General features: G+C 42.6%; 4 protein-coding genes and 1 long non-coding RNA gene across 9 annotated transcripts in view; 2 read left to right on the top strand and 3 right to left on the bottom strand.

Annotated features, from left to right (window-relative positions):
* Positions 1–10,212, bottom strand: part of LOC123765330 (forkhead box protein C1) — a 25,126-nt gene extending 14,914 nt beyond the window's left edge. Inside the window, exons 1-5 of the mRNA XM_069305226.1 lie at positions 10,107–10,212; positions 7,830–8,059; positions 4,673–4,819; positions 3,910–4,097; positions 1–108 (exon numbers count right to left, since the gene is read on the bottom strand). The exon at positions 1–108 is cut by the window's left edge and continues 218 nt beyond it. Of these exons, the coding sequence (XP_069161327.1) occupies positions 1–108; positions 3,910–4,097; positions 4,673–4,819; positions 7,830–8,059; positions 10,107–10,125 (692 nt within the window). The 5' untranslated portion in view covers positions 10,126–10,212. The remainder of the gene's footprint in view (positions 109–3,909; positions 4,098–4,672; positions 4,820–7,829; positions 8,060–10,106) is intronic.
* Positions 10,213–15,017: 4,805 nt separating this feature from the next.
* LOC123765308 (uncharacterized) lies at positions 15,018–26,210 on the top strand. Of its 2 annotated transcripts, XR_006773702.2 has the most exons (12): positions 15,018–15,271; positions 17,177–17,217; positions 18,189–18,270; positions 19,352–19,460; positions 20,212–20,250; positions 21,668–21,719; positions 21,891–21,963; positions 23,151–23,225; positions 23,837–23,940; positions 24,302–24,343; positions 24,610–24,666; positions 26,070–26,210. It is a non-coding gene; the product is annotated as an uncharacterized lncRNA (long non-coding RNA). The 2 variants fall into 2 exon arrangements; XR_011230907.1 differs by lacking the exon at positions 17,177–17,217.
* Positions 26,211–30,733: 4,523 nt separating this feature from the next.
* LOC123765280 (HMG box-containing protein 4) lies at positions 30,734–120,257 on the bottom strand. 3 transcript variants are annotated; one of them, XM_045753841.2, is made up of 10 exons: positions 120,082–120,241; positions 117,572–117,714; positions 113,651–113,714; positions 111,084–111,232; positions 110,290–110,391; positions 97,351–97,426; positions 96,986–97,050; positions 96,407–96,630; positions 54,491–54,644; positions 30,734–31,796 (listed from the first exon to the last, which is right to left on the bottom strand). In XM_045753841.2, exons 1-10 carry the CDS (start codon positions 120,119–120,121, stop codon positions 31,623–31,625), a joined length of 1,191 nt encoding a protein of 396 aa, XP_045609797.1. In that variant the 5' UTR covers positions 120,122–120,241; the 3' UTR covers positions 30,734–31,622. The 3 variants fall into 3 exon arrangements, with proteins under 3 accessions (XP_045609797.1, XP_045609777.2, XP_045609788.2); XM_045753821.2 differs by lacking the exon at positions 30,734–31,796 and adding an exon at positions 70,119–73,691 and having other exon boundaries at positions 54,509–54,644; positions 120,082–120,257; XM_045753832.2 differs by lacking the exons at positions 30,734–31,796; positions 54,491–54,644 and adding an exon at positions 64,442–67,124 and having other exon boundaries at positions 120,082–120,256.
* On the bottom strand, positions 32,760–46,408 carry LOC123765298 (myb/SANT-like DNA-binding domain-containing protein 3). Of its 2 annotated transcripts, XM_069338396.1 has the most exons (4): positions 46,241–46,408; positions 41,020–41,437; positions 38,726–38,889; positions 32,760–35,389 (listed from the first exon to the last, which is right to left on the bottom strand). In XM_069338396.1, the coding sequence occupies exons 2-4, from the start codon at positions 41,277–41,279 to the stop codon at positions 34,995–34,997; spliced, it is 819 nt and encodes a 272-aa protein (XP_069194497.1). In that variant the 5' UTR covers positions 41,280–41,437; positions 46,241–46,408; the 3' UTR covers positions 32,760–34,994. The 2 variants fall into 2 exon arrangements, with proteins under 2 accessions (XP_069194497.1, XP_045609808.1); XM_045753852.2 differs by lacking the exon at positions 46,241–46,408 and having other exon boundaries at positions 41,020–41,532.
* A 1,815-nt stretch (positions 120,258–122,072) lies between the features above and the next one.
* Positions 122,073–137,924, top strand: LOC123766912 (uncharacterized PPE family protein PPE24-like). The gene is made up of 2 exons (XM_045756402.2): positions 122,073–122,487; positions 136,186–137,924. The coding sequence occupies exons 1-2, from the start codon at positions 122,073–122,075 to the stop codon at positions 137,922–137,924; spliced, it is 2,154 nt and encodes a 717-aa protein (XP_045612358.2).
* Positions 137,925–144,179: the final 6,255 nt, after the last annotated feature.

Genomic DNA, 144,179 nt, shown 5'->3' with positions numbered 1-144,179 from the left:
TCCGAGGGGTACGGTGCGGTGAAGTCAAAATACTTGTGTACCAGTGACCCTTCCCGCGATGATGACTCAGGTGTTGACGATCTACTTCCACCAGAGCTTTGTACAGACCTTGGTGCACAGAATAAAGGTTGAATTCAACAATAAATACTAAAAGTTACAAAGAAATTAATACTGTAAGTAAAAAAATGAGGCGATGAGTCACAATAACGTGGCTAAAGTATGTTGACCAGGCCACACAATATAAAGTGAAGGGACGACGACGTTTCGGTCCGTCCTGGACCATTCTCAAGTCGATTGTGAGAATGGTCCAGGACGGACCGAAACGTCGTCGTCCCTTCACCTTCTGGTCAACACTAAAAAAATGAGGCTATGAGTTAACCCTTAAACTTTTCCAATTGCTACCTGCGATTACCTCCTATGTTCAGATCACCATGTACAAGAATACAAGAACTCTTTTATGTATAAATAAATACATAAATAAATAAATAAAAATGTGCAACCGATCCTTATGGATTATGGATAAAGTACTTTATATTTTTCATGCACACCATGATATAGGACTTTTAATTAGTTTAGCTGAACTGTTTAAAGATTAATATGAAAAGCACCTTCCTGAATAGATTAATCTGTTCTCTAAAGTAAGATCCATTGTAGCAATTGGACATGATCATGCAGTCAGGTAGGACAATATTCTGGCACTGGTGCCACAGGGAACTTTTCAAATAGTTTAATTTGCAGTCATTATTTGTGCTAGGGAGGAACTAGAGATAATTCGATCCAGTACTTAATGCCCAGGCTTTATCAAGCCTTCATGTGTCCGCTTATGAAACCTGAACATTTTTTCTTCAGTCAAGTCAGCTAGGTTATATTTATTACACAGTTTGTAAGCTATGAAGTGCTACAAGGTTGTCTATAACCTTGGATCAAGAATGACCTCGCAGCATTCCAAGCTCATACACGGTTTAATAAATATTGACTAAGGTACAGTACCATGATCGAGAAGGAACGTACAGGCGTCTTAAGTGGTTACATGACTGTTTGATGACTCTAACCCCCTGATGGCAGAGGCAGACTCCAATGACAGCTTTAAATATATTTGCAGTACGACAGAGCCAAATTTAGCCTCTTGATGAGCCTCAGTGGGCTCCTAATGGGATAGGTTGTGTTTCTGCCTTCCTGGGGATCAAGTATTGTTTGTGAAGCGTGCTGTGCAACCCATCCTCTCAACTAATACCCCATTATGGTATGTTATCGTAACCAATGTACAGTACCTAATGCAACATACGGTACTGTACTTGGAAGAGTAGCGGCTCTCACATACCCATGTTTTCTATGCCTCGGTTGGTTCTTAAGTTGGTGGGTGGCTTGGGTTTACGCATTTCTGGTTTGGTTCGGCCAGTGGATTTTGTACATTGCGGCAAATCAAGGTGACGGGCTGTGAGGTGAGTGTCACCACTGTACTAATATGAAAAACAATTACTTTTCTTTATCCAGAAAGAATAGGTAGTTTTTTCATGACAGAGTAAAGAATAACAAAAATTTGACGTTGAGTTTTCTATGTATTTTTTTTTTATTTAAGCATGTCATTCCACTTCTTCCTAAGGTACAGTCCAATGGCAAGGGTCATGCACAGTCAGGCAGGACAGTCCACTGCCACAGTGCGACAGGGTAGCCAAGGATGGATTATTTACCACGGGTTGTACACACACAAGGAGACACAGGTGGAAGCTGAGTACCCAAATGAGCCACAGAGACATTAGAAAGAACTTTTTCCAGTGTCAGAATAGTTAGTAAATGGAATGCACTAGGAAGTGATGTGGTGGAGCCAGCCTCCATACACAGTTTCAAATGTAGATATGATAGAGCTCAAGAAGCTCAGGAATCTGTACACCAGTTAATTGACAGCTGAGAGGCAGGACCAAAGAGCCAGAGCTCAACCCTCGCAAGCACAACTAGGTGAGTACAACCAAGTGAGTACAGGAACTCCGAAAACTCTCTCTCTCTAGGGTAGTCAAGGTGGCAATGTGTGACAGGCAAAATTAATAAATCTAGCCAAGAATAACCCAAAAATGTTTATTCCAAAAACACAAAACCATACTCAAGCCTTCCTTGGCACAAGAGGTCACCACCATGGAAGCAATCTTGTTAACTATCAGTTCACCTTCTTGGAACCATTTACCAAGCACTTCCAGGTTGGTCTCAGGCACGCAAGCCTCAGTTACCCCATAGAGTGAGCACATTCTGCTCTGGTCCGGGATTGGTCTCAGGCACGCAAGCCTCAGTTACCTCATAGAGTGAGCACATTCTGCTCTGGTCCGGGATTCATCAAACATTTATGAAGTGAAGTGTACTGTGCTGTACATCTTTCCTCAATCATGCCAGCTTGAAATACGAAGTTTTGAAGCTCAAAACTTGCCTGAACTCTGTTAGAATTTAGCTCAGGTAGCAACTGAGGGGGCCCTCCCAGTAGCTACTGAGGGGGCCCTCCCAGTAGCTACTGATGGGCCCCTCCCAGTAGCTACTGAGGGGGCCCTCCCAGTAGCTACTGATGGGGGCCCTCCCAGCAGCTACTGATGAGGGCCCTCCCAGTAGCTACTGATGGGGGCCTTCCCAGCAGCTACTCTGGGGCCCCTCCCAGTAACTACTGAGGGGGCCCTCCCAGTAGCTACTGATGGGGGCCCCTCCTAATTGCTACTGATGGGGGCCCTCCCAGCAGCTACTGATGGGCCCCTCCCAGTAGCTACTGAGAGGGCCCTCCCAGCAGTTACTGATGGGGGCCCTCCCAGTAGCTACTGATGGGGGCCCTCCCAGCAGCTACTGATGGGCCCCTCCCAGTAGCTACTGAGGGGGCCCTCCCAGTAGCTACTGATGGGGGCCCCTCCCAGCAGCTACTGATGGGCCCCTCCCAGTAGCTACTGAGGGGGCCCTCCCAGCAGCTACTGATGGGGGGCCCTTCCAGCAGCTATTGATGGGGCCCCCCCCAGCAGCTACTGATGGGGCCCTCCCAGTAGTTACTGAGGGGGCCCTCCCAGCAGCTACTGATGCGGCCCTCCCAGTAGCTACTGATGGGGCCCTCCCAGCAACTACTGATGGGGCCCTCCCAGCAGCTACTGAAGGGGCCCTCCCAGCAGCTACTGAAGGGGCCCTCCCAGCAGCTACTGATGGGGCCCTCCCAGCAGCTACTGAAGGGGCCCTCCCAGCAGCTACTGAAGGGGACCTCCCAGCAGCTACTGAAGGGGCCCTCCCAGCAGCTACTGAAGGGGCCCCTCCCAGCAGCTACTGATGGGGCCCTCCCAGCAGCTACTGAAGGGGCCCTCCCAGCAGCTACTGATGGGGCCCTCCCAGCAGCTACTGAAGGGGCCCTCCCAGCAGCTACTGATGGAGACCCTCCCAGCAGCTACTGATGGGGACCCTCCCAGCAGCTACTGATGGGGCCCTCCCAGTAGCTACTGATGGGGCCCTCCCAGCAGCTACTGAGGCAGGGCCCCTCCCAGCAGCTACTGAGGCAGGGCCCCTCCCAGCAGCTACTGATGGGGCCCTCCCAGCAGCTACTGAGGCGGGGCCCCTCCCAGCAGCTACTGAGGGGACCCTCCCAGCAGCTACTGAGGCGGGGCCCCTCCCAGCAGCTACTGAGGCGGGGCCCCTCCAGCAGCTACTGAGGAGGGCCCTCCCAGCAGCTACTGATGGGGCCCTCCCAGCAGCTACTGAGGGGACCCTCCCAGCAGCTACTGATGGGGCCCTCCCAGCAGCTACTGAGGGGACCCTCCCAGCAGCTACTGAGGTGGGGCCCCTCCCAGCAGCTACTGAGGAGGGCTCCTCCCAGCAGCTACTGAGGAGGGCTCCTCCCAGAAAATAATAACGCTCCTCTGAAAAGACAATGAGGAAGTCTCTTCCATGAACAAAACAAACCTTTCCAAGACAGAAGTGACAGTAGCTTTAGAGATGCCAACAGCACGTTTCTTCAAATTCTGGCGCTGATACAACTTCCTTTTAGAATTTAACTCAAATCCTGGGTCAATTTTCCAGAGGCTGCCTGCGGTCAAATGTGGGAATTTGACGAATTTTTTATACAATGACAGGCAATGTCGGATGGAGTTCTGAGGAGGACACGTCAATCAGTAACAGAAACCGTATCTATGCTAACTAATTGTTATGAAAAATCAGAAATAGTAAGTAGAAAGAATTCAAACAATGGAGAAGTTAATTTATTGGAGATTAAAATTAATTGTTTACTCTACATACTCTACATTAAATCATTTCAAGTTTTTGTGAACCATATCCAATTTAGTTAACTGAACAAAAATGAAAGTGATGCACACATACAGTACATATTTGACATTTGTAGAGAAACCACTTACAACAGTTTCTCTATTGTCAGGGTCAAGAAAACTGTCTGTACGGCTTATCAAGGTCCCCCAATTGCCATATCTGCCCAGACAGGTCACCCGATAAAGGTACTCAAAACATTTGTCTGTAATTTACTGCAATAGGAAACTTAACCCTTACACTGCTCCAATTGCAGTCTTTGATTCCCACCTGTTTTTAATACACATGAACATAAATTGGGTCTTTCCTTCACCTTCAAACTTTTAGTAACACACACCTCAATGTAATACTTTTAAACAGCTGCACAGTTTAAAGGTTAATGAGGAAAACAAATTAATATTATTACCTTCCATCCTTTGGAGTCCGGCTTGTAATATGGGTATTTTTGCGAGATGTATGAAATTATCTCTCTCAATGTACACTGTTTGGTGGGAGATGATAAAATTGCCTCCGAAATCAGCTGACTATAGGAAAATGGAGGCCGTGCATCATCCTGTGGATATAGAGGGCATAAATTATCCTCAGGATATGGAGCCTTTGAGTCATCCTAAGGAAATGATTCCCTAGAGTTGTCCTCAAGCAATAAAGTCCTTGACTCACTTTGAATACACAGACACCTTGAATTATCCGGGGGTAAAAAAATAGCCTTAAGTCATTCAGGGAAAAGTGAGTACAGTACCTCTAACATACTCCACAACATGGACCTCTAACATACTCTGCAACATGGACCTCTAACATACTCCACAACATGGACCTCTAACATACTCCACAACATGGACCTCTAACATACTCTGCAACATGGACCTCTAACATACTCCACAACATGGACCTCTAACATACTCCACAACAAGGACCTCTAACATACTCCACAACATGGACCTCTAACATACTCCACAACATGGACCTCTAACATATACTTCAAGACATGGACCTCTAACATACTCCACAACATGGACCTCTAACATATACTTCACAACATGGACCTCTAACATACTCCACAACATGGACCTCTAACATACTCCACAACATGGACCTCTAACATACTCCACAACATGGACCTCTAACATACTCCACAACATGGACCTCTAACATACTCCACAACATGGACCTCTAACATACTCTGCAACATGGACCTCTAACATACAGTACTTCACAACATGTACCTCTAACATACTCCACAACATGGACCTCTAACATACTTCACAACATGGACCTCTAACATACTCCACAACATGGACCTCTAACATATACTCCACAACATGGACCTCTAACATACTCCACAACATGGACCTCTAACATACTCCACAACATGGACCTCTAACATATACTCCACAACATGGACCTCTAACATACTTCACAACATGGACCTCTAACATACTCCACAACATGATAAACCCAAACTGCCATAATCAACTTTATGTCCCATACACAAGTCAAATAACCAATGTTAACTCCACACCACAAAGAAGCTGTAGTGATGAAATGAATTAAGTTAATAAACAGGGGAGAAGAAGCAAAAATTAATCAAAATATGAAAGAACACACACCCACATGCCGGCTGACAGGTACACTGTGGCATGCCTAGACAATAATCTAGATACAGAGGTGCTATTTCCAAACATGTTCGACTGTAATACTGTATACTGTACTGTATTTCAAATGTAGAAAACGCATTAACACTTCGACTGCAGAGATCGCAATATTACATTTCCTGGTTGATACCTGCTTGATGGGGTTCTGGGAGTTGTTCTACTCCCCAAGCCCGGCCCGAGGCCAGGCTCGACTTGTGAGAGTTTGGTCCACCAGTTGTCATTTCCTCAATGACAACTCAACTCCCATTGGGAAAAGCAATACTGTATGCAGACGATGAGTCACAATAACGTGGCTGAAGATATGATGACCAAACCACACTCCCGAAGATGAAGAGATGACGACATTTCGGTCCGTCCTGGACCATTATCAAGTCGATTGTCTTGATAATGGTCCAGGACGGACCGAAACGTCGTCGTCTCTTCATCTTCTGGTGTGCGGTTTGGTCTTCATGCAATACTGTACTTAATTTTATAAATTTCAAGTCACCCCTGAGTCTTGGAAAATTACACACTTGAAAATTACTTGTGGATGATTTTTGATACTTCCACAATTGCAGTCAAGGGTGATTATTTGGTCTGCAAGGCAGTTTGTCTTTGCAGATCAAATAGGTCTGCACGGTCTCTTGCTATGAGACCTGCAGGCTCTCATAGCAATCACAGACTGGTTGATCTGGTAACTCTTTGATGAACTATTTATAAAACCGTTTGAGGATTACCTCTACCATCGAAACAATTGACAGCCATTCATTAGCAATAATACTTTCATGTTAACACTATCGGTCTCTTTGGACACCGCTCGCATCCACTTTTTTTCTCCTAGCCGTGCACTGTGCTTGCGTCTAATACAAAAATATTTGTATAAAATTAATTTTTTATCCGATCGACTTCAGGATTGTTTTAAAATGAGCGCCTTTAGAGTGCACACAATTTGATACCAAAATAAAAGATGTAACATGAAACTTGATGTCAGAACACTTGAAAGATTATAAATACATTTTTGGTCAAAATTTTAAAATATTTGTTAAAATTCTATTTATTGTCCTATTATTATGGGACTACAGTAATTTTAAAATGTGCACCTTAAGACTGCGAGCAATTTGATATCAAAATGAAAGATGTAACACAAAAATTTATGTCAGAACACTGGAAAGATATAAATAATTTTGTGATGAGTGTCCAAAATTAAAATATTTGTTAAAATTCCAGCTATTGATCTATTATTATGGGACTAGTTTTAAAATACACACCTTTATATTGCAAACAATTTGATACCAAAACGAGCAACACAAAAATTGATGTTATCAATCTGAACGAGTATACACATTAGGTTGTGGTGTGCAAATCAATGCTCTTCATGGGTAACTTTAGGCTCTGCTGTGGAGAGTCTCACTAGGCTTTTGGACATTATATACATATACACTTGTAGGGAATTTAATTGTGTACACAATGATATCAAAACGAACGACGTAGCACGAGAATTAAGGTGAGAAAACTGAAATTAGTATACATATTTTACTGATTTTGTGCACTCACGGGTAACTTTTGCCGACTTTAGGCTTTGCTGTTGGGAGTCACACCAGGCTTTTGGACATTATATGCATATACTGGTACACCTGTAGGGAATTCTATTGCAAACACAACGATACCAAAATGAACGATGTAGCACAAGAATTAAGGCGAGAAAACTGAAACGAGTATACACATTTGGGTATCACCACGTGCTTACCCGCACGGTCACCAGCACGCCGGGGGGTGACCTCTAAGTTGGCAGCGTGCATGCCGTAGGCTCGAAAGTGTTAACAAGATCACACCTGAAGAAAATCCAATCCACAATCACCATGAACCTGGAAATTTATAATTTGCTGAACTAACAATACTGTACTAAAAATAAACATTAAAGCCATGTCATACCTTGGCAACAGTATGAGGACTGTGATGCCGGACATGAGAGTCGAGTGGGGTGGAGTCACCCTTAGCACGACGGAGGTAAAGTGTGGGAATGTGTTTAGCATCTTCCGTGTGCGGAGGACTCGTGCATTGGGGAGGTGGATCGGAAGCAACAAAGTACCATTCATCTTCTTGGGTGCCATTATGGTGCTGTTGTTGATTTGATCTTGTCAGGTTTGTTAGTGATGCTGTTGCTGTGGATGTGGAAAATGTAGATTAAAATTCAATTTTTCTGTAATGCAAAGAATGCATAATAGCATCCCGATATTATACAGGGGTACATTCCTAGAGACATAAGAGAATTAACCCCTAAACTTGAGGGTCGCGATAGTACAGTTGGGTTCATTGACAACTCACAATCAAGAATTCTGTGTTCAAATCCCGGGCGGGACAGTAATGGTTGGGCGTGTTACCTATCACCTTATGCAGTAAACCACCACCACCTAGCAGTAAATAGGTACCCAGGAGATAAGTCAGCTTGTTGTGAGGTTGCATCCTGGGGAGGGTCAGTAATTTGACCCTGAAGGGGGAAGGGGAGATCTCAATATAGGCCTAACATGTACTATATGTATAAGCTGGCTGCCTGTCCCCCGACATATTGAATTATTTTAATTATAACTGTGCAGCTATTTAAAAGTACGCTACTACATTGAGATGAACAATGTTATTTAACATTTTTAACATGGTTAACCATTTTTAACACGGTTCAAAATAAAAAATAAATCACAGTTTTAATGTGAATGCTGAAAAGTGCATTTCCGAATACGGAACACTACCATAGGACCCTCAAGCAGAATCTAAACCCCTCAAAGGCAGGTCCGCGCTCCACAGTGGCAGCAGAGATCTTTTCATAGGTTCCTTCCAATTCCGACCGGTAATTACCCAAGTGTAGTCACAGGACCAGAACTACACTCATGACATCCCTTCTCAGTACTCTGTCACCTTTGCAATTATCTTGCGTCGATTTCAGGGATCAACGTCCCTGTGACCCGGTCTCTGACCAGGCCTCCTGGTCGATGGTCTGGTCAACCAGAACATAGATGCATCAGCCGGGAACATGTCCCAAGGTATTTCAAAAATTACTGATGGTCTTTTGGCATCCACCACCTCACTTGAATACAAGTTAGGGAGTGAATTATCAGGGGGAAAGCACCAAGCCATTAAGACTGTCAGGATAAGGATTTGGGATGGGACTGAACACTGGCCTGTAGTTCAGTGCCTCCAGAGTATCTTTGTGAATTATTCTAATTCCAACTTGTTCAACATGTCAAGGCTACACAATATGAAGAAAGTAACAGGAAGACTTTTGACCATCAACTTAAAAATAACAAATGCATGGCCACAAGTGGCCCACAAACAAAGCCATGCCTATCCCCCAAGTGGGCCACAAACCCCAGCAGGGCCACAAGTGGGCCACAAACCCCAGCATGGCCACAAGTGGGCCACAAACCCCAGCAGAGCAACAAGTGGGCCACAAACCCCCAGCATGGCAACAAGTGGGCCACAAACCTCAGAAGGGCCACAAGTGGGCCACAAACCTCCAGCATGGCAACAAGTGGATCACAAACCTCAGAAGGGCCACAAGTGGGCCACAAACCCCAGCATGGGCACAAGTGAGCCACAAATCCCTGCAGGGCCACAAACCCCAGCAGGGCCACAAGCGGGCCACAAACCCCTGCAGGGCCACAAGTGGGCCACAAACCCCAGCAGGGCCACAAGTGGGCCACAAACCCCAGCAGGGCCACAAGTAAGCCACAAACCCCAGCAGGGCCACAAGTGAGCCACAAACCCCAGCAGGGCCACAAGTGAGCCACAAACCCCAGCAGGGCCACAAGTGAGCCACAAACCCCAGCAGGGCCACAAGTGAGCCACAAACCCCAGCAGGGCCACAAGTGAGCCACAAACCCCAGCAGGGCCACAAGTGGGCCACAAACCCCAGCAGGGCCACAAGTGGGCCACAAACCCCAGCAGGGCCACAAGTGGGCCACAAACCCCAGCAGGGCCACAAGTGGGCCACAAACCCCAGCAGGGCCACAAGTGGGCCACAAACCCCAGCAGGGCCACAAACCCCCAGCAGGGCCACAAGTGGGCCACAAACCCCAGCAGGGCCACAAACCCCCAGCAGGGCCACAAGTGGGCCACAAACCCCAGCATAGCCACAAGTGGGCCACAAACCCCAGCAGGGCCACAAATGGGCCACAAACCCCAGCAGGGCCACAAGTGGGGCCACATGACAAATACCTGTGGCGTCAGTCTCCATGGGCCCTTTTGTTTACAAATTGTTTACAAGTTCTCAGTGTTTACATTCCCAGTTGTCTGAGAAAGACTGGAAAGTTTAAGCTTTACAACAACACAAGTATTGTATGGCAACCGACCCATACAACAGGGGACTACCGCCATCTATTGACTGAAAGAGCAACTAAATACAGTAGCAGGCTAGTAGAATATTTACCCGAATTTACCTGAGGGCCATGTAAGACTTTAGTGGCTCCTCGACGAGGACAGGAAGTCAGCGGCTTGTCAAAGTTCACCCCATTTCTCCTGGTGATCATATTTAAGCTGGGTTTTAAAGTTTAACGGATTTTTTTTGGTGTAAGTTGGTCAACAAGTTTGAATTTCAAGTTTTTGAATTTTGATTTTTTTTTTTAACAAACAGCATTGTTTAAAATAGTAAGACATGGGTTGACATTTAGGGGTAAGGTAGGCTACATGGAGTTAATTAGCTAGTACTTAGTTTTACTCTTAAACTAGATAAGAGAGAGTTAGTTTAGTTCATTTATTATGGACCCCATACCTATCTTGTGGGCGGTAGTGGAAATTGAAATTGAAATAAGTTTATTGAGGTAAAATACACACAAAGGGATGAGGTAGCTCAAGCTATTCTCACCCCATTCAGTACAACGTGTTAATATATACATAGACACACATCACAAACAATAAACATATTACCAAACAAGGGTTACAGAGGCACATAATGGGCTCAGGGACTGAACCCCACAATTCATTTAGCTAAGCAAGTTACAATCTTGATGAACTAGTTACAAAATTCAATATAAGTCGTCACATCAACAATGGGTTCGAGATCGACCTCAAGTACAGGTTCTAAATTAAGCAACTGACATATGTGGAGAGCTAGTGTCACAATTGATATGTTTGTCCTGCACACCGCCCCCCATCCAGTGGGCAACGGTGGATAGGTTACACCGCCCCCCCCATCCAGTGGGCAGCGGTGGATAGGTTACACCGCCCCCCATCCAGTGGGCAGCGGTGGATAGGTTACACCGCCCCCCCATCCAGTGGGCAGCGGTGGATAGGTTACACCGCCCCCATCCAGTGGGCAGCGGTGGATAGGTTACACCGCCCCCCCATCCAGTGGGCAGCGGTGGATAGGTTACACCGCCCCCCCATCCAGTGGGCAGCGGTGGATAGGTTACACCGCCCCCCCCCATCCAGTGGGCAGCGGTGGATAGGTTACACCGCCCCCCCATCCAGTGGGCAGCGGTGGATAGGTTACACCGACCCCCATCCAGTGGGCAGCGGTGGATAGGTTACACCGCCCCCCATCCAGTGGGCAGCGGTGGATAGGTTACACCGCCCTCCATCCAGTGGGCAGCGGTGGATAGGTTACACCGCCCCCCATCCAGTGGGCAGCGGTGGATAGGTTACACCGCCCCCCATCCAGTGGGCAGCGGTGGATAGGTTACACCGCCCCCCCATCCAGTGGGCAGCGGTGGATAGGTTACACCGCCCCCCATCCAGTGGGCAGCGGTGGATAGGTTACACCGCCCCCCATCCAGTGGGCAGCGGTGGATAGGTTACACCGCCCCCCATCCAGTGGGCAGCGGTGGATAGGTTACACCGCCCCCCATCCAGTGGGCAGCGGTGGATAGGTTACACCGCCCCCCATCCAGTGGGCAGCGGTGGATAGGTTACACCGCCCCCCATCCAGTGGGCAGCGGTGGATAGGTTACAATCACTTAGTTACTACCTACAGTTAGCAAACTGGGGATATTTGGCTAAAATTTCTGGTAGCAGATCATTTTGAATGAAATATTTACACATCGTTGGAACATTGGTTATAGAATTGTCTCTAAATTCACGTATCTTTTCGCACTCCATCACATAGTGACAGAGGGTGTGCGAATAATTTTGTTGACACAGTTTACATTTGGTCAGGTCTACATCAGCAGATAATGAGAATTCCCAGAGATACTTGTAACCGAGTCTAAGCCGAGCAGTAGTAACATCTAGAAGTCTGCTGATTTTATTGGATGAACCATAGATGTGTGGCTCCTCTTGCATGATAGTATGATGATAGATGGAATTACTGGTGTCAATTTCACTTTGCCTCAGATCTACAAGTTCTTGTTGAAGTTCTCGGTGTACAGCTGCTCTCAGATTGCTCATTGACAATCCAAGGTTACACTCAACGGCTCCTTTAAAGGCAGATTCTTTGGCTAACTTATCAGCTCTATCATGCATTCGGAGGCCAACATGAGATGGAGACCACATGAAATGGACTCTGTTACCATCCTTAATAATTTATTGTATTTGTGTCTAGCTTCGGACACGAGCATGTTACAGTTATGTCTTAAAGAGTTGAGAGCATTTAAGGATGATAAGGAGTCACTTACAATTAATGTATCAAGTTTTGAGACTTGTACACATTTCAGTGCAAGGATCAAGGCAAATAGTTCAGTCTGAAGGGTAGAGGCCCAATTGTTTATACGGACTCCCCACTCAAAGTACAAGCCATCGCCCATTGTCAGGACAACTGCACTTCCAGCTGCACCCGAGGTTATATAAATAACGAATACTTAACGAACATTAGATAACGTTATCAAAACAAAACACTAAAACCAATGCGAAAAGAAGAAAACTCAACCTTCATTTAAACCTTTGACCCAAATATCACAGTAACAAGGTTATCGCGAATAACGCAATTCAGTTACGTGCTCACCTTAGCCCGTGCTACATGAAGTACATATAGATCTTTGTAAGGACTCGACTTCCCTCTTTACCATAAATCTTTGTGTCATCTGCAAATTTGATGATGTGGTTTCTCATTTATGTTATTGATGTATGTGACAAAGAGGATTGGCCCCAAAATGGACCCCTGTGGGACCCCATTTAGATCATATCTCCGATTAGATTCATTCCCATTTAGCACGACCCTTTGTGTTCTTTCTTTCAACCTGTTTTATCCATTCTAGTGTTCTACCGTTTATTTCATGTCCCTGTAGTCTCTTTGCTAGTCTTACACCTTATTTCATGTCCCTGTAGTCTCTTTGCTAGTCTTACACCTTATCGAAGGCTTTGGACAAATCTATTTATACTACATCCACGGGAAGTCCCACGTCTGAGAAGGTGGTGGTCTGTAAGGCAGGTGTGTAAGGCAGGTGTGTAAGGCAGGTTTGTAAGGCAGGTGTGTAAGGCAGGTGTGTAAGGCAGGTGTGTAAGGCAGGTTTGTAAGGCAGGTGTGTAAGGCAGGTGTGTAAGGCAGGTGTGTAAGGCAGGTGTGTAAGGCAGGTTTGTAAGGCAGGTGTGTAAGGCAGGTGTGTAAGGCAGGTGTGTAAGGCAGGTGTGTAAGGCAGGTGTGTAAGGCAGGTGTGTAAGGCAAGATCTACTTGTGACAAAACTATGTTGTGCTCAAGATTATAACCTTTTGTTGAATTGTGTGAATCTCTCCTGCTAATTGTCTATACCAAGTCATAACAGTAATTGTGTGAATGTCTCCTGCTAATTGTCTATACCAAGTCATAACAGCATTTGTGTGTACATGTGATACTACTTGTGTAAAGGAGGAAATGTATATGTTTATCTCACACAATGTTCGGTGATGTGTTTATTGTTTGTGATGTGTGTCTATGTATGTATTAACACGATGTACTGAACGGGCTGAGAATAGCTTGAGATACCTCATCCCTGTGTGTATTTAGTATTTATATATATGGAAGCTGATCAGAATTACATTTCACATTTGTAAATGCACATTAATGACACTATGTAAAAGACACATCGAACACTTTATGTAGGGCATACGTAAATCTGTGTATCTATGTATTTACGTATGTAGGTTAGCTTAGCATTTTAAAAGCACCGAACCACCTTCTGTGGTTGATTGTTCAATAAACCCTTGAACTATATGTTTAACACATCTCTAACCCTGTCCATGGAGGACAGAAGAAAATGTATATATGCTGGTTAGCATTGTAAATGTGTGGCCACGTCTGTGGTAGAAAATAATAATAATAATAATAAAAAGTGCCTTTATGAGTTTGGATTGTATTGCTTTCGAGTCTTTTAATGTGTCAAAGGTCTTTGTGATCATGTAGTAGGTAATGGGAATATCCATTAATTCATTCTCTTCACCTTCTTCAAACACTTGTGTGGGGTAATTGGATGTCCTCTGACCTCTCTAGTGTGAACTCTGCTTATAAAGTATTCATACAGAGTGGTTGCTACCTCTTTATCAGCTATTATAACTTGTCTCATCTTGTATGCGTCCTACCGAGTCCTTACTTTTGGTTGAAATTCTTATATAGGATAATAAAGAAAGAAATTGAACTGAATTAGCATAGAATATTTCTTAATGCTTCGGGCAAGTTTCCTTTCGTAGTTTCTTTTGGGTGTTCGTCCTGATTATGTCGCCCGTGATGACTATCTCCCTCAGTTACACCCAACGCACAATTTACACGTATTAATATTGCCCAAACGACCTACAGCAGCCCATAAATATGTAATAAAATTCAACCCTCGCGCGGGTAAACGGCTTTTGAAGAAAAACAAATGAGCGAATCAGTGCGATTATCCACACACAAATACAAATAAAAAACTATAACTTTTTTGTGTAGTATAGTATATATATTTTAGTATAAATATAGTAACATGATATATATATATATATAAAGTATAGTTATATATATAGTATAGTGATATATATGCATATAATATATATATTTCACTATATATCTATATATCTATTTATATACTTGACTACATATATGTGCATTACTTTTTGCGACAATTTTTCGATCAAAATACTATAAAAAAAATAAAAACATAATTTAAAAACGTATAATCACGGATAAAATGTGTATATAAAGCCGTAGTTAGAGAGCTGTGATGTATATAATATAGCGGAGGAGGCTGCGTGGGGCGGCCATGACACTCACGCCGTCCACTCTACCGGGGCCCTCACCCGCCACCTGACGTGTGGCCCGCTGCTCCTGGGCCACCCTAGGGGCCACCGGGGCCCTCACCCGCCTCCTGACGTGTGGCCCGCTGCTCCTGGGCCACCCTAGGGGCCACCGGGGCCCTCACCCGCCTCCTGACGTGTGGCCCTCGCTATGGGGCCCCTGCTGCTGCGGCCTGGCCTCGTGGGGCCCCCTTGTGGTCCTTGTGTGGTGAGTTACTGTACTGGGGGCCATGCTGGGGGCCTGGGGTGGTGGTGGAGGACAGTACTGGGGGCCTGGGGTGGTGGTGGACAGTACTGGGGGCCATGCTGGGGGCCTGGGGTGGTGGTGGACAGTACTGGGGGCCTGGGGTGGACAGTACTGGGGGCCATGCTGGGGGCCGGGGGTGGTGGTGGACAGTACTGGGGGCCATGCTGGGGGCCGGGGGTGGTGGTGGAGGACAGTACTGGGGGCCTGGGGTGGTGGTGGACAGTACTGGGGGCCATGCTGGGGGCCTGGGGTGGTGGTGGAGGACAGTACTGGGGGCCTGGGGTGGTGGTGGACAGTACTGGGGGCCATGCTGGGGGCCTGGGGTGGTGGTGGACAGTACTGGGGGCCTGGGGTGGACAGTACTGGGGGCCATGCTGGGGGCCGGGGGTGGTGGTGGACAGTACTGGGGGCCATGCTGGGGGCCGGGGGTGGTGGACAGTACTGGGGGCCATGCTGGGGGCCTGGGGTGGTGGTGGACAGTACTGGGGGCCATGTTGGGGGCCTGGGGTGGTGGTGGACAGTACTGGGGGCCATGCTGGGGGCCTGGGGTGGTGGTGGACAGTACTGGGGGCCATGCTGGGGGCCTGGGGTGGACAGTACTGGGGGCCATGCTGGGGGCCTGGGGTGGTGGTGGACAGTACTGGGGGACAGTACTGGGGGCCATGCTGGGGGCCTGGGGTGGTGGTGGACAGTACTGGGGGCCTGGGGTGGTGGTGGACAGTACTGGGGGCCATGCTGGGGGCCTGGGGTGGACAGTACTGGGGGCCATGCTGGGGGCCGGAGGTGGTGGTGGACAGTACTGGGGGCCATGCTGGGGGCCGGGGGTGGTGGACAGTACTGGGGGCCATGCTGGGGGCCTGGGGTGGTGGTGGACAGTACTGGGGGCCTGGGGTGGTGGTGGACAGTACTGGGGGCCATGCTGGGGGCCTGGGGTGGTGGTGGACAGTACTGGGGGCCATGCTGGGGGCCTGGGGTGGTGGTGGACAGTACTGGGGGCCATGCTGGGGGCCTGGGGTGGTGGTGGACAGTACTGGGGGCCATGCTGGGGGCCTGGGGTGGTGGTGGACAGTACTGGGGGCCGTGCTGGTGGCCGGGGGTGACGGACAGTATTAGGGGCCGTGCTGGTGGCCGGGGGTGACGGACAGTATTAGGGGCCGGGGGTGATGGACAGTATTAGGGGCCGTGCTGGTGGCCGGGGGTGACGGACAGTATTAGGGGCCGGGGGTGACGGACAGTATTAGGGGCCGTGCTGGTGGCCGGGGGTGACGGACAGTATTAGGGGCCGTGCTGGTGGCCGGGGGTGACGGACAGTATTAGGGGCCGTGCTGGTGGCCGGGGGTGATGGACAGTATTAGGGGCCGTGCTGGTGGCCGGGGGTGACGGACAGTATTAGGGGCCGTGCTGGTGGCCGGGGGTGACGGACAGTATTAGGGGCCGTGCTGGTGGCCGGGGGTGACGGACAGTATTAGGGGCCGTGCTGGTGGCCGGGGGTGACGGACAGTATTAGGGGCCGTGCTGGTGGCCGGGGGTGACGGACAGTATTAGGGGCCGTGCTGGTGGCCGGGGGTGACGGACAGTATTAGGGGCCGTGCTGGTGGCCGGGGGTGACGGACAGTATTAGGGGCCGTGCTGGTGGCCGGGGGTGACGGACAGTATTAGGGGCCGTGCTGGTGGCCGGGGGTGACGGACAGTATTGGGGGCCGGGGGTGGCGGACAGTATTGGGGGCTGGGGGGGGGGTGGTGGTGGACAGTATTGGGGGCCGTGCTGGTGGCCGGGGGTGACGGACAGTATTAGGGGCCATGCTGGTGGCCGGGGGTGCGAGTCTTGAATGTGGTGTCCCCCCCTAACTCTTCTGTCGTCAACAGGTGGTGGTCAAGCTGGCTGAATGGTTTCAACATTTTAAATGGTAAGAAATGCTTGTATTTTAGATAAATGGGAGGCTTGTTAATTTATGGCTAATTTTTTTGGAAAAAGTAATTGGATATTTTTAAATATTTAGTTTAATGCTGTACTTTTGCATTATTACTGTAGGTCAATGGTATTGTGCTGGCGGGTTTACTGCAATGCTGCAAAATGGTCGCCACTTTAACAAATATTTTAATTTTGGATGCTCCTCGCAAAATTTCTTTCCAGTGTCCTGACAATTTTTTTTTACATCTTTCATTTAGATATCAAATTGTTGGCAATGTAAATGTGCACATTTTAAAACTAGTCGCATAATAATAGCACGTTAGAATTTTAACATTTTTGACCAAAAATGCTTATCTTTTAAAGTGTTCTGATGTCAAATTTCATGTTGCATGTTTCATTATGGTATCAAATTGTGCGCACTCTAAAGGCACTCATTTTGAAACTATCTCGAAATCGATCAGATAAAAAACAAATATTTTTGCATTGGACGCTACTAAGAGGAAAAGTGGATGCAGGCTGTGTTAAAAGCTAGCGATAGTGTTAAAATTCCGTGCTTGCCTAAAGTGAGGCCTTGTGTGATCTGGTGCATTAAGTTTGCTTAATAGTATATTATCAAATGTTATTTGACCTTGTTTACCAAACAGTGTGAATTTATAGCATTACCCACTGTAGGTTACGTAATCATAAGACTTGGTGTTTGTAGTAACTTGTTCAATGTTCACTTTCTCCCCCTGTTTTACTTTAATGTATAAATGGAATACAGTACAATGCCTGTACATTTTGTTAGGCCTTGTTGGTAAAATGGCTAGTAATTAGTATTGGCCAGATGCTGTGCACGCCAAGTATATGATGACCCTTATCTTATAACTGACTGCTGATGTATAGTTACGGATCTCTGAGGCGTTGACTTTAAATCTTTTTATTACTGGGATTTGTGTTGGATTTAAAGATTCTTCAAAATTTCAGATTGAAGGTTGAAGACAATGTTTCAAGAGTTTTCAAAGTTTACCACTTTGAAAGTCAACACAGGCAGTTGCAATGAAATTGGGTAAGTTTATTAAAATTATGTAAATTTAAGGTGCTTAATTTGGCTCCACCTTCTACTAAAATATTTTGAATGTACTGTATTTGTAAATACTCTAGTAATTCACTAACTGTTTATAGTTGACAAAATTAACAATCATTTGATTTCATTAAATTTAACCATAAATTAACTAATTGATCAGTTATTTTATGTACTGTAAAGTGCAAATTTAGATAGCCAGTGGTGTTTGGTCATTGAATATTTCATACCAGTAAACACTTCGCTCTCCTGGCAGTAGGTAAAAAAAAAAAAAAAAAAAAATGCTCCTGGCGATGTGGATGCTAGAGCGGCGACACTGAAATGTGTGTCCTCTTTTTCGGTGTTCTGACCTTAATTTTCAATGTACGTCTTTCATTTTGGTATCAATTTGTTTGCAATAGAACGCTCTAGAGGAACATTCGTGTAAAATGTCAGTCGTGAAACCTGTACGAAATACACTTATCGTTAGACGTGTCAAACAGCATGGAGATGTTCCTACGCTTTTCAGGTTTGTCAACTAGTTTTGTTCTACATCGTTCATTTTGGTATCACTGTGATCGCAATAAAACTCCCTACACGGACATGTGCTTATAAAGTCCAAATCTTGTTGCCCCACCCACAACCACGTGGGAGGTCACCGAAGTGTTACCCGTTAGCGGCTACACCCATACTCTTTTTGTACTTTTTTTTTTTTTTTTTTTTTTACTCTTTTCGGTGTTTTGGCCTTAATTTTCGTGTTTTCATTTTGGTATCAAATTGTGCGCAATATAAAGGCGTGTATTTTAAAACTAGTCCCATAATAATAGAGCAATAACTGGAATTTTAACAAATATTTTAAAATGGTTGACGCATCGACTAAGTCAAGAGGACTAAATTGTTCGGGTAGTCGGTGTTAATGGGCTATTGTAGTGCTACTGAATGTCTAATATGATGATTTTCGGATGAGTCTGCTGAAGATATAATCGTCACATATCTGTTATGTCGAATGACTTCCTGTCTGAATAATTCCCGTTAACTTTGTAAATTGATAGTATTGATTTCCTGCTAATTGTAGCATACTTTGCAGATTTGACAAGCGTTGTCTGCTGCCTCAGTTCTGGGAACTAAACACTGCCTCTACATTCAGATAAAAGAACTGCCAAAGAATTTGTATGAGAATGCTGTTAGCCTCTTGGGTGAGTGTTTTAATTTATTAAAATTTTAAATTCTAAATTTCTAAAATTAATGTAATAAACAATTATGTTAATAATGTTACAATTTACAATGTTAAATATACAACTTGATGTTGGTTACAAAATTTAACTTTAGATCTTGACCAACAATTTACCAGTTGTATACCACAGAATATTAATATCTAGTTGTATAGAGAAGTTTGTTTTAAAAGGTAACCAACTTGAAATATTTCTTTAAAAATTAAATGTATAGTATTTGTATTCAGTCCGTTAGTATTAAACCAATTTTTTTTTTTACTCTAACTTTGAAAATCGATGGTAGTCCTTCAATTAGGGGAAGTGTATAGGTTCAGCTGTTAATGGGCTGGAGTGAGCAGTATGTAGCAGAGTTCAGACAGATGTGTTGGTCAGTCCTCCAATCTTGTAAATCCAAGTACAATATTGAGGTAATGTAGTTGCTGGTACATTGTTGTACAATAGATGGCTTCAGCCTGCAAGTTACATTGTGGTACATAAGAACAAAGGCAACTGCAGAAGGCCTATTGGCCCATACGAGGCAGCTCCTATTTATACACACCCAATCCCACTCGTGTACATGTCCATTACTTAATCTTTTATGATGATAATTTCGGATGAGTCTCAGTAAGATGTTCGTCACTATCAGTATGTTGAATCAACCATGTCTGAAGTATTCAGTGCCAATGTTAGTTTTATTTAATCTGTTGCTTTTCCTAATTGTTTTGTTTCCTTGCAGGTGGGGCATGATGGTGGGTGGCACCTGTAGTTCATAATGGTGAGTTTACTAATTTGTTATACAATTTTATATTGCTATGCCTGCTTTGACTAAATGCCTCATGTGGAATACTGGTGGATGCAGTAGTATGTTTCTAGGGTCATTGTACCCAGTTACCATAACACTTCAGTGCAGCTGAAGACATTTTTCGTTCTCTACCTATGCATTCAAACCATAATTTGTACCTATAGGCACTATAGATAGTTTAGTATTACAGATAATACTGTATTCTGTTGAGTAAAAGATGCCCAAAGCCTTTACCTTGCTACTGTAATGAGTGCAGGAAACTGCTGGCCAGGCTGCATATTGGCAAGTAGCCTAATTATGTGGTACTTAACTGAACAAATGCATTGCCATGTCTGAACTACAATGCCCCACTCTTGTCCTTCATAAACTAGTCTTTTGGGATCGAAAAATTTAGACCCAAATTGATAACTGGCGAATCTGATGCCCCCCATCATTTTTTTCTAATGGCATTTAGGCTGTTGATTAATCGGTTAGTGCTAAATGTTTCCAGCTTGGTTCTTTATAAGAGGTGAATGTCGTTCTGGCTTAGAGATCACACTAACGTGATGCATCAGGGGGCGTTGTGTAAAAATCCTGGTTTGTGCCCGAGAGGCTATGGGATTCAGCAAGTTCAGTAGAACTACGGTTTCAACTTTTTTTACCCTGTCGTAGCTCTGTCGATTAAGGCAGCGTCTGGGATGCTCCCAGACGCAGGTTTGAATCCTCGTCACGGCCCTTGTGGATTTGTTCTTTCTGGCATATTTTAAATTGATCTGGCTAATATTTTTAATTTTATATATACGTAAATTAAGATCTTTGCAAATACCTCTAGTTTTAATTTGTCCCCTTTTTGTATTCTTTGTGGAATACTAAAAAATATAAAACTAAGGAATAACTCGCAAATTTCAGGAACTGAAATAGGGTTTAACCGAAGGAAACGGCAATGGGTTAGCCAAGGTTGAACTACACTAAATGGGTTACATGCACATGTGCCTTTGCTAAAATTTGACTTGATATAATTTCATGCAGGTGTAACCATCTGGACATTAAATTTATATATAATTGGTTATAATTTAGAAATAAGCCCGTTTTGTGTAAGTTAGTTACTGGGTCATTTTTAAATATTGTGGCCTATTTGAAAGCATAATGTTTTACTACTGACATTGTGGTGCGTCTAGGCCTATAGAAAGAGTAGATCTGCGCATAAGCACGTTCAAAAGAATGTGATTCATGCTTTACTAACAGCAACCAAGACCAGGCCAAGTACTGGTTAATGTTTCCTCGACCTGTCCCCACGGGTTTTCCTGTAGATCCGTGGGTTGACAGTGGTGACAAATTAAGGTGCTGGGGGGGGGATGACTTGTGGCAAGGAAGTTTAGGATGTATAAAGTAATAGGCTTTCTTATTGCAGAATGTACATGGACTGGGCTGTAATGGTGTGGACCACAGGTTTTGGTACAAAGGTGAGTTTTAACTTCATTAGGCTTTAAAACTAATTAAAACAAGACATGATGATTCTACTTATTACCTACATTATTTGACATTCATGATAAAATGAGTAACTGAGGTAGTCTTTAATGTAGTAAATGATTTTATAAGATTGTTTAGGTGGTTAATTTAATTTTACTCAACAGCTGGATGATGTCAAGATTGGGGAAAACTCGTGGAAGTGCACTGGATTACTTGTTTAGAAAGACATTAAATGAGGTTTGTTGAATACTACATATGAGTGAATCTGCTTTGCAATAGGCAAGTGTTGGGATAATGGTACAAGTGTTTTGCTATTGTTAAATTATAGCAGCACTACAGTAAAGGCCAAAGGAATTTATTTCCCTGTACATAGCTGTTTTGTCCAAATTGATGAAGAATAAGCCATTGCACATTTTGTCCAAATAATGTGCAATGGCTTATTCTTCATCCAAGCAAAAGTAAAAAGTAATCCTTTCAACAGACGCCTTAAAATGTTGGCTGCACAAGATTTGTAACTGACAACCCAACATATACAGCCTGGTAGTAAAGGCCTTTCTCAATTTGCTTTCATATGATGATTGTCTAGTTTTGTTGCCATGTCTGCTATATTAAATCCTGCAAGTGGTATTCTATACTATATATGTATCCAGACAGATCATTTATTTTAGATCAACGCTTAGCATATTAATTCTATGGAAGCATTGGCCTATAAAAGGTTGTATTGGTAAGAATAGGTTGCCACTGGAATAACCGACAATTTTCTGTTCTTTTCTGTGGTGTTGCTTTGTCTTCACCACACTTGAGCAAGACTGGTGCTCTCCGTGGTGGTGTTGGAAGCACTAATTGCTCTCCTGGATGCCCTTTGGGTAGATTTGGCCACACTTTTGCTAGAATAACACTTCAAACTAGTAGATTTCCACTAAAGTGTTTTATCCCAGTATATAGCAGACATGAGTAAATTAATAACGACCGTCTGTGTACGTTACTCGGTATTGTGGCATCGTTACCACAAGTGGTATTGGGTGGGAGGGTTTGCTGCTACAAAATATTTGCCTTGTAAAATTCCTTGCTAGCCTAAAATGAGGCGGTGTAATCTAGTTACAAAGCACTGCAAATTTAGAGCATTACCCACTAGGTTAAGTAATGTTTATAAGACTGTATGTGTGATGTTCCATTTTCACTCCACCATCCTCCCCCGCCCCCTTGTTGTACTGTATATATTAATGGAATAAAAGACCTGTAGTTTTGTTCAGGTAAAGTGGGTAGTAATTAGTATTGGCCAGGTGCTGTGCACGCCAAGATAGTATGATGACCCTTATCTTATAACTGACTGCTGATGTATAGTTACGGATCTCTGAGGAGTTGACTTGGCTAACTTTATCACTAGGAATTTTTTGTTGTATTTAAAGATTTTCACATTTCAGATCGGAGATGGCAACTCTTTTTAAGTTTTGGAAGTTTACCGCTTTAGTAAAACACAGCAGTTGCAATGAAATTGGGTAAGTTTTTTGTTAAATTTGAATTCATAAATATAATTGAAGGTGTCTAATTTGGCTCCACCTAAAACTTTTCTTAATGCACTGTATTAATGTTGTAAATACTGTACTCTAGTAATCCACTTCACATCTTTTCATAGTTAAACAAAATTTAACATTGATCTACTGGGACCCTTTCTTAAATAGGGAGTAGGAAGCTTTACTACTGCCTACTACTAAATAAGCAGTAGCAAGTTTTTAGTATGGCATTTTCTTTTAATTATATTAAGACGATAAGATAGCTGCTTTCAAGTGCCTTGTTAGGAATATGCTAGATTGCTATTGTGGTGGTGGTTGGGAATGAATAAATTGAATTGACATAATTTAAATTGACTAATTTATTGTGAATGTTTGGAAATTAATTGCCCAATTATGTTTCGACACTGAATAATTTAGACTAGTGTAATGGGCTAGTGCAGGGCTACTGAATGTCTAATATGATGATTTTCGGATGAGTCTGCTGAAGATATAATCGTCACATATCTGTTATGTCGAATGACTTCCTGTCTGAATCATTCCCATTAACTTTTAAATTGTTAGTATTGATTTCCTGCTAATTGTAGCATACTTTGCAGACTTTGACAAGTGTTTAGTCTGCTGCCTCAGTCCTGGTGAACTGAACACTCTGCCTCTACATTCACATAAAAGAACTGCCAAAGAATTCATGTTAGCCTCTTGGGTGAGTTTAATTTAAATTTAAATTATAATTTAAGAAACTTAAATTATTAAATATAATGTAATAAACAATTGGCAGTGTTTGGCAATTGCCTTTACCTGAACTGCAGCCTTCCAATCCTGTAAATCTTCAGTATGTTATTGAGGTAAATTGGCCGATACATTGTTGTACAACTGATTGCTTCAGCCTGCAAGTTAGATATTTGTGGTACTTTACTCAATCTTTTATGATGATAATTTCGGATGAGTCTCAGTAAGATGTTCGTCACTATCAGTATGTTGAATCAACCATGTCTGAAGTATTCAGTGCCAATGTTAGTTTTATTTAATCTGTTGCTTTTCCTAATTGTTTTATTTCCTTCCAGGTGGGGCATGATGGTGGGTGGCACCTGTAGTTCATAATGAAGGCGAGTTGATTTATTGTACAGTTAACTAATATTACAAAAACTAAATTTTTTTTTTAAATGGCTGTAGTCATGTGGCATACAGCTGGGGGCAGAAGTCTGCTTCTAGGGTCATTGTACCAATTACACTCGAGTATAAAATAAGACGTGATGATTCTACTTATTACCTACATTATTTGATGTACATGAAAAAATTAGTAACTGAGGTGGTCTTTAATGCAATAAATTAATTATCAAGTTTTCAGTCATTAATTGATTTTTATCAACAGCTGGGTGTTGTCAAGATTGAAATGTTCCTGGAAGTCTGCTGCAACATTAAATGAAAGGTTTGTTGAATACTGTACATTTATGCATAGTGAATCTGCTTTGCAATAGGAAAGTGTTGGGATGAAGATAGTGACAACGTTATTACTGTAGTGTGAAAGTGTAGCACTCCAATTGGAGCAAATAATTTCCCAGAATAAGATTGGTGTAAATAACCAACCATTGTTCAGTTTTGAGTATTTCATGGTAGGAGAGTTACTATTGTAGTAATTGCCAGAGGCCAGATTCACGAAAGCACTTGCGAATCTGTACATCTTCTCAATCTTTGGTGGCTTTGTTTACAATTATTAAACAGTTGATGAGCTCCGAAGCACCAGGAGGATGTTTGTAACAATAAGTTAAATGGCAAGTTTCCATGCTTGTGAACTGTAATAAATGTAACCAAAGCCGTCAAAGATGAGGAAAGATGTACACGATCGTAAGTGCTTTTGTGAATCTGGCCCCAGATTTTGGGTAGAAATTGGTGAAATGTTTAGAGTTAGAGAACCATTTATGAACTAAGTCTTATTTTTAGATTTTACCAAATCTTTTGGCTATAATAAAAACATTATATACATTTATTAGGAGCTACATAGACTATATGGCTTGGTGCTTTTTGATAATTGGTCACATGTTAGGAATAGTACTACTTTACATAAATATAAAAGCTAGGGGAAAGGATTAAACAAGCATTTACCCATCTGCTTGCAAAGCTGTAAATGTAAATGCCAAACTGCTCCGAAGCACTACAACTTAGGACCGTTGGGGATTGAACGCAGTAAAATGGTTGGGCACCATTCCGTTCCCCTGTTCAATCGCATACCCTTATCCCGACCCTCTTCCAAGTGCTATAGTCGTAATGGCATGTCACTTCCCTGATAATTACCTTCCCTCTGAAGCACTAGGAGGCTTTTTATACCATGTGATTTAAAGTTTTCACTGTAAATGCTTGTTAAATACTGGTTCAGGTCTATTTTATTTAGCTTCAAAATGTGGCTGCATCATGGACTTGGAAAAACAGTGTATAGTTGCCCTGATAAGCTTTTTTAGGCACTTAAATTAAGGTGAATTAGTTGCTGCTGCTGCTACTTTTTAAGTTTTTAATCACGTAAGCGAGCCTGAAAAATGCAGTATGCAGCTAATAATTTACCAATCTACTTGCAAAGCTGTAAATCTCTTGCTTTTATATTTGCTAAACTGATCCAAAGCACTACCTCTTGTACGGTCGGGAATTGAAAACCGCCAAAGTGGTTGGGCACCATTCCTTTAAGCCTGTAAATGCCTTAGACATGCAGTGTCTGCAAAAATGATGATAATTTATACTTTCGTTCTCCTGAACTTATTGATGAATTCATTCCCTGATGATCTTTTAAAGTTCTTGTAAATACTGTTATGTGTGCCGTGTCTGAAGTGTTTCCTTCCATAGGTTTGGCTGCTGGACCTCGCCCCTTCACTCCCTGCCCAAGTTGCCTGCAAGTCTTCATAAGGCAGTATTGCCCTACTGGAAGAGCTGAATGCACAAGATTATGATTGTATATATATATATCTTAATAAATTATCTTTTTAACATATAATTTATTAAGCCTACTGTAACTATTAAGCCCTCCAGTATATAAAGATTTTCCTAAACTACATGGCAGTTTAATTTCTGCAATAACATATACCTGGCAGTCATTGCACTAGTATGTAATAATGCTAACTTGACTAGGAATGGGTTTGCTAATGCAGAAAGATCTTCATAAATATAGACTAGAAAATATAATTTGTCTGGTCATTTCTTCAACAGTTTGAAATGTACTCAACCTTTAAATTATTCCACCTTAGTGATTGGAGGAATGTATTTGCAATTTTCTTCTAAGGTTTGTCTGCACCAGTCTTGACCAGTGTCTTGCAGATACTAATACAGCAAAAGCCTAAGGAATTTATTACCTTGTACATAGCTATTTGGACAAAACGTGTATGGTGACAGCTTAATTTTTATCTTGCTTAATTTTCATCTTTGTACAAGCTTAAAGTGATAAGCCATCTCGACAGCCCTGAAGTAAAAATAACGGCCTGGTATTAAATTTCTAAATTTGATTTTGAATGATTAAGTTAGTTTTGTTGCCATGTCTGCTATAGTTCCGCAAGTGGTATTCTCGCAACCTGTACTCTTAAACATTACATCTAAATTTGGCAGTTTGCCCGTATGGACGTACTAGGAAAGAAACAAATGAAAATTTATATTTTTATCAAAGTTTTTAAGGTTCCTCTGGTAGGGTAGGAAATTCTAGGGTCACAACATGGAAAAACGAAAATTGAAAGTTTCCTTTCCTAACCTAACAGTAAGCCAGAATAACAAAGCGGGACTACATTTTCGAGCCGATTTTATTTCAAATGATGTCCATTTTTTTGGTCATATCGCGCACACGCAAAATCTGACTTTAAAATTGATTGGCATATAACACAAATATGACGTGGTGTAAATTTTTTCTTTAAATGAAGTTGGTTCATTTCTTAGGATTGGTCGGGTGTTGGCTGTGCAAATCACGTGTTATCCTATTTGCATTTGCTTCCAGTATTGGTGATGGTGTCTACTTCCTAGGTGTCACTTCTCATTCTGGTGCCATAAGTCTTATGGCCTGTTGTGCTGTAGCTTCCTGCTGGTCTCTTTTTACCCTTCTGATCCTTAATCGCCCTGCACTTGCTGAGATTAATCCTGCAGCCCTTTATCTGCCCATTCTTGAAGTTTGCTCTTGTTTGCATTCTAATTAGTTTTATCTTTGTAACTAGTGCATGAACTCTCCCCTTCCAGCAGGTTAACATGAACATCAATGGGCTCAAGGTCGAGCCTTAACTCTAGTTTGACATTTATCTGAGGTGCTGGTAGCTCTAGGTGGTGGTGGAGGTCCTGGTGGTTGAAATTGAAATAGTTTATAAAATACACACAAAGGGATGAGGTAGCTCAAGCTATTGTCACCCAGTTACCTGGTGGTGGTATGGGCAAGTGGGTTGGGGTATAGGGCGATAGAAAGGTCTATAATGTACTTACATTATATACAAAAGATTGAACTGGACAAACTATGCGCTGGTTGTGTGCTATAATATAAATTATTCTGGCCAGAAAGCTAGAAAATATATTTTCAATGCACAACGCTAAAGAAAAATGATTGTATTCTATCTGCAGACAAATACTCTATAACATTAGGTTGAAAGAAGATAATGGAGTTAATACTTTAAAATCACTTTCAATGCATGTCATGTAGGTAAAAAAAAAAAAAAAAAAATTGCATATTATTTTAATGTATTGTAGAGGAAGAGCATAAGAGTACTGACGAAAGGTCCAGCTGTTGCTCCAACACTCAATATCATAGAATGATATTGAGAGGCATTCTTCACCTGTTTTATTTTCGGGGGCCCTAAAATATTATACACCATGCGCCAAAGTTTTCTTTTCTCCAAAATGAATTTTAGAATTGTTTTCCTTCATGATTTCTTTACCAGTTTGGTCCAATTGTGAATTACATTACTGTTTCGTGTCGCCCTTTAAATATCTGCATTATTAGTTTCTTTATATATCGGTAATGACCAATCATGCCCAAAGACTTGAGAGTAATGACTTCATACCTCCAAAAATGCACCAGTGTAACACCTTCAAACACCCACATGTGCAAAATAAGTGACCGTTTTTTTGGTCTCTGTAGATTTGACTAAATGTAAACTGTCAGCAGAACTATTTGTATACTTTGCGTCATTATATAATGGAATGTGAAAAAATTGCGGAATTTAGAGATAACACCATCAATAGTGTCCAAGAAATGTGTAAGTACTTCATTCATAATGATGTGCTGCTCAAAATCTTAGCGAAGTATCCAAAATTTGCTGACTCTAGGTAATGCATGTACATGACTGTAAAGCTGCCGCCCAGTTGGGTGGGTGTGGAGCACATAACTGTAAAGCTGCCGCCCAGTTGGGTGGGTGTGGAGCACATGACTGTAAAGCTGCCGCCCAGTTGGGTGGGTGTGGAGCACATGACTGTAAAGCTGCCGCCCAGTTGGGTGGGTGTGGAGCACATGACTGTAAAGCTGCCGCCCAGTTGGGTGGGTGTGGAGCACATGACTGTAAAGCTGCCGCCCAGTTGGGTGGGTGTGGAGCACATGACTGTAAAGCTGCCGCCCAGTTGGGTGGGTGTGGAGCACATGACTGTAAAGCTGCCGCCCAGTTGGGTGGGTGTGGAGCACATGACTGTAAAGCTGCCACCCAGTTGGGTGGGTGTGGAGCACATGGCTGTAAAGCTGCCGCCCAGTTGGGTGGGTGTGGAGCACATGGCTGTAAAGCTGCCGCCCAGTTGGGTGGGTGTGGAGCACATGGCTGTAAAGCTGCCGCCCAGTTGGGTGGGTGTGGAGCACATGATTGTAAAGCTGCCGCCCAGTTGGGTGGGTGTGGAGCACATGACTGTAAAGCTGCCGCCCAGTTGGGTGGGTGTGGAGCACATGACTGTAAAGCTGCCGCCCAGTTGGGTAGGTGTGGAGCACATGACTGTAAAGCTGCCGTCCAGTTGGGTGGTTGTGGAGCAAGATTAGTAACATGATTAAATATGTATATATATATGTACATGTATGTATGAGTATGTGTACATGTATATATAACATTAATAATTTTGTAACTAGCGTCAAAAGATTGTTATTTGCTTAGCTAAACGAACTAGAGGGTTCAGTTCCTGAACCGATTATGTGCCTCTGTAATCCTTTACACCACCTCCTACGGGATGGGTATCGGGTGCATAATAAAGAAATTGAATTCTTGGCCCCTTATCCAGCTGTAACTTGATAATGCAATGGTATCCCTTTCATTTAATTAACTTGTGGTTTTCAGATTTAACTTGTGATCTGGCTGAGTTATTGGTTTTCAGCTGCGTTATTGTGACATTCTCTGCACACTCAATGTGCCAGACACCACCAACAAGCCTTACAAATTGTTGACAACAACCAATGATGCCCTTGAAGTACAATATATGAGCACTGACCTCTCATTGGCGACTGGTCGTTCCGTACAAGAGACGTTTCGACGAAGCTCATTTTCTGTTTATGTATTATGCTAGGCCGTATTAGCTTAGGTAAAGATATATTGGGCTGAGGTGGGTTGGGTTAAGCTGAACTAGGTTAAGGGGGCATGACCTCAGTTTTGGAAAAGTTGTTCAATGTCAACCAACAACCTAACCTTAGAAGCTTTCTAGAAGGTTGTAAGGTACGGAAGAAAGGTACCCATGGGCACCACACCAAATACCTATTTGATATTCCAAGAATACGACTTAACCAAACTAGAAATGCTCTACAACTCAAGGGACCCAGAATGTGGAATGACCTTCTCAATCATGTCAAAGACTGTACCTCTCTCAACCAGTTTAAGATAAAAACTATGTACTACGTAATGAGCTCCATGTAATCTTCCTTACCCCTAAATGTCAACCTATGTCTTGCTATTTTAAACAATGCTGTTTGTTGACCAACTTGTATAATTGCTGATTTCTGCCATGTCTCCCTTTTTTTTTTTTTTTAACACAATTTATACTTTAATCTCATTTACTATTAAGTTTTAGTCTGTCTTTTTTTTTTTCCCCACACCTTGCTCGAAACGCTGTGCGTATTAGTGGCTTTAGGTATTGCATGTACTACCTCTATCTATAAATCCAACATTATGTTTGTAACTCTTCATCTATGTACTTTACCTGAATAAAAATTTGAATTTGAATGCACTGTATCCTCTATATATTCAGACATACAACCCCTAGGCTAGAAGTAAGTAATGATAAAAAAGAAGGCACCAAACCGGGAAGACTCTGTAGCACCATCAAATGCGCGGGATAATCAGAGAGCCCCCCTAGGCTAGAAGCCTCAACATATCTAGTGGGATTAATGACCTCCAGGGTTAAGCCTTGGCTTAACTAGTCTGGGCCCATGACCCATGAGTCAGCAGCCACAAACCTTGACACTTGTGGCTCAGCCTGACACCACCACAGGTCACAATAATAGCCTACTGAGCATTGTGTCCCCCCCCCCATAGATTTGAAGGCTACAACTTGTGCGTTACAAAACACAAATGAAGGATGCGTTATTTAATTCAAATTTATTTAAGTTTTATCATGTTCTACAAAAATTCAAATAATTAATTATTTTGGGTGTTCATCAGTACATATTGTACAAAAACTATTACTAAACCAATATGGGCAATTTCAAACTTATTACATAATTTTAACAACCAATTCCATATCTTTTAATTCATAAATTGGTTATTTATCATGAAACTACACTGAACAACATCTATCTTTATAATGTAAAGTATTATTAATAACAATACATTTTCACAGCAACAACATATCAAGTTATTCTCAAATGGTATAAAACAGCTTGGCACTCTACAGTACTGATAAGTGACATGACCACAATACAGACATGTATGTGCACCACCAGCCCTTCTAACTCACTATACCAAGCTAAATGTAAATTTAAACTAAAACAAATCTATTTGATTTTGATACTTCACAAAATCTAAAATCAAATGTTATTTACCAATTCATATAAAGTAAGTCGAAGCTCGTAATTACAGCCAAACTTTACAGCGGCAATCAACATGTACTCAAAGTTGTCGTGACTGTTCATAAATGAGGAATAAAATCTAATGTTCCATCCCAGAGTGAGAGTGAAACACTGATCAATGACACCAACCCACACAGAGCACAGCAAAGCCTGTTCTCTGTACCAAGGCTGATGAGTCTTGGCACTGTGAAATGAGTACTGTGTTTACGAACTTTTACTCATGCCAAAGTTCAAGTTAATAATCATGTAAAATGTGGTTAAAATAGAGCAAAATTCAGTCAATACTGTCCTTCATGAATGAAGGCAAATAATTTCCCTGTCTCTGCATTTAGCACAGCAAAATCTTGCTATTGTTACCAGACCATGCAACAATTCTCAATGTATAACAAGACATGCCGAGTGATTTAAACAATTCCGGGCATAATATAGGCAATATTGTCGAGGATATTCATGAGTGTCGGCTCTGGGACAGCCCCCTGCATCTGGCTAACTTGGGCCGTCAGGCACGTCAACGGTCCCAATACGCACAACATGGAGTCAAGAAGCACTGACAGGCTTCCTGATACAGCAATCTGACCCTGGAACACAAGAGAAGTATATATAAACAGTATGTATATAAAACCATTAAATTTTGTTAACATTATGCCATATTTACAAAACTGGGGCCAGATTCACGAAGCAGTTACGAAAGTACTTACGAATGTGTACATCTTTCCTCAATCTTTGACGCCTTGGTTACATTTATTAAACAGTTTACAAGCATGGAAACTTCCCAATTAACTGTTGCTATTGTTATAAACATTCTCCTGGTGCTTCAGAGCTCATTAACTGTTTAATAATTGTAAACAAAGATGCCAAAGATTGAGAAAAGATGTACAGGTTCGTTGTAAGAATGAAGGGGGTACAGTACTTAAGTGATTATAACTTTCTTGAGAATGTGTTAGTTCTGATCTTAACTTTCTTGATACTTGGACAATAGTCCCCCAGAAGATTACTAATACAGTACAATTTATGGAACATATACAAACAGTTTATCATCGTCATCATCATTAACCCATTCAGCATTTCTATGGCATGGGGGAGGTGTCAGCTGATGCAAGTAGTAAAGTAGCGGGGAAAATAAGTGAACAAACACGACATTACAAATTAACACCTGTCCATGCACTACATCTTCAACACCTCACAGAATCACCTCACACTGGAAAGTCACCCCATTATACTGTACTAGGGGGGCCTGGTAGCCTGGTGGATAACGCGCAGGTCACGTAATTCTGTGGCGGGAGTTCGATTCCCGCACCAGGCTGAAACAAATGGGCACAGTTTCTTTCACCCTGAATGCCCCTGTTACCTAACAGTAAATAGGTACCTGGGAGTTAGTCAGCTGTCACGGGCTGCTTCCTGGGGTGTGTGTGTGTGTGTGTGTGTGGTGTGGGGGGGGGGGAAGTAGTTAGTAAACAGTTGATTGCCAGTTGAGAGGCGGGCCGAAAGAGCAAAGCTCAACCCCCGCAAACACAACTAGGTTAATACTTTATAAGAGACAATTTCTGTATCTACTGATTTAATTAACCACTAACATATTTGTGCGTATTTTATAAATAAGGTCAATGTCTTATTTGCTTTACCTTCATTACTGCGACAGGCATTGTTATAATGTATTTAGGAGTAGAGTTCTTGCTCATAAAATCTTTGTACGTTTGCCTAATTACTTTTTTCAGATGAAAACTAGTTTGAGTTTAACCAAATATTTCACATAAACATTCAATAATTTGAGAATATTTAGCCATATCATACAATGCAACATTTGCAATACAATATACCAAAGGGATACATATATATTTAATCATCAACTGATTAGTGACACAGCCACAGAAAATGGAAACTTTGTATTTAGGGGAAACTAATGAAAAAAAATCTTAAATACAGTACAGTACGACAACAATGAATACACAGAATACAGAAATGTTCAAGTTTGACCATTTAATATTTATTATACTGTAATTAAATAGTATAATATTTTTTTGTAGATTCCCAACTACCTGGATTTATGTCTTTGGGTAGCCTGATTACACAATACATGATTACATGTAAGTATATATGTGGGTACACTTACAGTACATGTATATAAAGTATAAATATCTACTTATACAACCATCAACCTCTCTGCTCTCAACTAAATATTGCACAACATAAATACAGTTGTATTGCATAAATTTCTCAGCATCGCCATCAAGGTTTCCATTAAGGGATACAAGAGACAACATAACTCGCAGAAAAGACAAGCCGGCACCACCACGACCGCCCGACACAATCTGATGCACAGTTGCCAACACCAAGCGTACAATCTTAATCCTTTCTCACAGATACATCACTGTCTCAAGATGTATCTGTGTACACCCTTTATATGCTCTAAAGTTGAGTGGTTCCCAACCAGTTGGGGCTGACCAATGGGGCCAGTCACATTTTAGCTTTCCAGAAAGAACTGCCGAGATGGACACAACTGAACATATTATGTTCAAATGTAGCAGGTTTTAAAATTTTTAGAAAATAGAGCCATGAATACAAAATAAATAAAGGTTGGGTACCACTGCTCGAGTTATTAATATTTTCTTGTCCAACTATAGGATGCTGGCGGCATCGCTGGTGCCAAAACACATTAGGCGGGACCAAAGAGCCAGAGCTCAACCCCCGCAAGCACAATTAGGTGAGTACAGGCAACCAGTACAATTCATAGTTTAAAAGTAAACAAAGTCATCCATTCAATACTAATCAAAATACAGCTGATGTATTTTTCAAGGTCTGCCATTTTCTTTTTGTCTTAAGTACGGTATTGTATATATATCGGTTGACTCCCAACTGACAATTCACACACTTCATAATTTTGTTTCATATTTCTATAAGTAGGTAACAGACGGTACTAATTCACATTTTGAGATGTGCGGTACTGAAAGAATCAGTGACACACACATCAACATAACTGGTCAATCCAGCAAAACTTAAAATTTATAACAAAATCAGTATGATGATGATGAGGCTGTCAAGTAACTGAAGTACAGTAGTTAATATTGTCTATTTCACACCTAAAAAAAAAAAAAGACAAAGATCAATCTGACAAGGAAAATTCATTCAAATGCCAAATCATTTTTAAAATACTATGTGAAACTATTAATATAGGGCAAGTCATTAATACTAGTAGTTCCCAGTGAGAATAACTGATGGGGCCTAGACCTGAACACTACTGTAATAATTGTACCCTTAATTTGAAACCTCAGATTCCTTGTTGTATTACACATTTGATCTTCATGAGGAGTTCTTGCAGATAATTCCCGTCACTCAGCAGAAACTGATTTTGCACAGTAACGCGTCACAACACTGTACTCGTTAAAAAGTACCAACTTCAAATCTAATCAAGTTATTTGTACTGTAAAGGAAGAAGTGTCAACAACCTGCATATTCCAAAATGTGATACAGTATAGAAAAAATAATAAACGTAATGACTTTTATGCACGTAATGATCGCAAGTCAAATAAACTAAATTATAAAGCCATATTTCTTCTTTAAAACAAAACAAAGTATCTGAGACAAGTCTAGCTACAAAAGCTATACAATTTCATATATTTCCTCATAAAAATGTAATGCATTTTGGTGACACCGAGCTGCGAAGACTTGGGGTACTGAAGTCAAAGATAGACTGTACAGTATATATATATGTATACCACTTGCTGGAGACGCCTGTGGCACAGCACATTCACACATTCACCAGCACTGACCAAAGGCCTTCATTTTTCCATCGCTCTCCTCATCAGACACATTTTTAAACTGTGCTCTTCTTCTTTGTGCTTGAGGTCAAGTTCGTAAGCTTTCTCCATGTGCTGTAATTTGCTGAGCGCAACCATTTTCTTTAGGTTGTACACTTCCAGTTGGAGGTCTACCAGTTCTCTCTGCTTCTTGGCAAGCACGATATCGTGGTCACAGAGCACACTGTATTTGTCTCTCTTGCGAGCCCTGCCCCGTTTCACACGGACGTGGCCATTCTCGGGACTCGAAGATGAGGCCGGAGATGCTGTTCTGGTCGGTGGAGTGACGGGCAAGAGTATCCGTGGCACTGCCGACGAGGCTATTGATTGTACAAGTTCCGGAATGCCTTCATGGTCGTCGTACTCCTCTCCATTGTCTGCGAAGAAGTAATATTTAGAGTCAAATAACTCACAACACATACATACTGGGTATTACATAAAACATATTAACTACTATACCTGCTATAAGTAGATTTGTAGCAGTATTGCCTAATAAGCCTAAGTGGTAATATAGATCTTACAAGGGATCATAACCCCACGTAAATTGCAAAAGATGAAACCTGTTTAAATAAGATCAACACTGATAAGCTTAAACAGCGATCACGATGTTCACTGTGATCAGCCTGTGAAATTATAGCATATAGAGCACATGGTGGCTTACTTGCCTAGAGCACATGGTGGCTTACTTGCCTAGAGCACATGGTGGCTTGCTTGCCACACTGCTAATTCAAAAATACCTGTTCTGTACTGTATTAGTTTTAGGGTCTTATTACTAGTAAAATCATTAATGCCTTTTTTCTCCTAATCCAAATCTTTTAACACACCGAAGATGCCATGTTTAAAATATACTGTTTATATTTTCTCACAGGCAAGTAGAGAAGCAGATACAGTGGTAACTTGAATAACGATCGCTTCAAATGGCGAACATTTTGGGTAGCGATCGGCCCGATCGCTGACAATTCGTCTCGTATGGCGATCGCTCGTTTGAATAACGACGACCCCACATGGTGGGGTGGTGCTACTTCTTGCACATTCTCGGATGCCTCCGACAATGCAAATAAATTATGTTGATTTTGTGTAAAGATGCTAATGATGCTGGGATATAAAGGGGTGACTGCCGAGATGTTGCAAGGCAATGATTTTTTTGTAGAAAAAAGAAATGAAATTGTTTGAAATACAACAAATGTCAAAAAGGTCGTTCGGTGTTCGGCAGGTAGGCTGCTCCACGTTTCTTAAAAAAAAAAAAAAAAAAAAAAAAAAAAAAAAAAAAAGTTGAAACAATTTGAAAAATGGACAAATGCCATTAAGGTTCATTCAGTGTTTGTCGGGTAGGCTGCTCCATTATTAAGACGTAAATGAAAAATACAAAACAAATGGAGCACATTTGAAACAAAGAAAGATTGCTATGATGGACCAGCCTACCCGACAAACACTGAACGATCCTTTATGGCATTTGTCCGTTTTTCAAATTGTTTCAGCAGTTTTTTTTATTTTTTCTTTTTTTTTTTATTTAAGAAACATGGAGCAGCCTACCTGCCAACCACCGAACAAACCTTTTTGACATTTGTTCTATTTTTCAAAATTGTTCATTTTTTTTCCATTTTTTTTATTTAAGAAACATGGAGCAGCCTACCTGCCGACCACTGAACGAACTTTTTGCTATAAGACAGATGAAAAAAAATATTGAACAAATTTGAAGAAAGGAAAATGTCATAAAGGTTTATTCCGTGTATGTAAGATAGGGAGCCGGTCGGCCGGGCAGACAGCATGCTGGACTTGTGATCCTGGGTTTGATCCCAGGCGCCGGCGAGAAACAATGGGCAGAGTTTCTTTCACCCTATGCCCCTGTTACCTAGCAGTAAAATAGGTACCTGGGTGTTAGTCAGCTGTCACGGGCTGCTTCCTGGGGGGTGGAGGCCTGGTCGAGGACCGGGCCGCGGGGACACTAAGGCCCCGAAATCATCTCAAGATAACCCTCCTAACGAACCCTCCTAGGCCATTATTTAAAACATCGCATATTATATTGATGTTTTTCGGTGGTAGAACGGATTAATTTGATTTCCATTATTGTCAATGGGGACAATAATATTATATTATAATATTAACAATTCGTTTTGTATGACGTCCGTTTCACATGACGATTATGGCGCCGGCTCGGATTAAATTCATTATTCGAGGTTCCACTGTAACATCTCTCTTTTGTTAGCAGGCTTAATGTCTTCAGTTCCCACAGCTCATCTTAACCACTTCCAATAGTTTTCCTTGGCACAAGATCTGCCAATCAGTTTAACCACCAAGTTCCCAATTACTGCTGGGTGAAGAGAGGCAAACAGTTAAGGATCAGTGCCCAGTCGACCCTCCCTGCCTAGGGCTTGGACCTGAATTCAATAAGAGGACTTCTAAATGAAATGGCAACAAGAGAATACAGGTGTGGGTGTAAGAAGCGATAGAACAATATAACTAAATAGAAGCGGCAAGAACAGAATTCATATACTGTATGTAAAAGTTTGCAGTACCATACTGAAAAGCTTAAGTCCCCCCAGGGTACTGTGCTTGTTCCAGCAATTTTTATTCTCAAATTAGATATGGATGAGGACACAAGCTGTAGTTTTGTATAATCCTCTGAAGATGACACTAGGTTTTTATTTTTAGAGTAGACAACATAGAGGAAACAGCAAACCTCCAAACTGATGGTAATCAGGTTTTCCAATGGGCGACAAAAAGCAACATGATGTTTAATGAAAACACATTGTAGCTCACGTGCTATGGTAAAAATTAAAATACTGTATCAAAGTAGAAACCACATAAAGGCAAATCATGCTATATAAAAAAGAAAAAAGCAAAAGATTTGTGAGTAATCATTCTGGGAAGTGAGTAATCATTCTGTCGTGGCTCGGTCGATTAAGGCAGTGTCTGGGATGCTCCCGGATGCAGGTTCGAATCCTCGTCACGGCCCTTGTGGATTTGTTCATTCTGGGAAGACTTTAGTGCTAACATAGACCACAGTAAAGTAGTTACTTCAGCTGCAAGAAAAAAATGACACGCTGAAAAACAAGATCCTTTCAAGCAGCAACCTGTTCTCGCAAATTCGTAAAGTCAATATTGACTTATTAACTACGTGCATAGGTGATGTACTAAACATAATAGATACCCCTAAAAAGCTTCATAGAAAACACCGACCTTACCTAACCTTGTTAGTATCTTAAGATAAGCATCTTATTGCTTCGTAATTACAATTATTACTTAACCTATACCTATTATAGGTTAGGTAATAATTGTAATTACGAAGCAATAAGATGCTTATCTTAAGATACTAACAAGGTTAGGTAAGGTCGGTGTTTTCTATGAATCTTTTTAAGGGTATCTATTATGTTAAGTCTGTCACCTATGCACATATTTAATAAGTCAATATTGACTTATTAAATTTGCGAGAACGGGTTGCAAGCAGAAGATGCCTGACCAAGGAAGATACTTTTTTAAGACACTAGTGTTCTCATTGTGGAACACTGTTGCACATCAACAGCCCTATTCAAAGCTGCAGAGTTGCTGACCTAAAGAACATGAAAAGATCATTTTACTGCCAAAATCTATTCGACAACACATCTAAATCATTGGGGTCACTTAAAATCTCTAAATCTGTATTCTCCACAGTGCAGATTTAAATACTTTGACCATGAGGTCCGACTAGACAGTCATATTGAAAGTGCACACACCTGGCTCCATCTTAATGTGGCGCTGCTGGCTCTCGTGAAGCATGATGGTCTCCAGGCACTGGCTCGGGAGGAGTGCCACCGGAGAGTCGCCTTCGGCCTCCATGGGTGGGTGCAGTGGAGGTGACGAATCTCCACCCACCGAGTCACCCCTTGTGCGGTACTGTCTGTGGGTTGCAGTGTTGAGAGAACCCAAATTTGAGATAAACATATGCATTGCAATACACTAATGACAAACACATAAATGACCATTGTAGAATGCTACTGTACCACTAAATTCAAAACTGGGACAGATATCAAATAGTTACACAAAAGTCCATAGTTCCAAACCACCAACTGTAGCATGTTAAATTCCACCCACAACAAACTGGTTCAATTAACACCTCTTTTTAAATTTATAACCGTTGCTCTATTGTCATTGTTAAGGTATGTCGTAATTCAAAACAGGGTTTAAGTTCAACACTCATAGTGTGTCAAGATAACATTTATGCAAAGTTATAGTTAGCTGAAGGGCATGAAAAGACAACATTTATGAAATGTTATAGTTAGCTGAAGGGCATGAAAAGATAACATTTATGAAATGTTATAGTTAGCTGAAGGGCATGAAAAGATAACATTTATGAAATGTTATAGTTAGCTGAAGGGCATGAAAAGACAACATTTATGAAATGTTATAGTTAGCTGAAGGGCATGAAAAGATAACATTTATGAAATGTTATAGTTAGCTGAAGGGTATGAAAAGATAACATTTATGAAATGTTATAGTTAGCTGAAGGGCATGAAAAGATAACATTTATGCAATGTTATAGTTAGTTGGAGGGGAAGAACCTCTGAATAGTATGCAAAGTAGGCCGACAAAAACACCAGTGCATTAAAGGACAAGTTATAATTCATGTCATTTTGCTTGGTGCCGCAGTAAGCTTTCACACGGTTCAGTAAAGCTTTATCAAGTCAAGACAAAATATACAACAAACATTAGTTTACATATACAAATACCATAAAGAAGAGTAATATTCAGCAGTAATGTAAGGCGGGTTTGTGAGAGAAGTTAGAGGGAATATCGTTTTATGTTTTTAAATTTCTAAGCGGAATAAAAAACTTTTTAATAACTTATCACAAAACATTTGTAAATAACCTAACCTATACAATGTGAAGTGAAATAAAAGTGATTACATTTTGGTCTGTCTTGGACCCTCATCAAGTCCTGACCAAGGAATAAGGGTCCAGAACTGACCAAAACCTCGTCACTTTAATTTCATTTCATTTGTGTGGGGAGGAAGGCTCCCGAGAGCCACCAAAGCCTTCCCCAGTGTACCTGGCAGGGAGGAAGGCTCCCGAGAGCCACCAAAGCCTTCCCCAGTGTACCTGGTGGGGAGGAAGGCTCCAGAGAGCCACCAAAGCCTTCCCCAGTGTACCTGGTGGGGAGGAAGGCTCCAGAGAGCCACCAAAGCCTTCCCCAGTGTACCTGGTGGGGAGGAAGGCTCCAGAGAGCCACCAAAGCCTTCCCCAGTGTACCTGGTGGGGAGGAAGGCTCCAGAGAGCCACCAAAGCCTTCCCCAGTGTACCTGGTGGGGAGGAAGGCTCCAGAGAGCCACCAAAGCCTTCCCCAGTGTACCTGGTGGGGAGGAAGGCTCCAGAGAGCCACCAAAGCCTTCCCCAGTGTACCTGGTGGGGAGGAAGGCTCCAGAGAGCCACCAAAGCCTTCCCCAGTGTACCTGGTGGGGAGGAAGGCTCCAGAGAGCCACCAAAGCCTTCCCCAGTGTACCTGGTGGGGAGGAAGGCTCCAGAGAGCCACCAAAGCCTTCCCCAGTGTACCTGGTGGGGAGGAAGGCTCCAGAGAGCCACCAAAGCCTTCCCCAGTGTACCTGGTGGGGAGGAAGGCTCCAGAGAGCCACCAAAGCCTTCCCCAGTGTACCTGGTGGGGAGGAAGGCCCCAGAGAGCCACCAAAGCCTTCCCCAATAACAATTTTTTTTTTAACATTTTTACCAAATATAAATAATATAAGAAGAAGAAAACACATGCATCTACATCTATATCTTCCCTGCATCTACAATTTAATACCATGTTTTCCGACATGTAAGATGCACTACAGTATTTTACAAAGAAACTGTATGAAACTAATTCATTTGTTTCATTATACACTTACTGACAGTGAGGTTCAAATAATTTTGTAGAAGAAAACCCCCCCCCCCCATGATTTTGGTGGTGAACCAAAAAGTGTCCCCACTTACCGGAAAATACAGTACTGTTCTTACCAATCAGGCACCAAATAAGACACAAGAAGAGGGGTTCTTACCTGTCCAGAGCATGTTTTGCCCGGTACTTCATGTTCTCCCAGGCTTTTCTAAGTTCAGGGGCAGTGCGGGTGGTAACTGTTGGAGAGTTATTGAACGAGGTGGCAATCTTCTCCCACTGTCTTCGTCTCTCCTTTGTCGAGGTGCCATCAGTGTTCTGAGCCTTGAGAATCCCCTCGTGTGCCGTCACGAGGCTGCGAAGCAAAAGGCGCTCTTCTTCTGTAAAGATTCGCCTTCTGCCATCGGACGCTGGCTGGTTCATCTTCTGCCAGCACGCGTGTTTCGATAGCCGGATCCAGTTCGAATTTTCTAGTCATATATCGACGCAATTCAAATTCACATTTTGGTAGAAAATCATTGGCCAGTTCAACTCTAGTGCACAAACATGGGCATAACTAAAGGTCCCAATCAATGAGGACCCTGAAATACACAACTCGTTTCCATCATACGGGCTGAAGTCAGTTTCAAAATGGTCAAACAGAACACCTTCAGAAAACATTATAAGACAAAGCTGCACTCACTAGTCCTGTATACGTTTTCCACATAATCTTACAACTTAACACGAGTATCTTAAAGTATATAATTCCACCTGAAAAGTTTAATATTATACAACTCATTCATTAAAACACACACTGTCAAGCCTGGGCAGCACATACTACCACAGATACAGAATGGTACTGCTCAATGATCTCTCTGTTTACATGTTCACGGACAACACCATTGGTTGAGATCTACAGAAGTGTTGTACTGCTGTCAAGGAAAGAGTGCAGTATACAAATGATAAATGACAAGTGTGTGTAGCAAATCAATTACATATATTGTAATAATGTTACTGGGATTCATAGACTGCCATGGACGAGGCAATACTGTACTTGTCGAGACTACGGTTGCTTATGAGTGGAGTGCGGGATAATTACACCAGACTCAAATTAATTTTGTGTCAAGAATGAGTTTTCAAACACTTGGATGTTTGTTTTCAAACATTAACAAGATAAAAAACAAAAATGGTTGGTCTGAAGGTGTTACATGAGAGCAGACCCGTGGTTTTGGACCCGGGCCTCACTTGACAAAGGTGTCACACGAGAGCAGACCCGTGGTCTTGGACCCGGGCCTCACTTGACAAAGGTGTCACACGAGAGCAGACCCGTGGTCTTGGACCCGGGCCTCACTTGACAAAGGTGTCACACGAGAGCAGACCCGTGGTCTTGGACCCGGGCCTTACTTGACAAAGGTGTCACATGAGAGCAGACCCGAGGTCTTGGACCCGGGCCTCACTTGACAAAGGTGTCACACGAGAGCAGACCCGAGGTCTTGGACCCGGGCCTCACTTGACAAAGGTGTCACACGAGAGCAGACCCGAGGTCTTGGACCCGGGCCTCACTTGACAAAGGTGTCACACGAGAGCAGACCCGTGGTCTTGGACCCGGGCCTCACTTGACAAAGGTGTTACATGAGAGCAGACCCGTGGTCTTGGACCCGGGCCTCACTTGACAAAGGTGTCACACGAGAGCAGACCCGAGGTCTTGGACCCGGGCCTCACTTGACAAAGGTGTCACACGAGAGCAGACCCGAGGTCTTGGACCCGGGCCTCACTTGACAAATCAGTTTATTGAGAGCCCTGAACAGCAATTAACTGATCAATAGTTCCTTTGATGCTGTAAGATGATCACCGACAATACATGAACAAAAAAAACCCAGTTGTAACAATTTTAGGAAACAAGGGGGAACTTTTGACAAACCACCAGCTTCCTGTCCCCATCAAGGATACTAGAGATATAATGGCGCCAAGCAAATTCAGGTAAAATTCAACATTCCTTTGGGTTAGAATTACAAACATTAACTCAACGCCCCAACATACGATGGCCGACGTCTGACGAGGGATCGAACGTTGCTTCATTCACTGCTTTTCACACGAACCAGAATGACAATATGCCAGATTTGAGTACTGTACAGTACACGGCTGTTCCATGTTCTTCTCTAAGGTTCACCTGTAGCATTTCCTCAGACTCGTGCACTAATTTGAAATCACTCTTAAAGTTCCCACCAATGTAAGTTTCTTGTAGCAACTATTTCACGCGAGTGGCAGTTAAATATGTGCCAGAGTGAGAGCCAAACATGTGCCAGTGACAGCCAAACATGTGCCAGTGAGAGCCAAACATGTGCCAGTGACAGCCAAACATGTGTCAGTGAGAGCCAAACATGTGCCAGTGAGAGCCAAACATGTGTCAGTGACAGCCAAACATGTGTCAGTGACAGCCAAACATGTGCCAGTGAGAGCCAAACATGTGCCAGTGACAGGCAAACATGTGTCAGTGACAGCCAAACATGTGTCAGTGAGAGCCAAACATGTGCCAGTGACAGCCAAACATGTGTCAGTGACAGCCAAACATGTGTCAGTGTCAGCCAAACATGTGCCAGTGAGAGCCAAACATGTGTCAGTGACAGGCAAACATGTGTCAGTGACAGGCAAACATGTGTCAGTGACAGCCAAACATGTGCCAGTGAGAGCCAAACATGTGTCAGTGACAGGCAAATATGTGTCAGTGACAGGCAAACATGTGCCAGTGACAGCCAAACATGTGCCAGTGACAGGCAAACATGTGCCAGTGACAGCCAAACATGTGCCAGTGACAGGCAAACATGTGTCAGTGACAGCCAAACATGTGCCAGTGACAGGCAAACATGTGCCAGTGACAGCCAAACATGTGCCAGTGACAGGCAAACATGTGTCAGTGAGAGCCAAACATGTACCAGTGAGAGCCAAACATGTGCCAGTGAGAGCCAAACATGTGTCAGTGAGAGCCAAACATGTGCCAGTGAGAGCCAAACATGTGCCAGTGAGAGCCAAACATGTGCCAGTGAGAGCCAAACATGTGCCAGTGAGAGCCAAACATGTGTCAGTGAGAGCCAAACATGTGCCAGTGAGAGCCAAACATGTGCCAGTGACAGCCAAACATGTGCCAGTGACAGCCAAACATGTGTCAGAGTGAGAGCCAAACATGTGTCAGAACAAGATTTTACACAAGGAAATGAGATTCTCAAAAACATCAAATATAAAGTCACTCCTCTTAAGGACAAAAATTACAGAGGGAATTAGATATAGGAACCCCCCCCCCCCTCAACTTGACCCAAGGAAAGCAAATTAAGTCAGAAATACACATGGAAAGGAACATTATTAAGGAATATATATTTTCAAGAAATTTGTTTATTTTTAATTTTAAACCTGTCCTGCTCACAAAAATTAAATTCTCAAAGGGGAAGTTGACTAGACTTTGAAGGCCGATACCATCAAGGAATTATAATTTATTCTGAGAAGGGAATTGGAAACATTGCAGAAACATGAGTGTTGAAACTACAAAGAAAGTCCAGCATGTTTACCTGCTGCTGTGCATAAACGACCCTTACTGTGATTCACAAATCTCCAATATGGCTGTATAGTCCAGTCACTTCATATATATTCATGCTCAAATTCTGCTCCATTTGTAAGTCAGGCTTAAAATCTTCAGGGTTGAAGCAATTTTCGGAGATAATTGTGCTGCCAAAACCCCTTAGTGGCTTCTTCATATGAAGCTTCAACGAGCTAAGTCTTCTCGGGTAATAGACCCTCCTTTAGGATTTAAAACAAACTTTTCCATCACTCATTTGGACCTTATCATTTTGATTCCCAAATCCAAGACAGTGAGCCAAACTAAGAAGCGGTAAGCCTGTCGCCCCACCACACAACTGAACCAATCCCTGAACCCCGGATGGTGCCATTCTGATGCCCAAATCCAAGACAGTGAGGCAAACTATGACAAATATTTGTCATAGTTTGCATCAATGCAAAATTTCCAACCGTGCAGCCTAATTTTAACACTTGCTCCCAAGCTCCCAAACTCACAGTGCTATTAATAGGAAAGCTTGACAAAGAGCCACTATAAATTGAGAGAAAGTAAGACAAATACGCCACATCAATATCCAGATGCAATCGGCTCTTAGTAGGCCTATTATTCCAGTAGACAGAGACAGGTTTAGGGAAAAAGAGTTCAGATTCTGCACGTCATCCCGTCGTCAAGAGCAAACCCTTTGACAGAAAATGCTGATCAAAATCAGTAATATTTTTATGAATTTAGGATACAGGTCTAAAAGATGCAGACCCCAAGCCCAGTGTCTCACTCCTCTCTCCAAGCCCAGTGACTCACTCCTCTCTCTCCAAGCCCAGTGTCTCACTCCTCTCTCCCCAAGCCCAGTGTCTCACTCCTCTCCCCAAGCCCAGTGTCTCACTCCTCTCTCTCCAAGCCCAGTGTCTCACTCCTCTCTCTCTCCAAGCCCAGTGACTCACTCCTCTCTCTCTCCAAGCCCAGTGACTCACTCCTCTCTCTCTCCAAGCCCAGTGACTCACTCCTCTCTCTCCAAGCCCAGTGTCTCACTCCTCTCTCTCCAAGCCCAGTGTCTCACTCCTCTCTCCAAGCCCAGTGTCTCACTCCTCTCTCCAAGCCCAGTGACTCACTCCTCTCTCCAAGCCCAGTGTCTCACTCCTCTCTCTCCAAGCCCAGTGTCTCACTCCTCTCTCTCCAAGCCCAGTATCTCACTCCTCTCCCCAAGCCCAGTGCCTGACACCCCTCCCCAAGCCCAGTGCTTGACACCCCTCCCCAAGCCCAGTGCTTGACACCCCTCCCCAAGCCCAGTGCTTGACACCCCTCCCCAAGCCCAGAGCTTGACACCCCTCCCCAAGCCCAGTGCTTGACACCCCTCCCCAAGCCCAGTGCTTGACACCCCTCCCCAAGCCCAGAGCTTGAAACCCCTCCCCAAGCCCAGAGCTTGACACCCCTCCCCAAGCCCAGTGCTTGACACCCCTCCCCAAGCCCAGTGCTTGACACCCCTCCCCAAGCCCCGTGCCTAACACCCCTCCCCAAGCCCAGTGCCTGACACCCCTCCCCAAGCCCAGTGCTTGACACCCCTCCCCAAGCCCAGAGCTTGACACCCCTCCCCAAGCCCAGAGCTTGACACCCCTCCCCAAGCCCAGTGCTTGACACCCCTCCCAAAGCCCAGAGCTTGACACCCCTCCCCAAGCCCAGTGCTTGACACCCCTCCCCAAGCCCAGAGCTTGACACCCCTCCCCAAGCCCAGTGCTTGACACCCCTCCCCAAGCCCAGTGCTTGACACCCCTCCCCAAGCCCAGAGCTTGACACCCCTCCCCAAGCCCAGTGCTTGACACCCCAAGCCCAGTGTTTAAGCCCCTACCACATAAGCCCGAAGGTGGCACAGGGGTGTGGGAGGAAGGTGGAGGCTGGGGTGGAGGGGGGCAGGAGCGGGGGGGGCCTGGAGGCTCAGCTCGCCCCTGGAGGCTCCAGCAACTCCTCTCCACAAAGGCCGCCGTCTGACACCCGTTTGTTTACCTCCAGCCTCCCGTGACGTCACGGAGCCGGTCGCTTGGTTCTCATCTTATCATTCATATTTTATTTATATATATATATATATATATATTATATATATATATATATATATATTATATATATATATATATATATATATATATATATATATATATATATATATATATATATATAGATATGTATGTAATTAGGTTAGGTTAGTCAGTGTAATTTTCGAATGCAATTCTTTTGACTATGTCATGGCCTACTCAACTAAGACAGTGTTTGGAATCATCCCCTTATACACACATACACACACACACACACACACACACACACACACACACACACACACACACACACACACACACACACACACACACACACACACACACACATCCATGAAGTGAAGAATCCATGGTATAATAGGGCATGTATGGAAGCGAAGAAACTGAACAAAAAGGCATGGAGGAACTTCCGGAATAACAGAACACCAGAAAGCAGGGAGAGATACCAGAGAACCAGGAATGAGTACGTCAGGGTGAGAAGAGAAGCAGAGAAAAATTTTGAAAATGATATAGCAAACAAAGCCAAGACCGAACCAAAGCTACTCCACAGTCACATCAGAAGGAAAACAACAGTGAAAGAACAGGTATTGAAACTTAGAACAGGCGAGGACAGGTATACAGAGAATGACAGAGAGGTGTGTGAGGAACTCAACAAGAGGTTCCAGGAGGTCTTCACAATAGAACAGGGTGAGGTCACTGTGCTAGAAGAAAGGGAGGTAAACCAGGCGGCCTTGGAGGAGTTCGAAATTACGAGAGAGGAGGTCAAGAGACACCTGCTGGATCTGGATGTTAGAAAGGCGGTTGGTCCAGATGGGATCTCACCATGGGTACTGAAAGAGTGTGCAGAGGCACTTTGCTTGCCACTCTCCATAGTGTATAGTAAATCACTAGAGACGGGAGACCTACCAGAAATATGGAAGACGGCGAATGTGGTCCCAATATACAAAAAGGGCGACAGACAAGAGGCACTGAACTACAGGCCAGTGTCCTTGACTTGTATACCATGCAAGGTGATGGAGAAGATCGTGAGAAAAAACCTGGTAACACATCTGGAGAGAAGGGACTTCGTGACAAATCGCCAACATGGATTCAGGGAGGGTAAATCTTGCCTTACAGGCTTGATAGAATTCTACGATCAGGTGACACAGATTAAGCAAGAAAGAGAGGGCTGGGCGGACTGCATTTTCTTGGATTGTCGGAAAGCCTTTGACACAGTACCGCATAAGAGGCTGGTACATAAGCTGGAGAGACAGGCAGGTGTAGCTGGTAAGGTGCTCCAGTGGATAAGGGAGTATCTAAGCAATAGGAAGCAGAGAGTTACGGTGAGGGGTGAGACCTCCGATTGGCGTGAAGTCACCAGTGGAGTCCCACAGGGCTCTGTACTCGGTCCTATCTTGTTTCTGATATATGTAAATGATCTCCCGGAGGGTATCGATTCATTTCTCTCAATGTTTGCGGACGATGCTAAAATTATGAGAAGGATTAAAACAGAAGAGGACTGTTTGAGGCTTCAAGAAGACCTAGACAAGCTGAAGGAATGGTCGAACAAATGGTTGTTAGAGTTTAGCCCAACCAAATGTAATGTAATGAAGATAGGTGTAGGGAGCAGGAGGCCAGATACAAGGTATCATCTGGGAGAGGAAATTCTTCAGGAGTCAGAGAAGGAAAAAGACTTGGGGGTTGATATCACGCCAGACCTGTCTCCTGCAGCACATATCAAGCGGATAACATCAGCGGCATATGCCAGGCTGGCCAACATACGAACGGCATTCAGAAACTTGTGTAAAGAATCATTCAGAACTTTGTATACCACATATGTCAGGCCAATCCTGGAGTATGCAGCCCCAGCATGGAGTCCATATCTAGTCAAGGATAAGACTAAACTGGAAAAGGTTCAAAGGTTTGCCACCAGACTAGTACCCGAGCTGAGAGGTATGAGCTACGAGGAGAGACTACGGGAATTAAACCTCACTTCGCTGGAAGACAGAAGAGTTAGGGGGGACATGATCACCACATTCAAGATTCTGAAGGGGATTGATAGGGTAGACAAAGACAGTCTATTTAACACAAGGGGAACACGCACAAGGGGACACAGGTGGAAACTGAGTGCCCAAATGAGCCACAGAGATATTAGAAAGAACTTTTTTAGTGTCAGAGTGGTTGACAAATGGAATGCATTAGGGGGTGATGTGGTGGAGGCTCACTCCATACACAGTTTCAAGTGTAGATATGACAGAGCCCGATAGGCTCAGGAATCTGTACACCTGTTGATTGACGGTTGAGAGGCGGGACCAAAGAGCCAGAGCTCAACCCCCGCAAACACAACTAGGTGAGTACACACACACACACACACACACACACGATAATTGAGGACATGCAAAAGAAGTATGAAGAAAAAGTGCTTAAATTAGAAGAGGACAATGGAGCTCTTTGGAGTGAGCTTTGCACTCTAAAAGGGAGTATGCTTCAACAAGGTAAGATTATTACTGCATTAACAGACAAGGTAACAAATCAGGAGGAGCAAATCAAGGAACTAGTGAAAGAAAATGAGGCATGGAAAGTGAAGTGTGGTGACTTTGAAGAAATAAACAAGAAGATAGACTCATATGGTGAACAACTCCAAGCAAGCCTAAGGGCTAACATAGAGTTAGGTAAGGATCTCCAACTGGAAACTTCACTGACAACTCACATAGAGGAGGTGAATAAAGAACTAGAAAAGTATAAAGAAGAAATAAAAGCGACATATGCTCAAGTTGTAAAAGAGAAAGAGACTATCAAAGAAGTGTGTTCGGAAGTCAAAACCAGAAATGACCAACAAGAAGCAGAAATTAGGCAAGCAATTAGGAAAGAACTGGTTACCAACAGTAAACTGGTACAAAACACTGCAGATAGAACTAAGTCCATAATCATTTTTGGATGTTTAGAGAAGGAAATTTCATCTAGGGTGGACCGAGCGGCAGAAGAGATGAAAATCATAGAGAAAATAATAGGTTTAGGAGAAGGCTCAAAGGAAAATGTCAGTGATTTTAGAAGAATAGGAAAATATGAGAAAGAAAAGAACCGCCCCTTAAGGGTGACCTTTAATGGAGTGAAAAACATGATGGAAGTGCTAAGAAATGCCAGGAAACTGCAGAGTGATGAGGTTGGCAAATCTTGGTCAATAAGACAAGACCTCTCCAAGGAAGACAGAGAAAAGCTGAAAATGAACTTAATTGAGGCAAAACGGCTAAATGGGGATAGAAATGAAGAAGACAGAAATTCTTTTTTTTACAAAGTGACAGGGACTGGAAAGCTTGTGAAATGGTACATAAAAACAAAGCAACAAGATCAGTAGTGGAAGGGGGAGTAAAGAGCAAAGGAAAAGGGAACATGTTCCTGAAAATTGTATATACCAACATAGATGGAGTGAGGTCAAAAACTTTGGAGTTGCAAGATATAATCCAGCTTAGGGTCCCAGATATTGTTGCATTATCAGAAACGAAACTTGAAGGAAATATAATAAATGAAGTCATATTCCCAAGAGGCTACTCAGTTTGGAGACGTGACAGGAAAACTAGGAAGGGAGGAGGAGTGGCTGTACTGGTGAAAAAACACCTGAAGGTAAAAGAGTTAATATTTGAAAACCCTCGAGATATTGACATAATGGCATTGCAGGTCTGGAATCAGAATAATAACCTGATAATTGTAAATACCTACAGCCCACCAGCAAGCAACACGTGGACAAAGGAAGAACTAGATGACAAACGAGAGGGCCTCATAATGGTCATGAGAGATATTATTGTACAAGCAGATAAAGATAAATCACGACTGTTGATACTGGGGGACTTCAACTTTAGAGCAATAGACTGGGAGGCCTATGAAGCAAGAACGGAGGACTTTTGGACATGCAGATTTGTGAACCTCATTCTGGAGACATTCTTGTATCAACACATAAAGCAAGCCACAAGAATGAGGGAAGGAGATATATACCGTCAGTACTGGATCTAGTATTCACCAGGAAAGAAGAAGAGATTTTTGACATCCAGTACCTTCCTCCCTTGGGAAAGAGTGATCACGTCCTGTTAGACATTAAATATGCTTTAAGATATCATCTAGAAGAAAATGGGGACATTGAAACAGTTGATAAACTCGATTTAAAGAGAGGCAACTATGGGGAACTTCGAAATTTTTTTAATGAGTGTAATTGGACAGAATTGTTGCTAGGCAGGGAAGTAAATGAAATGTATGCCAAATTTTTAAAACTATACGAGGAAGGCACACAAACATTCATACCAAAACAGAGATGCAGGACCAGAAAACAGGATTGGTTCGACAGAAATTGTGAGAGGGCAAGAGACCAAAAGACACAAAAATGGAATCAGTATAGGAAGAGGCCAAACCCCCAAACATACCAGCGATACAAAGATGCGAGAAACAATTATACAGCAGTAAGGAGAGAGGCAGAAAGAAATTTTGAAAAAGGGATAGCAGATAAATGTAAAACAGAACCGGGCCTATTCTACAAATTCATAAACAACAAATTGCAGGTAAAGGATAATATCCAGAGGTTGAAAATGGGAAACAGATTCACGGAAAATGAAAAGGAAATGTGTGAAACATTAAATGAAAAGTTCCAAAGTGTGTTTGTACAAAATGAAATCTTCAGAGAACCAGACACAATAAGAATTCCAGAGAACAACATAGAGCGGATAGAGGTGTCTAGAGATGAAGTGGAAAATATGCTAAAGGAGCTCGGGAGGAACAAAGCAGCTGGCCCAGATGGCGTTTCACCATGGGTTCTGAGAGAATGTGCATCTGAGCTCAGCATTCCACTTCACCTGATCTTTCAGGCATCCCTGTGTACAGGAATCGTAGCAGACGTGTGGAAACAGGCTAACATAGTTCCAATCTACAAAAGTGGCAGCAGGGAAGACCCCCTCAATTATAGACCTGTATCATTGACAAGTGTAATAGTGAAAGTATTGGAAAAGCTAATCAAAACTAAATGGGTAGAACACCTGGAGAGAAATGATATAATATCAGACAGACAGTATGGTTTTCGATCAGGAAGATCCTGTGTATCGAATTTACTCAGTTTCTATGATCGGGCCACAGAGATATTACAGGAAAGAGATGGCTGGGTTGACTGCATCTATCTGGACCTAAAAAAGGCTTTCGACAGAGTTCCACATAAGAGGTTGTTCTGGAAACTGGAAAATATTGGAGGGGTGACAGGTAAGCTTCTATCATGGATGAAAAATTTTCTGACTGATAGAAAAATGAGGGCAGTAATCAGAGGCAATGTATCGGAATGGAGAAATGTCACAAGTGGAGTACCACAGGGTTCAGTTCTTGCACCAGTGATGTTTATTGTGTACATAAATGATCTACCAGTTGGTATACAGAATTATATGAACATGTTTGCTGATGATGCTAAGATAATAGGAAGGATAAGAAATTTAGATGATTGTCATGCCCTTCAAGAAGACCTGGACAAAATAAGTATATGGAGCACCACTTGGCAAATGGAATTTAATGTTAATAAATGTCATGTTATGGAATGTGGAATAGGAGAACATAGACCCCACACAACCTATATATTATGTGAGAAATCTTTAAAGAATTCTGATAAAGAAAGAGATCTAGGAGTGGTTCTAGATAGAAAACTATCACCTGAGGACCACATAAAGAATATTGTGCAAGGAGCCTATGCAATGCTTTCTAACTTCAGAATTGCATTTAAATACATGGATGGCGATATACTAAAGAAATTGTTCATGACTTTTGTTAGGCCAAAGCTAGAATATGCAGCTGTTGTGTGGTGCCCATATCTTAAGAAGCACATCAACAAACTGGAAAAGGTGCAAAGACATGCTACTAAGTGGCTCCCAGAACTGAAGGGCAAGAGCTACGAGGAGAGGTTAGAAGCATTAAATATGCCAAAACTAGAAGACAGAAGAAAAAGAGGTGATATGATCACTACGTACAAAATAGTAACAGGAATTGATAAAATCGACAGGGAAGACTTCCTGAGACCTGGAACTTCAAGAACAAGAGGTCATAGATTTAAACTAGCTAAACACAGATGCCGAAGAAATATAAGAAAATTCACCTTCGCAAATAGAGTGGTAGACGGTTGGAACAAGTTAAGTGAGAAGGTGGTGGAGGCCAAGACCGTCAGTAGTTTCAAAGCGTTATATGACAAAGAGTGCTGGGAAGACGGGACACCACGAGCGTAGCTCTCATCCTGTAACTACACTTAGGTAATTACACACACACACACACCTGTGTGTGTGTGTGTGTGTGTGTGTGTGTGTATAAGGGGATGATCCCAAACACTGTCTTAGTTGAGTAGGCCATGACATAGTCAAAAGAATTGCATTCGAAAATTACACTGACTTCACACGGATCCTGCATCCTCTCCGAGACATAAACCAGGATTTTACACATTTCCCTCTTGCACTCGGGATCTGCCAACAAGCTGTTCTATCTCTTCATCCTCACTTTAATACACACAGAAATCACAATAGCATGATGCATCAAATGAACAAATCCACAAGGGCCGTGATGAGTTTGTGTCTCGGTGTCTTGTGATGAGCTTGTGAAACAAGGGTTTGTGTCTCGGAGAGGCTGCAGGATCCGTGTGAAGTCAGTGGAATACCTGGTTGCAATTCTTTTGACCATGTCGTGGCCTAGTTGACTAAGGCAGTGTCTGGGATCATCCAGGCATAAGTTCGAACCTTATGGTCCTTATGGTCCATCACGGTCCTTGTGGATTTGTTCATTTGATGCATCATGCTATTGTGATTTCTGTGTGTACTGTAGAGAGGGCGAAGAGGTTGAACAGCTTGTTGGTAGAGCCCGAGTGCATCAGGGAATTGTGTAAAACCCTGGTTTGTGTCTCGGAGAGGCTGCAGGATCTGTGTGAAGTCAGTGGAATACCTGGTTGCAATTCTTTTGACCATGTCGTGGCCTAGTCGACTAAGGCAGCACCTGGGATCATCCCGGGGCGTAAGTTCAAACCTTTATCACGGCCCTTGTGGATTTGTTCAAGATACATTGGGTTTATGAGAGAACATAGCATTGATGTTTTTATATTCTTGTAACGCCTCTAACACACACAGCACTTCGGACATAGCCTCATGTCTCATAGCCTTCATGGCCGGGTTCTAGCATGAGGTACTCGCTATGTTAATGTTGTCTGATGTGTTGTATAGCAATGATGATAAGCTACTAGGGAGGATAAGATACTTAGACGATAGTCAAGCTCTTTAAGATGAGCTAGACAAAATAAATTAACAAAACAACAAGTGGCTGATGGAATTCAATATGAATAAATGCCATGTTGTGGAATGTGGAATAGGAAAAAATAGGCCAACACAACATATAGATTATTTGAAAAGGCTTTAAAGAACTCAAAAAAGAAATACCTGGATGGTGAAGTATTAAATAAACTATTCATGACTTGTTAGAACAAAAATTAAACTATACCATTTTTCCCCATTTGATTATGCCTCAATGCACGTACTTTGAAATAGCCATACCATTTAACGGTAAACTTGGATAATATGGCAAATGGATTGGTAATTTTGGTAGTTTCTCTAACAGCATTTTTGTATTACCTTGCGATGATTTTGGGGCTCAAAGTCCCTGCGGCCCGGTCCCTGACCAGGCTGCCTAGACTCCACAAAATCTGGCCAATGGGGCAGGCTTAATATTGATGATGATGACAATGATGAACTAGACTATTATTTGGGAGAATTTTGATTTGCTGTCATTTTGAAAAATGCCAAATTCTCTGGGGGTCCTTGTGCCTTCTATGACTGTTCTGTTTTTTTTTCCTGATTTCTACCATTTTTATTGTACTTAAACTGGTTAGAGTAAAAATTACTCCTGCAAATAAACTACAGAGAAGCATACAATGAATTAGATTTCAGGTTTACATATGACAATTCTGGGTTTACCAAGTGCTGTGATTCTGGGTTTACCAAGTGCTGTGATTCTGGGTTTACCAAGTGCTGTGATTCTGGGTTTACCAAGTGCTGTGATTTCAAAACTGGTTAGGTACTTACCTCATGCTCCTTGAGCTTCTGTCCGATGTTATTGAGAGATTCACCGAGCAGTTTAATGTGTGCTGCAACATCAATGGGTGAGCTGCCAGTTACCTTATAAGCACTGGGAGGGCTGTTTTCATTGTTGGAGGCATTAGCGGCAGCCCGGCTGGCCCTGCAGAGGAAAGGTGTTGGCTGTCAGACTTTTGAAATCACAAATCGAAGAATATTTCGGGCTTTATGAATAGCGTCATGGTGGAGTGACAAAAGTTGTTTAGATGAAGGGGCACAAATAGATGAGGCAAGAGGAGCCACTAATGTACAGTATTTGTTTTATCATGTTAATGTAATTTCTTGTAATAGTTTTACCAACATGCAATTGTTTCACCAAGCCATTGATGCTGATGTTTGCTCAAAATGCTATGTGTGCTAGTGGCTTTGCAAGAATGTATAAATATCACTCTAATGTAATCGCACCAACCCATTGTACCTTCTTGTAAATAAAATATTATACAGTAATTACATTATTATTATGTTTTATGTGCAGTAATTGTTCTACCAAGCAGTTGATCTTTTATCCAATTGTTTTACCAGGCCAGTGATCTTTCATGTACCATAGTTATTTTAACAAGTACATGAACTATGGTGCAATGGTTATACCATGCTAATGTTCAGGTTGTAATGTGTCGTGCTTTCATGACATTTCGTTACACAGCCTCTTTGAAGCACACACAAACTATCTGGTAGGGAATATTTCATTTGATTTAGCATGCACAGCATTTCATTACAAGATTTGTCATAAATTTTGTATGTGATTAAAGGGGCATTTTTGGGTAAAAAAAAAAAAAAAAAAAAAACTCCTGTCTTCATGTCATACATCGTACACGAGACAAGTAAGGGTTGATGTTTTACATTAATTTTGATTGGATGAGCTGAAATTTTAGGAGTGAACAAAAAGCACTCGATTATGGAATAACTGAACCATTCATCAACCATCATAAAAATTGCCTGGTTGATTAAGCATGCAGTCTAAAAACATGGAGATCACATGCAGAAGATGGCACAATGATATGATTTGAATAGAATACAATAGCAACAATGCTTGCACGTTATTTGGCAGAGAGAGAAGTTATCCTTGACATTAATAACACGTACAGTACTTCAGTACTACGGTACAGTACTGAAGCTACACCATCAGCTGTCTTTGAGAAAATCTGCCACGACAACCATGAATTAGTATGCCAGGATAAAACTGCCATGACAACCGTGCATTAGTATGCCAGGATAAAACTGCCATGACAACCATGCATTAGTATGCCAGATTAAAACTGCCATGACAACCATGCATTAGTATGCCAGGATAAAACTGTTATGACAACCATGCATTAGTATGCCAGGATAAAACTGCTATGACAACCATGCATTAATATGCCAAGATAAAACTGCTACAAAAAACATGCATTAGTATGCCAGGATAAAACTGCCACAACAACGATGCATTAGTATACCCGGATAAAACTGCTACAACCACTATGCATTAGTGTGCCAGGATAAAGCTGCTACGACAACCATGCATTAGTGTGCCAGGATAAAACTACTATGACAACCATGCATTAGTGTGCCAGGATAAAGCTGCTACGACAACCATGCATTAGTGTGCCAGGATAAAGCTGCTACGACAACCATGCATTAGCGTGCCAGGATAAAACTACTATGACAACCATGCATTAGTGTGCCAGGATAAAGCTGCTACGACAACCATGCATTAGTGTGCCAGGATAAAGCTGCTACGACAACCATGCATTAGCGTGCCAGGATAAAACTACTATGACAACCATGCATTAGTGTGCCAGGATAAAGCTGCTACGACAACCATGCATTAGTGTGCCAGGATAAAACTACTATGACAACCATGCATTAGTGTGCCAGGATAAAGCTGCTACGACAACCATGCATTAGCATGCCAAGATAAACCTGCAGGTATGGAATTATTTAATAAATAAGTCCTCGTCAGTAGTCTACAGTCAAGGTGGGCTTTATTGGTCTAGCAATATGGTGGTTGATTTATGAATGTGTTACTGGGTAATGTGATAAGACGTGGGACCGCCAGATCATATCAAGAGTAAGTTAGACATACTGTATATACCCGGTACCTTTATACGAAGGCGTCTGGGTGGACGTAAACGAGAGCTACCTCATATAGGCAAATAGTTCTTCTTCCATGTTCTTTATTCTTATATTCTAACCAGAACAAATCCACAAGGGCCGTGATGAGGGTTCGAACCTACATCCGAAAGGATACCAGACGGGCCTTAATCGACTGTGCCATGACATTGTAAAAGAATTGCAGCCGGGAGTGTTACTGCCCTCACACGGATCCTGCAGTCTTTCCGAGACAAACCAGGGTTTTACACAATTCCCCCCCATGCACCCCGGGCTCTGTCAACAAGCTTTTCTACCTCTTCGCCCTTGCTTCATTAAGGGCAAAGAGGCGCGTCTGGGATTCTCTCGGATGTAGGGTCAAACCCTCAACCCTTGTGGATTTGTTCATTTCATGCATTACGCTATTGTGATTTTTGTGTGTAATTCTAACCAGTATATATTTGGCTCTACCAATGATTATATTTCAACTGTCGACAAGTATAATAGTAAAGTAAGGAGATGAGCTCTTAATCAATTTGTGCAATATGCAGATTATATGATTTGGCTTTATAGTAATTTTGCAACGACCAGATGAGCTCTGATCCTCTCCAGCCCTACTTAAATCTCTATGGAAATTTTATGAAAGCATAGTGAGGCACAATGACATTTCTGGATGTGTTGTGGGATAGTATACTGAACAGATAAGTTAGTAAATGTCTAAGATTTGTTGAGTTGTCTTCTATATGCATTTATTAACCAAGAGAGGAGTGAGTTGTAGAGAAGTGACACCCTATAAAAAAAAAAACTAGTAACTGCTGTTGTTAGGGACAGGAAACATGTACGGTACTTAGGTTTATCGAGGTCTTCCCTGAGCCAACTACTGACCTTCCCTAGGCTGCAACCCATAATAGTTGCTTGGTGAACAAAGGCATCAGGTGAAAGGAATACCCAACCATTTCTTTTCTGCTCTGGGACGAGTTGAGGATGAAGACCACTGTGTTACAGAAGAAGGTGCCGACTCATTTGTATTTGTCACTGACATAACAGTAAAGAGCTAGATAATGTAGATTTAATAATTGTGAACATTTTACTACCGATACGTGTTAGAGGCTCTGTTAGAATATATCATATATTCACCGACATTTGTATTTTCACAATCCTTTGTACTGTACTGTACCTTCTAGTATATATATAAATACTCTTATTCAAATAAATAATAATTGTGTTACAGTGAGAAGGTATATGCATTACCAAAGTGGAGCTATGATATCTATGGTAATTTAATCTGTACACTACTCAAATCACCACATGTGACTGATCTTCATAGGTTTTCAGTACATATATATTGTATATAATTTGATATATTTCTCAAACACCTCACATAATTTACTTCTCATTTGTTATTAAGTGTTTACCCCCATTTACCTATAAACAATATTTCTCAGAATTATTCAGTTTTCTAGAAACTCTGTTTAGTAATGGCTGAATTTTAGGTGCAACCCCTGTACCTATAATTATAACTCAAGCTTATGTTCATTGTTTGCATATTACTATGAATAAAGCATAATTTTTTTTCCATGAACACCTGGATGTTGGACTTAAAAAGCTTAGGAGTTTAAGGGTTAAACAAATTCCTTGGTATTCAGGGGGTCACCCATTTATATTTTGTGTTTATCACCAACAGATTTTAAATTTAGCAAGACAAAATATAACATAAGACAGTGGATATAAACTGGATAAATTTAAATTAAGGAAAGACCTGGGTAAATACTGGTTTTAAATAGAATTGCTGCTTTTAAGGAACAAATTACCAGGTGACATAATATATGTCGGATTGATAGTGTTTCAACTGTAGGTTAAGACATATATATATGAATGAGTTTGGGTATATAGCAGCTGCCTTGTATGGGCAAATAGGTCTCTAGCAGTTTTTTTTCATTCTTTCTTCTCGTCTTCTCAAAGGTTTCTTTTTACGAGTGATCATTTTACAGTGATGAAAAGGTGTTTAGGTGCTGATAAATAAATAATTTATTGGAGGGGGAACCCTAACTGGACATTCACTTCCATGACCGGTATGTTGTTGAGGTACTTCACATCTGTAAGGGATGGGGGGGAGGTTACCGGTATTTATTGTTCACATTACAGTACTGTTCATTTTCTATTAGTAAATCTTAGATATTTCTCAATATATGATTCCCTTTTATTCAAATAACTGGACTATATTTTCTATTATGAAATGAAGACTTAAAAATTAGAGTACTTTTTTTCTTTAGCATGCCACTGAAAAAACCTAGGTTATTTCCTGTATACAGTATATAAATAATAGAACAAAAATGGAGCAAATTTGTATTTTTTATTCTCGAGAAAAGTATGGCCTGAAACAAAGGTGCCACACAGCTGAAGGATTAAGTGTGATTAAGTGGTTAACAACATCTTAAAAAGATGTGTCCCCCCTGCCCACCAATTTATCCAAAAGGTATACAAGGCTGCTTGCGCTGCAGTACACAATTGTAAGAAAATTATCCTGGGAGCGTGTAAGCCTGTATGGTTACATCACAGGGAATATGAGGACGCTGAGTTGGGTTATTATGGCGGAGTGGGAAAACGATGCCTAACCACTTGACCTGTCATGGTTCAACTCTCCACTGACAACAAATAAGTGCAGGAACCATTTTTCAACAGTAATGATATACCCATAATCATAATACAGTATCTTGATATCAATCAATCAGAAACTTTCTATATTGTTCATGAATTATCATATACAGTGGAACCTCGGTTTTCGAATGCGCCTGTTTTCAAATTTTTCGGTTCACTAGCTCAATTCCTTCGAAAATTTTGACTCGGTACTCTGAGTTTGCCTCGGTGATTGAATTTGTTGATACACGTATGGGTCGACCGAGCACATGACATGCTTCAATTTACCAGTGTCTCCTACCTAGTGATGACTGCGCTTGAATTCTTTGTGAAGAATTTCCATGACCTGTAGCAGTCTCCGTGGCGTAGTGGTAAGACGCTTACCTGGAATTCCGCGAGCGCTTTGTCAGAGTTCGTATCCTGGGCGCAAATCCTTAACTGCAGCCTCTGTTTAACTCAACAGTAAAAATGGGTACTTGGTTGTAAAAACAATTCTTCGTGGGGGTTGGTATATCGGGGAACTTAGGATTAAGGACTTGCCCGAAACGCTACGCGTACTAGTGGCTGTACAAGAATGTAACAACTCTTGTATATATAAAAATAAATAAATAAATAAAAATAAATTTCACTGTTTTTGTGCTTTTTTGGTTTCTGAACACAAAAGTTCTTATTATATACAGTATCACATTATGGGTTCCAAGAAAGTCAGCGGTAAAGTTCAACCTCAGAAAACAGTTGTGAGGATGACGCTAGAGGAAAAACAAGAGAACATTCATAGTGAGACAATGTGATGTCTCACCACAGACAAGTGTTAAAACATAGGAAAACACAACTGTCTATAGACAGATTCTTAGTAAGACAAGCAAGCAGTGAGCCACAACCAGGTCCTAGATGCCTACAAAATGTAAGAGAAAGAGAGAGAGTACCCCAGAAATGTCCTCACCGCTATTATAATGGAAGGGGACTCCCCTTCCAAACACTAACACCTCTCCTCCTCCCCCCTTCTTTACTGTTTTTCATATGCCAACAAGAGTCCTCAATAAAGGTAAGGTACCTATGAGTATTATTCTGTATAAAACTTATTTTTTTAGTTAATATTTTTTGGGGGTGTGAACGGATTAATTCAATTTGCATTATTTCTTGTGGGAAAATTCGTTTCGGTTTTTAAATTTTCAGTTTTCGAATCATCCCTGGGAATGGATTAAATTAAAAAAATGGAGGTACCACTGTACAGTACTGTAATTACTTTTTCAATGGAACAGAAAAGTTGCCGCTGACAAGAGGCAAAACCACCACTAACAGTGACTGTTGTTGACAACCACTGACAGCAGTGTGACTGTTGTTGACAACCACTGACAGCAGTGTGACTTGTTGACAACCACTGACAACAGTGTGACTTGTTGACAACCACTGACAACAGTGTGACTGTTGTTGACAACCACTGACAGCAGTGTGACTTGTTGACAACTACTGACAACAGTGTGACTGTTGTTGGCAACCACTGACAGCATTGTGACTGTTGTTGGCAACTACTGACAGCATTGTGACTCTTGTTGACAACCACTAACAACAGTGTGACTGTTGTTGACAACTACTGACAACAGTGTGACTTGTTGACAACCACTGACAACAGTGTGACTGTTGTTGACAACCACTAACAACAGTGTGACTGTTGTTGACAACCACTGACAGCAGTGTGACTGTTGTTGACAACCACTGACAGCATTGTGACTGTTGTTGACAACCACTAACAACAGTGTGACTGTTGTTGACAACTACTGACAACAGTGTGACTTGTTGACAACCACTGACAACAGTGTGACTGTTGTTGACAACCACTGACAACAGTGTGACTGTTGTTGACAACCACTGACAGCAGTGTGACTGTTGTTGGCAACTACTGACAGCATTGTGACTGTTGTTGACAACTACTGACAACAGTGTGACTGTTGTTGACAACCACTGACAACAGTGTGACTGTTGTTGACAACCACTGACAGCAGTGTGACTGTTGTTGACAACCACTGACAGCAGTGTGACTGTTGTTGACAACCACTGACAGCAGTGTGACTTGTTGACAACCACTGACAACAGTGTGACTTGTTGACAACCACTGACAACAGTGTGACTTGTTGACAACCACTGACAACAGTGTGACTTGTTGACAACTACTGACAACAGTGTGACTGTTGTTGGCAACCACTGACAGCATTGTGACTGTTGTTGGCAACTACTGACAGCATTGTGACTGTTGTTGACAACCACTAACAACAGTGTGACTGTTGTTGACAACTACTGACAACAGTGTGACTTGTTGACAACCACTGACAACAGTGTGACTGTTGTTGACAACCACTAACAACAGTGTGACTGTTGTTGACAACCACTGACAGCAGTGTGACTGTTGTTGACAACCACTGACAGCATTGTGACTGTTGTTGACAACCACTAACAACAGTGTGACTGTTGTTGACAACTACTGACAACAGTGTGACTTGTTGACAACCACTGACAACAGTGTGACTGTTGTTGACAACCACTGACAACAGTGTGACTGTTGTTGACAACCACTGACAGCAGTGTGACTGTTGTTGGCAACTACTGACAGCATTGTGACTTGTTGACAACTACTGACAACAGTGTGACTGTTGTTGACAACCACTGACAACAGTGTGACTGTTGTTGACAACCACTGACAGCAGTGTGACTGTTGTTGACAACCACTGACAGCAGTGTGACTGTTGTTGGCAACCACTGACAGCATTGTGACTGTTGTTAACTACTGACAGCAGTGTGACTGTTGTCGATGACAACCACGAGTTCAGGAAGTGGATCCTCCCACTACCTCAATTCCACCTATTTCATCGCATCAAGACAGCAGGAGGAAGCTTCTGGGAGGAGCTGTCGCATGATAACCCTTCACAATTGGGTTTTAGCTTGTCTTAGCAGTCTGGTCAAGTCTCACAGCAACTCTACATCCACTCAGGGGTTCACATACCCTTAAGAACATAAGAATAAATGTAACTGCAGAGGACGTATTGGTCCATACAAGGCAGCTCCTATTTATAACCACCCAATCCCATTCATATACAAGTCCAACCCACACTTGAAACAATCAAGGGACCCCACCTCCACCACGTTACTCTTGTCCTGTACATATTTTGTGTTATAGAGTATTATTATATGTCACTTTACATGAAAATGGTTTGTGGTTTTTATTACCTACTGTGCTATGGTGCATTATGTAACCACCGTATCAACTAGTTTATGGTCATGCCACCTATGCTCCCGAGTAACGAGTGAGATTATGTCATGTGGCCCCCACGCCGGGCTCAGGGCCCCCACGCCGGGCTCAGGGAGAAGAACTCCTGAAACCCTCTCCAGGTATGTGGAGACGAGCTCCTGACTCCAATTGGCTTTGAACGCTTCTTACACGAGACCTATACTGATCTTGGTAGACGTATTCGGCAGGTCGGCAAGACGTGTGGGTCTGGGTAATATCAACTTCTTGTACTTGTATTTTGCACTTTGGTATTTGAGTGGCTGAGTCATTAAGTTGTAATTTGTGTTACCCTTTTATATGATTTTAATGCAATTCCTATATTGTGTGTACAAGACAGTTGTATTGTAGGTGTTAAATTTGGTTTTGTTTGTTTTAATACATTAAATTTTGGTCAAACTTTTGCTTTTTTAACTTTAATCCTGTTTCCCCATAATCACATTGAAGTTAAATACAGTTTTTTTTATTATGCAAGCAGACCATCAGCTGCGTACAACCGCAGTACCTTTATTTAACATACCATGAAAACCACCAACAATATTAACTATTGATGATGGCTACTGACAACAGTGTGACTGTTGTTGACCACTGACAGCAGCATGAGCACCCGTCCCGTCACTTGTGTTGTCCCGTCTCGAGTACTGCTCAGTACTCACTTCCCCCTTCAGAGCAGGAGAGATTGCTGAAATTGAGGGAATACAGAGAACATATACGGCACGCATAGACGAGATAGAGCACCTAAATTATTGGGATCGTCTCAAAGCTCTCCAAATGTACTCTCTAGAAAGGAGACGAGAGAGATACCAAATAATATACACATGGAAAATACTGGAGGGCCAGGTCCCAAATCTGCACAGTAAAATAACAACGTACTGGAGTGAACGATATGGAAGAAAATGCAAGATTGATCCAATGAAGAGCAGAGGTGCCATAGGCACAATCAGAGAGCACTGTATAAACATCAGAGGTCCGCGGTTGTTCAACGTCCTCCCAGCGACTGTAAGAAATATTGCCGGAACAACCGTGGACATCTTCAAGAGAAAACTGGACTGTTTTCTAAGAGAAGTTCCGGACCAGCCGGGCTGTGGTGGGTATGTGGCCCTGCGGGCCACTCCGAGCAACAGCCTGGTGGACCAAGCTCTCACAAGTCGAGCCTGGCCTCGGGCCGGGCTTGGGGAGTAGAAGAACTCCCAGAACCCCATCAAGCAGGTATCAACCACTGACAGCAGCATGAGCACCACTGACAGCAGCATGAGCACCACTGACAGCAGCATGAGTACCACTAGTCACAATAGACAGAGGAGAGCTGCCAGAAATCTGGAAAAGGGCAAACATTTAAGACAAGGGACAGACATGAAATACTAAACTATAAACCAGTCATTGACACACATTCAATGCAGACTGCAGCAAAATTGACCCGAAAAAATAACTATAAAACATTCGGGGAGAGAAATCTTATAACAGAGGCACAGCACAACTTCAGAGGGGAAAATCATGTGTAGCAAATTTGTTTAAACTCTACGACAGTGTTAATAAAGTCACGAATAAGACTGAAGTAAGGGTAGACTGTAACTTTCTAGACTGCCAGAAAGCTGTTGATACAGTCCACCCACAAAAGACTAATACAGTCTGCAAAATGGAGGGAAGTAGGGGGGGGGGGGGGGGATAAGAGGAAAGACATTGGACTGTGTACGGAAGTATCTGATGGACAGGAAACAATCATTGTCAGAGAGAATATGTTAAGACAGGTGAGGAGTAAAAACTGCATTTCCAAAGGGCTCTGTTCTAGGACTGCTGCCTTTTCTAATGTAGACAGCGTTTTTGCCTCAGGTTATCAAAAGTCAAGCCTGGCCTCAGGCTGGGCATGGGGAGTAGAAGAGCTGCTACTGACAGTGACTGGTAAAAATGCCTACTGATGATTAATGTCTTTATTCTATATATAAAAAATTATCTTTGACAAGGATGAATTACATCAACCAGTGACTGAACACAGAAAAGCTGCATTAAATACACATAACTTTATTTTTATTGATACTTCCTAAATATCACAGAGTAGATCTATAAACCTCCTGAATACAAAATATATTAATTCAGCAAATTCAGGAAAAGTAATGGACTCTTGGGATTTTTTACTATAGTGGGTGTTGATTTTTAACCTAACTTTCTACCCAATTTTGTCATAGTGCGGGTAAAGTTCCATCTCTCGTGGTTTGCTCACTCACGGTGTGTTCACTTCCACACACTAGTCTCTGGAGAGGAACGTTCAACCCCCAAGCACATTGTTTGCCACCAGACCGTAAACCCTGGGAGTTACAGGCACAAAGACATTTCATAATTTGTTCACTTCTACGAATTTGTGTTCTGATAATTAGGAGTGCCGGTCTTCGTTTCTCAAGTGACCCAATCCTCAGGAATCACACGATGGACTAGGAGACATCCTCAACTCTCGGACTTTCACACTTTATATATATACACGGAAATTCATCACCGTCAGACTCGATGATCTCTTCGCTGCTACTTTCGATCTTTACATCACAAGGTCCCTGAGATTTATAAAACTCACTATGCAAATTGTCCTCACAAGAGATATGTACTATTTTGTTATCTGAAATATCAACTGGAGTCTTCACTGTTGCCTTGCTTGTGTTCTCAGGAGCTGTGGGTAGTGTTGAACCAGATAAGCCAGGGTTTATATCTTGGTTCATCACAACAATGTCATGTTTACATTCAGTAGTCAAGTCCTCCTCCTCCTTCACTCTCACCTCGGTTAAACTGTTATCGTTATCAAGAATTACTGGTTGCTCATCCAACTTGGGTTTTCCAAACACATGGACAATATTTTTATGACCGTTGTCACCATGCAGCAGAGGTTCAAAATATACTTCCAAAGGATCATTTGCTACAAGGAGATCAGGACTATTCACTGAAGATTCAGGGACAGTCAGTATTTCCCATTCATATGGCAGCTCCACCTGTGGCACCCTTTCAAATGTCGATCTGGAAATACATGGCTTTGTTCCATGGCACAGTTTTAATGGATATGGTACTTCAATAGAATTCATAGACTGCCAGATTTTGTCTTTTGAAAACAATGGAACAACAGGCATGTTAAATGGAATAAGACCACTCTCTTTAAAGGCCTTAATGGCAAGATCGTCTTCCATTTTCTTCCAAGCATCGAGAAATATTACCGGAAAGCATTTCTCGGAGAGATTAGCCTTTCCTATATAATTTTCAAGGACATTCAGACTTCTCTTGTAATTAGAGTGAAACTTGCTCAGCATTCTTGAGAAAGGATCCAGAGGATTAAAGGGAGTATGGTAATGAGAGAAAAGTATTATACCTTCCTCTTGACAGAAGGTGAAGGCGGCCAAACTTGCATGGCAGGGGTGCCCATGGACGAGCAGCAACACTGGTTTCTCAATCCTCTGCTCCACAAGTTCATTGTTGAAAAGTCTTAACCAGGTCAAGAATAATAAGGGTTCTAGCATCCCAGTTTTAGAGGCAGCGGTATGAAACTGGGACTGGTCGATGAACTCGGGATCATTCCATGCTGGCGTACCATATCCCTTCTGCAGAAATAATGGCTTCAGGTAAACACCTGCAGCAGAGAACGTCACCATCACATTTATGCCACTAGTTTTTGGGCACACAAAGCTGTACGCATTTCTGTTTCCTCGGTAAATGATGACATGATTCCTGATGCAAGTGAACGAGAGGAACAACTCGACACAATTAAAGATTCGAGATGCATTTTCCTTTACCATGAATCTTGAGGCAACTATGCCATAATGATTGAACAGGTACTTCCTAAACATCATCGTCCATCTCCATACGCTGTAGTTTGTCATCGTATGCCAAGCTCCCGAGTGTAAAAGTTTCTCGCCAAACTTCCTCAAAAATTCCTCGACACCCTTTGGGTAACAAGAAAGACCAAGGTACTGCTTTATCATGTGTATGTCATTTAATACAGGGAGTCGTCCAATCTTCCTCATGCGCAACATCCATTCAAAGAATTTGTCACTGTAATTGGTATGCATTATACGCTTTAATGAACTGTAAAACATTTGTGGACTGGTTCTATTCTTCAAGCGATTCAGAATTTCCACGTTCCTTTGCAGTCGCTCCACTGACATGCAGTAAAATTCTGAAGCTTGTGGCAACGTAACTTGCTGGGCGAGTAAATTCCGCAGAGCAGCTTCAAGAATTTCTGGACAGCAGTCACTATATCTGATCTTCATTTCTCTGAATATCTCATTTATTATTAGTGGTAAATCTTTCTTTACGAATTTCAATACGTTGAGTATCACCCCTCCTCTAGGTAACGGTATTGTGGTCTCTGGAAATTTCCTCCCCCCAGTTCTGACAACAATCAACGTTCTTTTGGTCTCTGGCTCTGGTTCTCCCACCTCTTCGGTTAGTTTTGTGAAGCTGCTCTCTGGGTGTTCCAGGTCTTCATTTCTATCAATGGACCATGCTGTCACCTGGGAACTGATTTCTGTCTCTTGGGGACCCTCTATTTCATTATCCAATATAGAGATAACGATGTCCCCCGCTTCTTCCTCTTCACCATAAACTTCGTGTACTGTAACACTCCTGCAAGTTGGAAAACACGAGAAATTAGCCATTGCTCCAGTGAAAAATGGCTAGTAAAATTTTGTTAGATTATCTACAACCTGTTAATCAGTGTGAAGACTTGGGTCAAATTTGTAGGCTGGGACCCACTGAGAAGAATCACGCCAAATAGAATTTACCTTTGAAGGAAAAAGATCATTTCCAGAGCAACTGCAAGATGGTATATTAAAGGTGGAATTAATGCTACACCAACGGATCCATTACAGTGCCTCACAAAACAAGTACCCCTATTGTGAATGACGATTTATCAAACGCTATAAAAACGCCCGAATGTAACGTAATAAAGTGCCTCTTTCCGGATGAGCCCCAGTGGTTCCCTGAAGTTATCTCACTGAGATGGCTTCCAAATACTAGGTTATATCAGCCACAGAGTTCTGTTTGGCCTGCTGGGGAACACAACCAGAACCTGGTCCCCTCATAGAAGCAGAGAGCAGATGACACTTCATCACAAGAGCATCCAGAAAGTCAACAAATCATCACAGACCAATGTTGGGTTCAAAGAACTGTAGCCTCAAAACTGCCATATGAACTCCCTTAACAATGTAGGGGGTTGAGGCAGAGCTGCAGGTTACCCTTCAGCCTTCAGAGTCATTCTGGAGCAGATGTGAAGGCAACAAACACCAACTGACAAACCCAGTTACTGGTGGTCACTCACTGGGAATTATATGTAGCCTGACACAGCCAGGGCAATGCAGTTGTAAAGGCTGACCTGTATGTGCTGTGTAAAACGAGCATGAGAAGCCCCAGTGCGCTCCAGCCAGCCGTAATGGTTGCCTTCAAGCACGGGTCTAGAGGAAAGGACCAAAGACCCCTAACATCCAAGGTACAGCCCACACCCTCGTACCTCAGGTACAAGGTGTGGGCTATACGGTACCTCGAGGTGTGGTCTGGTCTCTAAAGAGCGAACTACCAAACATAGGCAAGGACTAAGGAATCATAGACAGAACCAAACATAGGCAGTGGATCCCCCCCCCTCTGACTGGTTGATGATCCGGGAGCCCTGCGGTGGATGACTGTCAGCAAACACATCAGTAACGGCTTGAAAGGCTGTAGGAGACCTTGAGCTCTGTCCTCCTTCACCACTACCGGTGGTGTTTTGGTACTCAACTAGTTGTGCTTGTGGAGATTGAACTTCGGCTCTTTGGTCCTGCCTCTCAACCATCAATTAACTGGTGTACAGGTACCTGAGCCCATTGAGTTCTATCATATCTACATTTGAAACCGTGTATGAAGTCTGTCTCCACTACATCACTTCCTAGTGCATTCCATTTGTTGTGTACTGCTAATATTTGTTAAAAAGAGGCTTATGAGCTCATGCTAGAGATTTAATTTTTCCTTTACATACAGTAGTTTGAGGAGTTCGTTTGGCAATTTTGAGTCTTCCGTTCTTTGAAGCTAGCAATGGTCTGTATTGGTTCGTTGATTTTCTGCATGCTTCCCTGGCGGAACAGTGGAGTATCACTTTTCTGCACCTCTATGAGGGGCACTAGGTTCGGGTCTATGATCCTCAGTAGGCCAAACAACTCCACAATTTGATGTGACCTAGTAGATGGGAACCAGCCAGATGCGACCTAGTAGATGGGAGCCAGCCAGATGTGACCAAGCAGATGGGAGCCAGCCAGATGTGACCAAGCAGATGGGAGCCAGCCAGATGTGACCTAGTGGATGGGAGCCAGCCAGATGTAACCAAGCAGATGGGAGCCAGCCAGATGTGACCAAGCAGATGGGAGCCAGCCAGATGTGACCAAGTAGATGGGAGCCAGCCAGATGTGACCAAGCAGATGGGAGCCAGCCAGATGTGACCTAGTAGATGGGAGCCAGCCAGATGTGACCAAGCAGATGGGAGTCAGCCAGATGTGACCAAGCAGATGGGAGCCAGCCAGATGTGACCTAGAAGATGGGAGTCAGCCACGAGAGATAGCTTTAGGGAGCCACACAGGGCTCCACAACAAAGAATCACAGGCATATGCAGCTCTAAGATATTGATTGCTGCAACAAACATGCAACATATTCAAATATTTTTATCTTTTCAGTTTCAGTGTTACACAAATTTTCAATTTGGATTTACTATAACATTAATTTTTGTGCACAGATAAATCCCATTAACATGATGTATAGATGAGAAAATCAGCAAGAATTTGCATTTGCTTACCCATTAGTAGGAACTTGCATTCCCAGAGCATAGGTTCGAATCCTCATCACGGCTCTTAATGAATTTTTTTTTATTCATTATTTTTATTTAACGATTTCTATGGCAGAGGTATTGCTGCCAACTTCTAGTGCCAGAGCTATTGACACAGCTATGGCAGGGGGTAAAGATAATTTTATTGGCTTTTACAGCAGGGTTCAGGATATTTATATTGACATTTACAACACAAATAAAAATATTTTTATTGACTACATCAGGGGTCGAGCTATCTTATTCCCATACACTAGAGACAAAAAAGTATTTGTTCAATCTTTATATTATCCGTTGACAAGTTACAAAATTGTTTTTGTATGATAATTTCTTTGTCACTCTACGAACATGGCCAAATAAATTTTTTTATCAAAAAACACAATACAATAAAATTTTAAATTAGTTAAAATTAAGAAATGCAAATGTTGACAAGTAGCGATAAAATTACCCGAAATATAAACGTTTAAAAATAAATCCTCAGCATGGGAGAAACAAAGATAAGAATACGGCAGGGGTAGAGAGACCGTAACCGGGACTATACACTCAGGGGAGGAGGCCAGCCTCCTCGACAGAAAGTTATATGGGTACAGTACTGTACTGTACCCATGCACTGGCAAAGAAGCATCACTTCCTAGCAAACGAGACAGCAGATATAGTATCCTCAACAACCATGCTGTATTTATGTTTGAATCTCCCAATGTACAATACAGTACTACAAATTCTATGGGAAGCACTGACACTAACAGATAGGAGCAGGACCACCCATCAGCACCTACCTATGCATCGTGTTGGTGAGACCTACACACAGACAAATGAGCACAATCTTCCTCAGGCACGGAATTCGGGGACATGACCACGTGTGAACGCCCTTTCACGCTCTTCCTTGGCTTGTACAGTATAGACAAATAATGGCATCCCTCGGATGCCATATTTTACCACTTCTTCATCTCCCTTGTCACAAGATACATTGACGTGTTGAACGCTAGCAAAAATGTCAGCGTTCAAAGTAACGGAACGTCTCTTTCTGGTCGATTCTTCAATGGCTCACCTTTCCACTCTATCTGTGGTGTTCAGGTGTTGTTGCATGTTCAGCTCAGCTGTTGCTACCATTCGGCACGATTGTTATTGCCAATGGGATGTCTATCACCAATGATCATTGGTGTAAAGTCCAAGATCCACTTATTCCTTATCTTCAGCAAAAGGAAATGACTTTAGCAAATGCCTAGATACAGAACATACAATCAACTTCAAACAACTGTATTTCTAAAGATACTGTATTTCTTTAATATCACAGAACATATCCATAAACTTCTGAATACAAATGTAACAAGTTTTAAACTTTTAATAAACGTAACTGGAAACTCGAGGCGTTCTGGGTCACGGAGTGCTGCTGTTCAATTGTCTTTCCAATTTTTTTTCTTGGTAAAGAAGCTTCTTATGTGGCTCACTCACACTTGATGTGCTTATTCACACACTCAAATGTTTCTGAAGATGAATGCCCTCCTTCACTACCATCATCATCATCGGTATCTATTCCTTGGGAATCGTAAGGGCTCGGCACACTGACATCACACACAATTTTCTCACAATTGCACGAATTCGGACAGTCAGTGGTGTGTCTTATAGCACAATGTTCATCCCTTGTATTATCTAATTCCCTTGAGTCCCACGATAGGCTGGGCAACACATGCTCCTCCGTGGAGTTTTCATTAACTATATAAACCCTTGGAAATTCAATAGTTTCCCAGTCGAGATCCTCTTCCATACTAGTTTCACACTTCACATAACACGCATCCTTAGATTCATAAGACTGACTCGGTAAAATATCTTCACACAATGTTTGCTCAAGCTTAATGCCCGAGGGTTTCACGGCAGTCATTATTTGTGCAGTGGTGGTGGCGGTGTTTACGTTTGTCACTTTAATGTAACCTTTACTCTCTATAACACTGTCCTTCACGGGTTTCGTGCTAGGTAAAACACTATCGTTATCAAACATAACCTGTTCATCTTGTGCAGATTTTTCATACACATGAATAACATCACTGGAATTTTGCCTAGTGTCTAGTAAAGGTTCGAAGAACACTCGTAATGGATCTTTAGGTGGGCGCGCATAATTGTGAAACAACAAAGGTTCACAAACTGCTGACACCTTCAATATGTTCCCCAAGGGAAGAGGGCCAGCATCTGGTAACACTTTTTGAGAAAACATTGGTAATGGCTCTGCCATTAAAGCAGACCTCGGACATTGCACAAGATTGATGTTTAGATGCTGGCTGACAACCGATAAATCAAATGGAACTAGGCCGCTCTTTTCGAAGGCATCACTAGCAAGATCTTCATCATTCATTTTATTCCAGGCATCTAGAAATATTATAGGAAAGTATTTCAGCGAGAGATTTGCCTTTCCGATAAAGTTTTGAAAGACATTCAAACTTTTCTCGTAATGAAAGTAAAACTTGCTCAACATTCTCGAGAAAGGATCCAAGACATTGAGGGGAGTATGGTAATGAGAGTAAAGTATTATACCTTCCTCTTTGCAGAAGGTGGAGGCATCCAGACTTGCATGGCATGGGTGCCCATGAACGAGCAGCAACACTGGCTTCTCAATCCCCTGCTCCACAAGTTCTGTATTGAAAAGTCTCAACCACGTCACAAACAACAAAGGGTCTATCTCCCCATTTCCAGAAGCACCTGTGTGAAACTTAGACTGGTCAATGAACTCAGGATCATTCCATAATGGTATATGATATCCTTTCTGCAGGAAAAAGGGTTTTAAGTACAGGCCTGAAGCAGAGAATGTCGCCATCACCCTTATACCTCTTCGGCTTGGACACACAAAGTTGTACATGTTTCTGTGTCCTCGGAGAATAACAACCTGATTTGCAACGTGAGTGTGGGAGAGGAACATTTCGACACAATTGAAAATTCTAGATGAATTTTCCTTCACCAAGAACATTTCGGCTACAATGTCATATTCATTGAACAGGAAGTTTTTCAACATTTCCTCCCATTTCATCATGCTGTTTTTTGTCATTGTACACCAGTCTTCGTATTGCACGCGTTTTTCCCCAAACTCACCCAAAAATCTACACACATTCTTTGGGTGACATGAGGGACCAAGGTACTGCTTTACATAGTGGGTGTCCTGTAATACGGGCAGACGCCCCATTTTCCTCATACGTAGCATCCACTCAATGAATTTGTCATTTTCGGTTGTTTGCATAACATCCTCTAGCGTCTTATAAAAAGTACTGACAGTTGGCTTCTTTTTCAAGTAGAACAGGACTGTCATGACTCTCTCGAGCCGCTGTCGTGATATGCAGAAAAATTGGGCAGCTTCAGACAAAGACATTTTTTTGTAGAACAACATACGAACAGCATCTTCAAGAATCTCTACATGGCTTTCACAATGTTTCGACTTTAAGAACCGAAATATTTCACCTGTCTTCTCCAGATATTCTAATTCGACATACTTTAAAATGGAGCAAATCGACTTTCTTTCTACTTTCTGTTTTTGAGTCCTCTCTCCAGTACTACCAACAGTTAAAGCTGTAACCGAGGCACTGATCTCAGCCTCCTGGTGGGCCATTTTCTCCCTGTTCGTTTTGGAGACTGCGGAGTCTCCTGCCGGCTCTTCTCCTTGTTGGTCCGTTATTCTAACGTCCCTGCAAGTTACTTTCCGTTTTCGAGTCCTCTTTCCAATACTACCAACAGTTAGAGCTGTAACTGAGGCACTGATCTCAGCCTCCTGGTGGGCCATTTTCTCACTGTTCATTTTGGAGACTGCGGAGTCTCCTGCCAGCTCTTCTCCTTGATGGTCTGTTACTGTAACGTCTCTGCAAATTACTTTCCGTTTTTGAGTCCTCTTTCCAGTGCTACCAACAGTTAGTGCTGTAACTGAGGCACTGATCTCAGCCTCCTGGTGGACCATTTTCTTACTGTTCGTTTTGGAGAATGCGGAGTCTCTTGCCAGTTCTTCTCCTTGATGGTCCGTTATTGTAACGTCTCTGCAAGTTACTTTCCGTTTTCGAGTCCTCTTTCCAATACTACCAACAGTTAGAGCTGTAACTGAGGCACTGATCTCAGCCTCCTGGTGGGCCATTTTCTTACTGTTCGTTTTGGAGACTGCAGTCTCTCGTGCCGAAACTGCTCCTTGATGGTCCGTTATTCTAACGTCTCTGCAAGTTACTTTCCGTTTTCGAGTCCTCTTTCCAGTACTACCAACAGTTAGTGCTGTAACCGAGGCACTGATCTCAGCCTTCTGGTGGGCCATTTTCTTACTGTTCGTTTTGGAGACTACGGAGTCTCCTGCCGGCTCTTCTCCTTGTTGGTCCGTTATTGTAACGTCTCTGCAAGTTAGAAAACAAAAGGACTTAGGAATATGGTAAATCCTTCACAGTAAAAACTGATTATAATGAATGTCTAGATTACTGTTAAACTGTTAGTACAGCATGGGAGGCTCTGGCCCTTATGACACCATGGGCCACCCTAATTTGTATTTCCGTTTTTGAGTTTAAGATTGTTTTCTCAGTACGTCCAAACCAGACTTGATACGTCATAGGTCCCATTAAAGATGCACAGTTTCCCTAATTATAGTACCCCACCATCCTGGGACCTATCTTATTGCATCAAGATACTGTGTATTCAACACTTTAAAGTATCACCAGCAATAACGCATCCATTATATTTATCTCTGCGTCAAAGTTCAACGTACACGAACTTTGTACAGTGTAAGAGGCCTGGTTGGGACCGGGTTGCCAGGACCTTAAACCTCTGAACCACCGCAAGGTACTGTACCTACCTTGAGGTTACCTTGAGGTTACCTTGAGGTGCTTCCGGGGCTTAGTGTCTCCGCGGCCCGGTCGTCGACCAGGACTCCTGGTTGCTGGACTGTATATTACAGTATACAGTATTACAGGGTACAGTATATTAAAGAAAAAAAAATTGACTGCATTGCAGTACAAATTCAGAATATAGCTTTCCTTCACATGTAGGGGTTTAGCAACACACTGCACACGAATAAATATTGAGCCCGCAACTCTTAAACTCTTTACACAGGTTCGACTCCATAGTGGGGCCTCAATATTTGAACATCGATTTATCACCTTCTGGTGATTTCATTATACAAATTTCACACATAAGAACATTTAAAATATAAAAAACTTGACTTAACAGGTAAAGCTTTTCATTGGGAACTGCAGTAAATGACATTATATTTAAGTTTTTGTTATGATAGTAAAAGTCAAGATTGAATTGCTACTTGCCTTAGATACAGTACATTAAGCATCAAGTACTGTCTATGCTTCGTAATCTGAATTATATGGAGCCCGCCCCATTTGAGTTAGATGACCATTTGAATCAGCTAAATTTCTTACCAGGAATGTTAAAAAACCAGCGTTGAATGTAATGAAACGCCATTTTCTGGGTGAGACCCGGAGGCTCCCCGGAGCTTTACCGGCTGATATGCTAATGTCAGACTTTGGCATCAGTCATGTGTATGGAGTTCTAGGGCCTACCGGGGACCACGAGCCAGAACCTGGCCCCCTCAGAGAGGCAAGGGGAGCAATGGCCTATAGAAACCCCCGTGTGGTTGGAAGCATTCTATGTCTGCCATCGACCGGGTCAAGCATCCAGAAAGGTAAGCATTCCAAAACAAACCCCTATTCTGGTGAAAATTGCTACCTAAGCCGAACTAGTGAATAGAACTCTTCAACAGAAAACACGGAAACTAGTATGACGTCATACGTCACCGCGCCGCTGTCTGCGCAGCTCCCCCCTCCCCGGGAGGGGGAAGGGGGAGCCCCAGACCTCCCACGCCGGCTATCCACCCATCAGTTCTGAGGCTGGATGTCAAAACACGCGAAAAACGCCGACCGGAGGGAGGGAGGGTTGCCGGGGAGCCTCCGGGTCTCACCCAGAAAATGGCGTTTCATTACATTCAACGCTGGTTTTCTGGGGGGAGCCCCGTCGGCTCCCCGGAGCTAACTACCCACAGAGGAAGGTCAAAGGGACAAAACCGGGAGGCGGACACCACGCACCCCCCAAGGAGGCGAGACAACCGGCAGCAAACGCCAACCCAAGGCGCCACAGCCCCGAAAATCCCGGGAACAACACGAGAACCACGAGCAGCAAGGCCCCTGCACGAACACCAAAAATCCATGCCCGAAAGACTGCAAGGCCACGTCGCCCAGACGGCAGCGAGAGCAGCGAAGCCACGAACGCCACAGGCATGAGGGAAGAACACAGGCAGCTTAGCCGCAAGAACACGGCTGACCACCCGGGACACCATCACCCGCGAACCGGGAAGAACAGAACCGGATCAACGCAAAACGCGCTCCGGACCCAAACGCCGTGGCACGCAAACAACAGCAGAGGGCCGCCACTGAACACAAAAACGACACACCCCCGGCCCGACCAACAAAGCACCAACAAACCCTGGACCCCTCCAGAATGCAGCAGCCCCACCCCGCGCCAGAAAAGATGGAGACTGCTGCCATCAAACAACCAAAACGCTAAAACCGAAGGAGCAAGAAAACACAGCAAACCGACCCCCAGAGGCAAAGGCCCAAAGGAAAGAGCCGACGAAAAAACACACCGGAACCGAAGGGGCACTACCAACCGAGGAGAAGACAGAGCACGCTGACCAGAGACCAGGATGGTGCAAGCGGCGCACGAACAGGCCGGAGGTGAAATGACGCACAAGACAGCTGACTAACGGTGCAGAAGCAACACCAAGACCGAAAGCAAGCTGAAGCGGCTCCGCCTGCGCCGCACGAAAAGAGGCGACAGTATGTGGCAAGACGACGGCCCCCAACCCCTACTAGAAAACCAAGCCGAGAGTAAACCAAGCCAACAAGGAGGACCCACCGAAGAAGGGACAGGAAAAGGAAGGACCGCCAAAATACCCCATACTGCCGCCAAGAAAGCACGCAGGTGGGACACCTACCACGAAGCCACCTGACCACCAACCGGAGGCGAGACCACGAGGCAGAACATAAGCAGCCCCGACAAGGCCCCCCCCCGAGCCCAGGAAAAAGGCGGAGCCGCGAGAAGATCTCGGGCGCGACCACCGAAACCCAGGCGGCACAAGGAGATGGAACGTCTGCCGAACAGAAAAACTCCGAAGCATGCAAGCCCGCCAGGAGTTCAGAAACGACGGGTCCGACGCGAGACATCGCAAGAACCCCCCCCAAAAAAAGGAAAACAACAACAACCGGCAGGGCAAGCTAGGAAAACCAAAGAAGGCGGAAGGGTCGCCGCCAGAACAGGACCCGAACCAAGGGGCACGAACAACTGCAACAGACCGAGACAAAGAAGCACATCACAGGACACAGGCTGACCAACGCCTAAGAACACACGCAGAACATTCCTGCTGCAGAAGAGGCAGGAAGAAAGAGCAGAAGCACAAAAAAAAAAAAAAAAAAAACCAGGAGAACAACCAGGGGTGGACAATCAGGCAGGGACAAAAACCCCACGCAATCCCCAGGCACAAAACGGCAGCAAAGCGCCACTCCACAACCGGACACAGGAACAAGGACACGCCACCGTGAAACACGGTACCAATGCTCACGTGCAGCAGCAGCAGCAACAGGCACCACTGCAACATGCAACATGTAAAGAGCAACTCCCCTCTGCAAAGGCAGAGAACGGAGCAGGCAGACCCCAGACAGGGCCAACGGAGACACGACAAAACCCTGCAGGCCCAGAAACCTGCACCAGGCGACCGACGGCGGAGAAAACCCCGCTCGATACCTGCTGGATGAGGTACTGGGAGCTCTTTTACACCTCAAGCCCGGCCCAAGGTCAGGCCAGACCGGCCAGAGGATGGCCCACCAGGCAGCTGCTAGGAGCAGTCCACCGGCCCACATACCCCCACAACCAGGACGGGCCGGAACTGCCATACGAAAACAGGCCAGTGCGCCCTGGAAGTCCACGGACGAACCAGCAAGAAGGCTTATGCTCGCAAGTAGGTCGTGTAACAAGCACAGACCACTGATGGTAATACAGTGTTCCCCAAAAGTGCCAATAGCACCACTGCACTCCACTGGTACTATCCCGCAAGTTCTACCAGATAGGCGGGACCCAAGAGCCAGAGCTCAAATCCTGCAAGCACAGCCAGGAGCCTCACCAGGTGAGTACAGAACCAACCCTACAACCCCCACACCTCACAACATTAAAAAAGGAGGGTCCCCTGAATGACTCCAGCATGGGTTGGACATGCACATGAGGGGGACAGGAAGGGGTGATAAAGGGACAGTCACTGGTGTGCGAACGGTCTCAGTCGTACAAAATTATACCTAAATAAAAAACAGGTATATGAACACCGCCGCATCCAGCGCCCGGCCAAAAGACGCCAGACCGCAGAAACTCACCTGGCGAATGGTGGCTCGAACTTGACACGACTCAACCGTGCCCAGAAGAACTTGGGAGCACCGCCAGGTGAAGACGCCAGAGCCGGACCCGCAGGAGAACAGGGAGAGGCGAAGGAGGCGGTCCACACCCATGACACAGAAAACCGCGGTGTCCTCCCCACAACTGGGAACCAGGACACCCCTGGTGCAAAGGGGCACATACCGCAGCCAGGGAGAAGAACGAGAGGCGAAGCACTGTAGCAAAAAAGGGCGCAAAACCCCAGCACTGAACCATCGCCCAGACCAAAACAAACTCCACGGCGCATGCGCATAACACGCTGGCCGAACCGCACACCCTCTCTGCGGGAAGGCGCCAGCCAGGACTATTGCACGAGAAAAGGAGCCAAAAGAGGAAGCAGGAACAATAAAACCGGCCAAAGAAGCAAAGAGCCCAAAAAAAAAAGGGAACCCAAACGGGCGACAAGTAGCCCAAACGGGCGACAAGTAGCCCAACCGGGCGACAAGTAGCCCAACCGGGCGACAAGTAGCCCAACCGGGCGACAAGTAGCCCAACCGGGCGACAAGTAGCCCAACCGGGCGACAAGTAGCCCAACAGGGCGACAAGTAGCCCAACAGGGCGACAAGTACTAGGAGCCGACAGACGTTCCAATAATGCGGGAAGTAGCGAAAAACCTTCCCGTACCCTCGAGAACACAGAAGCCAACACTAGTCCCGAAGGCACACGAAGGCGCAGGCGCACCCGAGATCAAAAGTCACGCAGAACCCCAACGAACGGGGAAACATGACAAAAACACCGTCCCAAAAAACGGGGGAGGAAACATCCACCCACAGGACGGAACCAACCGACTCAAAGGCCAAGGAACCGAGCCCGGGGAGGGGCCGACGTCCAACAGCACGTACGGCGAGTGGGGAGGAAAGACCCCACTCCGCGTAACCACAAGCCCCGCCTAGAGGGGGATAAAACCCCCCACGGGGTCTAACGGGGCCAAGGCCCCCCCCAAGGCAGCCCCTCCCCAGCCCCGGGAACCTACACGACAGGCCCCGGGGCCGAGCCGTTCCCCCAAAGCCCCGGCCGTACCAGAAAACCGGGGCAGCCGTGAAAACACTAAGGAAGGGAGCCCACTGGCAGACTCATACAACACGGCTGGAGGAACAGGCCCAAATGCCCCCGTCACTACCCCGGAAGGGGAATTCCCCGAGACTGCCCGAGTCTCAACACCACGAAACACCCCGCCCTGAACCTACAGACGGTAAGGAACCGGATGCAGGCAGGAAGGGTGAACCAGGGGAAAGACAAGGGGGCGTGGATGCAACCAACACCCCCAAGTCCCAAAACGAAATACAACGGGGCAGCCCCGGGGCTCCCGGGGAGGAAACCACGAGAACGTTGCCACCACCAAGGCTCAAGTGCAACGCCCCTGCTGCCCGCACCCGCTTTGTTAGCACAACTGGGTAACCGAGCCACAACGAGCAACCAAACTCGCAGGACACCGGGTCGAAGGTGTCACCGACCCCACAGGCAGCAGACGGAGGCAAAACAGAGAGTCACCCAGAGACAAAAGGTGAGAGCAACCCTCAAACTCGCTGGAAGCGAGGGGGGGGCTCTGGGGTCACATCCATCGGACCCGCGCGCCCCCAGGGGTTTCCCAGGGTCCCGAGCGTTTACTTTAAGAGGACTCGCGCTCAGGTAATCCCAGGCAGGGTACTGCTAACCGGCACCCAAGCTACCAAACAACTTTCTAAGAGCTGAACCCCCGGGACGTGTACACTCACGGGGACCTAGCAGGGGGTACCACCAGAAATACTCAGAACACAAGGGACACAAGGGGCAAGAACGAAGGCAGACCCCCCCACCAGGTATATAAACAAAAGAAAAAGAAAACCCCGCAAGAGGACAGCGTACCCAAGCGGAACAGAGCCGGCCGCTATGATTGGTAAAGACAAGCTGCACAGTACCCCGCGCCCCACCAGTGCAAACACCGCCCCTTACTCTAAGGCGAACAAGGGAGACAGAACACCCGAGCACACAAAGAGCGGCCGAAAACCAAGCGGTAAACGGCCAAGCAGGGGCAGGACCCAAGGAACTTGTGGAAGGTGGCCCCAAGCCCCAAGGGCAGTACTTACAGGGCACCTAGGGAAGGGAACCCTAGGCGCATGCAGCCCGAGTACTGAAGAATCACACCCGGCTCACGCACCACCTAGAAAACAGACACCACACTCTAGGTACAGTGCTGAAACAACCACTGGAGCCGGAGCACATAACCAGTGCCTATAGCATCAGCCGAAGAACTGATGGGTGGATAGCCGGCGTGGGAGGTCTGGGGCTCCCCCTTCCCCCTCCCGGGGAGGGGGGAGCTGCGCAGACAGCGGCGCGGTGACGTATGACGTCATACTAGTTTCCGTGTTTTCTGTTGAAGAGTTCTATTCACTAGTTCGGCTTAGGTAGCAATTTTCACCAGAATAGGGGTTTGTTTTGGAATGCTTACCTTTCTGGATGCTTGACCCGGTCGATGGCAGACATAGAATGCTTCCAACCACACGGGGGTTTCTATAGGCCATTGCTCCCCTTGCCTCTCTGAGGGGGCCAGGTTCTGGCTCGTGGTCCCCGGTAGGCCCTAGAACTCCATACACATGACTGATGCCAAAGTCTGACATTAGCATATCAGCCGGTAAAGCTCCGGGGAGCCGACGGGGCTCCCCCCAGAAAATGAACAAAATTGCAATTTTTTGCACCACAACTTAGTTACTCCCAGCATTTACCTCATATACTCTTGAAATTTGCTCTCGCAATTTCATGTTTTACCTACGTTTACACCTGCTGTTCACTCGACAACGATGAACATGAATTTGTTCAGATTACCCAAAAATTTGTGTTATCAGAATTTGAATTACTGAGCTCTTACAGTAACAAATGAAAGCACCAAATATAGAAGACTACCGAGAACCATCTGTGGCACAGAACAGTCAAAAAGTCCTAAATATCATTCAAGACGCTAATATGAGAGCAATAGGGCACAAGATGAATAGTGTCAAAAGTACAGTATCAGAATCACCGAGGATTTTATCATGGGACAAGCAACTGAAAGGGACATTGGAAGAGCAAGATCTCTAGTCATCCTGAAAATCCAAGCATCAAGAAACTTATAGGTTCAGCTAAAACACAATCGGCCATACATTGACAAGCTCAATTTCCTGACTTGTGAAAATAACAGGAGATACACAAAAATATTCTCGAACGCTTGAAATTTCAACACCTGGCCCATACTGGAAGCTCACAGTAGCACTCTTCTACAAATACCGTACAACTTTCAATACCAGTTCTGTGTGTGTACAGTATTAGCCATTTGTTGAACATATCACATGCATTCACATTATATAACAGACTTTCATTCCAAACAGTAACATTAACATGTAAGTATTAGCTTTGTTTTATAAGAAGTACAAGCTACAGCATACTGTATAGTACTGTACTTAACACTTTCACGCTCCCGGTGGTCGAACGTAAAACATTGCCCTTGTGCTCCTGGTGTTTCGGGCGATTGAGCGGCGACACTGAAAAGTGTATACTCTTTTCAATGTTCTGACCTTAATTTTCGATGTACATGTTTCATTTTGGTATCAATGTGTTCGCAATAGAATGTTCTAGAGGAACTTATGCATAAAATGTCACCAAAGCAGGCGTGAGACCGGCACCAAATAAAAAACTACGTCGATCGGTAGCCGTGAGCGCCAAACACCGATGACATGTTTCTACTCTTTTCAGGTTTGTCAAGTTTAGACTTGTTCTACATTGTTCATTTTGGTATCAGTGTGATCACAATAAAATTCCCTTCATGGACATATGCATATAAAGTCCAAATCATGGGTGCATCCCACCTGCAGCAACGCCCAAGGTCTCCTTAGTGTAACCCGCTAGAGTACACCCATAACCACACCCCGGTACACCCGAAAAACACATACAAAAATTTCCCGTTTGCTAACAGAAGTTTTTGTGCTACATTGTTCAGTGTGGTATCAAATTATTCACAATACAATGCTCTAAATGGAAATACGAATATAAGCCTATATTGAAGAAAACCTCTATCAATACCAATAACAAAGTATAAATCGTAATATCTTATTTATAAAAACTTATACAAAGTGTTTGTACTTACCTAGGGAATGATTATGGTTGAACAATAAGTTGAGCATTCTGTGATCCACTCCACCTGCTTCAGGAGAAGGTCCCTGAAGTTGCTCAACAGATGTTTCGTAGGTGGAGTGAATGTGTTGCGAGTGGTTACTTCTTTTCCACCCAAAATACCCTCTTCCGGTAGTATCTTGTGTAGCACGTGTAGCACACAGTGCAACATCAAACGTTTTGCACTTTAGGTTAGAGTCCTTCCTTATTCCTGACATGTAACAAACATGACACTTTAGACGTTTTTTCTGATGAACGATTGCATGTGTCAGGTTCTTATTGAGACACTCTACTGAATCAACAATACGTCTGTTTCTTTTATGAGGACGACGACTTGTGTCTGAGTGTTCTGTAATTACCTAAGTGTAATTACCTAAGTGTAGTTACAGGATGAGAGCTACGCTCGTGGTGTCCCGTCTTCCCAGCACTCTTTGTCATATAACGCTTTGAAACTACTGACGGTCTTGGCCTCCACCACCTTCTCACTTAACTTGTTCCAACCGTCTACCACTCTATTTGCGAAGGTGAATTTTCTTATATTTCTTTGGCATTTGTGTTTAGCTAGTTTAAATCTATGACCTCTTGTTCTTGAAATTCCAGATTGAAATTCCATCTGTCACACCCATCTCGTGTTCTGATTCAGATGAGGAGTCTTCGCCTCGAGGTGTTGAAGTAAATAAAGGCCGCCTCACACCAGATGGTCCTGAGACTGACACATTAGCAGCATCAGTTGTTGCATCAGCATTTATGTCAGGAGCATGTGCCATGGTGTTAGTTGTGAGAGGACACTCATCAGTGTCCCACTTCAATAGGGACCACATTGCCACCTCTTGAAACTGGAGCAAGGTATCGGACTCAATATCGGAAAATGCTTCAACTAACCCAGGAGTCTTTGTGGGTGTGAGCTTCATCCGACTGAACTTCTTGTACAGTATACTTATCTTATCCTTTTTTGATGAATCCTTCACTCCTTTAGACGTAGAACTGCTTGGCCCTTGACCAGGATCCATCGTGTAATGTATATAATGGGTTGAAAACACACGGGAACAGATATAAATGCCGAAAAATGCATAAGTATTGGACGTGAGGGTAGAGCGATGCGGTCATTCACGGTGGCAACAAAACAATAGGTCGAGCACGTGCACCCGTAGGCCAAGGTACCATGTGGCCTATTGGGGAGAACAAAAATTTAATGGCGCGCATTTTGAAACTATCCCAAAGTCGATCGGATAAAAATTTAATTTTGTGCAAATATTTTATTGCTGAACTCAAATTGTGTCTTGCGCATGGATTCGAGAGAAAAATTGGTGACGCTGTAAACGTTACGAGAGTGTGAAAGTGTTAACCAAATACTCATTTAAACCAAAACAAACTTGAAATATTACGTATTTTCTCAAAATCCACACAATGTCTCAACAGACGTAATAACCTTTGGTGACCATTACATTACAAGTGAAGATACTGTAGATGTGAAAGTTTTACAAAGTAAATTGGTAGCTTTAATTTACACAGTACTGTATGTAATAATATTGATCCAAGTACAATAGAACTGCCAAAATTTCAGACCTCCAAATAGTGGATCCCTTTAACCCTTAAACTGCGCAACGCGCCTGCAGGCTCACGTCTGGTTTGCGCAACGCGCCTCCGGGTATTTGTATTTTTCACGTTCCATTCAAAACTCCCGCGGCTACATGGGGTTCACATCAGCTTCCTCAGGGCTCTTGTAAACAGACGCCATCTTTAAAAAAAATCGTGGTCCACATTCCCGGGTGTGGGAGCCTCAGTAGTGTGTGAGCAACCAAGGCTGGCGCTCGCAGCATGAGCGCACAGCACTGCTGTTCAGCATGTGACCACAGCATCGCCTAATAATGCCAAAATATATATATAACTTGTATTATTTAGCTATGATAGTGTTATATTAGAGCCTGAGTGTGATAATGACTGGGTACAATGTTCAAATATCAGTGATTCAATGCTGTTCACGATGTTCACAGCGCTAGCCACAGCACCACAGCATTATTTCGTTCATCTAGGAATCTTCAAATGATTTCTAAGGTTCCTTTTCAAAATAAACGTGTGGTCAATTATTCATTTACAGGAATTAGTGACCAGGATTGTGATAATAGCAGGATTGTGGTTATAATTAGCGTTGTGCGTAGCGTAGTATTGTGGAAGGAGGAATTTTGATGAGGGAGGGCGAGAATTGAGGTAGCCTCATTGTGTGTGTGTGGCTGCCACTCTTGTTTTGCTCACCATACTAGCTTATTGGTTCGCTATGGGCAACACATATGTACATGGGTATATATAGTGTGTGTATATAGTGTAAGAACAGCAACAGGAGAATGTTGAGAGGAGCTATTTCGGTGAGGGAGGTGACGTAATCGTAGCGTCGTCTGCTGTGTGATTTTTCATGCAGTGTATGGTGGCCACTGTACTGTTTGGACACAATACCGGCTTACTTGCATAGTTCTGGTAAATAAAACATGTAGATAGGTATATAGAACATGTGTAATAAGAACTATAATAATATGGTGGGAGGAACAATGTTGGCGAGTAAGATGTTGGAGTGAGGGAGACTGGCTGGGTGTGGCTGCTCTCACTCGAGGTGTTCTGAATGTGTTCATGGTCAAATGCTCCTATTGGCCCATACGAGGCAGCTGCTATTGGCCCATACGAGGCAGCTGCTATTGGCCCATACGAGGCAGTTGCTATTGGCCCATACAAGGCAGCTGCTATTGGCCCATACAAGGCAGCTGCTATTTGGCCCATACGCGGCAGCTGCTATTTGGCCCATACGAGGCAGCTGCTATTGGCCCATACGAGGCAGCTGCTATTGGCCCATACGAGGCAACTGCTATTGGCCAATACGAGGCAGCTGCTATTGGCCCATACGAGGCAGCTGCTATTGGCCCATACGGGGCAGCTGCTATTGGCCCATACGGGGCAGCTGCTATTGGCCCATACGGGGCAGCTGCTATTGGCCCATACGAGGCAGCTGCTATTGGCCCATACGAGGCAGCTGCTATTGGCCCATACGAGGCAGCTGCTATTGGCCCATACGAGGCAGCTGCTGTTGGCCCATACGGGGCAGCTGCTGTTGGCCCATACGAGGCAGCTGATATTGGCCCATACGAGGCAGCTGCTATTGGCCCATATGAAACAGCTGCTACGCGGTGTTCTGAATGTGTTGATGGTGAATGTATATAGTGTGTGATAGTGTGTAAATAGATTGTATATATACACAAATTAGCATGATACATAGTAAATATGTGCTGCATATGTGCGCACAAGTTTCATGCACGTAACACAGTGTCTACGGACAGTACGGATGTTGTACTGCGATATTATAGTGTACGTGTTCATTATACATTGGATTGGCACATAAAAACAATGAAAATGTATTTGGAAAGGTGCGCAAAAAATGAACGAAAATATATTCGCGGCAACTCGCGCACCCCGCCCCGAGCGCCCCACCGCCCCCGAGAGCTTACGGCACGGGCGCACGGGGAATGATGACGTCACGCCCCAACTTCCGGACCCCATAGCAGCCAAAGTAAGTACAATTTCGACTTTTTTTTTACATACCCATACTGAGGGAAGGGTTTTTGACACTTTAAAAAGAAAAAAGAATTTTTTCCAGAGAATTTATTTCCTGCGCACTGCGGGGGTGTCACATTTGGAGGCAACGCAGTTAAGGGGTTAAATAACAGATCAAATATGCCACTCAGCCTGCCACGTTCAAAATTTCAGAGCAAGGCCAATGCTGAGAATCAGATCACCAAACTGCCATCTAATTCCATATTACTGCTATTCTTCTTTTAACCACAGTGCTGTGAGGCCTAAAAATATCACAAACCCCATGATGTGCCAAAAATAAATTCTAAATTTTGATTTTCCTTTCCAAAATTGTTATATACCCTCCCCTGACCACATATATGTGTTGAAAATATTGCACAAATGTACTTACTTTGGCCGCAGTGATGTCCAGAAAATGGGGTGTGATGTCACAGCTTGGTGGTCGCCCGTGGCGGAGGCTCCCGGCGCTGGTCACACGCCAGATTCAACATGTGCGAGTTGCCACAAATATTTTTATGTTCATTTTTTCCACACAATTACAAATGCATTTCTTTTGTTTCATATATTGTTTCACAATATTCACATAGTAGAACATCTGTACTGTTCAAAGAAACTGTGTTAGATGTGTCAAAATGTATCCAAAACATTGTTCATATTTTCCATATTACATGTTCAATTATTTACATTTACAGATTATTTACACACTGTACAGACTATATACAACACTATTAACACACTTAGCACTGCGAGAGAGTGTGATAATCTCTGAAGCAGTCAACTTTCCTCAACAAGGGAACTTTGCACTCAATGCACCAAGTGCAGATGGATTTTCAATTCTGTAACTACCTAAGTGTAGTTACAGGAGAGAGCTACGCTCGTGGTGTCCTGTCTTCCCAGCACTCTTTGTCATATAATGCTTTGAAACTACTGACGGTTTTGGCCTCCACCACCTTCTCACCTAACTTGTTCCAACCGTCTACCACTCTGTTTACAAAAGTGAATTTTCTTATACTTCTCCGGCAGCTTTGTTTCATTAGTTTAAATCTATGACCTCTTGTTCTCGAAGTTCCCGGTCTCAGGAATTCTTCCCTATCAATTTTATCAATTCCTGTTACTATTTTGAACGTAGTGATCATATCACCTCTTCTTTCTTCTACCTTCCAGTTTTTGCATATTTAATGCCTCTAACCTCTCCTCGTAGCTCTTGTCCTTCAGTTCTGGGAGCCATTTAGTGGCATGTAGTTGCACCTTTTCCAGTTTGTTGATGTGCTTCTTAAGATATGGGCACCATGCAACCGCTGCATATTCCAGCTTTGGTCTAACAAAAGTCGTGAACAATTTCTTTAGTATTTCTCCATCCATGTATTTAAAAGCAATTCTGAAGTTAGAAAGTGCAGCATAGGCTCCTCGCACAATGTTCTTAAATTAATGTGGTTCTCAGGTGACAGTTTTCTATCTAGAACCACCCCTAGATCCCTTTCTTTGTCAGAATTATTTAAAGATTTCTCACATAATTTACTATGTAATTCTTTTCCTTACGTTGCGTGTTCTTGCAAACATTACAGGTATGTTTATCCTTTTCACCTGTTCCTGGGCTTGGCATATAACCAAGCTTGTGTACAGTAAGATATTCTTTACACCGAGTCTGTCAGGAAGTGTCTGAGGCATTGTTGCCGGCACCCCACGCGTCACAACACTGCCCTCCATATTTCACCAAAAGTTGCGACACTAGAGCAACACTAACTATACGGATTGATGGTCTCTTGCCAGATTTTATGAGATACTTGTTGTAAGAGTTCAGCACGGCAATGTCAATAAGGCGGAAAAACAATTTCTTGGTCCACTTCACAGATTTATCTCACACACTCGACAGCAACAACCATCGTGTCACATTTATCTACTAAACACATACAGTATTTACATTGTAGTCAATGACACAATCAGGTTTATACATTTTCACCCTTATTGCAAAATTCCCTTTGCCACTGTCCAACATTGTACCGGTGTGAATAGTTGTTAACATATTCACCTCGCGTCTGTTCTTCCAGGGCACGGATAACATTTTATCACACTTTCTCAGCTGGCATTCACCCACTGCAATACTAATGCCAAACACTGGCATTTCCCTTCTGTGGGCCTTGACAATGCCACATACGCCGGTGTTGTGGTCAAGGAGGAATCTGGTCAGCAAGGGACTGGTATAGTAGTTGTCGGTGTACAGAATATGCCCCTTGTTCAGCAACGGTTCCATGAGTGTTTTCACAACACTGCCTGAGAACCCGTGTGGATCCTGGTATGTCCACGTCCGTACCTGAATACAATATCATGTCCATGACAATACCAGTTTCACAGCCACATAATACGAAGAACTTTAGTCCAAATCTGTGCCAATTTGATGGTATGTACTGCTTTATCACCAGTTGTCCATTGAAGAAAACTAGCGATTCATCAATCACGACATTCTGTGCTGGTACAAAATAGTCACGGAACTTTCCTCTCAAATCACCAAATATCTTCTGCACTTTCCACAGTCTGTCGTGTCTGTCTTCATTATCAATGTCCTCAGAGTGCAGGCACCTGAGAAGCAGCAAGAACCTATCATGTGACATGTACCTGTTGAACAAGGCTGTCTTTGTTCCAATAATCTTGGATCACGTGTTTTTCTGCATGCTTCATCATCATGCACAACGCTAAAAACATACATTTCCTCAAGTCGTGTCTTTCCAACGTGTCATTCGAGAGGCAGATAAAATTCCAGAGGCAATGAATTGCAAAGTGCATCGATTTGTCTCTGCAACGAGATGGGCTATGAAATATGCCATAAAATAATAAATTTCAGCAATATCATCACCAGTATAGGGGAATAAGGGTGTCACACCAACATTGATATTATCAAATGCTGGAGTTTGTAGGATAAAATTGTCACAATCCTCCCACACAAGTACACCAATGGTTTATGTTTTGGCGCCAACGCCACGGCCACCACCAGCACAAACATCACCAGCCCGGGTGCCAACAACACAGCTCTATCGTGTTGTGATAGAGCTGCGTATTCCAGGAGACGAGGCTGTTCTGCGTAGTATAGGCCTACCACGAGCACCTTATGTCGAGGGCTCACTGTCATCTTTGTCCTCAGGCAGCGTGACACGTTGACGCTTGCCTCGGCGTGTTGCTGAGGCAGCAAAACCCCACCTAGTATCACAATAGTCGCTTGCAATCGGTTCATCAACACTGCTTGTACAGTATCTGAGCCTATGTCATTGAACCCAAAAAATGACTCATCACCAATAGTATCACTCAGTAGTGACACGTCAGATGGCACAGATGGTGATGGTAAAAATCCAGTGGTAATAACCTGTATGTACTATACACACGCTCGACATCGTCCACCTCAATGTCCGTATCACTAGTCTCTATGTTAAAGAAGCCCGTGTTAAGTCTTTATCATGACTATAGTCTTCAACATCACTAATATGTTCTTCATCAAACAATATGTCTTGTATTTCGGCATCTAAGACTCGTTTTTCAACAACACAGCCGACTGTTAGACCAGGAGCTCATTGATGATGCGTCAGACATGGTTGCTACCTTGAAACTGAGGCTGCCCATGGCCATGGGGCATGCTGGGATTTTTTTTTCAAAATGGCGGACGCTCACTGGAGGCCTTAGGCATCCATCTCGTACCCAAGTCACCGAGTGCCAGTTTTGAATCCTACAATATACCTACGATCGCCATATGGCACTCTGTACATCCTCGATCCAGTGCCTTAAGGTGCCCTGCGCAGTGCAGTGGTTAACAGTAAACATTACATATTAGAAAAAATACAATTCTATTTTAGAACGTTTTACTGTGTCCAAACAGTACAATAAGTTTTATAAAAAGCATTTATGAGATTTATTTTTTATGGTGTCTGAAACCCTAGTGTTGAGGCGTACAAACTAACCACATACTTACATTTTGTGTGAGGGCAGCCTCACCTCTAGATATTAAAGCATTTTCACTGACATTTCATTGGAAATATCATAAATTACGAGTTAAAACCGTATCATTTGGCAAGAGCCAAAAGGGTACATATGGCAAGTGTAAAAGAAGCTACCTTATTATGGATAATTAGGCCAAAGATCATGTCACTTGTGATTAATAGGGAATGCAGTGGGAGTAAGACTTGCAACAAACAATAGCAACACCATATGATTACTAGTGGTTTATACAGAATCGTACCCAACGGGTAGTGGTTGGTGGCGCAGTTAGTGCTGAAGGAGAATGAAGTCCTCAATGCACATGAACCATGTGCATTGAGGACTTAAAAGTCACTTCAGGGTGACTGAAGAACTTAAATTGATGTCATGACATTGCACTTTTGTGGGTCTTGTAGTACAGTGGTCTAAGTCCTCGACTCACAATCAAGGATCCCGGGTTGTTCTCCACCCCCCCCCTCCTTCCCTTCCCGTTCATAAGAGTTCATAAACTTTTAAAGTCCCTCGTCTACATTTTTTGAGTAGTAAGATTATTCCAAAATCTTAAGGCTTATGTAATAATATTTACTTCAGCATATTTTTTTGGTTAAACTAGATAATAACACATTAATATTTATTTTCAGAACTACAAATTTGAAATGTAAACCTCACGTCTCTACAAGTTGGTAGAGTTTACTCTGCTACACATCTCACTACAGGTTGGTAGTTTACTCTGCTACACATCTACTACAGGTTGGTAGTTTACTCTGCTACACATCTACTACTGGTTGGTAGTTTACTCTGCTACACATCTACTACTGGTTGGTAGAGTTTACTCTGCTACACATCTCTCTACTGGTTGGTAGAGTTTACTCTGCTACACATCTCACTACAGGTTGGTAGAGTTTACTCTGCTACACATCTCTCTACTGGTTGGTAGAGTTTACTCTGCTACACATCTCACTACAGGTTGGTAGAGTTTACTCCGCTACACATCTCTCTACTGGTTGGTAGAGTTTACTCTGCTACACATCTCACTACTGGTTGGTAGTTTACTCTGCTACACATCTCTCTACTGGTTGGTAGAGTTTACTCTGCTACACATCTCACTACTGGTTGGTAGTTTACTCTGCTACACATCTCTCTACTGGTTGGTAGTTTACTCTGCTACACATCTCTCTACTGGTTGGTAGAGTTTACTCTGCTACACATCCCACTACTGGTTGGTAGTTTACTCTGCTACACATCTCACTACTGGTTGGTAGAGTTTACTCTGCTACACATCTCACTACAGGTTGGTAGAGTTTACTCTGCTACACATCTCACTATTGGTTGGTAGTTTACTCTGCTACACATCTCACTACTGGTTGGTAGTTTACTCTGCTACACATCTCTCTACTGGTTGGTAGAGTTTACTCTGCTACACATCTCACTACTGGTTGGTAGTTTACTCTGCTACACATCTCTCTACTGGTTGGTAGTTTACTCTGCTACACATCTCTCTACTGGTTGGTAGAGTTTACTCTGCTACACATCCCACTACTGGTTGGTAGTTTACTCTGCTACACATCTCACTATTGGTTGGTAGAGTTTACTCTGCTACACATCTCACTACTGGTTGGTAGAGTTTACTCTGCTACACATTTCACTACTGGTTGGTAGTTTACTCTGCTACACATCTCTCTATTGGTTGGTAGTTTACTCTGCTACACATCTCACTACTGGTTGGTAGAGTTTACTCTGCTACACATCCCACTACTGGTTGGTAGAGTTTACTCTGCTACACATCTCACTACTGGTTGGTAGTTTACTCTGCTACACATCTCACTACTGGTTGGTAGAGTTTACTCTGCTACACATCCCACTACTGGTTGGTAGTTTACTCTGCTACACATCTCTCTACTGGTTGGTAGTTTACTCTGCTACACATCTCACTACTGGTTGGTAGTTTACTCTGCTACACATCCCACTACAGGTTGGTAGAGTTTACTCTGCTACACATCTCTCTACTGGTTGGTAGAGTTTACTCTGCTACACATTTCACTACTGGTTGGTAGTTTACTCTGCTACACATCTCACTACTCAAAGTGTAAGACTACTGTCAGCAAGTGAGTTAATTACGATGACCAAACCACAACTCAGAAGATGGAGAAGCGACGACGTTTCGATCCGTCTGGACCATTATCAAGTCGTGGCTATCTTCAGGCACGTTATTGTGACTCGTGCTTGAGCAGTACGTTAATATCAATTATCATGGTTACAAATGCCCGAGCAATGCACCGATTCAAATTTTCGTTGTTTCGTTGCTTTTCGTTGAGCAGCACCCAACCACCGCTTGCCAGCAGCTATATTATAATATAAATTTAGCCAATAACAAAATGCATCCCAGTCAGTTTCCATTCCCAGCCAGGCCTCGCCCTCAACTCGCAAGATATAAGCTCCGATTCTTTACAAATGTAAAGCTTTAAAACTAAATTAATCGTTATCAATTTGAACAATCCAGTTAACTGTCACTGAGGAAATGTTAAAGTTACTCCATTTCCAGGAGTTTCTATCAACATTTGTCGACGGTTCTCTTGGCCTTCATTCACAGAAGAATGTATCGGGTTATAAAGTGAATACTAGAAACTGGTCTGCCAGATGGTAGGGAACAGCGTGTTGGAAATATACACGCACGACGCACCAAAAATATGTATAGTTTCTGCCCCAACTCAAGATGTTTTCGGGCAATAAAAAGTTAAATTTTGGCAGATTAATTGTGATTTAAAGTGTAATATCAATATTGTGCCTTAAAAACCAGCGTTGAATGTAATGAAATGCCATTTTCTGGGTAGAGCCCTGGAGGCTCCATGGAGCTATCGGACTGATATTAGCTATATTAGTCTTGAGCTTCAGTCTTTACAGAGTTGGAGCCTACCGGGAACCACTAGCCAGAACATGGTCCCCTCAGAGAGGTGTTGGGAACAATGGCCTATGAAACTCTCTTGTATGAAAGTATTCATGTCTGCCATCGACCAGGGTTGAACACCCAGAAAGGTAGGCACCCCAAAACAGACCCCTGGTTGATGGGGTTCTGGGAATTCTTTTACTCCCCAAGCCCGGCCCGAGGCCAGGCTTGACTTGTGAGAGTTTGGTCCACCAGGCTGTTGCTTGGAGCGGCCCGCAAGGCCACATACCCACCACAGCCCGGTTGGTCCGGCACTCCTTGGAGGAATAAATCTAGTTTCCTCTTGAAAATGTCCACGGTTGTTCCGGCAATATTTCTTATGCTTGCTGGGAGGGTGTTGAACAACCGGGGACCTCTGATGTTTATACAGTGTTCTCTGGTTGTGCCTATGGCACCTCTGCTCTTCACTGGTTCTATTCTGCATTTTCTTCCATATCGTTCACTCCAGTACGTTGTTATTTTACTGTGTAGATTTGGTACTTGGCCCTCCAGTATCTTCCAGGTGTATATTTTTTTATATCGCTCTCATCTTCTTTCTAGTGAGTACATTTGGAGAGCTTTGAGACGATCCCAATAATTTCGGTGCTTTATCGCGTCTATGCGTGCCGTTATGTTCTCTGTATTTCCTCTATTTCAGCAATCTCTCCTGCTCTGAAGGGGGAAGTGAGTACTGAGCAGTACTCAAGACGGGACAACACAAGTGACTTGAAGAGTACAACCATTGTGATGGGATCCCTGGATTTGAAAGTTCTCGTAATCCATCCTATCATTTTTCTGGCTGTCCCAATAATTGCTTGGTTATGCTCCTTAAACGTTAGGTCGTCAGACATAATTATTCCCAAATCCTTTACATGCTGTTTTCCTACTATGGGTACATTTGATTGTGTTTTGTACTCTGTATTGTGTTTAAGGTCCTCATTTTTACCGTACCTGAGTACCTGGAATTTATCACTGTTAAACATCATGTTATTTTCTGATGCCCAGTCGAAACCCCTCTTTTTTTCTACCCCACCTGGTAGAAAAATTGCAACCTGAGACCGAACAGAGGCTAGAAACTCCCCCAAGGAAAACAAGCTAACAAGGAACATGTCATCACACCGCGTGCAGCTCATTCGCACCCCCCCCCCACCCCTACTGAGCCAGCAGCAGGACCGTTAGTTTGAGGACTGCAAAAGGGGAAACAAAAACTGCCGACCGGAAGGAGGGAAGGAGGGAGGGAGCCAGGGAGCCTTTGGGGCTCTACCTATAAAATGCATTCAACTCTGGTTTTCTGTGTTGGAACCCCATCGGCTCCCTGGAGCTAACTACCCAAAGAGCAGGAAAAATAGGGACTTACGCAGGAGGTGGCTGCACTGCACCACTCATAATGAAGATAAGACAACTGGCTGCAACCACTGACCCAAGGCGACACAAGACCGCTGAGGGCCTGACACTCTAACAAGATAACGGGCAGGCAGGACCCTGTTAGATCTCCAAAACCCACGTGCCCGAATATCAGCCCAAGACATATTATCAAACACAGCAGCCAAAGCTGCAAACTTACAAATATCATGGGCATGAGGGTAGACCACAGGCTGGATAGACTTAATAACCCGACCTGAGAGAACCGAGCCCTGGAACAGGGAACGAGGGATATCGGGTCAACCAACAGTGTCCCCCCGTACACAGAAGCCGAGGCATGTGATTAACGGCACAAAGTCGCAACCGGACAAAACATGATGCACCCCCCCGGCCTGAGCAACCAAGCCTCAATAACCCACGGACCCCTCCGGAAGCCCGCCGTCTCGTTCTTCGCCAGAAAACAAGGAGACGGCTGCAAACAAACAAAACGTCCACCTGGATCAAAAGAGCAAAAGCTTCTGCACCGGAGGAGAGAATGAAGGTGCATGAGCAGAGCGGAGGTGAAAAATGGCACAAGAAAGCTTGCGAAATGGAGCCGAAGTAACATCCACCTTGACACAAGCTGGAGCAACTCCACCTGTGCCACATGATACGAGGTGACAGTCTTAGGCATAGGATGCCTGTCCTGAAAGAGCCAAGAAAGAAAAGTCAACACAACACGATCCAAAACCGAGGATAAGCTACGCAGGGAAAGGAAGTGACGAGAAGACTACCAAGAGACTTCATACTGTCGGCAAGAAGAAGAACGCAGGAGGAAGAAGATAAGAAGACCAGGGAAACCACCTGGTCACCATACAGACGGTGATACACTCGTGTCATAAACTCCAGATGCGAAGTGCAAACCAGCAAGGCACCTCACCGGCCTGATCTGCTGAAGGAGGCGGAGCCACGGAAAATGTCCCGAGTTTGGACACCGAGCAAGCAGCACTTAAAACCAAGGCTGGGCCGGCCACCATAGTGCCAGAAGGAGAACCCTCCCCTGACAGGACTCAAGCCGAGCCAGAACCCAAAGCAACTGCTGAACCGGGGGAAAGAGGTATAGGTAACCCTACCTCGACCAGTCCTAAAGGCATAACTCCCTGCCAAAAAGAGTCTACCGGGACAGCCTCACAGTCGGGGAAGTGTGCCACATAGATGTGGAGATGCCGTGACCATGCTGACATGAAGAGGTCCACCTCTGGGGGCCCGAACGTCTGGCAGAGCCAATTGAATGAGTGGGAGTCGACCGTCCATTCCGTGGACAGGGAATTGAACATTGACAGGTTGTTCGCCCGTGGGAGATGAATCCGAGGCAATGCTCGCCACACCGCCGTGAACTCCCGCACCATGCTGTGAGCCCACCACCCCTGGCCGGCCTGGTGAGCACTGGTCACAAAGCCCCAGCTGAGCGAGGAGGCATCCATGAACACATCGTGGCAAGGCTCCGAAAGATGTCAAGGCACCGAACCCTGAAAAGTCCGAAGAGGAAACCAGAGATGTAGCAACCGACGCAAGGCCCCTGGGGGACAAACCCAGCGATCACGAGAAAGACGGAAGGGACAGGCCCAAAGGAACCAGAACAGATGCCACAACCAAACCCGACCCAGCGGGTAAATGATCACAGCGAAGTTAAGCCTTCCACAAAGCTGCTCGAGCAACTGCCGCGTGACCTGGGATCCCCTCAGAAACAGCCGACGGAAGGACTGCAGCCAGAGCAATGCCACCCGCTTGAGGGAGAGACAAGGACGCTGTCTGAGAATCCCAGACAAGGCCCAGCCAAGTCTGAACCCGAGATGAGACCAGATCGGACTTTCTCCAGTTCACCAGGAACCCGAAGAGCTGTTAAAGAACCAAACCCCTGGTGAGCAGACACGTGGACTGGCTGGGAGCCCAGACCAACCAGTCGTCGAGGTAGGCCAAAACCCAAACAGCAGAAGGCCAGCGACTGCTACCTCTATGGGAGTGAAGAACTCGAAGATCCCAGGGAAGGTAACCCTGAATCCCAGGGGGTTTACTCACAGGAAGCTTAGGGAAGGTAGGTCTAAATACTTGCAGCTCTTGGTACTCGACTCCTGGCCACCGTTCCAATACACAGCAGCACCGCACAGGTGAAAAGCCTGACAAGTAACCGCAGCCAAAGCAAGACAACAGCCCCAGCCGGCTTCAGTTGACGAACTAATGGTCCTGCTGCCAGCCCGATGGACTGGAGCCGACCTAGGGGGTTCAGAGGGTTTAGCTTGATGGCTAAGGGGTCAAGTGAGATGTGATGATGTGTTGCTTGTTAGCTTGTGGGAGTTTCTAGCCTCTGTTCAGTCTCAAGTTGCAATTTTTCTACTAGGAGGGGTCTATTTTGGGATGCCTACTTTTCTGGGTGTTCAACCCCGATTGATGGCAAACATGAATACTTTCATACAAGTTTTATAGGCCATTGCTCCCAACACCTCTCTGAGGGGATCATGTTCTGGCTAGTGGTCCCTGGTAGGCTCGAATTCCGTAAAGACTGAAGCCCCAGACTAATACAGTATAGCTAATATCAGTCGACGGAACCGATGGGGCTCACCCACAGAAAAATGCAACAATTTGCATGTTTCTAGTGATCCTAATGACCATATCACAATATTTTTGGGAGCCAAAATAAAAAGCCAGACTTACTTTGGCGTAGTGGTGTGGGCCTTGTGAGTCGTGGCTGGTGCAGACTGTCCGACCTCCGATTGTTTAGATGGGGTTCGAATCACCTGCTGGGGCTTCACGCCTCCTTTGTTAATGAGATTGCTTCGAGCAGCATTCTGAGATTGCTTGGCGGCTTTACCTGTGCTAATCATTGAGCCTTTTTGATTGCCTTTGGCAGCCAGGCGTTTGGCCCGGCGCTTCCAGTTCTGAAAAATGAATGAGAATATTTTTTGGTGAATCGTTTATGTATCTCTATATGTTGATAATTATTTGGATTCCAAACTAGATATGTTTCGATAAAAGCTAATCAAGGGAGTTTTTCCCAGTCTACATGCAAGGAATGTCTCAATATATATATACTGTATATATATGGTACAAACAATAATGTGTTATGAACATGCTAAGCACAAAAACTAATCCTTCCCATCTGAAGATAAAGGTCAAGATTTATATTGAAATACTTTATAGACATGCAGAAGATGCAAAGTGAGGGAAAGATGAGTGTGAACACCTTAGTGAATAGCGACTAGCACTCATCCCTATACATATATAAACACTTACATATTTCTGTGTTGTTGGCACCAGAGCCCAGAGCTCGCCAAGCCTCTTATTGACTGCAGAGAAGTCTGGAAAGATAAACAAAAAACAATAACTATGTTATTATTTGCATGTCAGGGGTCACTTTGGTTAGTGAGTATGTATGGAACTGACTTATAAACAGTGGCTGGTGAATCACTCAATGGCGGCACTTCTGCTCTGCACTGTTCATGCATCTAATCAGACCAAAACTATTAATTTTACACTTACCGTAAGAAAATAATCCAATCTTTCTAATAGTCTCACTAGAACTAAACAAAATTATATTGACAAAAGATATATGACACTTAAATATCCATTTTCTAAAATGTGGACAAGGCTTCACTTACCCATGTTGGGGTTTGCCTGAATGATCCCAGGACGAATTTCTCGGGCCCAGAGCATGTACGCCGTGAATCGTGATTTCTGCAGATAAGACAACAGTTAAGTACACGAGATGAATCAAAGACAAAAAACTTAAACTTAGTATAGATAAGTACAAAACAGTAAAAGGTCTTTTTTAAGTGACAAATATTCAAAACCTTAACACTATCACTTGCTTTGGACACCGATCACGTCCATTTTTTTTCTCTTGAGTCTTAGTCGTGGACAGAACTCGCGTCCATTACAAAAATATTTGTATTAAATTAATTTTTTATTCGATCGACTTCGGGAAAGTTTCAAAATAAGTGCCTTTAGAGTGCGCACAATTTGATATCAAAATGAAAGATGTAACCCGAAACTTGATATCAGAACACTTGAAAGATTATAAATACATTTTTGGTCAAAATTTTTAAATATTTGTTAAAATTCTATTTATTGTGCTATTATTTTGGGACTAGTTTTAAAATGTGCAGCTTTACAAGGCGAACAATTTGGTACCAAAATGAAAGATGTAACACAAATATTCATGTCAGAACACTGGAAAGATATAAATAATTTTGTAATGATGAGCTTCCAGAATTAAAATATTTGTTAAAATTCCAGTTATTGTTCTATTATTATGGGACTAGTTTTAAAATGCGCACCTTTTTATTGCGAACAATTTGATACCAAAATGAAAGACATAACACGAAAATTGATGTTATCAAACTGAACGAGTATTCACATTAGGTTGCAGTGTGCCAACTGGTGCTCGTTTACGGGTAACTTTAGGCTTTCCTGCGGGGAGGCATGCCGGGATTTTGTACATTATATGCATATACACTTGTATGGAATTTAATTATGAATACAATGATACCAAAATGAACGACATAGCACGAGAATTAAGGTGAGAAAACTGAAATGAGTATACACATTTTACTGATTTTGTGCGCTCACGGGTAACTTTTGCCGACTTTAGGCATTGCTGTTGGGAGTTACACTAGGCTTTTGGACATTATATGCATATACACCTGTAGGGAATTCTATTGCGAACACAATGATACCAAAACGAACAACGTAGCACGAGAATTAATGTGAGAAAACTGAAACGAGTATACACATTTCAGTGTCGCCGTGCGCTTGCCCGCACACTTGCCCGTTCGTCAGGTGCGTGACCTCTAAGTTGGCAGCGCGCATACCGGGGAGCGCGATAGTGTTAACACTTTGGCGTACCCCGCGCGCCACCCCTCAACTGTGCGATATGGGACCCAGGGTGTCACGGGAGCGCGCGTAAATTCTGAAAAGTGTATACTCTCTTCAACTTTGTCACCTTAATTCTCGTCCTACGAGTTTAAATTTTGTATCATTGTGTTCGCAATAGAATTCTCTAGAGCACTAAATGCATATAAACTCCAAAAGCCCGGCTAATTACCCGCAGCAAACAGAGAAAGTGCGAACGAGTTACCCAGGAGCGCGCAAACGCGATAAAATGTTTTCACTATTTTCACTCTAGTCACCTCAATTTTCGTCCTAGGTCTTTCATTTTGGTCTCAATGGGTTCGCAATAGAATTCTCTAGAGGAACATTAGCATATAAAATAAAAAACCTGGTCACGCTCCAACCGCCGACGAGTTGAAGACGGGCCACGCGTTAGCCGCAAGTGAGCGCTCGGACACCTTCCAGCTACACTCCCAATTCCCGCCCTTTTCAAGCCTTTCTTTTGCAATTTTCTTCCTGGAAGGGCCTTGTTCATGATCACTATCCATCGTGGAGTAAGCGTAGATAGTTTCTAAAGCCGCAGTAAGAAATATAGCCACGGAAAATAGCCGAAATGTTCACACGTTTGAGATGCGAGGGGAGGCGACATTAGTCACAACAGTGGAGCGAAAACAATGGGCCCACGGCGTGTGCCAAGCCACCTGAGGGCCACGAGGCTCAACAAAGAAAATGGGAAGACATCGGTGCGCATTTTAAAACCAGTCCCAAAAAAAATCGGATAAAAACCTGATTTTTGGCGATTATTTAAAGTGGATGACGCAATGCTGCGTCATCCCCGGCATTACCGACAGTAAACGGGTGACGCAATGCCGCGTCATGCCCGGGCAAAAGTGTTAAAAGATGAAAATTAAAGTATTATTTGTTGAATCAAATTATGTGAAAGAATTACTTTTTCCCATTAACCCTTAACATGCTAGGGGTATAATATCCTTTGTTCCCCACAGGTGCATGTAATTTTGAAAAAAAAAAAAAATTCTTCCTAACCTATTAATTTGTGTTCACTGATCACAGGAAAAATAAAAAAAAAAATTCTATTGTACTTACTTTTGTTACAATAGAGCCGGCAAGATGAGCGATGACGTCACAATCTGCATGTTCGCTCATGCAGTACACGCCCCTGAGGCGTTGCGCTCAGTCCTCAAGCAGCCAGAGTTGCCACAAATATATTTTCGCGCTATTTATTTACAATGTCTAGGCGCATTTTATCCAAATTTTTTCACTAATTGTGTTCCATATAATGTTTTAACATATTTTATATCAATAATTGTTGCATATTCGAGTATACACAGGCGCACACAAATGTTTTCAATTACGGCAATATAATATGCCATTACAGTCTATTATATTGCATGTTCTGCTTATATTTTTAGATATTTACACACACGCACACGCTATACACACTTAGAAGTTTTTTAGACTGTGGTAGTCATTGAAGCAGTCGACAGCACATAATGGGATACCACACGTTTCACACCATGTTTGCACAAGCTTCCGTTTCTGATCTCTACGTGTCGTTGTTTTACACACCAAGCAATCACGTTGGCCTATTGCACGCTTCCCAGCTGGTGGCAAATACTTGAGTCTGTGTGCTAGGAAGGCTCCAGTGTGAGTGAGGCGTGGAGTACCAGCATGCTGCAACAGTGAGTTTATAATGGGCCTCTGAATCCCTGGGACATCTTTTGCAAACTTTCCTAATAACTGTATTGCGGCATCAAATACAAAGGCACGGAAAGTGGGCTTACGTCCAGTTCTCACAAGGTACATGTTGAAACAGTTCAGCATGCTCATGTCCATAAATCATGTCTATGACTCTCAGCTAGCACAATAGCATATAATAAAAATATTTAGTAATTAGTTTTATAAAAAAAAAATAGTTAAATTTTTTTTTAACACAAACGTTCCTATAACTCTTTCATATTTTATTCAATTTACATGAAACTTACACCTTATATGTAGTTTTTGTTTCTGCAAATCTGTTTCGACTTTTTTTTTCCTAAGTTCATTTATTGATTTTATAATAGTAATAAACCATGATATGTTTGCATAATTTTTTTATGGAGCTTTGACTATTTGTATTAGAAAAACTAAACATATTTTGGAAAATCCGCTGAAACAGATCCTTTTATTATATGCAAATGTTATAGACGAGTGTCATAGAAATGATTTCATTTGAAACCTGTGGTTGTAATTTTGATTTGAAAATGTGTAAAATTCATTGAAAAAACAAAAAAAAATTCTCCCTTTCTATTTAGGCTGCAATACTGAAACTTGGAGCAGTTGCAGCCCTTTTCATATACAACTAGTCCAAAAAGTTTGGTTGACATTGAACAACTTTTAATATTCAGAGACATGTCCCCTTAACACTTTCGCGCTATCTGGACGCGCCGGCGCGTTCGGTTTCGTCTAACGTAAACGCATAGTGGACATAAAGTTATGTCTACTTTTAAAATATTTGTATAAAATTCAATTTTAATCCGATTTCATTGGGGTTTGTTTCAAATAACGCGCCATGAAGTTCTCTTTCTCACCACTAGGCCGCCTGGCACGTCGGCCTACCCGGTCACGTGACGGGCCCATTGTTTTGTGTCACGTGTCGTGAGTCGATCATGCTCCCCTCGCGCGCCAAACTCGAGCATTTTTACCCGTTTCCGTGTGGATTATACCCAATTACTTCATCAAAAATGGATCAAGGTCAAGGCCCAAGCACTTCTACAAGCACTCAAGAAACATTGAGAGAACTTGGGGTGTACACATGTGGCACAATTAGAATGCTACGTGGCGCCCCAAAGGTATTGCAAGCTCTAGCCAAGGGTAAACTTCCACTGGATACCACAGTATACCGCCGCAAAGATAATACCTTCATTCTCCTGTGGAAAGACAAGCGAGTGGTTTCAATCATTACCAACATCCACAATGCAGACACTCAGCGAGTTCAGCGAAGGAAGCGAATTCGCAACCGAGACGGAACAAGTGGAATACAACAGGTAACAGTGAACAAACCGACTGCAATTTGCGAGTACAATAAGTTCATGAAAGGTGTGGACCACTTCGATCAAATGGTTAAATATTACTATTTTACCAGGAAAACTCACAAGTGGACCAAAAAGATTACCTTTTATTTCCTGCAAATGGCATTGCATAATGCCTATGTTTTGTACAAATACAACACAACTGATCAAAAAAAGCTAACATTGCTACAGTTCCACGAAGTGGCAATCTGGGCCCTATTGCACTGGGACACAGAGGACTGGCCTAAAACAACATCATCATCTCAACACTTGCGGCACGCTCCAGACATAAATGATGACACAGCTCCTGCCAATGCTGACGCCATGCCAACTCCTGGACCATCTGGTGTGAGGCGGCCTTTGTTCACTACACCACCTCAAGATGAAGCAGACAACGAATCTGAACCCGACATGTCTGCCACACTGCCAGTTGACGAAACTGTTTTGTCAGATGAATCCGACTCTCCTGCAACTCCTGTTACACCTCCAGCGAGAGGACCTGGCCGCCCTATTGTTGATTCAGAAAATAGCATGAACTACAAACTGAAACATGAAATTTACAGACTGCCCAAATGTCTCAAGTGTCATGCATGCGCACGGTCCGGTAAAAGGAAGGACACGAACTATGGATGCAAGACCTGTGGTGTTGCACTGTGTTGTTCCCTGCTACACCAATTACCACCGGAAACAGGTGTATTGGGTGGTGAAAAAGTAACCACCCGCAACAGCTTCACTCCACCTACAAACCATCTGTTGAGCAACTTCAGGAATGAAGAACCTGAAGAAGGTGGAGAGAACAAATGCTCAACTTACTGTTCCACAACCAGCCTTCCCTTGGTAAGTACACCTATTTGGTCCAAGTTTGTGTAGTATAATTTAGCTCATAGAACATTCTATTGCGAAAACATTGCCACAAAAATGAATGACATACATACAATAATAATATCAGAACAGTGAAATAAGTATAAACTTTCAAAGCAACGTTTCGCGCATGTGTCGTCCGGTCACCGTTACTGGGTAACAGTGCGCCCACTTCCCACACTCTTGCGGGTGGGCCGGGACCATTATTCTACGATTATATTCATATCATCGTGTTGGGAATTTTATTAGGAGTCCATTGATACCAAAATTAAGGCTGTAGGACAATTGTAGAGGTGATAATAATCCCAAGAGTAAAAACATTTTGTTGCTGTTGAGCGCTCACGGCGACTCATCTTCGTAGTTATTTATTTCATGCTGGTATCTCTATAGCTTTTGTGACTTTTTTTACTGATGTTCTTCTAGAGAATTTTATTGCGAACACGTTGGTACCAAAATGAAATACGTAGCATGAAAACTAAGGTCAGAAAAAAAAAAAAGAGTATACACATTTTTGTTTTTACGCTTAAGCGATAAAAACGCCGCGCGCACATACGGTTGGCTGAGTGACCTTCGCCGAGAGCGCGAAAGTGTTAAGCAGCCTCATAGTGCTTAGGAGTTCATAAATTGTTTAATAAATGCTAACAAAGCCGCCACGACACACGAAACATGTAGAGGTTGCGTATATGCTTTAGTGAATCCTGTCCTTGGACAAACGAGTTTACTATATTGGTGTAACTCATTACTGTAACCCCGCGATTATCCGGGATTCGAACATCCGAAAAACGCCCTTATACGGCCAAAATCGTGAACGGATAAAGTTATCACAATATCCAGCCAAAATAGCCACAGGGACCGGATTAAAGCAGGTTTAGTCGGATAAAATGTTGGGGCCCGGTTAATTTTCTGCAGAAATTACACTATCCGGTCAGTCCCCCGGATAATCGTGCCTTTGTCCGTATATGAAAACATGAGGCGGGCCATACGGTATTAATCCCGTCTGCCCGAGACTCGAGGCGCATGGTGTAGGTGGGGGTGGGGTGGGTGGGTGGTGTCGGGGAGCGTTGGGAGGGACCACCTGGGGGGATTAGGGGGGATATCTGATTACCTGGAATTTATCGCTGTTAAACATCATGTTATTTTCTGCTGCCCAGTTGAAAACTTTATTAATATCTGCTTGTAGTTTTTCAATATCTTCAGCAGAGGTAATTTTCATGCTGATTTTTGTGTAATCTGTAAAGGATGATACTAAGCTGTGCCTTGTATTTGAGTCTATATCTGATATGAGAATAAGAAAAAGCAGTGGTGCAAGGACTGTACCTTGAGGTACTGAGCTTTTAATTGCACCTGGACTCGATTTTATATGGTTGACTGTTACTCTCTGTGTTCTGTTTGATAGAAAACTGAGTATCCAGCATCCTACTTTACCAGGTATTCCCATTGACCTCATTTTGTGTGCTATCACTCCATGGTCACATTTATCAAATGCCTTTGCAAAATCTGTGTATACCACATCTGCATTCTGTTTTTCTTCTAATGCTTCAGTGATTTTGTCGTAATGGTCAAGTAGCTGTGAGAGGCATGATCTTGCTAAATCCATGTTGGCCTGGATTGTGGAGGTCATTGGTTTCCATGAAACTAGTGACCTGACTCCTGATCACACTCTCAAATACTTTTATTATGTGGAACATTAGTGCAACTAGTCTATAATTCTTTGCCAATGCTTTGTTCCCTCCTTTGTGTAGAGGGGCTATGTCTGCTGCTTTCAGCGCATCTGGTATCTACCCCATGTCCAAGCTCTTCCTCCACACTATACCGAGTGCCTGTGCTACTGACACTTTGCATTTCTTTATAAATATTGAATTCCATGAGTCTGGACCCGGGGCTGAGTGCATGGGCATATTGTCAATTTCTCTTTCAAAATCTGCTCCGCTCATGTTGATATCAGATATATTTACAGGGATTTGGATATCACACATAAAGAAGTTGTTCGGATCTTCCACTTTCATGCTGTGTATCGGGGTGCTAAACATGTCCTCATACTGCTTTTTTAGGATTTCACTAATTTTTTTGTCATCCTCAGTATATGAACCTTCACTAGTACGAATAGGTTCAATACTGGCAGTGGTTTTTGCTTTTGATTTAGCATACGTGAAGAAATATTTTGGGTTTTTCTTTTTACTTGAATTGCTTTCTGTTCTAGTTGCCGTCCTTCAATCTGATATGAATGCTTCAGTCTCTGTTCGATTTCTTCAATCTCCCAGTTTAAATTATTCCTTCTTTGTATGGAAAGTCGTGTCTGCTTCAGCATTTTCGTTAACTTTTTTCTCCTTTTGTAGTGTCGTCTGCGTTCTCTTTCTACGTTGGACCTCCTTTCTGGTTTTCCTCAAAGGGACATGTTTCAGACAGTCTTCATAGGTTTCAGAAATCAGTTTTTCTATTCTTTGTGTAGGATTTTTATTACTTAGAACATTTTCCCATTGAATGTTTGTAAGTTCCCTGTTTATTTTCTCCCAGTCTATCCTTTTATTATTAAAATTGAATTTATTGAATAGCCCTTCTCGCATGTTGTTTCTCTTGGGCCTACTACGGTTATTAATGTTAGTTTGTACTTCAATGAGCTTGTGGTCCGAGTACGTAGTGTCTGAGACAGTAATGTCTGATTAGCTCATCATTGTTCGTGAATATGAGGTCCAGCGTGTTCTCGTTCCTAGTTGGTTCTGTAATCTGCTGACTGAGTGAGAATTTGTCACAGAATCTCAGTAGTTCTCTGACCTGTGATTGGTTATTTCCAGGTTGATTACCTGCTATAATGTTATTGTGTACTATTCTCCATTGTAAACTGGGTAGATTGAAGTCTCCAAGGAAGATAATATCTGGTACTGGGTTTGCTAGGTTATCAAGGATATTCTCTATTTTGTGGATCTGTTCAGTGAATTCCTCAACTGTTGCATCTGGGGGTTTGTATATTAAAATAATAATTAGATTTATATTCTCTACCTTTATTCCAAGTACCTCTACCCCCTTATTTGTCGAGTTCAGGAGCTCTGTGCATGCCAGCACCTCTTTTATATACAGACCTACTCCTTCACTTGACCTAATTACTTTGTCACATCTACATAGATTATAATTTGGGATCCAGATTTCACTATCCATGTGGTCTTTTGTGTGGGTTTCTGTAAATGCACCAAATATTGAGTTCGATTCTATTAGAAGGCCATTTATGAATTTAACTTTATTTCTTGACTTTGACTTTAGACCATGTATGTTTGCAAATATGAATGATTTCCCATATTGCATGTCACTTCTTGTGGGTTTTGGTAGTTCTCCCCCCTCTCCACCCATGTCCAGGGTGTGTTGTTTTGGTAGTGGTTCGACCAGTTTTGATGGTAGTGCAGTTGTTTTGTGGTGTAGTACCTGTGTGCTTGTTGATGATTTGTGTTCCAGTCTTGTGGGTATCTTCCTTCCCCTCTGTAATCCTGTAGTGGTTCCATCTGACTGTTCCTCTCTCTCATATGTTCTACTCTGTTTCTGCGTTCCTCTAAAAAATTTCCAGTAGTATCATATTAATCTTCCAGTCTATAATGTTGTGTACCTCTCACGTGGAATTCCGGACACTGGAGATGTAACATTTTTTGTCCCTAATTGAGAATTTACATAGTTTAAGGTGAAAGTATCTACACCCTGTTCCAAAACGGCATGTACCCCTCATCAACATGTTCCTGCATTTTCGAGGACACAGAAAAGTGCATTTTGCACCTAATTTCCCATATTTGCATATTCCTTGTGCATAGAATTTGCAAATATTTTAAGTTTTCCTGTTTTCAGGATATTTATACTTGTGCCTGTCTTGGCCGCCTCTTTAATGGAGCCATCTCCGTTGTTCGTCTCAATTCCTTAGTTTATGCACTCTTTCCCACTGTTGCTCTCATTGTTTATATTACCTGGCTCTGCAATATTGCTGTTGTTTTGTACCACGATACCCTCTTCCTCCACACTACTGCTGTGGTTCTCTAAACTACTTGTTCCTGAGTTTTGGTCGTTATCCAGTGCTGTTTGTTCACGGTCCACATGCATCGCTGGTAGCTTTTTTTTAGCTTTAGCTGATAGCTGGTAGCTTTAAACCCCGGCGGGGTTCAACGGCCCCCCCCCCCCCAAGGCAGCCCCTCCCCAGCTCCGGGAACCCACACGGCAGGCCCCGGGGCCGAGCCGTCCCCTGAAAGAAAAAACCGGGGCAGCCGCGAAAGTACAGTACTAAGGAAGGGAGCCCACTGGCAGACTCATACAACACGGTTGGAGGAACAGGCTCAAATGCCCCCGTCGCTACCCCGGAAGGGGATTTTCCCGAGACCGCCCGAGTCTCAAAACCAACGAGGCCCCACCCCGACCCCGAACCCACAGACGGTAAAAACCCGGCTGCAGGGAGGAAAAGGGGGGGGGGGGCACCAGACTAGACCACAACAGGGGAAAGACAAGGGGGCATGGAAGGAAACCAAAGCAACCAACACCCTCAAACCCTGACACGCCAACCAAAACGGGGCAGCCTCGGGGCTTCCGGGGAGCAATCACCACCGAGCATTGCCAACCTGCAACGCCTGTGCTGCCTGTACCTGCATAGTCAGCATAAGACAGGGTAACCGAGTCACAAACAAGCAACAAAACTCGCAGAACTCCGGGCCGAAGGTGCCACCGACCCCACAGGCAGCAGACGGAGGCAAGACCATGAGAGTCACCCTGAGACAATGGGACAGAGCAACCCACAAACTCGCTCGAAGCGAGGGGGAACTCCGGGGTCACATCCTTCGGACCTTCGCGTCCCCTAGGGGATTCCCAGGGTCCTGAGCGTTTACTATAAGAGGACTTGCGCCCAGGTAATCCCAGGCAGGGTACTACTAACTGGTGCCCAAATCTACCAAACAACTTCTAAGAGCTGAACCCCCGGGACATGTACACTCATGAGGACCTAGCAGGGGGAGCCACCGGAAAAAGGAAGAGGACTTAGTACAAAGGGGGAAAGAACCAAGACAGATCCTCCCACCAGGTAGACAAACAAAAAGAAAAAAGAAAACCCCGAAAGAGGACAGCGTACCCAGGCGGAACAGAGTGAATTGATTTCACTCTGATTGGTTAAAACAAGCTGTGCAGTACCCTGCGCCCCACCAGTGCAAACTGCCCCTTACCCCAAGGCGAACATAACACCCTACACACAAAGGGCGGCCGATACCAAGCAGTAAACGGCCTAGCAGGGGCAGAACCCAAGGGACTTGTTGAAGAGAATCCCAAGCCCCAAGGGCAGTACTTACACAGCACCTAGGGAAGGAAACCCTAGGACCCTTTCAGCCCGAGTACTGATGAATCACTCCCAACTCACGCACCACCTAGAAGACAGTCACCACACGCTAGGTACAGTGCTGAAACAACCACTGGAGCCAGAGCCCATGACCTCAGTCTTTAGCATCAGCCAAAGAACTGAGGTGTGGATCGTCGGCACGGGAGGTCTGGGGCTCCCTCTTCCCCCTCCCGGGGAGGGGGAAGCTGCGCAGATGGTGGCACAGCGACGGGTGACGTCATATTAGTTTGCTAGTTTTTGTTTGGGGAGTTTTATTCACTCGTTCGGCTTTTAGGTTGCAATTTTCGCCAGAATTGGGGTTTGTTTTGGGACGCTTACCTTTCTGGGTGCCTGACCCGGTCGATGGCAGACATAGATTGCTTCCAATCACACGGGGGTTTCAATAGGCCATTGCTTCCCTTGCCTCTCTAGAAGGGGGCCAGGTTCTGGCTCGTGGTCCCCGGTAGGCCCAAAGAACTCCATACACATGACTGATGCCAAAGTCTGACATTAGCATATCAGCCTAGTAAGCTCCGGGGAGCCGTAGGGGTTCCCCCCCAGAAATATTTTTTTAAGGGAATTTTTTTTTTAGGTTTCTAGTTTTTTCCTCCTTTGTTTATTATTTGAATTTATTGTAACCTTTACATCCTGGAGAATGCAGACTCATCCCTAACTATGCGAAGCCAGAATTAAATTGGTCAACAAATAAATCGGTTACAACTCTCAGAACTTGGATTTTGAATTTTGTTTGGCCGATTTTTTTCACAGATTTCAAACTCTATTTTCCTTGTTTCTTTAGGTTGTTTTGATGATTAGGGACCAGATTAGGGCTTTTATACTTATATAAAGTATACCCTAAATATATCCCCTAAATCATTATAATTATCATTTTTTTGGGGGGTTATGTTTTCCTGACTTCGTTTCAACACATACTGACCTACAACTTTCACATATTCGAGTACGAATGCCAAACAATGTTTATTACAACATACAAGTAAATTCATGAATTAGAACTGCCTTATTCATTGTCGATAACTTCAACTTCAATTATATCTATAACTAGAATTTCAACTTACTTCAGTATCCAAAAATCTAGTTTCTGACCGACTCTCACCATTTTTACATATAGTGTGCACAGCTGTCTGTTCTACAATCCCTATAGAATTGATTTTTTGTAAACTCTAAACGTTCGGAGTTAATACGTTTTTATTGTCTAAATTTGCGCATATTTCAAATGACATATTGACATTTTTTTTACAGTAAACTATAGTGAAAACCTATATTCTAAATATATGAAAATGAAGCTAACATGTTATTCTGAGAGCATAATAACACCAAATGAACAATTAGTGATATTTTATATTTTTGCAGCTGATTTCAAAATATGAAGTTTTCAATATTCAATTTCTAATTACAGTATTTGTTATTTTCTTGTTTTTCAAGTTATGCTGGTATCATTTAGACAAAGATGGAGCATTTGCCTAGTAGATTATGCACAAAACATTTGAAAGAGTTTCAGAAAATTAAAAAACTGAGCTCAATGTCACACTTCATATGACGTTTTGCGCAGTTTAGGGGTTAATAATACAGTAGTTATTTGACTACACAATACAGTACCAGAAATTAACATCGTTTGGTTTCATAATCTAATATTCCTGCAGGTAATTTACCACTGCTATTAATGCATAACTTTACATGTTAAATACTACTTTTAATATGGTAACTTGTGCCATCGAATATATTAAGTTTAAAAGGGTATTCTCATCTATTTTGAGTGGGGAAAGGACGTGGCGGGTGAACCGGATGTTTTTGCGTCCATCTATACGTTGTTGTCTTCTTATCTTTGGTTTTTGTTTAGTGATGAATCAATGGACATTTTATGGCATTAGGGTGATTGGTGCATGTGATAAATAATATAACCTCTGTATGTAATATTCACCTGTCAAATACAACTGGAAGTATCTGCATGTTTTTGTTTTTTATTTTATTTATATATACCAGAGATGTTACATTGTTGTATAGCCACTAGCACGCATAGCCGTTTCCGGCAGGTCCTTAATTCTAGTTTTTCCCCAGAATACGACCCGCCAAGTTGTTTAACAACCAGGTCCCATTCACTGCTGGATAACAGAGGCTACTGTTAAGATTGACCCTCAGTTAATCCTTCCCGGCCAGGATACGAACCCAGGCCAAAAAGCTCGCAAAACACTTCTCCATCAGAAGATGGAGAAGTGACGACGTTTCAGTCCGTCATGGACCATTGTGGACCATCTTGGACTAGTAAAGTGTGGCCCAAAAGTAGAAGCTCAACGTTTCAATCACTATTAGATAAATAAAAGTAGGTAATAACACACTAATATATAATGTACAATGCTACCTCTTAACAAGGAGCCCCATCACATGCACCATGATGATCCATCTCACTGTATAAGACAAGCCAGTACCACACGTACCCCTTTGTCCTTGCGTTGAGCCTTCTTGCGCCGAACAACCTGTCCATCCTTTAGCATGATATTTTTCTTGCCCTGCTTCTCCGAGAAGTACAATGACTGAGCCTGGTGGAGAGGAAAATAAATTAATTTGACTAAACAAATTTTTTTAATTGTTCAGCACACTATTGTACACCATTCCAAATGTAGAGTGGAATACTCAACACACGCCTTTAAAAAATTAATGCACAGACTATGAAGAAACACTGATCTCTGACAAATTCACTCACTCGCTCTCTTCCCTTAAGGGAGGGCGGCGTTCAATGGTGGTTAAATTTTCTGCCTCCTTTCAACTATCCTGTGACAACAATGCCAGGAATAGGCAAAATCTTGTAGGGGAAACTAATTAACTCTTTGCAAACTGCACTCAAAATACACGCCACACCCGAAGGTCTGAATTTGTAAAATGTATTAATTGTTTTTGGTTAGTATATACAGTACTGTATACTGAATGAAATGCTCTAGTTGCAAACATCATTATTTCTTTTACTGTGGGGTGTGTAAACATATCAAACCGTCAAGAAATAATAAGGGAGCATTAAATCAAAAGATAAAGGTATCACATTTAGAGGTATTCCACATTAACCTAACACATTTGGCAGCATCATGCATTAACATTCCCACGCACCCATCCTAATTTCTACCCTTTCATCAAACACCCACTAGCATGATGGGTAGGATGAGAGGTGAACGCTCTCGTAACACCAAGCTCTAAAACCCCTCAGAACGAAATCATCAAAAATGTGAACATTTCTCACCAAGCTATAGTTGGATGTTTCTCTTGGCATGTCAGTCGAGTCATCATCAACGTGGAGCGCATCGTTGGTGTCGTCCCTGTCGTCGCCATCATCGCACATGTCGTCGTCTCCATCGTCATTATCGACCCAGTCGTCGACTTCTAAAGGCTCTATAGTGATAGAACCAATAGAGTAATTCAAATTTGTATATGCAAGACTTCAAATCAGAAGTGTAATACATACTAAAAAGAGGAAACCTAATACCTAAAATAGAAAACGTAATACCTGTACTAAAAATAGGAAATATAATACATGTACTGTACTAAAAGTGGGAAATGTAATGAAACAGTGTAATAATTTATGAGTGAGAGACTGGAAAAGGGGGAAATTGAACTGAAATTACATATTTTATAATTGATATATTTATTGAATTTTATTATAAATTGATCTCTTCCTATAAAACTTTTCCACCCATCCTGTGCAGGATCCTTTCCATTCCGTTGACATAAACAAATGATCGCAAAACTACGAAATGTGTGCAACTCAAAACTGAAGTATAGTTCTGAAGTCCAGGTGGCTCTAACCTACGAACAGAATGTGTAGGGTATTCACTCTATACACTAAGAGGTGTAACCTGCTTCTCAGTCTATATATCGAGAGGTGTACCTTGTTTTTCGGCGTAAATAAACTGAGAGGTGAACCCCCCTGCTTCTTGTACATACAGTATATGTTAGGCTTATATCAAGGTCCCCCCCCTACCCACCCCAGGGTCAAATTACTGACCCCTCTTCAGGATGCAACCCCACAACAAGCTGATTAACTCCTGGGTATCTATTTACAACTATGTGGCCAGGGGTGATAGGAAATGTGCCCAACCATTTCTGTTCCATCCGGAATTTGAACCCAGTATTCTCGATTTTGAGTTGTGAACGAACCCAATTGTACCATCGGAACCCTTTTAACCCCTGCACTGCGCACTTGTTTTGAGCAAAAACTTCATAGTTAAGGACATATTTTTTTTTTTTTTTTTTTTTTATAAATGTTCCGATAAAGTTAATGTCAAAATATTTCCAAACTCAAATATTTTCATTTCAAAACACAAAGAGTGATGAAAACATTAAAAAACATTAAAATACTGTATAGCCTAATTAAAAAAAATAACTCGGAACGACTTTTGTTGGTTGGCGCAGTTAAGGGGTTAATATGTACACCGAGAGGTGTACCTGTTTCTCAGTGTATATACACTGAGAGGTGTACCCTGCTCTCAGTGTATATACACTGAGAGGTGTACCCTGCTCTCAGTGTATATACGCTGAGAGGTGTACCCTGCTCTTGGTGTATATACACTGAGAGGTGTACCCTGCTCTTGGTGTATATACACTGAGAGGTGTACCCTGCTCTTGGTGTATATACACTGAGAGGTGTACCCTGCTCTTGGTGTATATACACTGAGAGGTGTACCCTGCTCTTGGTGTATATACACTGAGAGGTGTACCCTGCTCTTGGTGTATATACACTGAGAGGTGTACCCTGCTCTTGGTGTATATACACTGAGAGGTGTACCCTGCTCTTGGTGTATATACACTGAGAGGTGTACCCTGCTCTTGGTGTATATACACTGAGAGGTGTACCCTGCTCTCAGTGTATATACACTGAGAGGTGTACCCTGCTCTCAGTGTATATACACTGAGAGGTGTACCCTGCTCTTGGTGTACATACACTGAGAGGTGTACCCTGCTCTTGGTGTACATACACTGAGAGGTGTACCCTGCTCTTGGTGTACATACACTGAGAGGTGTACCCTGCTCTTGGTGTACATACACTGAGAGGTGTACCCTGCTCTTGGTGTACATACACTGCATTTATACAGCACTGGATTATGTTCAGGTCTGAAGTATACTTGCTGGTTGGTCAGTAACTGTTGTGATGGCCTTAATACCCCCCCCCCCCAAGAGGGTGATAGGCCTTAACTCCCTTGCAAAATATTTTCCTTTCTGTATCTTTTCTGTATTTCTTTCTGATATTTGGAAGAATACAAAAACATTCTAATAATTTTAGTTTGGTCATAGTGAAGTGAAATGTTGTTGACATCCTATTATGAGAAATAATAATTTCTAGATCATATGTAATAGATTTCTCTTCATCACTACCTTCCAGGTCCATAAAAGTCCTGGAAATTTTGCATGGACGTCAGTCGATGGACTGGTGACGCACCCGACATGGTACCCATCTTATTGCCAAGTGGGGTAGGAGGATGTGACTGGGGACGGGTGTGACTGGGGGACGGGTGTGACTGGTGACTAGACAGGCAGTGAGGGGGGGAGGGGGCTAGACTTTGTATCAAGACCCCCCCCTCAAGGTTGAACTACTGACCATCCCCAGGATGCACACCCACAACAGTTGCCCAACTCCCACCTGGGTATTTACTGCTAGGTGAACAGAATGATTAGGTGAAAGGAAAAATGCCCAATCGTTTCTGTCCTTCCCAGGAATAAAACTAGCACTCCCTGATTGTGAGCCAAGAATGAAGCTAACTGTACTACAAGACCCTATGACCCCTGTTAATTAACATGTTATACCAAACTTACCATCTTTCACTTCAATCAAGTCGTCGTCTATATAACTATCAGAGTCGTCGAATACATCCGCTCCCTGCAACCACAAAAATAAATATTACGCACACACATCAACTCACAGACAAGGAAATAACAGATAAATATGTTGCAAATGTTTTCTGGTGAATATCAACATAGCATTATTAAATATTACTACCGTACTTAATAAGATGTAACCGCTGAACAGCTACCATACAAGAACCCCCATAAAGAACAAGCATTATAGAAATTCAGAACATAAAACATATTTGGCAACATCAGCTTGGAGAAATTGTTCACTAAAAATTTTTCTCGGAGATTCATTGTGCATCATAATACGTTAATCATTTCTCTTTTTCTTACCTTTCATCTAAGTTGAATTTCATCTTTCTCTTACATTCATTTTGCCTTATGCTCTAACTTTATGTTTATTTATTTATTTATTTAAATGTAAGAAGGTACATTGGGTTTATGAGAGCACATAGCATTAAATGTTTGTATATTCTTGTAAAGCCACTAGCACGCATAGCATTTCAGTTGTTTGTCTTTTCCACTCTTTTTAAGTTATATGACTGGATAATGGTCCAGAACCGTCATTGTTTCATTAATGATTAAAACGTCATTGTTTCTTAATTTTCAAGGGCATTTATCTTCTTCTCTTGAGGTTATCTTGAGATGATTTCGGGGCTTAGCGTCCCCGCGGCCCGGTCCTCGACCAGGCCTCCTTTTGTTATACACCCCCAGGAAGCAGCCCGTAGCAGCTGTCTAATTCCCAGGTACCTATTTACTGCTAGGTGAACAGGGCATCAGGGAGAAAAAACTCTGCCCATTTGTTTCCGCCTTCACCAGGGATCGAACCCGGAACCTCGGGACTACGAATCCCGAGCGCTGTCCACTCAGCCATCAGGCTCCACCTTAGCTACTCCAAATTTATGGCTGGAGCTCATCTAACATCAGCCTAACAGCGTGGTTATCTGCTACAAGAAACAGAAGTTTTCCGTGGACTGGCAATGTTTATATGGCTACGAAGCTTTTGCATTTTACAAATCACAAATTACTTTTGCAAATCAATCATCTCAAGATACCCTACATGGGAGTACTGGGGCACATAGGTAATCCTGCCACTGTGGCCTCTCGTTGAACTATTTCATACTTGCCTATAACAATAACATTTGTTCTAAACTAGGCTTTAGGAATTTGGTTTTAAAAATACTCTCCCTTCTATGTTACAAACATTTAAATCCTAATTTTACTTTTCTTAATAAAGTACTGAACTTTTTACTGTGTTTAGTCATTATTGCATGAATCAACTAATCCGGAAAAATGTTTACAAGATTTTTGTAAACATTAAGGGATTTTAATATTGACAATTTCTGAGCACTGACCTCAACATGATAGTTAGGTTGCTTAGGCACATAAGAATCAAGGAAACTGCAGAAGGCCTATTGTTCCATATGTGGCAGCTCCTAACACTGTTATTATATTATATTATAGAACTTCAGTTTCAACTCTTTTAACCCTGTCGTAACTCAGTCGATTGATACCTGGTTGGTTGATACCTGGTTGATGGGGTTCTGGGAGTTCTTCTACTCCCCAAGCCCGGCCCGAGGCCAGGCTCGACTTGTGAGAGTTTGGTCCACCAGGCTGTTGCTTGGAGCGGCCCGCAGGGCCACGTACCCACCACAGCCCGGCTGATCCGGAACTTCTCTTAGAAAACCGTCCAGTTTTCTCTTGAAGATGTCCACGGTTGTTCCGGCAATATTTCTTATGCTCGCTGGGAGGACGTTGAACAACCGCGGACCCCTGATGTTTATACAGTGCTCTCTGATTGTGCCTATGACACCTCTGCTCTTCACAGGTTCAATCTTGCATTTTCTTCCATATCGTTCACTCCAGTACGTTGTTATTTTACTGTGTAGATTTGGGACCTGACCCTCCAGTATTTTCCAGGTGTATATTATTTGGTATCTCTCTCGTCTCCTTTCTAGAGAGTACATTTGGAGAGCTTTGAGACGATCCCAATAATTTAGGTGTTTTATCTCGTCTATGCGTGCCGTATATGTTCTCTGTATTCCCTCTATTTCAGCAATCTCTCCTGCTCTGAAGGGGGAAGTGAGTACTGAGCAGTACTCGAGACGGGACAGCACAAGTGACTTGAAGAGTACAACCATTGTGATGGGATCCCTGGATTTGAAAGTTCTCGTAATCCATCCGATCATTTTTCTGGCTGACGCGATATTTGCTTGGTTATGCTCCCTAAACGTTAGATCGTCGGACATCATTATTCCCAAATCCTTGACATGCTGTTTTCCTACTATGGGAAGATTCGATTGTGTTTTGTACCCTGTATTATGTTTCAGATCCTCATTTTTGCCGTACCTGAGTACCTGAAATTTATCACTGTTAAACATCATGTTATTTTCTGCTGCCCAATCAAAAACTTTGTTGACATCTGCTTGTAGTTTTTCAATGTCTTCAGCAGAGGTAATTTTCATGCTGATTTTTGTGTCATCTGCAAAGGACGACACGAAGCTGTGGCGTGTATTTTTGTCTATATCAGATATGAGAATAAGGAACAGTAGCGGTGCAAGGACTGTACCTTGAGGTACAGAGCTTTTAACATCGCTTGGACTCGATTTTATCTGATTGACTGTTACTCTTTGTGTTCTGTTCGACAGGAAATTGAGTATCCAGCGTCCTACTTTTCCAGTTATTCCCATTGACCTCATTTTGTGAGCTATCACCCCATGGTCACATTTGTCGAACGCCTTTGCAAAGTCTGTGTATACAACATCTGCATTTTGCTTTTCTTCTAGGGCTTCTGTGATTTTGTCATAGTGGTTGAGTAACTGTGACAGACAGGATCTTCCCGCTCTAAATCCATGTTGTCCTGGATTGTGCAATTCATTGTTTTCCATAAAACTAGAAATTTGATTCCTAATCACTCTTTCAAACACTTTTATTATGTGTGATGTTAGTGCAACTGGCCTATAATTTTTTGCCAAGGCTTTACTCCCCCCCTTGTGCAACGGAGCTATATCTGCAGATTTAAGTGCTGCTGGTATCTCCCCTGTATCCAGGCTCTTTCTCCATATTACGCTGAGTGCTCTCGCTACTGGTACTTTACATTTCTTTATGAATATTGAATTCCATGAGTCAGGCCCAGGAGCTGAGTGCATAGGCATATTATCAATTTCTCTTTCAAAGTCTTCCGAGTTTGTGGTAATATCCGTTATATTATCTGCAGCTTGAATGTCATTCATAAAGAAGCTGTCTGGGTCATCAACTTTCATGTTGTTTATTGGTGTGCTAAACATAGCCTCATACTGGCTTCTTAGAATTTCACTAATCTCTTTGTTGTCCTCTGTGTACGTACCTTCATTTGTAATTAACGGTCCAATACTGGTACTACAGAGAGATTAAGGCAGTGTCTGGGATGCTTCCGGACGCAGGTTCGAATCCTCGTCACGGCCCTTGTGGATTTGTTCATTGGCAGCTCCTATTTATATCCACCCAAACCCAGTCATATATACGTCTAAGTTATGCTTGAAACAATCGAGGGAACCCACATCTATCGTGTTATCCAGTAATTTGTTCCACAAATCCACAACCTTATTACCAAACCAGTATTTACCCAGGCCTTTCCTAAATCTAAAAATGATCCAATTTATATCCATTGTTGGATGTATTATTACGTATCGATATATAAATAAGGTATTAAATATATCAACACACAATAGGCTCAGATGTTTCCGGTTAGGCAAAACAACAACTTAATTTTGTACAGTGTCAACTCATGAGAATGAGCGGAATATACAAAATGCTGACTACACCTTGCCAGAGGTACAACAGTTCATTACGAAACCCTTGACTGTAAACCTTTCCACCATTTACATGACAAACGTTATCACTCACCATAGATAGTCCAACTTTCATAATTTTGGGGGATTTTTGAGGTCTGTCGGTCTTCCTTTTGAAGCGGGTATCAATCTCGTCTGGCGATTCAAAGTCGGCCAGCTTTGAGGACTTCTTTCTCACCCGGCCAGAGCGTGACACGCCTACAAGAATACAGAATATTGTTAGAAAAAGCATTCTGTGAATGCAGTACTAGTTTGCAGTATCACACACACTTCAGAATTATGCTCTTCATGCGTAATTCTTGATTCACTCATAACGTTCACTGTAAACTGGCATAACTGAAATGATTCATACTACTGTCTTGAGACATATAAACCTTAAACCTTCACACAGTATTGAAGGAAATAAGGAAGCTAAACCCACACACAATACCGAATGGAACAAGTAAACCCATACACACTACCAGAGCTGGAGCATGCTATATCCAACTCTGGCCCCAGACATCACTCGGTACCCCTACTCAAATCTCTGAATATGTTAGACATTAAGTCACTGCACATTCTCTCATGTGTATTATACATATATAAAATGCTGAACTGTAATGCCAATCCTGACCTCAAAAGCTTCATTGAAGGTTGTAACAGATCCCATGAGCACCACACCAGAAATACTAGTAAATTCAGTTTTGATATTCCAAGAGTACGACTTAATCAAACTAGAAATGCTCTACAAATCAAGGGACCCAGAAAGTGGAATGACCTTCCCAACCATGTTAAAGACTGTACCTCTCTCAACCAGTTTAAGATAAAAACGAAGCACTACCTAATAAATTCCCTGTAACCTACCTTACCCCTCTATTGTCAACCCATGTCTGTTTTCTTAAACAACGCTGTTTGTCGACCTATTTGTATTTGTGCTGCTTTTTCAGCCATGTTTCCCCCTTTTTATCTTTATTTTTATTTGTTCTCAACACATTTTATTCTTTATACTCATTTAGTATTAAGTATTAGTCATTAAAGTTTTTCCTGCCCGAAACGCTTTGCATAAGTGGCTTTAGGCATCGTATGTACTAGCTCTATCTATAAATCTATCAATTTATGTAAAATCTCTTGTATGTATGTACCTTACCTGAACATTATATTTTATTTTTGAGGTCTGTTTATTTTATTTATTTATTTATTTATTTATATGTGTGTGTCGTACCTATTAGCCAGAATGCACTGCTTGGCCTAGTATACAAGGCCCGATTTGCCTAATAGGCAGTGATTTTTGTTAGTTTCAAAAATTTGTTTCCAATTGGTTTATTTGAATGTTATTATATTATATTAGGAACATGAATTACTGACTTAGTTATGTTTGTTTAGGGTAGGATAACAGGTTAGTATTTCTACGTTAGTTTTCAAATTAAAAATAAAATGCAAATCATATATAATGTAAATGTAATGGAAAACTTTATCATTTCACAAGAAAAATATGTAGGAAAATATATAACTTCAGGAAAACTCAGCTTATTAGGCAAATCAGGCCTTGCATACTAGCTCAAGTAGTGCATTCTGGCTATTAGGTAATTTGGGTAAGCCTAAGGACAGGATAACTTAGATAGGTTCAAGATCATTTTAACTTAAGTTTGCTTAAGTTATGGTTAGGTTTGATTGGTTAGGTGGGCCGCATATAAACAAAATAATAGTAATGACCATAATAATAGTGACAAAATCCCAAGTGTCCACAAGCGGGCCACAAAACACAAGCATGTCCTAAAGCGGGCCACAAAACAGTGTCCACAAAACAAAGTGTCCACAAGCGTGTCCAAAAGCAGGCCACAAAACAGAAGTGTCCACAAGCGGGCCACAAAACAGAAGTGTTCACAAGCGGGCCACAAAACAGAAGTGTCCACAAGCGGGCCACAAAACAGAAGTGTCCACAAGCGGGCCACAAAACAGAAGTGTTCACAAGCGGGCCACAAAAGAGAAGTGTTCACAAGCGGGCCACAAAAGAGAAGTGTCCACAAGCGGGCCACAAAACAGAAGTGTTCACAAGCGGGCCACAAAACAGAAGTGTTCACAAGCGGGCCACAAAACAGAAGTGTTCACAAGCGGGCCACAAAACAGAAGTGTTCACAAGCGGGCCACAAAACAGAAGTGTTCACAAGCGGGCCACAAAACAGAAGTGTTCACAAGCGGGCCACAAAACAGAAGTGTCCACAAGCGGGCCACAAAACAGAAGTGTCCACAAGCGGGCCACAAAACAGAAGTGTCCACAAGCGGGCCACAAAACAGAAGTGTCCACAAGCGGGCCACAAAACAGAAGTGTTCACAAGCGGGCCACAAAACAGAAGTGTTCACAAGCGGGCCACAAAACAGAAGTGTCCACAAGCGGGCCACAAAACAGAAGTGTCCACAAGCGGGCCACAAAACAGAAGTGTCCACAAGCGGGCCACAAAACAGAAGTGTTCACAAGCGGGCCACAAAACAGAAGTGTTCACAAGCGGGCCACAAAACAAGTGTCCACAAGCGAGCCACAAAACACAAGCATGTCCACATGTGGGCTGCCAGACTGGTAGCCAATACCTGTGGCGTCGGCTGACGTATTCCTGACTGGTGTTTCCATGACCCACAGTCAATATGGCCATCAAGCGCTCAAATACACCTTCACAAACATCAACAATTCTTCCTCCTTCTTTTCTTTTGTTTACAATCTGCAGACGAGACCCTCCTGCTCCTGCTCTCCGCTAATCACAGCGCCGCTAACAAACCCTAGACGTTCATTGGCCCACAGATATACAAAGCCAATTTTCATTGGGCGATGATAAGTCTATACACTTTTCGATTTACTCAAAAGCCATAAATTGTATAGTTTTTACTCCAAATTTCAATATTTTTGGCGCCGTGTTGCAACCCGCCTTCAAGTTAATCAGTTCACTATATAACAAAATACACATTGTCCATTATGTAATGTTGACATAAGTATATTAGGACACGAGGTCAGGTCAATCACCTTTCCAAATAATCAGTCTTACCCCATATTTATATACGCATTTTTGGATTTATGAAGTGTTATTTAGGTTACATTAATAGTATTTTGCACAACTAACACAAACATAAAAGTTGGAAGTTACGACTTTTTATACCGAAAATATGCCATTTACTGAATAATTGAGAAGGCCCCAGAAAATAGACACACCAGCGGCCATTGAGATTTTTCAGCCCGGTTACTGCTGGCGCTTCGGGTTTCTGAAAATAAATTACTTACTGAAAATAAACTCAACGGTCATTTGTTTTAATCACTCATTTGGAGTTAAAGAGTTCTTATTAATTCCGACTTCGCAATCTCAACACCATCTAGCTCGTATCTTGTAACTCTATCATCATTACCATATCCTCAGAACTTTACATTTATCAGCATTAAACTGCATTTGCCAATCCTTTGACCATTTCAAACCCCTATCTAGATCAACTTGAAGTGATAGTGAGTCCTCCTCCGAATTAATTTCCCTACCGATTTTCGTATCATCGGCAAATTTGCAAATGTTGCTACTCAAACCTGAATCTAAATCATTTATATATATTATAAACAACAGAGGTCCCAGGACAGAGCCCTGAGGTACTCCACTAACAACATTATCCCACTCTAACTTAACCCCATTTATACTAACTCTCTGTTTCCTTTGGAATAGCCATGCCCTAATCCAAGTTAATATAGCACCCCCAATACCATGAGCTTCTATTTTTTTAATTAGTCTTTCATGTGGCACTGTATCAAAAGCTTTGCTAAAGTCAAGGTACACAACATCACAATCTTTACCACTATCAACTGCCTTAACTATGCTGGAATAAAAAGTTAGCAAATTTGTTAAACATGAACGGCCATTTGTAAAACCATGTTGCGACTCATTTATTAATTTATGTTTTTCAAGATGGAGACGAATTGTATTTGCAATTATTGATTCAAGTAACTTTCCCACAATAGACGTTAGGCTAATTGGCCGATAGTTTGACGCAAGTGATCTATCTCCTTTCTTAAAAATTGGTACCACATTAGCTACCTTCCATGACTCTGGCACTCTGCCTGACTCTATTGATTTATTAAATATAGTAGACAGTGGCTCGGAAAGTTCCTCTTTGCATTCTTTAAGCACCCTGGCAAACACTTCATCTGGCCCTGGGGATTTGTTTGGTTTTAGTTTTACTAATTGTTTAATTACATCCTCCCTGGTAACTGCTAAACTAGTCAACCTGTCCTCGTCCCCACCCACATAGACTTGTTCGGCTGAAGGCATATTGTTAAGTTCTTCTTTAGTAAATACAGATATAAAATATTCGTTAAAAATACTACTCATCTCCTTGTCATTATCCATTATTTGACCTGTCTTAGATTTTAATGGACCTATTACTAAAACCCTTCTCTCTCTTTTAGATGAACGTCTGAAAGACATAACTGATCTTTTGCTGAAACTGAGGGATTTGAAAGCAAGCAGAGGACCCGTCCCAGAGAACACGACCCTGTTCTCCCTCGACATAGTCTCCCTCTACCCAAGCATCCCCCAACGGGAGGCAGCAAGATGTACTTCGACGACCATAAACACCTCATACACCAGCCCCTCAGAGACGCAGGAGTTTGGAGGCCCCCACCAAGGGCCCTCCTGGAGGAAACGATTCTGCATGTCATGAGGGATCTATCCTTCGATTCAGCAGCTTACAGACAAGTAAAGGGAACGGCAATCGGAGCATCAAGCAGTGTGGCTATAGCGGAAATCTTTGTTCACGTGGCCTTTGAGCACCAGAGAGCACGCCGCCCAGATAAACCAGACGTGTACTTCCGTTATATTGATGATATTTTCGGTATAATGACTGGACAAGACACACTCCTCCAGTCCTTCTACGCCTGGACAAATACAGCCCACGAAAATCTGAAGTTCACCTTGGAGCAGAGTAAAACAGAGATAAACTTCCTGGATACGACAGTGTTCATTGGCAGTGAGGACAGGCTCCTTCACACGAAGGCCTACTACAAGCCCACGAACCTGCACACGTATCTACGATACGACTCCAGTCACCCCTCCTCCTTGAAGAGCTCCCTAACCCTACTCCTTAGGTCTACATTTGAAGAGGATAAACAGCCTTGAAGACACACTTGCTACTCAACTTCTAGACCTCTGGGACATGTTCTCAGCCAGAGGATACCCAGAACGAGTAATAGCAACGGCTAAAAACAAACTAGACCTGAAGACGAGGTCAGAGCTCCTCATACAGGCCCCCACTCCAGACCCTCAGTCGAGATGGATCCTTCCATCGCTGTCTTTTAACGGCCTAGCAAGCCCTCTCCATAATGCCCTGACTGACATCTTGACCCGGCTGAGAAACACCTATGCAACCACCCTTCTTGGCCTAGGTTTGCCCAATCACCTCCAATGCTGGCCTGGAGACGAGGAAAGTCACTTAAGGATCATCTAGTACATTCTTCCCTCCACAGGACACACTGCCTTTAACCAAACCTGACACAGACCGATGGTGCAAGAGAATACCCCCCCTGGTTCCCTGGGTAGGGGCCACCAGGTTGAGAGGGCCCCACAACATAATGCCAACATCTGGAGTCAAACTGGCATTTTTATCCGTTGGGTGAAACAAAACACCATAGACGATATAATAGTTTATTAAATATAAATATTATTAATATATTTTCAACTGCAAGTTGTATGGAATTGTTGCAATTGCAGTTACTAGTGATTTGCAACTGAAGCTGCTGGAAGTTTTAGCAGCTTCGCGGTTGTTAGTAAGTAACAACTGCAGTTGTTAGTAAGTAACAACTGCAGTTGTTAGTAAGTAACAACTGCAGTTGTTAGTAAGTAACAACTGCAGTTGTTAGTAAGTAACAACTGCAGTTGCTAGTAAGTAACAACTGCAGTTGTTAGTAAGTAACAACTGCAGTTGCTAGTAAGTAACAACTGCAGTTGTTAGTAAGTTGCATATGCGAGTTGCAGACTATGTTGTGAGTGTACAGGAATACATATTAAGTGACCATAATAAGTATACTTGTATTTAATGTATACAAGGTTAGAGAATTCATCCCAGAATTATAAATGATGCACTTTGCAATAATAACGAAGGATACATATCGCCTATGCACAATTTATCTTAAATAATTGACATTGCTATTTACCAACAATTACCCACTTACATATGTGTCTAACATTACATGTGTAAATGATGAGACAAGCTACATGCATACAGAAACATTGAAAGAGTATGCATAATGAAAGTGTATACATGCGTACACAGATTCAGAGTAAAAGAAGTCGAGGTACACAATATAACAGTAGACCATAATAAAGTTGCTACGGGTGATGGGGATATCTTAACATACTAAGAAGGTTAGGGTGGGTTGTGGTTTTCTATTCAGATTTTCAAGATAAACTCAAATATTCACAATAAATTAGTATGTCACATATGCATTCATAAGCAAGATATTGACTATAAGCAGGTGCGAGAACGGGTTGCCTGTGAAGTGCCCCAAACGCCAGGCCGGCTGACTGGGAGCCCACTCTATACGGTCGTGAGTCATGCTTTTTACCACAATACCGACATCTGGAGTCGAACTGGCATTTCCAAGCCATATGTCTCCAACGAGAACACTTCATGCATAGTGTGGGCTCCTCAATATATGTTGCCACATTCCCGTATCCAAATCCTTGCTCAAAAGATCTTTGTGGAGCCTCGATCACCCTTTAATAACAAGGCAACAATCTGACTTTGTTTTTCACCACGTACAATGTTTCTCTTGCCCACACAACACTTTCATTGTTGTGATGAAGAAAGTCAGGATCCAAATATGTTGGATACTTAAAAACTATTCACGAGTAGCCATCACAATATTCTTAATCCAACCGTCGTTAGGTGTTCCAAGGCCTCTAAGTGATGAAGATTAAGCCACCCAAAAGGTGGCACGGGCATGAATAGCCCGTAAGTGGTGACCCTTTTGAGCCATTACCAGTATCAAAAGATGATACTGGAGATCTGTGGAGGTGCGAATGCACCCTGCGTGACGGGAGATGTCTCCCGTGGACCAAGTGACCAAGGCCTCTTCTGTCCCAACTGTTATATAGGGCCGGTGAACACTTTAATAGTGGTTGATATTCACCAAACTCCTTCGCCAAATGAACCTTCCACTCCAGCTTTTGATGAAAGTTCAGTTGAGATGTTGTAGGGAATAACAGTCGCTTCCTTCTATTAATCTGCGTCACTTGGCGTCCTGCTGGTGAGGGATTTCTGTTGAAAATGTCTGGGAGTTCGCATCCCTGGATTCTCCTGTCATCGATCACTGCACTTTTTCGGTCGCTCTTTTATTTCACTCTCACTATCACTAAGCTGTCTGAGTATTTCGCCGTTTCTTTCTGGTCATTGCTACCTGAAATTGCCTGGAATCACATTGTCTGTCATCCTCACTCTCATATTCTCCAAGCCTGGTGCAAGATTGTCTTTCACTTGGGCAGACCTCCTCTGCCATTGTATCGACACGCAAAGGCACTGTATCACTGTAACAGTTGAGCACAAGTTCACAGTATCCATGAGCGCTCACATGTCGCACCATGACACGAAACAATGGGTATAAATTGGATTGCCGCGTGACGTGGTGGAGGTGGGGTCCCTCGATTGTTTCAAGCGCGGGTTGGACAAGTATATGAGTGGGATTGGGTGGTTATAGATAGGAGCTGCCTCGTATGGGCCAATAGGCCTTCTGCAGTTACCTTTGTTCTTATGTTCTTATGTTCTTATGATCGAACGCGATTGGGATCGGAATTCGAAATGAAAGGAGTTACTCCTTCAGCTGGCAGTTAAAAATTAATGAACAGGTAATTTTAATAATAGGTCTTAAATAATTCTTAATGTGTAAGATTAAAATAATTGTTTTTTATGTAATCAAGTAGGAATACGGACAGAAACTTTCTCATTATATAGAAATAAAGAAGTTATTACATAAGGCACTTAGGCTAATTCTAAAAGGAATATAATAATAGTTGCCTGACAATCTATAACCATATACTTACTTTTAAGTAGACAATTACAGTAAAATTGATAATTTTTAGATACCCTAAGGGTAATAAATATTATAAATATGATTAGAAAGACTTTCGAAGATCAGTGTGCCGACCGCAGAGTTCCCGGCGCTGACCTGAGACAGGTCAGGACATGATTGGGAAGGTCATTCCACATTCTGGGTCCCTTGATTTGTACAGCATTTATAGTTTGGTTAAGTCGTACTCTCTTGGAATATAGGTACAGTATTTGTTTCTGGTTTGGTAACAATGGGTTCTGTTACAACCTTCTAGGAAGCGTTTAAGGACAGGATTGGCAATACAGTTCAGAATTTTAAATATATATATATATATATATATATATATATATATATATATATATATATATATATATATATATATATATATATATATTAGTATATTTTGGTAGCAGTCTTTCCTGTAGACATATTTTATTAAATATGACCGAAAAAGTAAGATTAATAATTCTAACACGAATTTTCTCAATCTTTCGTACATTACGCTTCACTGTTGGAGGTAAATAAAAAATCACTTTTCCAAAATTCATTTTTATTTCTAGTCTGACGCGACACGGGCGCGTTTCGTAAAACTTATTACATTTTCAAAGACTTCACAAATACACAACTGATTAGAACTTACGTATCTCTGATTTTATATCTACATTTGAGTGAGGTGGGAGGGGTGATGTGGCATTAACACAAGACAGAACAAGAGGGGATATTAATAGGGTATTAAAAGTATCAACACAAGACAGAACACAAACAATGGGTATTGAATAGAAGTGTTTGTAGAAAGCCTATTGGTCCATATTTCTTGATGCTTCTATATTGGAGCGGAGTCTTGAGGTGGGTAGAATATAGTTGTGCATGCACAACTATATTCTACCCACCTCAAGACTCCGCTCCAATATAGAAGCATCAAGAAATATGGACCAATAGGCTTTCTACAAACACTTCTATTCAATACCCATTGTTTGTGTTCTGTCTTGTGTTGATACTTTTAATACCCTATTAATATCCCCTCTTGTTCTGTCTTGTGTTAATGCCACATCACCCCTCCCACCTCAAATGTAGATATAAAATCAGAGATACGTAAGTTCTAATCAGTTGTGTATTTGTGAAGTCTTTGAAAATGTAATAAGTTTTACGAAACGCGCCCGTGTCGCGTCAGACTAGAAATAAAAATGAATTTTGGAGAAGTGATTTTTGATTTACCTCCAACAGTGAAGCGTAATGTACGAAAGATTGAGAAAATTCGTGTTAGAATTATTAATCTTACTTTTTCGGTCATATTTAATAATATATATATATATATATATATATATATATATTAATATATATATATATATATATTTATTGCTGAGTTACTCCTTCAACTGGCTACAAAAAAATAATGAATGAAAATTGTTCTTCAGCAACCTATAATAATTATAATACATTACCATAATTTTAAAATTGATAATAAAGTAAAATAATAATTATGTAATTAAATACAATTACTAATATATGTAGTTAATTTATGTTAAACTATAGAAACCCTAACACAAGTCACTTAGGTTAGTTCTAAAAGAAATAAAATAATAGTTGCCGGACGGTCAATTCACCTTTATTTCACATATTTTAATACATTGTATAATTGATATATATTTTTTTGATACCTTTAAGGTACTATTTACATTTAAAAAGGTATATTTGGCCTTATTCAGGTGTTCCAAGTTCTGGCTACAATATAGTACCAATGTCCTACGCTGCTAATGTTGATAGTTCCTCTGTGGTAGATTTACCCCCGGGGAGCCGGTCGGCCGAGCGGACAGCACGCTGGACTTGTGATCTTGGGTTCGATCCCAGGCGATGGTGATGAGGTACGGGAAGCGCCGTGGACTTAGCGGCTTGTACGCAGATTTTGGGTCGATATTTTATATTAATAATATTAAAAAGAATATTAAATACTTTTAATATTAAAAAGAAATATACCTTTCAATTTCTGATTAGTACCCTAAGGTATCCAAAATATCTTAACTAACTGTTCTACTTCATTATATGAAAGTTTAGACCGTCAGGCAACAATTATAATATTCATTTTAGAATTAACCTAAGTGGCTTATGTAAATTTTTCAACATTTCTATATATATTAAAAGTTTATATTCGTAATTATTTTTAATTACATTTTTTCTTTTTATTTTAGTCTTAAAAGTCAAGAATTTTCCAGACCGTCAGGGGCACCATACACTTTGGCGTATCCGGTACTTTAGCCACCAGACCACACTTGTACAAACATATTGACAAAAATATTTTATAAAAATATAAAAATATATATATATATATATATATATATATATATATATATATATATATATATATATATATATATATATATATATATATATATATATATATATGTCGTACCTAGTAGCCAGAACTCACTTCTATGCCTACTATGCAAGGCCAGATTTGCCTAATAAGCCAAGTTTTCATGAATTAATTGTTTTTCGCTAACCTAACCTAACTTTTTAGGCTACCTAACCAAACCTAACCTATAAAGATAGGTTAGGTTAGGTTAGGTAGGGTTGGTTAGGTTCGGTCATATATCTACGTTAATTTTAACTCCAATAAAAAAAAATTGACCTCATTCATAATGTAATGGGTAGCTTTATCATTTCATAAGAAAAAAGTTAGAGAAAATATATTAATTAAGGAAAACTTGGCTTATTAGGCAAATCAGGCCTTGCATAGTAGGCCGAGAAGTGCGTTCTGGCTATTAGGTACGACATATATATATATATATATATATATATATATATATATATATATATATATATATATATGTCGTACCTAGTAGCCAGAACGCACTTCTCGGCCTACTATGCAAGGCCCGATTTGCCTAATAAGCCAAGTTTTCATGAATTAATATATTTTCTCTAATTTTTTTCTTATGAAATGATAAAGCTACCCATTTCATTATGTATGAGGTCAATTTTTTTTTATTGGAGTTAAAATTAACGTAGATATATGACCGAACCTAACCAACCCTACCTAACCTAACCTAACCTATCTTTATAGGTTAGGTTTGGTTAGGTAGCCGAAAAAGTTAGGTTAGGTTAGGTTAGGTAGGTTAGGTAGTCGAAAAACAATTATTTCATGAAAATTTGGCTTATTAGGCAAATCGGGCCTTGAATAGTAGGCCGAGAAGTGCGTTCTGGCTATTAGGTACGACATATATATATATATATTGTGACGATAATCTCCTTCAAGAGATTGAGCCTGCTCTTCCCTCCATAATTACGTCTTCACAATTATATAAAAAGACTATGGAAGAAATGTCCAACAACGACAACAACACCAGCAAGGCTTGCCAGGGTGAGCAGAAACGTATACAGCCAGCCACCTGTTCGAACTCCAACCACCAAACTACCCGTTGATCGCTACGGCTCCGCTGATTGGTCGCCGGTCTGGCTGCACCTGCCTCGCCCCCCCCAATACTACCTGATGTCTGGGGTCGCCCCAACATCAGTCCTCAGAATGTTCAGTGCTTTCGTAGCCAGCACTCCTCCCAGCTAGACGTTAGCGTGTACTGAGAGAGGTGGTGGCTTTAAGCCAATATTCCAGCACCTCCCACTTACCTTTGTGTTGCACTTCTTGTTATTTTGCCTTAACGTAACTTTTCATTGTGTCATTTAAGTATTCTTATTATTTTGATTGATTGATTTTATTATAAGAATTTGTTTGTGCATTATTTTCATGTTTTGATTTATTTAACGTAATTAAAATTTCATTGTTAAAGTTTACTTGTGTTTTGTGTGTATTCTCCTTACCTTACCACAGACGAAGTTCCAGTTTTTCTATTTTTTTTTATAACTATGTGACGAGGCCATACCCCTAGCCTTAAACAGCCGAACACCAACGCGTTACCGTCACAATATATATATATATATATATATATATATATATATATATATATATATATAAATATATATATAAATATATATATATATATATATATATATATATATATATATATATATATATATATATATATATATATATATATATATATATGTCGTACCTAGTAGCCAGAACTCACTTCTCAGCCTACTATGCAAGGCCCGATTTGCCTAATAAGCCAAGTTTTCATGAATTAATTGTTTTTCGACTACCTAACCTACCTAACCTAACCTAACCTAAGTTTTTCGGCTACATAACCCAACCTAACCTATAGAGATAGGGTAGGTTAGGTTAGGTAGGGTTGGTTAGGTTCGGTCATATATCTACGTTAATTTTAGCTCCAATGAAAAAAAATTGACCTCATACATAATGAAATGGGTAGCTTTATCATTTCAAAAGAAAAAAATTAGAGAAAATATATTAATTCATGAAAACTTGGCTTATTAGGCAAATCGGGCCATGCATAGTAGGCTGAGAAGTGAGTTCTGGCTACTAGGTACGACATATATATATATATATATATATATATATATATATATATATATATATATGACAATGTCAGACCACGGAGGAAAAATGAAACAGGAAATTTCCTTAAGTACTTTCGTATATTAAATACATCTTCAGAAGGTCCAAATATTTAATATACGAAAGTACTTAAGGAAATTTCCTGTTTCATTTTTCCTCCGTGGTCTGACATTGTCACATTCTTAATCACGTGTTTATTTTCGTGATATACACATATATATATATATATATATATATATATATATATATATATATATGTGTATATCACGAAAATAAACACGTGATTAAGAATGTGACAATGTCAGACCACGGAGGAAAAATGAAACAGGAAATTTCCTTAAGTACTTTCGTATATTAAATATTTGGACCTTCTGAAGATGTATTTAATATACGAAAGTACTTAAGGAAATTTCCTGTTTCATTTTTCCTCCGTGGTCTGACATTGTCATATATATATATATATATATATATATATATATATATATATATATATATATATATATGTCGTACCTAGTAGCCAGAACTCACTTCTCAGCCTACTATGCATGGCCCGATTTGCCTAATAAGCCAAGTTTTCATGAATTAATATATTTTCTCTAATTTTTTTCTTTTGAAATGATAAAGCTACCCATTTCATTATGTTTGAGGACAATTTTTTTCATTGGAGTTAAAATTAACGTAGATATATGACCGAACCTAACCAACCCTACCTAACCTAATCTAACCTATCTTTAAAGGTTAGGATAGGTTAGGTAGCCGAAAAAGTTAGGTTAGGTTAGGTTAGGTAGTCGAAAAACAATTAATTCATGAAAACTTGGCTTATTAGGCAAATCGGGCCTTGCATAGTAGGCTGAGAAGTGCGTTCTGGCTACTAGGTACGACATATATATATATATATATATATATATATATATATATATATATATATATATATATATATATATATATATATATATATATATATATATATTATTAAATATGACCGAAAAAGTAAGATTAATAATTCTAACACGAATTTTCTCAATCTTTCGTACATTTCTTTTCACTGTTGGAGGTAATTCAAAAATCAATTCTCCAAAATTCATTTTTATTTCTAGTCTGACGCGACACTTGAGCGCGTTTCGTAAAACTTATTACATTTTCAAAGACTTTAGTTAACACATACACAACTGAATAGAACTTACACATTTTCCACACTGCAGTCTACACTAAGGAAACGAACATAGGAATGTGCCTAAATGCCAACAGCGACTGCCCAGACAGGTACAAGAGGAGTGTTGTTAACGCTTATGTCGACTGTGCTCTCAGCCACAGCTCAGGATGGAAGCAAGTCGACGAAGAACTCTGTAGGGTAAGGCAGGTCCTAGTCAACAACGGCTTCTCCAATGGTTTCGTCGAAGACATCATAAGAAGGAAAGTGAAACGCCATGCAACCTCTGAAGAAACAACCAACACAACACCTGTACCCCCTATTAGACTATTTTACAGGAACTTCTTTTCCACAGCTCATAAAACGGAGGAAAGGGTCCTGAAAGATATTGCTAATAGAAACGTTATCCCAACAGACAAAAATCAGAGGATACAACTGACAATTTACTATAAAACCAAAAAAACGGCTCTTTGTGCAACCCGTCCTCTTAAAAATAACGTCACTTTTCGCTCGTATGCGCGACGCTATGGCCAAATTTAGACGTAATTTGAAATGAAATCGACTCACAAAAGTGACGTACTGTTCCGTTTTCTGTTTGAGTCGTCCGGTCTAGAAAAGGATTCTTTCCATTAACGTTTTTCATACCATTTTGAAACTTTATGAGAATTTCCAGCCCACCTAACCTATGAGAGAACCCTTTACTTATTGTTGTTGAAAAAAAAAATCCCAAATTTATTTTCATTTTTTTTTCATTTTCAAATTACGTCCATACGGGCAAACGGCCAAAAGCGACGTTCTTTTTAAGAGAACAGTCTTTGTGTGTGTGTTGTGTAAGGATTTAATAATAATAATAATAATAAAAATAATAATAATATAAACAATAATAATAATAATAACCTGTATTCACAAGAAGATACAGTGGATTGGTTAGATAACATAAGATTGGTATTTTTACATTCTGACAAAACCACTAAAACGCACAGTTTCGCGAATGACTGGCCCACGAGCTATGATGTCTCAGACCGTAACTACGGTATTTGCCGCCTTTCCATCGCCTTAAATTGTTTCTCATCTCCCAATGTTGAGAAAACGGAGCATCATATTTTAAGGCGAACTTATGTGGGTGGACCTCAGTTCGTCTTTTTAAAAAATTAAATATATAGTTGTATATTAATTGTCTGGAACAAGGTACCTCGTACCGAGACGGCCGCTACTGGCCATCTGCTGATCACTTAAGTTATAGCTACATTCACAGCTAATATGAAAGTTTCTTATTTTACTCAACCAAAAAACTGTACATATGGTCGATCTTGAACCTATTGATGATGTGACAACTTGCACTGAATTTTGTAACTAGTTCATCAAAATTGTAACTTGCTTAGCTAAATGAATTGTGGGGTTCAGTCCCTGAGCCCATTATGTGCCTCTGTAACCCTTTCCATTACCGCCCACAAGATGGGTATGGGGTGCATAATAAATGAACTAAACTAAACTACTCAACCAAAAATAGTTCTTAGATGAATAATAATCATACTAAAAATACCAATAAATTATATATTAATAATATACAAAGGAGTGTAACATAAACTAATTAAGTTTTGTTGTTTAAACTTTGATGAGGAAGTCAATACTAAGCAAGAAGTAAGTCAACATCAACGGGAGACATCTCCCGTCACGCAGGGTGCAGTCGCACCTCCACAGATCTCCAGTATCATCTATTGATACTGGTAATGGCTCAAAAAGGGCCGTGCACCACTTACGGGCTATTCATGCCCGTGCCACCTTTTGGGTGGCTTAATCTTCATCTTGGACACATCAATGGGAGACATCTCCCGTCACGCAGGGTACAGTCGCACCTCCACAGATCTCCATGGCTCAAGAGGGCCACCACTTACGGGCTATTCATGCCCGTGCCACATCTTGGATGGCTTAATCTTTATCAATCAATCAATCAAGTCAACATGAACACTGTTGAAGACATTTAACAGATGAGTACATGAATATAAGAGTTATGGGGTAACACTTAACATTAAATGATAAGAACATATGACAGGGGCACATAATGGGCTCAGGGACTGAACCCCACAATTGACTTTGCTAAGCAAGTTACAATCTTGATGAGCTAGTTACAAAAATCAATGCACATCGTCACATCAACACTAGGCTCGAAACAATGGGCATATTGGGTGTAAACTAATTTAGTTTTTCTTATGACATTTCATTATAATTACTTTGAGTGAGAACCGTTTTTTGAACTTTGCAACCTTCCGGTCCCCTCGTTCCAGTGTCCTTGCTACGCTAGTTTCCTTGCCTTGCGGCTATTTTGATTGATTGATTGATGAAGATTAAGCCACCCAAAAGGTGGCACGGGCATGAATAGCCCGTAAGTGGTGGCCCTCTTGAGCCATTACCAGTATCAAGAGAAGATACTGGAGATCTGTGGAGGTGCGACTGCACCCTGCGTGACGGGAGATGTCTCCCGTGCGGCTATTTTCCTCGTGGTGTGGAAATATATGCAGCATTTGACCATTCCCCTGAATGCGACCCACAACAGTCGACTAACACCCAGGTTCCTAATCACTGCTAGGTGACTAGAGGCAAGGGGTGTAAGGAGACTTACCCATACGTCTCTCCCTGCCTGGGTGGGTAGTAGTAGAAGGTAAATGTGTTTGCCTTCACCCATAGTAGTGTGGGTGTGTTTACATGTGTGTGAAAAGCTTGAATGGTCCACAAGTCATGAAATCACAATAAGCACTATGGCCCTTTAAGAGGATTCGAACCAGGGTAGCCAGAGTGTGCTCACCGGACACCTAGACCGTAACTACGGTATTGGCCGCCTTTCCTTCACCTAAATTTGTTTCTCAACCCCCTCCCCCCCCAAAAAAAAATTAATTTAAATAACAGAAAACGAAGTGTCATATTTTAAGGTAAACTTAGCTACGTGAACCATTGTTCTCCTTGTATATAATTGGTTGGGAACAAGGTACCTCGTACCGAGACGTATCAAGGCCACTATTTGCCAACTGCTGATCATTTAAGTTGTAGCTTCACTCACAACTAATACAATTGTTTCCTATTTCCACAACCAAAATAATTTTCAGACAAATTATTATAAAAATAACAACAAAATAATAATAATATGTAAACTAAAAATAATATTTATAACAATAATAATGATATTTATAACAATAATAATAATAAAAATTTATATATAAAGTACATACACAAAAGTATTACATAAAATAGTTTAATTATGTTGCTTAAAGTTTACTGTGGTAGACAATACTAAACAAAATGCTCGCACCCACACACTCAGCTGAAGACATTTAAGACTTATTATTACCGCTTTCTTCAAATATAAAGAAAAAAATAATACTTTAAAATAATTGTTTAAATAAATTTGTTAATGACTATTTCAAGAATATTTAAAATTTATCATAAATTTACATAAGATTTTCTAGTATATTCATATCGCAATTTTATATTAAATATTTACGAGCAGTCTGTATAGTAATTATACTTAACATTATTATTTGTGTTTATTTTTAACATGCCTCCTTGGCATTACAAAATCAATATGGTTGAGTTTCGCCACGGCTGGGACATACTCAAAAGTAACTTTATTCTTAACTATCTCTTCAAATTTTTTTTTTTTAACCATTTTTCCTGAGTTTCTCCGTCAACATTTTCCACCACACTGGAGTGGTGGACACTGCTATTATTAGTGGATAGTTAATTTTCCTAAGAGACTTCCATCGGTGTGACACAACGGACGCATCCTCTTCCTTACTTTCTTCCCCCTCCGTTTCATTCTCCTCTCCCCACTACACACCATCTGTTTGCCATAGCTAATTTTTCTAGAGATTCAATCCTCATGTCTAACGTTTAGAGGTATTCCAAGCCTCGTGTGTACCGACCGCAGAGTCCACAACGCTGCCCTGCACCTCATCACCACCAGGGTACACTTTCTCGGCTTGGTTTCCTACTGCCACGTGGCTGTCCTTAATGGTCGCTGGGCCTTTCTCCCAAATGTTGGTCACAGAGGCTATCATTGTCTTTCAACTGTTTCTTCCTTGTTCCTGCTATACGATCTTGCCTTCCTTCGGAGCTTCGTTTACCCTGTTTATGGGTGCCGACTTGGAATCTCTCTCATGGGGCTTCATGGGACATAGAGGGGAACCAGCATTGTGGTGGATGCCTCGACAATTGCAGCAAGATGACAAGAATTTATCTCCTTTGTCAATCCTGACTCTACATTGTCACGAGTCATGTTTTTTACCACAATACCAACATCTGGGTTGAACTGGCATTTCCAAGCCATATATGTCCCCAACGAGAAAATTTATACATAGTGTGGGCTCCTCAATATATTTTGCCAATTTCCTGTATCCAAGTCCTTGCACAAAAAGCCTTTCTGGAGCCTCGATCAGCCTTTAATAACAAAGCAACAATCTGACTTTGTTTTTCACCACGTACAATGCTCATCTTAGCCCACACAACACTTTCATTATTGATATACAGAAATTTTTGATCCAAGTATGTTAGACACTTAAAAACAATAACATTAGTGTAAATTATTCCCACTTCAGGAGTAACCAAAACAATATTCTTAAATCCGTCAGTCGTTAGATGTTCCACTGCCTCTTGTGTCCCAACAGTTATGTAGGGCCGGTGAACACCCTCCTTAAATAATGGTTCATATTCACCAAATTCCTCGGCCAATTGAACGGTCCACTCCAGCTTCTGGTGAAAAGTTAATGGACACGAGAAGGGAAATAACAACTGCTTCCTTCCATTAATCTGTCCACCTTGCCGTGTGTGGTTCTGCTGCTTCCTTCCGGTAAGATTTTCCTGCTGAGTTTGTATAGAACTTTATAACCCGGGTCCCGTCTGTCGTCGAACACTGCACTTCTTCAGTCGTTCGTCACTGTCAGCTACACAGCTGGCGGCTACAGCCGAGGCTGTTCCAGCTGGCGTTATCCCAGCTGCTGTTTGTTCCAGCAGCCGGTGTTCCAGCTGCTAATGTTCCGGCAGCCGATGTTCCAGCTGCTAATGTTCCAGCAGCCGGTGTTCCAGCTGCTAATGTTCCGGCAGCCGATGTTCCAGCTGCTAATGTTCCAGCAGCCGGTGTTCCAGCTGCTAATGTTCCAGCAGCCGATGTTCCGGCTGCTAATGTTCCAGCAGCCGATGTTCCGGCTGCTAATGTTCCAGCAGCCGGTGTTCCAGCTGCTAATGTTCCGGCAGCCGATGTTCCGGCTGCTAATGTTCCAGCAGCCGGTGTTCCAGCTGCTAATGTTCCGGCAGCCGATGTTCCAGCTGCTAATGTTCCAGCAGCCGATGTTCCAGCTGCTAATGTTCCAGCAGCCGGTGTTCCAGCTGCTAATGTTCCAGCAGCCGGTGTTCCAGCTGCTAATGTTCCAGCAGCCGGTGTTCCAGCTGCTAATGTTCCGGCAGCCGGTGTTCCAGCTGCTAATGTTCCGGCAGCCGGTGTTCCAGCTGCTAATGTTCCGCCAGCCGGTGTTCCAGCTGCTAATGTTCCGGCAGCCAGTGTTCCAGCTGCTAATGTTCCGGCAGCCGGTGTTCCAGCTGCTAATGTTCCAGCAGCCGGTGTTCCAGCTGCTAATGTTCCGGCAGCCGGTGTTCCAGCTGCTAATGTTCCGGCAGCCGGTGTTCCAGCTGCTAATGTTCCAGCAGCCGATGTTCCAGCTGCTAATGTTCCAGCAGCCGGTGTTCCAGCTGCTAATGTTCCAGCAGCCGGTGTTCCAGCTGCTAATGTTCCGGCAGCCGGTGTTCCAGCTGCTAATGTTCCGGCAGCCGGTGTTCCAGCTGCTAATGTTCCGGCAGCCGGTGTTCCGCCAGCCGATGTTCCAGCTGCTAATGTTCCGGCAGCCGATGTTCCAGCTGCTAATGTTCCGGCAGCCGGTGTTCCAGCTGCTAATGTTCCAGCAGCCGATGTTCCGGCAGCCGATGTTCCAGCTGCTAATGTTCCGCCAGCCGATGTTCCAGCAGCCGATGTTCCGCCAGCCGATGTTCCAGCTGCTAATGTTCCGCCAGCCGATGTTCCAGCTGCTAATGTTCCGGCAGCCGATGTTCCAGCTGCTAATGTTCCGGCAGCCGGTGTTCCAGCTGCTAATGTTCCAGCAGCCGATGTTCCGGCAGCCGATGTTCCAGCTGCTAATGTTTCGCCAGCCGATGTTCCAGCTGCTAATGTTCCAGCAGCCGATGTTCCGCCAGCCGATGTTCCAGCTGCTAATGTTCCGCCAGCCGATGTTCCAGCTGCTAATGTTCCGGCAGCCGGTGTTCCAGCTGCTAATGTTCCGGCAGCCGATGTTCCAGCTGCTAATGTTCCGGCAGCCGATGTTCCAGCTGCTAATGTTCCGGCAGCCGGTGTTCCAGCTGCTAATGTTCCGGCAGCCGATGTTCCGCCAGCCGATGTTCCAGCTGCTAATGTTCCGCCAGCCGATGTTCCAGCTGCTAATGTTCCAGCTGCTGATGTTCCAGCTGCTAATGTTCCAGCTACTGATGTTCCAGCTGCTAATGTTCCGCCAGCCGATGTTCCAGCTGCTAATGTTCCAGCTGCTAATGTTCCGGCAGCCGATGTTCCAGCTGCTAATGTTCCGCCAGCCGATGTTCCAGCTGCTAATGTTCCAGCTGCTGATGTTCCAGCTGCTAATGTTCCAGCTGCTAATATTCCGGCAGCGATGTTCCAGCTGCTAATGTTCCGGCAGCCGATGTTCTAGATGTTGGCGTTCCAGCTGTCGGGGTTCCTGCTGCTGTTCCAGCTGCTGATGTTCCAGCCCCCGAAGTTCCAGCGGGAAGTGTTCCAGCTGAAGCGTTCCAGCTGACGATGTGCCTATTAATATTATTACTCTTTTACAGCTTTATTGAATTTATTGTATTTTATTTTCAGTTTCATGTATTAAATCCGGTATTTTCTAATGACATATATTTCAGCCTTATTTTGAGCATAAATTGTTTTGCAGTTGCACTTCTATTTACAACTGCAGTTCCCCCTGTGGCCCGTTGCCGCTATTTATTATACCTTCAGCAGCTGCTGATGTTCCAGCTGTCGATGTTACAGCTGTTGATGTTTCAGCTGTTGTTATTCCACCTGCTGACGTGCTAGCTGCTGATATTCTAGCCCCTTTTGGCAGGGGAAAGCTTCAGCTTTAGCTTCAGTTCGTTCCCGACGTTCCCTTAACGCTAGCTCCCAGGTTCCCTCAGGATTACTCTATGTTGATTCAAGACCACTCCGGCACGACCTACAGGACTTCCGGAAGCCTTCTAGTCGGTTCTAATTCGCTTCAAGATGACTACATGGTGAACTCCTGATGACTTCCTGATGTCTTCAGGATGACTTCCAGATGACTGCAAGTTGACTTCAAGATGACTTTCACGGGGCTCGGCCGGGGGGGGGGCTTCCCCCCTCACGTTGCGTGTTTGCAATCGCCTGCAAGGTGGCTTAGCGATGACTCCAAGATGACTTCTTGATGTCTGCATGATGCCTTCATGTTGACGTCTTCCTGACTCCAGGATGATTACAAGATGATCTCTAGATGGCGTCAGGATGACTCCAGGAGGTCTTCAGGATGACTTCAGTATGAATCCCAGACGACTCCCAGCTGCCTTTCATGTTGACTGGTGGCAAAATATTATATATTACATTATGTTATATATTTATTTAACTTCTTTTCTATTCAATATCGGGCTTATAGTTGCCTCACTTCGCACCCCCCCCCTCTGCTATTATTTGTAATTATTGAAATTATTACTGAGTATTGTTTTAAACCTACTTTGCTTATGGTCTTTGGTCCTTTGGCTTATTTTGCTGCGTTACTCTCTACTTGTTACTATTTGCTATGGAGGTTAGTTATAGTCACTTATTGGTGTTATTGACCTTATGTCAATTATCTTTTGGCTTCCGGCCCTTGCCTAAACGCTATGAATGTTATTAATATTGCATCATATTATTACTAATTTAAGTTCTTTTATTATTCGGTACCGGGTTTATCGTTGACTTACTTCTACCGTCACGTTACCACCCCATGCCCGCTTCTGCCCACCCTCACTGCCTTAATACTTTCAACCCGGGGGAGGTGATCTACATGGAGAAGGGTCGACACACGCTCCGACTGGACCAGGTATCGTTAACAAGGTCAGGAATTGACATCATCTTCGGCTCCACCAAGCACAGTACGGGCTGCACGCCCACCTTAGACATCATCTTCGGCTCCACCAAGCACAGTACGGGCTGCACGCCCACCTTAGCCCTGAGCGCGGACCACTTCAGCAGGTACTGCCCAGTCCGTGCCCTTTCCAAGTACTTCAAATGGCTGGGCGCGATCCCAGGGCCCATATATTTCAGCATGAGTTGGGCGCTCCAGTGACCAGGCAAGACTTCTCCAGGATGCTTTGCGCCACCATTGCAGCATTGGGCCTGCCTCCCGCTGATTACGCCCTTCACTCCTTTAGAATTGGCAGGGCCACACAGGTGTCATTGGATGGGCTTGTGCTGGTGGCAATCATGGCAGTCGGCAGATGGAAGTGGCGCTTTTACTTCCTACGTCAGGCAGGAAGTCGCCACTCTTCCCTGCTGAGGCTCCTCCCGCGGCCAGCGGGCACTCACCCTTCGGGGGGGTCTGGCCTGCTGGCCTGTGGAGTGGGGGTGCAGCGCCAGTCCCCAAGTGTTCCGCTGTCCACAGCTACTTACTTTGTCAAGAGCTCCCTTGTAGTAATTCAAGTTAAATTTGCCACACACTTTACATGCATTCTAAGTACTAGTAAGCTTTACCTTTAGTCCAGGAATTCTTATATATATCCTTATTCCTTGGCGGCACGGCCTCATGGCTTGGGTTAATTTCTCCTCCAATTTAACATCAGGCATTTCCCAGTCTCTATGTAAATTCCGCACTCACTGGTTATTTTCCGTATTAACTCAACTAGGGTTTAGCATTGTCTTATCTGGTCTCTTGGGCAGGCTTCCTTATTAAATATTACATTGTTTATTCCCATTATATTTACTTTAAATGTACTGACTTTCTATTTCAGTTATGTTATACATTTGAGTTATACTTTTACACCTAGACAATAAGCTTATTTTGTGTTCTGCAGATTTTGATTTATCTTGTTACTCGGCTATAAGTACACTTTATTAAATGTTACTACGGGTGTTCTCATTAAGTTGATTTAGCTGTACTTAGAGTTATCCACGTCTATGTTATAGCATTTGACATGTACTCACTTATAGCCGCCTCATTTACGTGTTCTGCAAAAATTTATTTACTTGTATTCTACTACTTAATAGATAAGCCCCCATACTGCTGGTGTCTTTTTTCTCCCTGATCAGAAAATAATGTAAACTTTGCTCTCTTCATCATACTTCTGCAAGTGCTGGCAAGTGGTGAGGTGCGATGTACAGGTGATGTTCATTACTAGGTGAGCTGGAAGGTGGTGCTCACTGCTAGATGAACTGATGTTCACCTAGAAGTAGGTATCTGGGAGCTAGTTAATACACTTACACATTTATTGGATCTTTCCTTCACCTTCATTCAAGCACTAGGGCATTACATTAAGTTTTCCATTATTAATATTATTTAATTATTATTATTAGTAACAGGACTGGGGGGGGGGGCCAGGTATTGGTTCACATGTCCACATTCCAATGCCCCCTTTCCCAGGGCTGCGGGTGCAGGGGTGCACAATAAACTACGCACCTCCGGCGGAAGTGGAGCCTATATAGGCCATTTGTCATGATAATTAGTGATGGCTCTTATTTTGATTATGGGTCCGTAATAAAGTTAAGTCTTTATTCTAATTTATATTACCATGCTGGTAAAATACACTTCTTGATGATGAGTATGGAGTACACATGAACTATCACTCACAGGATGAGTATGGGTTACACAAGAAACTATATATTTATTTATTTTTATATATATGCAAGAAGTTACATTGAGTTTATGAAAGTACATAATATGTGTTTACATTCTTGTAAAGCCACTAGTTTGCACAGCATTTCGCACAGTAAACAAAGATTTACATGATGAGAAAGGGTTCTACAATGTATTATGACTCACAGGATGAGTAAGAGGTGCACACTAAACTACCACTCACAGGATGAGTGTAGGTTGGTTGCACAATAAACTTCAGATCACAGGATAAGTATGGGTTGCACAAACTACTGGTAGCAGGATGGGTATGGGTTGTACAAAACATTACCACACAGTGGTTGAGTATGGGGTGCACGTAAACGAAGACTCCCAAGAAGCAAATCTGAGATCAGCCCAAGTTTCATCTTGAGGCAAAGCTCAATGCCTTAAGCCATATTGATGCTCTGTCCACAGAGCATTCTCTCTCTCAAATCATATAGTACACTGATGGTTCCCTACACCACCCCACAGGTGCAGCTGCAGCAGGCTTGGGTGACACTGATGACTATGGGGTGCACAATAAACTAACACTTACAGAATGAGTATGGGGTGCACAATAAGCTAACACTTACAGAATGAGTATGGGCTGCACAATAAACTAACACTTACAGAATGAGTATGGGGTGCACAATAAGCTACCTCTCACAAGATTAGTAATACAGAAACATTAAATTTTTGGGTAGGGTGACTGAAACTCATCCTGGGGTACAAAACAAGCGTTGAATGTAATGAACCTCTGAAATAATGGACCTCTCTCAACCAGTTTAAGATAAAAACGAAGCACTACCTAATTAACTCCCTGTAACCTACCTTACCCCTATAATGTCAACCCATGTCTCTTATTTTTAAACAATGCTGTTTGTCAACCAAATTGTATTTTTGCTGTTTTTCTGCCATGTTCCCTCCTTTTTTATTTTTATATTTTCAACACATTTTATACTTTAATCTCAATTAGTATTAAGTTTTAGTCTTTAGTGTTTTTCCTGTCCGAAACGCTTTGCGTAATAGTGGCTTTAGGCATTGTATGTACTAGCTCTATCTATAAATTCATCAATATTTGTATCACCCCTTGTATGTATGCACTTTACCTAAATAAACATTTGAATTTGAATTTGAAACGCCATTTTCTGGGTGAGACCCGGAGGCTCCCCGGAGCTATACCAGGCTGATCTGCTAATGTCAGACTTTGGCATCAGTCATGTGTATGGCCTTAGGGCCTACCGGGGACCACGGCCAGAACCGGGCCCCCTCAGAGAGGCAAGGGGAGCAATGGCCTATAGAAACCTCCATGTGGTTGGAAGCATTCTATGTCTGCCATCGACCGGATCAAACATCCAGAAAGGTAAGCATCCCAAAACAAACCCTTATTCTGGTAAAAGTTGCTACAAAAAGCTGAACTAGTGGACAGAACTTCCCAACAGAAAACAAGCAAACAGGTATAACGTCACTGCGCCTCTGTCTGCGTAGCTCCCCCCTCCCCGGGAGAGGGAAGGGGGAGCCCTAATGTAGGGAGCCGCCCCAGAAAACCAGCGTTGAATGTAATGAAACGCCATTTTCTGGGTGAGACCCGGAGGCTCCCGGCAACCCTCCCTCCCTCCAGTCGGCAGTTTTTCGCGTGTTTTGAAATCCAGCCTCAGAACTGATGGGTGGATAGCCAGCGTGAGAGGTCTGGGGCTCCCCCTTTCCCCTCCCGGGGAGGGGGGAGCTGCGCTGACAGCGGCGCGGTGACGTGTGACGTCATACTTGTTTGCTTGTTTTCTGATGGGAAGTTCTATCCACTAGTTCAGCTTTTGGTAGCAATTTTTACCAGAATAGGGGTTTGTTTTAGGATGCTTACCTTTCTGGATGTTTGACCCGGTCGATGGCAGACATAGAATGCTTCCAACCACACGGGGGTTTCTATAGGCCATTGCTCCCCTTGCCTCTCTGAGGGGCCCAGGTTCTGGCCATGGTCCCCGGTAGGCCCTAAGAATTCCATACACATGACTGATGCCAAAGTCTGACATTAGCATATCAGCCTGGTATAGCTACGGGGAGCCAACAGGGCTCTCCCCAGAAATATTTATTTATATTTACTAAAGTTAAATGAATTATTAGCAAATTATACACAATATATATTGTATTATAAGTGAATTAACACTAAACTATAAATGATACTAATAAGTTTTTAAAAATGAAAAACAGTAAATATCCTTCATATAAGATAAGGAAGTTGAGAAGTAAATTAACTGTGAACTAAATTATAAACTGTAGACATCATATAAAGTATTATATGTAAAGTACCTGTAAACTACCAAATAATAAGGAACCATTTCTATCATTTTTCCTTCCTTTTCAAATATCCTAAGAATCCCAATACGTTTTTACTTAATTTCTGTTTTTCTGGTGTAGTTGCGTGTGGTTCAAGTTTGACTACATGTAGTTCTTGCTGCTTCTCAATCACCGCTAATGGACGCTCTTGTTTCACCTGCGCAACTTTTTTTGCTTGTTGCACTTCTTGCAGCTGCTCCTCTTGTAGCTCGTCCTTAATTTTTTCCAGGGCATTATGGCCTGCTCCTTCAGATCCTAATGTAAATTTATCTTCATCAAGCTTCCTTGTGCGTGCTGGAAAAAAAAAATATTTATAAAAATACTGTATGTACATACACAGTCAAAAAATTGCTCAAGGAGCTAAGTAAGAACAAAGCAGTTGGCCAAGTGTAACAGTAAAAATACTGGAAAAAACAAGTAAAACTAAACCGGTAGAACACCGGGAGAAAAACTTTATAATATCAGACAGTCAACATGGTTTTCAAACTGGAAGATCCTGTGTAACGAATTTACTCAGTTACTATGATTGAGCTGCAGAGATTTTACAGGAAAGAGATGGTTGGGTTGACTGCATCTATCTGGACCTAAAAAAAGCTTTCGACAGAATCCCACATGAGAGTTTGTTCTGGAAACTGGAACATATTGGAGGGGTGACAGGTAAGCTTCTAACATGGATGAAAAATTTTCAAACTGATAGAAAAATGAGGACAGTAATCAGAGGCAATGTATCGGACTGGAGAAATGTCACGAGTGGAG

The sequence above is a fragment of the Procambarus clarkii genome, chromosome 5, assembly GCF_040958095.1.
Source record: "Procambarus clarkii isolate CNS0578487 chromosome 5, FALCON_Pclarkii_2.0, whole genome shotgun sequence".
Taxonomy (NCBI): domain Eukaryota; kingdom Metazoa; phylum Arthropoda; class Malacostraca; order Decapoda; family Cambaridae; genus Procambarus; species Procambarus clarkii.
Note: the sequence above shows the minus strand (reverse complement) of the source record. Positions and strands in the feature narration are given on the sequence as shown.

What these genes read in the sequence shown, in the direction of transcription:
- LOC123765298 (XM_069338396.1), bottom strand. Translation starts at nt 41,279, where the DNA reads ATGAACCAGCCAGCGTCCGATGGCAGAAGGCGAATCTTTACAGAAGAA. An exon ending in GCAAAACATGCTCTGGACAG is followed by an intron (nt 38,890 to 41,019) that starts GTAAGAACCCCT and finishes TGCAACCCACAG; the next exon opens with ACAGTACCGCACAAGGGGTG. An exon ending in CCACATTAAGATGGAGCCAG is followed by an intron (nt 35,390 to 38,725) that starts GTGTGTGCACTT and finishes ACTTCTTCGCAG; the next exon opens with ACAATGGAGAGGAGTACGAC.
- LOC123766912 (XM_045756402.2), top strand. Translation starts at nt 122,073, where the DNA reads ATGTACTTCGACGACCATAAACACCTCATACACCAGCCCCTCAGAGAC. An exon ending in TACGACAGTGTTCATTGGCA is followed by an intron (nt 122,488 to 136,185) that starts GTGAGGACAGGC and finishes TGTTTGTTCCAG; the next exon opens with CAGCCGGTGTTCCAGCTGCT.
- LOC123765280 (XM_045753821.2), bottom strand. Translation starts at nt 120,121, where the DNA reads ATGGAAACACCAGTCAGGAATACGTCAGCCGACGCCACAG. An exon ending in TACGTCAGCCGACGCCACAG is followed by an intron (nt 117,715 to 120,081) that starts GTATTGGCTACC and finishes GTATTCTTGTAG; the next exon opens with GCGTGTCACGCTCTGGCCGG. An exon ending in CTTGATTGAAGTGAAAGATG is followed by an intron (nt 111,233 to 113,650) that starts GTAAGTTTGGTA and finishes CTATCACTATAG; the next exon opens with AGCCTTTAGAAGTCGACGAC.